At 42.5% G+C, this 118,109-nt stretch overlaps 4 protein-coding genes across 7 annotated transcripts; 2 read left to right on the forward strand and 2 right to left on the reverse strand.

Annotated features, from left to right (window-relative positions):
• Positions 1-28,932: 28,932 nt before the first annotated feature.
• Positions 28,933-32,661, reverse strand: rhov (ras homolog family member V). Its single transcript, XM_033648128.2, has 3 exons — positions 32,311-32,661; positions 31,948-32,006; positions 28,933-30,669 (listed from the first exon to the last, which is right to left on the reverse strand). Exons 1-3 carry the CDS (start codon positions 32,513-32,515, stop codon positions 30,223-30,225), a joined length of 711 nt encoding a protein of 236 aa, XP_033504019.2. The 5' UTR covers positions 32,516-32,661; the 3' UTR covers positions 28,933-30,222.
• A 1,996-nt stretch (positions 32,662-34,657) lies between these two features.
• Positions 34,658-42,826, forward strand: vps18 (VPS18 core subunit of CORVET and HOPS complexes). The gene is made up of 9 exons (XM_033649052.2): positions 34,658-35,074; positions 35,221-35,362; positions 35,553-35,644; positions 36,798-37,048; positions 38,380-38,733; positions 38,861-40,123; positions 40,276-40,485; positions 41,336-41,572; positions 41,687-42,826. Exons 1-9 carry the CDS (start codon positions 34,972-34,974, stop codon positions 41,981-41,983), a joined length of 2,949 nt encoding a protein of 982 aa, XP_033504943.1. The 5' UTR covers positions 34,658-34,971; the 3' UTR covers positions 41,984-42,826.
• Positions 42,827-44,680: 1,854 nt separating this feature from the next.
• On the forward strand, positions 44,681-99,885 carry ino80 (INO80 complex ATPase subunit). 4 transcript variants are annotated; one of them, XM_033649156.2, is made up of 37 exons: positions 44,681-44,827; positions 47,265-47,330; positions 47,687-47,878; positions 48,274-48,431; positions 48,564-48,631; positions 48,728-48,874; positions 48,984-49,104; positions 49,214-49,419; positions 49,534-49,587; positions 49,664-49,867; positions 49,989-50,193; positions 50,459-50,526; positions 50,620-50,841; positions 51,499-51,579; positions 52,003-52,098; positions 52,901-52,960; positions 53,076-53,218; positions 55,071-55,155; positions 55,284-55,401; positions 55,600-55,685; positions 56,992-57,159; positions 57,539-57,672; positions 57,973-58,040; positions 58,243-58,336; positions 59,884-60,100; positions 64,359-64,499; positions 65,197-65,422; positions 81,057-81,184; positions 87,568-87,662; positions 89,660-89,732; positions 90,322-90,480; positions 90,620-90,722; positions 90,841-90,929; positions 91,855-92,013; positions 92,343-92,553; positions 95,405-95,620; positions 97,369-99,885. In XM_033649156.2, exons 3-37 carry the CDS (start codon positions 47,727-47,729, stop codon positions 97,575-97,577), a joined length of 4,764 nt encoding a protein of 1,587 aa, XP_033505047.1. In that variant the 5' UTR covers positions 44,681-44,827; positions 47,265-47,330; positions 47,687-47,726; the 3' UTR covers positions 97,578-99,885. The 4 variants fall into 4 exon arrangements, with proteins under 4 accessions (XP_033505047.1, XP_033505049.1, XP_033505048.1 ...); XM_033649158.2 differs by having other exon boundaries at positions 92,382-92,553; XM_033649157.2 differs by having other exon boundaries at positions 91,858-92,013.
• A 5,230-nt stretch (positions 99,886-105,115) lies between these two features.
• On the reverse strand, positions 105,116-106,935 carry chac1 (ChaC, cation transport regulator homolog 1 (E. coli)). Its single transcript, XM_033648008.2, has 3 exons — positions 106,318-106,935; positions 106,131-106,166; positions 105,116-105,996 (listed from the first exon to the last, which is right to left on the reverse strand). The coding sequence occupies exons 1-3, from the start codon at positions 106,486-106,488 to the stop codon at positions 105,613-105,615; spliced, it is 591 nt and encodes a 196-aa protein (XP_033503899.1). The 5' UTR covers positions 106,489-106,935; the 3' UTR covers positions 105,116-105,612.
• Positions 106,936-118,109: the final 11,174 nt, after the last annotated feature.

Genomic DNA, 118,109 nt, shown 5'->3' on the forward strand with positions numbered 1-118,109 from the left:
AATGCGTCATGTCAGATTAATGCTCAAGCTCTGAAAACTTTTTAAACTCTCCCTCAATGTCAAAACCAGCTAGTTTTAGGTAACACCAAAGCAAGGAACCAATGGTTTTTGAGTAAGGATGATCCTAAGTGTCTACTGCTAACTGTAGGTAGGTAGATTATTGTCATTGTATATTAAAACTCTGTGAAATTTGGTTGGCAGCAATCCACTCCTGTAAAGCAAAGGTGTGGACTCAGGTCACATGACTTGGATTCAAGTCAGACTTGAGTCACAGATTTAATGACTCAACTTGCCAAAATCAAAGAGGACTTGCAACTTGACTTGGACTTAAACATCAGTGACTCGTTACTCCACTTGGACTTGAGCCTTTTGACTTGAAAAAAAAAGTAAGTGTGCCCAAATTCTGTTGATGTTCCTTATAACTAATGTGAACACTATTCATTGCCAGCACTTAATTCTGCAAATCGACCCAATCTGACAGCATCCAGTCAAGTTGCAGGAGAGAACCAGGAAGAACTAACGTTATGTTACTGAGCGCCAGTGGGACAAAATTATGCCAAAGATAATTTTGTCCACGTACAAAAACTACAGATGGTCTCGACACATCCTCACTGTGACCTCGTCACATGTCCACGTTTGGTCATGGACTTTCCACGTCCACGGTACCCTGGGTGTGTTGGTTGTTGACGTTCTGGGACGCCATGTCAACTTCAGCCTGTTACATGCATTGTCTGTTTCAACATATGTTTTCACAGCCGAATTGATGTTTTTTCCTTAAACAACCAACACATGTTACATGTTACATGTTACGTTTGGCTTTACAGTCATACGGGAAGCAAACACCAGCCTCCCTGGTGAAAGTCGGTGGTTGTTGGGAGTCCTCCCACCCACCCTGCTTGGACTTTCACCCCCGGGGGAGTTTCCCCCGACGCCCCTGGACCAGCCACTTATGCCGTGGTGAAAGGACGCCCGCCTTTTTACATCCATGTCTGATGCTGGAGGTCACAATTTCGGAGTGAGACCGTGTTGGAGGTCAACAAAAAACATGGCAGTAAGCAAAATGTACAGTTTGAAAATTCATGTCAAAGCTAGTGCTAACACAGTTAGCAAGCTAACGCTTAGCTCATGTTAGCTTAATGCTGTGCTCACACTTCAAGCGAGCGACACAGCAACAGGCTACAAGTCATTTTCAGAGGAAGCTAGTGACATGAAGCTACAAAGTGACACCCGACACGCTACAAATAAAAGCTGAGCTGGCCTCAACATTTTCCAGTGCTTCGATGACACAGTAAAGCATCATGTTTTGTTTCTAGCTGCAGTGCTGTGTCATTTAGTGCAGTTAGCTGATGCTATGGTAGCTTCATGTGCATGTGGTGCACATGGGGATGCAGTGGGGCAAGGAATTGTTATGTTACAATGGAGCTCAGACATTGATGGAAGCATGGGTCTTTTTTGACCAAATAAAAACTTTAGGTGGCATTCAGTTGAGTAATTCTGTGGCAACTAGCAGATACACACCAGCCCGTCACAAAGCAACTAGTGCTTGAGCAACGGCGACTCAGCAGTAATGTAACTGGTAATGCTGTTGCGATGTCACTCATTGTGTGCACAGTATAACAGTTAAGTAACTTTTGAACAAAATTGTTTTAACTTATAAATACAAATTTTATTTTTGTAAATTTAATATTATTACTCTGTTGTTAAAACAGCATTACAGCTGGTGATGGTTATGACCCAAAACTTAAAGCTTAAGACTTGAGACTTATTTGGGACCTGCAAAACAAATCCATGTTTCCATCAGCCTGTTTAGATGCACATCTAGAAGTATTGCATCAGAAAATTATGATGGAAACGCCAAAATTCAAATTAAAATCCCCTGATTCGCACAAACTAAAATACGCTCGCTTTAGCCGGGTTTTGGTTGATTCGAAAAAATGTTGATTTGCAAAACAGGGGATGGAAACAGTTCGAATTAAGTCTGACATAGTGCACCTCTCTCCATGGTGATATCCACACTCCGGGTCGGGAAGGCGGTAATGCATTTACAAGCTGGTTGCCAACCGCCAGAAAACGTAGAAGAAGAAGAAAAATGCAAGACGTGTTTTGTTTCCGGTTCTGCGGAAAACTCATGCGAGTTCGTAGTTTACACCAAAGTCCGTACATTTAATAGAAACACACAGGATTCGTATTTCTCTTAATGCACATTTCCCAACGATTCGAATCATTTTTGGATGGAAACGTAGCTAATGACTTTGTCCTACCTCTGAAGTAAAGCAACACCGCGATATAAATACATCTTCAAGTGAGGACAGTGTAAGCACAGAGGATGTGTTCATTAGCTGCCAGGGGCAAAAACTAATCTATAACAATATGACTGAAAGTTTAATGGGTCTCCTTTGCTCACAGCTTAAACTTCAGAGCCCTTGTTTTCACCACCACTCGGCCTGTGTTTCCCCTCCAGGCCTTGTTTCTTTCCATCCTTTCTACTTCCCGATGACCATCTGCAGTTCTCGGTCAGGCCCGTGTGTGAACTCCATGCTCCACAGGCCAACAAAACAAGCAGAAGGGTGTGATTTTCACGGGCTGGAGCGTTACACTGCTGTGAAGAGTGGCCCTCTGACAGGATAATAGTCCCTCCTGGAGGTGTGAAGCAGCCAGAAATCAGGCAGAGGAGAAAACCTGGGAGTGACCAGGAGTGACACCTCAGGGCTTGTGAATAGGCCTCATAAACCAGCATCCCCACTGAGTGTAAATCACAGGTAGTGTAGAGGTTCGACAGGCCAAAACACAGTGAGGCTTTCTTCAGCCTGAGGTGTGGACTGTTAATTACCTCCGTTTATAATAAGGCTGTAATTGCACATTTGCTATTGTACCTCACATCCAGTATTTCTGTGAACATTTTGATATTTAAAGATAGCAGAAATGAATACCGTCTGTCCTGTTGGTGCTGGTTTGCATTAAATGTATGTTATAGGTCTTTTTTTTAGTTCTCAGTAATACAAAGGATGTCAAGTGTGAAATCAGATTGTTTGGGTGGAGGTTCAAGAGGCTGGATTGGAGCCCAACTGAGACGGGGAGTTGCCCTTACCACCTGCAGTGCACACACACCCAAACACACGTGCACACGTTAGAGTCTTCATCAAAACATAAGTATGACACGTTCAAGAGCCAGATGACAATGTTGGCATTGTTTGTTCTTGCAAACCACAGTTTTGTTTCACCTGCACATTTCACACGCATCAAATCAATGTTTCGAAAGTGACATAGTATAGGAGCTGACTTTGTCACTGAGGGGTGGAGTGGATGGTGGATGGTATGACATCTATGCCAGATACCTGAGACACCTGCCAAGCTGCAGACCGTGGCGAGCAACTATTCAAGACAAACAAAAATAAAGGTCATTGCAAGTCATCGCTATTTTTCCTTGGGGGAAGCGGTTGTTTTTTACTGAGACATTGACAGCTTCTGCAGCCATGATCGAGCCACACAAAAACATTTTTAGCCCAAATATGATCTTTTCCTACCATGACCAAGTGGTATTTGTGCCTAAACCTCACCAGTTATCCACATAGCTGCAACTTATCCACGATATAATAACATCCAACTGTAACATATCCGTGTTTTGCAGAAACTTAAACATTTTTCCTGGTGATTGGTGCGTGTGAGGTTAGCGAAAGGAACAATTGGACCCAGTCAAGAAATATTCGTGCACATAATCCCCCTCTGAAACAGCAAATTTACATTTTTAATCTTTTTTGTTTGGATTAAACAAAGTACAACATGTTAATCAGTGAGCTTTGGAGATGCTGGGAGGCAAATTTTGTAAGCTTTCCACAGAGCCAGGCTAACGTCCCCCTTGTTTCTAGTATGTATGCTAAGCTAAGCTAACTGACTGCTAAATGACACAAAGATATCACTTTCATGTATTCCACGTCTAAATAGCACTTAATAGAGTCCATCAGGAATGAGTCCTAAAGATCTGAAATGAATTAGCATCTTACCGCTCCTGGTTGCCTTGTCTCAAAGTCAGTGGGTTTTTAATGGTTTTTTGGTTAGATGCCTGAAATAAGTTCTGTGGTGAAAACTATCTCAAGAAACTTTCACATTTTGTTCTCTGACATAAAATACGTCAGTAGAATCAGCACTCATGAATTCTGAAGCTTTTATGTGTCTTTAAAAAGGCAGTTGCTAAATGAGACTACAAAACGTCATGCTGAGCATGGCTTTAAAGTCTTGTTATGGTGGTGACGTCAGGTCATGCGACTGTAGCGTAGTTGTTTATAGCCCAATGTTAGCTTTATACTTCTTGCGATTGTATTCAGACCTCAAAAATCATAAAAGTGCTGTTCATTGTGAAGATTATCCTGCTGAACAAAATGTGTAAATATTATAAACATTTGTTTGCCACAGAGCTTATTTTTAGCAATAAAATCCAATGAAAAATCCCCATAGGCTTATTGATGAGGGAGCCAGTGTGATGCTAACCTCCGTGTCAACCTACAGAAGAGGCGATCCCTGGAACACTATTAACACATTGTAGACTACCTTTAGACAAAGCTAGGCTAGCTGTTTTCTTCTGTTTACAGTCTTTTAGCTAAGCTAACCCAGCAGGCTGCTGGGTTAGCTTCATATTTACAGTCAGGTATACCTGTATGTATACCTATGTAAAGTCAAGCATAAGAATTCAGTGTCATGTAATCATGAATCAGTAATTCATATAACCCACGTAAACAAGAAGGCTGCAATTACATGACCAATGTGGATTAACAAAGGAAGCAGTATAAAGAGTGAAAGTCTGCATAAGGACGAAGGTAGGGATGGTGGATGGGTCAAACAGACACAGGACTTTCCTCCAGAAAGTGTTTCCTGTGTGAAACCAAGTGAACTTTGAGTTATTTTAAAGCAGCTGTGCGGAACTTTTTACCATTTATAAAACTGTCCCTAGTTCGTTCACCCCCCCCTTGAAGATCTGCATATTTATTTGAACCCAACAGCGACAAAAAAGCCTTTCTCTATATGGCTATTTAGCGTAGCCTCGGTCGGGTCGGACACAGCAGAAGTCAACAAACCAGAATACGGCACCTGGAAGCGGAAGTAAGTCTGCACGCCCGCAGCGGCCCGCAGCCATTAAACCACAGAAGAAGAAGGAGCCGTGTTTAAGAGTAGGATTTAAGACACAGGCTAAATGACATGTAGTAGGGAGTAGTCTCTTGTACAGTAGGTGGTGGTATGCACCTGGAAGTTGTTTGCGATCTGCCAATAAATTGAGAGAAGAAGAAGAAGAGCCGTGTTTACAGAGAGTGTTCTTCAAGTAAGCGGTACGCAACGGGCACTGCTGAGCACATAACAGTTTTACCAGATGTATCTATAAGGGCTTGGTTGTACTTTCGATGTCATGGCGGATAAAGAAGGAGCACCATCTAAAAAATGACCAGTACCATTTAAGTTGTTTATTATTTGATTCTGCTTTGCATGTTCTTTTTTTTTTTTTTTTTTTGTCGTATGCTTTATTTTGTTTGACTTTTGTTTCTTTTAACATGTTCAATAAAAGAAAAAGAACAGAAGAAGGCTAAACGGGACAGTGATAGGGCTCGAGCCCAAACACGTGTAAACCTCAGTCTGGCATTCACCAGGTGGAGAGAGCTGAGAGATTTGAAAGGTTTTAAAATTGATCCCGAGTTGGCCCTAAAGTTGGTCCTAAATCTAACTACGTACATAACTTGACGCTAAGTACTTGACTTTATGTTGAGTAACGTGAAAACACTCAAACGTGTTTCTTTTCCTAAACCTGAGCTAAGTAGGCTAATCTAAGTAACTTTACGTGAAGTATGTAACGTGACGACGCCATTTGTGAGGCGCTAATTTGATAGATCATTAATCTGTTGTATGAGAATATTTTGTCACAGTACAAAGTTTCAAGTATTTGACCGTCTCGTGAACAACAGTTACAGTGGAGTGGTTGTTTGTAGGCATCCTGTAACAATGCTGCTGCAAAATGTGTGACGGAAAAACTCCAATAAAAATGAAAAATAAGAATTCAAGAGATAAATCATAAAATAGTGAAGAACTTAAACATAACCAGCATTGGGGGCTGCTTCGTAGAAATTTTGTAGGCGGCGCTACTGAGCCATTGTTTTGCACCTGAGCATGAGACCCGTAACATATCAAAATTTTCACCAGTTCTGATGTATGTGTAAAGTTTCATGAGTTTTTAATTATCTTCAGCCCCAAAAAATGCACTCATAGATAACAAATAAAAATCATGAATGCTAATAATAATGCTAATAATAATAATAATAATAATAATAAACATAGTGGTTTCATTAAGACATATCATAAAGCAAAAAGAATAAAAGAGAAAATATACACATATGCCAGTAGAGCTGACAGAAATGAATAGTGTGACAGGGCTTTCCATCTAGCGCAACAGAAACTGTTCTCATACAAAGCCATGATTCAGTGTGGCATTGCATCATTGTATTGTTATCCTTGTGTACTGAGTTCTTGGCTGACAGACGCAGAAGGAAGAAAGCATCAAGGTATTGTCTGAGATGTGTCAGTTTATCCACTCTACCTACCGGTCCATACAGGCAGGTGTAAATTGATGTCAGTTTGAATTTGAATCTTACAAACTCCCTCCCTGCTTTACTGCTAACATCAGGAGGGAGTGTTGCCGGTCACTTCATTCTCCCTTCTCTGAACACACACTGTTGTGGGAGTGCGTCTTCCTGTGGGACATGTATTTACATATTACCCTGCAAGCCATTTTCTCTGTGTGTCATGTTGAAATTTTTCCCCCTCAAAAGTTAGCAGTTAGGAGTTTGAGGTGATAATTTGAGGCTGTGTGTCAGTGTCTTCTGTGTGTCTGACACTGGAGCTTACCTCAGGGACTCTAACTGCACAACTTTATTGTTCTTCTCTCTAACGGTCAAAATGTACCTGATCACCTTTCTATTCACAAAATGTGTAGACATTCAAATGCAACCTATCACTGAAAGAGAAAGCGAACCATAGGGGACATGTCTAGAATAAGGGCTTTTAAAGGGACAGTTCACCCCCAAATCAAAAACACATATTTTTCCTCTTACCTGTAGTGCTATTTATCATCTAGATTGTTTCGGTGTGAGTGTTGGAGATATCAGCTGTAGAGATGTCTGCCTTCTCTCCAGTATAATGGAACTAGATGTCACTCAGCTTGTGGTGCTCAAAGTGCCAAAAAAAATACATTTGAAAACCTCAACATCAATGTCTCTTTCCAGAAATCATGACCTGGTTACTCAAGATAATTCACAGACCTTGTTGTGAGCAGTTTCATGTGGGAACTATTTTCTTTCTACTGAACTAGCATGTAAGGAAGCATATATCTACTGCTAGCTCACCTAGCACCACTGAGCTAGCTAATGTTACAGCTCAGTTGAGAAGGACACCATTAATGTTTACATCTCACACTGTCACAAGCATGAGCCTCTCATCCATGAGTAGATGCACGCTTCCTTCTGCACAGTGATCTAGCTGTTGAGTGTAGTTAGGTAGGAAGAATAAGTTTCTCCATGAAACTTCTTACAACAATGTCTGTGGATTATTCTGATTCACTTAGGCTGCTGTCAGCCCTAGAGTGGTCTCCTGTGGTCTGAATCAGGGACTCATGTTGTCCCAAAGTTGTATAATTGCCTAGAGTTGGTTGGTGTTCTCACGGCAGCATTTACAAGAGGACCAGATCAAATGCCTTGTGTGAGAAAGCTGCTCTTGATTGGTCAGAAAAATCCAGGAAGTAAAGCAAACGTTGAAGAAGAGTACACTTGCAAGATAAATGTGACACTTTCTAATGTCACAATGGAGGGACAACTACGCAGGTTGATTTTAGCGCTGCTCATCGTGGACTATATTGCTGTCATTGTTCATTTTAGTCAAACCATACAGTTTGAAAACGAGGCGCGGCTCCAACTAGAAAACAATGTTTTGATGCATTGGATGTGCTGAATGTGCATATTAAGGCAGTACAGGAGGAGGTGCACATTAATAATCCTCCAGGACTGTAACATGCTCATGTTTAACCCAAACTATGTGTCATGTGACTGCAGTTGCTTCACATCCAGGTCGGAACACCTTCTCACCACAAACTAAAGGCCCGTTTCCACTGAAGAAGTTCCTGGTACTATTTGGGGGCAGGAACTACTACAGGAACGTCCTCTCGCTCGGCTCTCTCAACCGCCGTGTCTCCACTGAGAGAGCGGAGTAGGAGGAAGGTTCCTGTAAAGTTACGGGCTCTGGATGTGACGTAATCGTTGTGCGACCATTTTGACCGGGGTGACGTAGGGACGTTGTTAGCTGTTAGCCGATAGTGGTGTCTGTAATAACTCAGTAAATGGCGCGTGAAAAAAAAATTTTTTCCAGCAGATGTCTTAGTTACAACATGATTGAGCTAACTGGAGTAGTTTCATGTCGTATCCGACAACGGGAGGCTTTTAACAGATGACGTCCTGATGTTAGCCTGCTGTTAGCTGTCCCTGTCAGCTGCAGCCACTGATGCTTTCTAGACATCGTGATTTCCCATAACTGAATAAATACCACACATAGCAACACAAAACTGCTTTGCTAGCTCAATCATGTTGTAACTAAGATATCCGCTGGAAAAGATATTTTATTCACGGGCCATTTAGTGAGTTTTATTTTACACTTGGCAGCGGAAGCTATATGAACGAGCTAACCCTCATCGGCTGAGTTTTAAAAATGCTGGCTATTTTGTAGCTTTCTGTTCACGTCACATCCCTCCTTGAGTATATCCAATCAGCACCAAGTAATCCCAAAGCCCCAGCCAGGAGTTTCTTGGGGCCGTTCTGAGTACCTACCCCGAGGCAGGGACTTGTTTAGCCCCTGTAAAAGTTCCAGAACTCTGTCCTTCGGGGGTGGTTCCTGCGGTGGAGACACGCACCAACGACCCCGGCCCCGTAAAATTACCCCGAAGTTCCTGCGGTGGAAACGGGCCTTAACAAGACCACCTCTTCAAGAAGGTCTCGGTCTGGTTGTTCTGGTTCACACCTGCCCAAACGAACCGCACTGAGGGGGCAAAGGAACTTGAGTTCAGTTGAACCGAACCAAAGAGGGCAGGTGTGACAGCACCCTGGGTCATGATTTCTGTTAAGAGACATTGCTGCAAGTTTGTTTTATTTTTTTGTTGTTTTTTTGGTGCTTTGACCACCAAAAACCAAGTGCCATCTATTTCCATTATATTGGAGACAAGGCAGACATCTCTCCGGTCGGTATCTCCAACACTCGGCAGTTCACACCAAAACTATCTAGATCGATAGATATCACTACAGGTAAGAGGGAAAACATGTATTTTTGATTTGGGGGTGAACTGTCCCTTTAAGACAACAAAATTCTCATATGAGAAAAGATCTGAATGTATAAAAAAGATAATAAAAACAACTGTAGATTCATAGATTTTCACTGACACATAACAACACACAGTGTTAATAACAGGTGTGGACATTTAAAGAAAAACAGAATCCATTCACGTCCAACCGTGCTCGGCCTCCTCCACATTAAACCACACTGTGTTCACATTAATGACAACAGGAGTGCAGATAAGACTGAGTTGCAGGTCGAGGGATAAGCCTGGGTGGCATTACAGAACCGGTCTTGGCACAAAGGAACGCTTTTCAAAACTCTTCGGATCCTTTTCTGTAACATGACCCGTGACTAAAGGCACACTGTAGCTGCAGCAGCTCATCGTGGAGAAAGGTCACAACAGGAGACCAAACGTGCAGCTTGTAACCCTTGACTCTAGTCGGAAGGGTCGTTGAGCAGCAGCAAAAAACTGCCGTCTATCTCTGATTCAAATGATGCATCTGCCGCCTTGTGTCCTGAAGTCAAAGCTGTGCCAGCGTTGTTTGTTTTCTCTTAAATGGGTACTTTGAATAAATGTGAATGGAATAATCAGCTGATAATTGAACCCTGACAATTTTGACAATGATGTCATCCATCTTTAGCTGAAGGCAGTGGCTTTGCTTTGGATGTTTGCAGCCAGTGTGATTTACAGGTTCTTTCTTCAGGGAAAGACTTTGGCTCTTGTTTGCTCAGGGAACAGTTTACTCCCTGGACAGGAAAGTCCGGTGCTGCCCTCCTTCTGTCGTCTCACATGTGACGATGTTGAACCTCAGCACTGAGGCTGCCAAAATGTATTTACAAAAGCTTTTATCATCTCAACCACCCTGCTCCTCAGTGAAACCTTTAATGGCACTGTTAATAAGACTTGATGATCCTGTTGAAGGTTTTGGCACACTGCCACCCAGGAGGCTCCCTCCTTTTGAGTTTTTGAATCTGCCAGTCGGTTGAAATGCAAATGAATAAAAGAAACGACAATGAATCAAATGAAACCAACTCCTCTCAGGCCACGCCCGTGCAGCGTCACCTGGTAGATGTGAGGTAAGTGAGACAGAGTTCTCGTCGGACCAGCTGGCAGCAGATAAGAGAGGCAGGATCCTGCTCTACAGGTCCGTCAGGGGAGCTGACAGCAGAGAGCCGCCTGCAAACACACATCCGTTTTCTCTGTTTGCCTCCAGAGAAAAGAGCCGAGCCACTGTGCGTATGAGTGCGTATGAGCGTGTGGTTTTATGTCTTTGTGTGAAGGCAGGCCTAAACTGCCATATTCAAATCCTCTGGTCATATTTGTGTTTGTATCACTCTGGGGATAAGTGATTTGATTGTCCCTCTATTGTGTGCGCCTCCTCATTATATCGCTCCAGTCCCGCTCCGATATCAGTCGTATACCATCGCTGTGTGATGACAGCTCCTCTGTGTCTTGACTCTCAGTGGTGCCGCAGTGTCTGTGACCAGTGATGGAGTCAGAAATAATGTGGTTTGCATTAAACTTTAAAGGCGATACATTAAAAAGGGGCCGTTAATAAACACATGTGACTTACAGAGGGTCTTTTAATTCATGGAGTGTTGAGGCTGAAGAATGCGACCACAAACAAACACCACCAACTTTTATGACTTTGCTGATGCTACTAGGCAGTAATTATAATATATAATATATACTGTGGGAGACACATCACCCCAAATATGTCCCCCCATACACTATAGGGATATAAAAATATGAAGACAAAGACTTGTAATGCTACGACTAATCCTTAGCAAGTGTAGTCATAATCATAAATACACGTAACAAACTGACATTTATTACTACTGGTTGCAGTGTTACAGTGCACTTCAGCATATTGTTTGTCTAGATGGCATTGCCGCACCACTGCAGAAGCCATTTCTCGACCATTGCGGGTAGATACCAGGCCTCCAGGAAGTGTGCCAGGCTTCCAAGCCAAGTTTCACTGTGGCAAAACAATTGAATCCCTTCTGGGTCCGTCACAATTGGGCCCAAAAAGACTTTCCCATAGACTTACACTGAGAAAGAGACATCTGTAAATCAGTAAATACATTTTTTTTAACATCACAATCACCACAAAATAATTTGTTTCACTATCAGGATTCGATCCACTTGGTCTGATAACATTTTGAAAGTCTAGAAAAGCAGCATGATTAAATTCCCATTCAAGTTAGCAGAGGGCGAAACAGGAAGTTCGCCTCTCGACTGGCAGAAGTCTGTAATGCATCTGCACTATGGGCCCACTGATGCAGAACAATGGCATAAGGTAGTTACAAGGGGTCCTACACTATTGTAATAATAATAATAATAACTTTATTTGTATAGCACTTTTCAATATAAATAACAAAGTGCTTTACAGCATAAAATATTAGCACACACTCAATATCAACACAAAATACATACAAATTAAACATTACGTCAACTTAAACATTACTTCATAAAAGCCTTCCTGTAAAAGTGTGTCTTGAGAAGCGATGTAAAACAAGGAACAGACTCTGAAAACCTGATTTCCTCAGGCAAATCTAGAGTCTAGGGGCTCTGATTGCAAAGGCGCTGTCGCCTTTTGTTTTCAGCCTAGACCTTGGAACAGCCAGCAGGGCCTTATCAGCGGATCTCAGACTGCGAGCTGGTTTGTGTGAGGATAAAGGGTCTGAAATATAGGCAGGGGCTAGCCCAAGTCTGGCCTTAAAAACAAATAAACGAATTTTAAAATCAATCCTAAAATGAACAGGCAGCCAGTGCAGGGATGCTAAAACAGGGGTGATGTGTTCACATTTTTTAGACCTAGTTAAAAGCCGAGCTGCAGCATTTTGTACTAACTGTAGATGGTGAAGTGATTTCTGGCTGAGACAGGTATATAAGCTATTACAATAGTCGAGGTGTGAGGAAATAAAAGCATGGATGAGTTTCTCCAAATCTGTGGCTGAGATAAAAGACCTGACTTTGGCTATGTTTCTCAAATGATAAAAACATGTCTGGACCACTTTTTTTTTACATGAAGTTCAAAGTCCTGGTCAAAAATGACACTGAGGCTTCTGGCTGAGGGTTTTACAAGAGGTGTTAAATCGCCAAGGCTTTCCAAAATTAGTTTTCTTGTTGTGGATGGACCTATAGCAATGACATCGGATTTTGACTGGTTGAGTTGGAGAAAATGGTTTGACAGCCAGTATTTTATTTCTGTGATACAGTTGTGGAGGGCTGCTATATTAGACTGATCACCAGGCTTGATTGGGATGTACAACTGTGTGTCGTCTGCATAACAATGAAAATGGACATTGTATTTACGGATGATGTCACCTAGAGGGTGCATGTAAATGGAAAAAATAATAGGGCCCAGGATCGACCCCTGGGGGACACCATAGGAGACATTAGTGGGGGAAGAAACAGAGCTAGCTATAGATACTGAAGAGTATCTGTTAAAAAGGTAAGACCTGAACCAATTCAGGGCCACGTCAGTGATTCCTGCCCACAACCTGTCAATTAAAATGTCATGGTCTACCGTGTCAAATGTGGCGCTAAGGTCCAAGAGAACTGAAATGGAACACTCGCCAGCATCTTGAGTCAACAGGAGATCATTGCCAACTTTAAGGAGAGCTGATTCTGTGCTATGAAGTGATCGAAAGCTGGACTGGAATTTTTCGAATAAGTTATTGACTGATAGATAGAACCCAGCGTCCTGGGTTCACCTAACTAAATAATCAATAAAACAATAAACAGGGCTGTGTCACAGCTCCAACAGCAACCGCTGCCCATATATTTTCTTCACACCCCAAAAATTCTCACACAAGCATGAGCCCGCAAAGAGTGTCATTATGTCACCATGATGAAGATGGGTTTATATCTCCATTTTGATTTAACGTGAGTTCTTCTTATTATTAATAATGATAATAATAATAATACATTCTTTGAACACAGGTGTGTTTCCAGGTGGCCCCAGTGTAACCACACTGCCTACACTGTTTATATTTACACCACTGATGCCGAAGATTGTGGTAATTTTACACCTAGGAAGTCAAACTTTTTTGGCTTCATGCGTCGCTGAGCAACTCTCATTGGAACAGGTGGGGCCCCGCCTCCGATGCTGTATCCATTTCTCTTTATACATCCATGGTAGCTAGAACCAATGTCAAACATGGCCCTGTCTCTCTTTTTCTTTACTTTTATATAAAGATATATATATATATCTTTACTGCATAAAATGGCACCCAGTCATCAAAACTCTGAGCACCCCTGATCTTGTTTTAAATTGCTCTAAAATGGTCAGTTTAGCTGTGAAGTTTCTAAAAATGTATCCTGGGGGTAACTCCCTCCAGACCCCCTTGGAGGGTGAGGTCATCAGAGGTGTAGATTGAACATCCCCACCCCTCCAATGGTAAACAGGTGATTACAACCCTGTTAATGCTTTTTCTAAAGCCTGCTGATGAATCTCATCTTTAACTCTTGTGTCTAATAGTGATTCATCCCGACACTGAAACTCCTCTCAGACACCTTCCTGTGTAATGACAGGGATGTTTCCTCCATGTCTGGTAATAGTTAGGCATGAACACGTTCCCTATGTGTGTCAAAGATAATCGCTGTACGCCTGTTCTGTAATCAGCTCTTGCAGAGATGTGAATTGTGGAGATGTAATGTCACATGTGTCACAAATACCCATGGTGTCCAGTCCACATACTGATGGCACACGCTCCACACGTGAAATGACATCACATGCGACAGACAATGGACGGGGTGAGTGAGTGAGGTTTGGAATGCAGTGAAGATAAAGACAAGGTAATTGTGCTACGACTATAAAAGCTCTGAGAAATAATTTAATGTGCAGTATTGGCTCAAGTCTTAAGGCTTTGGCTGGTCATTTTCATGCATGAATGAGAAATTCTGATTTTCAAAAGAGTGCAGTTTACTGAGCCCTGAGACGCAAGGTGACAATTTCTCTCTAATGTGTTTTTTGTGCAGGCATTGTTAGCCCAAAGTTGATCTCCTACGTACTGGATTTTATCTCCTACGTTAGAGATAAACTTAGGTGTAGTGATTTTTGCTCTAGATTAACAGTGAAAGAAAAGCTTTGCTCTACTGTTAGGTCATGTCATGCTGCATTCACCAGTGAAGGAGCATGTTTTAGATTTTACACAGAAAATGTAGAAATAAATTAGAAATTTAGATTTTAAAAAATACACAGTATACGTTGGAAGCCTTAAAATGCAAGGTGATTATTTATTTTATTTTATTATTTTATTTTAATTTATCATTTTATTTTAATTTCTTATTTTATTTTTATATTTTATTTTAATTTATCATTTTATTTTATTTTAATTTATTTTGCAGTGAATTTTGGCCAAAAGTTTATCTCCTATGTGTACAGGATGTTACCTCCTACATTCTCAGGCTTGCTCACACTGCACCTGAGGGCGTCTGTAGTGACCTGTGTTCTATGAAAATCTTGAATTCTCTCTTTTTTAAAGTTTAGTTTAAGTTTATTCACTTTATTAATCCCCCTGAGGGGAAATTCAATGTTTTCACTCTTGCTTGTCAATTACACACAGGTCTGAAAGACACACACATGCACAAACAGGACCTATACATGCACACAGTGGAGAGATGTCAGAGTGAGGGGGCTGCCCTTTGGTCAGACGCTCCGAGCGGTTGGGGGGTTCGGTGCCTTGCTCAAGGGCACCTCGGCAGTGCCCAGGAGGTGAACTGGCACCTCTCCAGCCACCAGTCCACGCTCCATATTTGGTCCGGACGGGGACTCGACAGGCGACCCTCTGGTTCCCAACCCAAGTCCCTATGGACTGAGCTACTGCCGCCCCAATTTACACAATGTGTAAAATGTGAGACATTCTTCTTCATTGGCAACTGCAGAATGAAAGTGACCCACTGATACAGCAAATCAGTTCTTTTATTGTTAATCTAAAGCAAAAATCACTCTGAATGAACTCATGTGGGTTGAGGAAATACTCTTCAGACCTCTCTTGGAGCTCATGAAAAAATAGGTTTCTTTTTTTGAGATACAAGTTTTGACATGAAAATGATTTTAAACAGTGTGATTAAGATTATCTGACATGTGCTCGGTGTCACAGGGCCAGATTCAGTGGAAAGAGGTTCATCCCATAGACTGTGTCATTATCTCGACTCCTGGGAAGCCCTGCAGCAAGTTTCTGTTCCATCATGACTACATGACACATCCACTCAGTCCCAAAACACTCATATAAAGACTTGTATATCTCAGAGGAATGGAGACATCTGAGCAGCTTTGCTATCAAATCTGAAGTTTCCCCGGTCACAATAATAAAAGGCTTTTAGCTCAGTGTTGTTGTGTTTTCGGTCGGCTGCGTCTCTGCATCACTACAGCTTAAGCTTCTGGTTGTTTTCTTGGGATAAACAGTTGTGGTGAACAGGCATGCTTTTATGCAACTGCAGTTGTGCTGACATGGAATACATTCACAGTTTGTCTAATGTTACAACACCCTGTTCTGTAGAGCTGTGAATGTGCACCATCTTTATCTAAATATGCTGTGAGTCTTGTAGCATCTTTAGGATGGATGTTTGCTGGATGCTGGTACATACATGAAAATAACATCATCATATCATACAAGTAAAACATGGAAAAGTTCTGTGATCTGGGATTAAGAGCCTCCTTTATGATGAGTCAACAATGCAAAGTATATTTACTTAAGTTCAGCTTTGACATCCTTCACATTCACATTTAATGCCTATACTCCTACTCCTCGACTTTTCAAAAGGAAATATTGTACTTTTTACTCCACTGCATTCAACAGATATTTTTATTAATTACATTTCAAAATACATACAAAACACATCTAAAGTCATTTCAGTTTGTTTTATTTCTTAGAAATCTGAAATTGTGGAAGGAATAATTAACCCGTGTGCACTGCAAGCCGGTAATATGAGCAGTTTTCTTAAATCCAACTTTTTTCCCACCTTATTCTTTTGCATTCGAATGTATAGACACTCATTCCCTTAACATTTTAAAGTTGATTTTAACAGGTTGAAATACTCTTACTTGGCTAAAGTTGACATGGCGTCCCAGAGCATCAACAACTAATGCACCCAGGGTACCTTGCATGTCGTATCTTGACATGATGCTTCACTACGTCATTGGAGCGCTGGAACTTTTAGCAAGTCACGCCCATCTGCAGCAACAAGTGTTGGGCGTCAGTTTGTAGCTTCATGTCACCAGCTTCCATTGAAAATGAATTTGGCTTGTTGCTGTGTCGCTTGTAGCGTGAACACAGCATTAAGCAAACGTGAGCTAAGAATTAGCCGCTAACTATGTTAGTACTAGCCTCAACTTAGTGTTCCTTGTGCAACCTCAAATGCTGTACGAAGTTGGAGGTTGTTGCATCTCCATCTATAATTTTCGTACTGCACATTTTGCTTACTGCAATTTATTTTTTGTTGACCACCAACATGGTCTCATTCCGAAGTTGTCGAATACTGGCGCTTGGGCAGTGACTTCCAGCATCAGCCATTCACATCAGCATGATATGGGGCTGGTTGCAATTATTGTGTAATGGTGCCTGGCGACATTTCCTGTGAAAACAGAAGTGTATTTTGAAAACAGACAATGCATGTAACAGGCTGAAGTTGACACGTCGTCCCAGAACGTCAACAACCAACACACCCAGGGTACCTTGGACGTCATATGTGGACGTGGAAAGTCCATGACCAAACGTGGACATGTGACGAGGTCACAGTGAGGATGTGTTTGTATGATATCCTACGAATTAGCGCCCCCATGAATGACCTTACATCCTTAAATTAATACATTATCAACGCAAAGTTCCTGTGGTTAGGAGAAGAAGCATGGTGAGGACGTGCCTTAAAATGACTCAAAGTTCACATGGTTTCGAACACTCCTGGAGGAAAGTCCTGTGTTTTGTGACCGTCCCAACCTGCCTCCTAACTGCTTGGGACCACTTCCTTCTTTACTCCTGTCAGCACGCTGGTCACGTGATCAGAGCCTTCAACAATACATATTATACACAAATACTGGCTCATCATTACAAAGTATATGTACAAATTTCTGTGCATTACTTTTCATAATAAAATATACGAACAGTGCATGAAAACAGCCTGACTCCTGTCTCCTCTACTGCAGACATGACAGTGGCATCAATCTTCTCACCTAACTCTCAGCAAGAAAGTGATTTCTTGAAGTGTATTTCCCAAAACTGTTCTTTTTCCCAACATTATCTTTATTGAGTTTTCAAAATGCTTCCAAAGTACATAAATATACAGAGATAAGGGTGCTCTCACATCAAAGGGGACGTCAGGAGCAGCTAAATTATTGTCCAGCATTCAAATCATCCTTCTTTGCAAGTCAGGTTATGAGATAACATAGAGCAACACTTAGGTGAAAGTACAAGTATAAAAAAGCAACAACAACCAGAACAACAAAGGTTTCTCTATATTATCAAGAGTTAGCCCAAATTATTTCACTATTGTGCATGGTTCAAAAATACAAACTCAGATGTACAATTCACACAGAATAAAGAACCAAAACTATTCTTTTAAGTAAAGGATCTTAATACCTCTGCCACCTCTGCCTCTGCTAGCCAGTTATAACTATTATAAAGGTTTAAATGTGAAATCAAAATTCAGTGTAAAACCTCCTACCTGCTCCTTCCTATCCCATCCCAGTCTAATTTCATGATCATGTAAGTTCATTATATTGAGCTGTCTGTTGATGTTCAAAACCACTGATTCAGGATGAACTTATCTGATTTTCCGTTCCAGATAAATTTGGCCCCACACATCGATACCCTCTTTTCATGGTGACACAAGCAGGCTGAGTAATCCGATTTACTGTACTCTGAGTAACCGGACAGCAGCCAGTCACTCTCTGCTGAACAAGTCCAGGCACACCTTATCTGACATGAAGTTGACTGAAACACACAATATCTATTGTCATGAACCCGTAAAATGACATCATGTGTTGGAAAATATCACCAATGCCAGCCTGTCTGCAGTTTGGGGGAAAGTGTGAGTGTGTACTTTTAATCTGTTGTACTGCAGTACTCCTCTGATCTGTGAACGTGTGTATATTCGTATTTGCATATGTGCACATGTGTGTGTACACGCATGTAGGAGAGGGTACGTGGAACAATAAGGGCTGTATCGACTTGCATCATGTCCTCACTTGCTTCTCTGCCACCATGAGTAGATGTCACAACAGCCCCTGCCTCCCTCCTCCTCCTCCTCCTCCTCCTCCTCCAACGCCACTGTGAGAACACCTCACCCCCTTGATTCCCAGACGTGGACACACCCAATGTACAGACTCACCAACCAATCATATCACACACGTATGCAAATGACACTCAGCACTTGCTTCTTAAAAAAGGTTAACTGTCACTTTTCAAAAGTGTGAATCAAAACACTGACAGAGCTGATCTTGTTTATCGGTCCATCTCTTCTCAGGCTGACGCAGCTCGATGAACTGCATGAAAGCAAAGTCAGGGTTACTTCGTGGGGCGTCAGCTCTACTTCAGGAGTAACTGTACCTAAATATTGTGTGATATTACAATATATACCTCTCTGGGACAATAGACATGCTCACCCAGCACACCTTCAGTGTAGCCTAAATATAATTCCATATTCCATATGATACTGGATTAGCCCATGTGATTTTAAATTACCTATTTTTTGGAGAAATACCTGGTCCTGTTCTGGTTAGTTAAAACATTAATAGACAATCTGAATACACCAAAGTCTCTCCCTATTAGGCACCTCCAGCAGTCTGCATTTACATATATTTGGATTTCTTTTCTTTTAATTTTGTTTATTGTTTTTTATTATTACACATCAGTTCACTGCAGATAACATCATTCAAATCCCATCTCAAAACCCACCTGTTCAAGCTGACTAATGCACTTTAACACTGACTGTGTGTGTGTGTGTGTGTGTGTGTGTGTGTGTATGTGTGTGCCCATTTTGGGTCTCTTGTTCTGTATGTTATTTTATACTCTGTACACTGACCTTGGGCGCCTTTTCAAATAAAATGTTTTATTATTATGATTTTATTGTCCAACAAACAAAAAAGCAAAAAGAAAAAAAAATGAGTGACAGAGTATTAAACTCAAACAAGAGCACTCACAACACAAAATAGAATTAGGAACTGAATTATTTAGCAAGAATTTGCATGTATATGTTTACAGTACCGTTTACAGTCAAACATTTTGATGCACTGTAGGCTCATTTTTTGATAAATCAAAAATCTGAGAAACATAGTTTGTGTAGGACAGTCTGAAGATGCTCTGTAGCAAGTTTGGTGTCAGTTGAGCAAAAACTGTGGGAGGAGATAGGTTTAAGAAGTTTTACAGTTTTTGAAAAAAAAACAGAGTGATGAACTTCATAATTTTTAATAGGTTTAAATGTACCAAAGTTTCTTCAGTATTGGGGCTACAGTTTGATGAAAGTTGTGAAGTTGTAGCACGTATGGTTGATTTGTTATGAATTTTCAAGGTTTTGAACTTTAGACGCTTGCTGTAGCGCCACCATCAGGACTATTGGCTTGAGTTTACAGCTGAGGATATCTGGCATGAGACTGGACCTTTGTGCAAAGTTTGGTAAGTTTTCACCCATGGGAAGTATGATTTCCTCGGAAGAAGAAGAAGAAAGAAGAAGAAGAAGAAGAAGAAGAAGAAGAATACCTAGGATTACAATAGTGTCCCTAATTAGGCTCCCAGTAAAAACCCCCTGAACATCTGGATCTACGGTTAACATAGAAAAAAGATGAGTCCGTCTGAACAGCATCAGAGCAACACTTATTTGTAACGGTGTTCAGTGTTTTTAATCAGTTGTAATCACCAGGGCTCTCATTTATAAAACAATGTGTAGGATCCATACTAAAAATCTAAGTACAGACAAAAGACACAAATGGTGTGCGGCAGAAATATTCTACAGTTTCTACAATCAGGATTCCACCTCACCATCTGTATGCCAATTTCCCATCTCCAAAATGTTCTTAAGCGTGACAAATATACTCCTCCCGAAAAATACTCCTGAATAATCCTAAGCAGGAGCTCATGCTTTGCAAATGGTCAAAGTTTCAGCTGGTTGCAAAGTGCAGTCCTTACAGCTAGATGCAGCATTTGTATGTGGTCATTTATAAAGCTTTGATACAGATGCTTCCACCCTGTATTTCATCCCTTTTAACTCTGACCTCACAAAATCTTGGTACTAACTCACAGAATGTGTTGTTGCTTCACACACCCTTAATTAGAGGACCTTAAACTTGGACACTCTGCCACCCCACACCACAACATGTTCATCCTGTATCTTTACTTCAAGTTATTATATATTGCTATCGCTGTTTTGTATGATTTTCATTATCACTGTTTTATTTAATATGCATAATGGTTTTTTGTTTACTTATTGATTGTTTTTAATGTCTTGGTTAATGCTTAGCATCACTGAAAATGATGGTCTCCCTCAGTTGATTTCCCGAGTCTTACGTAAAGGTTTGAATGAATGAATTAAAAGATGCCACCAAATACTGCACGCCGATCCTTTAAAGCTTAGATTCATAGTCAAGAGAGGAACACTGCATTTATTCAGAAGTGTCAGCAGAGCCACAAAGTATGAACCTGAGCCTCTTCAGTTTAAGATGCTGTATGACACCTCTGAAACTGCAACCTGGAGGTTTAGGGTTTTTCCAATTTAAAACAAGTGGCCTGTGTGCTAACAACATAAAAACTGTAATCTTGTAATAGCTCCTTTAAGAGGACTGCCTAATATACATTTATTTATACATACATTTGGACTTCAGAGTCTTTCTTTAATCCACAACCAGTGTGTATCTCACACATGATAATGTTGCTTAGTTGTGTCCTGACCACAGACAGCAGTCGACTCTTTTAATTCAAATCAGAAGGAAGGTGTTAAGATCTGACACTGATCACTCCTGATATCTATACTGGAATGATAATTTGGTCGTTTACCGGTGATCTGCAGGAGAATGGGTCGGCACGTGTGTCCTGCAGAGAGAACAGTGTGTTGATAAGATTGCGACACTTAGTGAGTAAACCATCACTCAGACTCTTTCGTCAGATTACGTCTGTTTTTCATCACAGAAGAAAGCTCGCACTTACAATAGACAGGACTCTGTGATTTCACAATAAACAAACAGCACTGATTTGTGTGGTCTTTATTACTTACTCTAACTTTGGACAAGAAGACAGTGTGATGTGCTATTGTGTGAAGTTCTGAGTCATGTGTGTTCTTTTTATGTATAACATTGTATTGTGTCTGTGCTCTGTGATGTTTGGGACACAGGGGACAAGTGCATTTGTCCTTTTTTGGGACAAAATTTAAGACATTTACACCATAAAAAAATGCAGAAAAGGCACAAATTGGTGCATGTAATGTTTCTCCTTTATGACCTGCCAATGGACTAACGCTACAGGTGCAAATAAGCTTAAAGCTATACGATCTGGAACAGTGTGTTGAATAGTGAATTTTATGATAATTTAAAATTATACATGGTTTCTTTAAAATAAGATAAAGTAAAACGAAATAAAATAAAATAAAATATCTTAAAATAAAGTAAAATAAAATAATAAAACAAAATAAATACATTAATTAAATTAGATTAAATTAAACTTTTATTTTATTTTATGTTATATATACGAAAGTAATGTGAAACATCAGCCCCTGTTGCAGCAACTGTACGAGTCACAAGTCTTACTATTATATCTTCCTAGTATGTCATATTTTAACTCATGTGCATCAGTTAAAGCAGTTGTGCACACACTCATTCCTGCTAACCTTTGCACGTGAATTAGTTGTGTTTGTACTGTTATTATCATTATGGATGTATTCTTTTCACACCTATGTTAATATTAGTACTTCTATAAACACTGCAGGCTCGTGCAGCATAGTATAGCGTCTGTGCATGTGTGTTGTTTTTATGTGTATTTGCCTGCACTGCCATCCATTTGGGCATGGATGGATTACTGAATGGGACTCCCAGTCACAGGTTCAGGGGCCCTTCGACCTTCATCTGCAAAATGTCACTTGAAGAGCCAAGTGCCGACCAGGAAAACGACTAGAAAGAGAAACAAAGCAGCTGCCAAGAGACACAAAGAGACTCTGACGATTAAAAAAGGAGCAAAAAGACAAAAAAGAGACAGAAAATGACTACAGTGGTAAATGGACCTGCACTTGTTTTGCACCTCTCGACTCCTTGAATGCTCAAAGCGCTTTTACACTACGAGTCACATTCACCCATTCACATACTGGTGACTGAGGCTACTGTAAAAGGTGCCACATGCACAGATAGTTTGGTTCATTTGGAGTGGTATGAGCACTAATTCAAACGCAGGTGCAGACCAAACAAGCGAACCCTGGTCCGCTTGAAAACTGGGGGTCTCGGTTCACTTGTAAGAGAACCCTGGTGCGGTTCGCTTACAGTGGAAAATGGAAACGGACTATCCAGCGAAGCAAAGAGAGGAAGTGACGTAGAGCGCAGTGCACTTTGGTGTTTTTGTGGTGACCAAGTCGGCTGAAGGGGATGGATTTCCGTTCCGAACCAGGTTGTCTTCTTCCTCATGCCTTTTTTCTTCCTGGTCAGTGGTCGTTTCGAGCAATACCGCCCCCAAACAAGCAGCTGCTGTAACTGCGTGACGTTGTCCAGGCGGTTTGGTCCACTTTAAAATTGCAGTGTGAAAGTGAACCGAACCAAATGAAGGTGTGAAATATTTCGGCATTCCCCGCCCAATCGAACCGATTCCCCTGGACTGTCCTGGTGTGAATGCGCCCTCACACACCGATGGAACAGCCATCAGGAGCAGTTTGGGGTTTAGTATCTTGACCAAGGATATTTCAACATGCGGACTGGAGGAGCCGGGAGATCAAGAAGCTGATCCTCTGATGGGTGGACACCCTACTCTACCTCCTGAGCCACAGCTGCCCCCTTACAAAGAGATTGAAAAAGACTATGAAGAAACTCAAAGTGACTACAAAGAGACACAAAACGACTACAAAGAGATGTGACACTACTGTAAAGAAATGCAATACAACTACAAAAAGCGACCATAGAACAACCACAGACACAAAACCACACAGAGATACGTAACCACTACAAAAAGATGCAAAACAGCAAAGAAAAAGAGGCGAAACAGTTATTAGCTCTGTGTCTTGCTTCTATGTAGAAAAGGTAGTGAGGCCTTTTGCATGTCTGTGCCCAAGGGTGCTTTGTCTAATAAGCCGCCCATGCACTTGAGATCAGTGTGAAATCGGTGAAAGCACCTGAAAACAGTATAAACCACACACCACTGTTCTCCTTTCACACCACAGAACACAACATTTCACATCTGAGCAGTGGAGAGCTGCTGCTGTCCTGGACGTCTCCGGGTCGTCGGTGACATATTGAGCCCAGCGTCAGGCCTGTTTGAAGTGCTAATCAGCTCGTCGTTCACACACTGTGAAATGCCCTCTTCAGTTGCTTCATCTGAAAAGCTGCATGCACTTCAGCTGTGCACGACTTTGATCACGTGCGGCCATTGACGGTCACTCTGAAGTCGTTAGGTCCCCTGATGACTGCAGATAAACACAAAGGCAAACACTGACAACATGCTGCAGAGAGAAGTGTCTCTGATAAAGCCTCGTGTGGTTTATAACCTTGGAAATGACATTAAAGTGTCCTGCAAAAGGAGCTTGATTTGTTGTGAGTGTGTTTGCATATTAACCTCCCCGTGTGTTACTCAACTACATGAATGACGAACGGATTCAACAGATTCACGGAGGCGCTAAAGCTGTTGACTGTGGGACAGAAATAATCGTTGTTGCCTCCAGGCACAGTCGCTGTCAGGAACTGGGACAGTTCTCACTGGCTTTGCTCGACACCGAAACTGACAGTTTATGTTTTGACAGAAATAATGGAAGTTTTTTTTCTTTCTTTCAATCAACAGACTCGTACAGTTAATGTGACTGACAGGTCGGCTTTTGTAATGCAGATAAGCAATATAAGTGAATAACATGAGAAACAGGGAAATATCAAAAAACTATTTTACTGCCACAACATGTTGAGTTGTTGATCAATAAATGGGAAAATGATCACAATTTTAATGCTTATTTTTTGTCATTCTTGCTCTCAGTCTTAATTTTGAACTCTAGTGCCCACTCATGATGTCACACACTCCAGTCGCTGATTCCCAGAAACACACACTCAGCCAGTAAAAAGGGAAGCACACAACAATAACAACAACACAAATCTGAACAGAGTGGTTTTTTTCGTCTGTGTGAAAGCGACTCTGCGAGCCGTGCCAAGTCTTCCCCAGAGCATAACTGTTCAAACTGTCAATTTGGGTGACCGTGGAGCAGCAGCAGTGAGCCAATGGGCTTTGTCCTCGGCCAGGCAGACCTGTCGGTGCACCTGCTGATTCCCAGGCCTCCTTGCCAATCTTCCACTACAGTGAAACCTCAGCGTGAGTGAAACTGGCCCCGAGCCAGAGGAAGAGCCTGTTGACTGCTCCTGACACAATCACTAAAAGCAGGGGATCCTGGGAGGAGGACCAGCCCTGTGTGGAGATGAGAAAACATAAGATGACTAACCATGAGAAGCGAAAGAAAGGAGGAGGAACAGCTCACTGAACTCATGGGAACCTAAAACCTGTCCAACGTGGCCTTTTCGATTGCTCAATGAGTGTCTGCGCAACCTGTACGTGTGTGTGTCGGCGTTTGCATCACGTTGTCTGAGTGTATAACCACATGCATTTAAGACAGGACGTTTTGTAATACCTGATGTGTGTTTTGGATTTATGTGAAGGACCTTGCAGAGCATCTGTGTTTTTCCTTTGAGCGAAAGACAGAGTTTCAGTGGAGAAGAGTCATAAATAAAAGCCTCCCAAACGAGTCTCACGGCCTGCTTTGACCCGAAGCTGCTACCTGCCCATATATTAATAACCATAATGCTCCTGACCTTCAGCTGCCCTCACACAAAGCAGAACATCCCTTACATGTCACAGACAAGCACAATGTCTGTCTATACATTCTGTTAATGCAACTTTGGATGTATTTTTGTCATTTTTTACCATCATTTCTCTCAGTCATATTAACATTACACTCACCAAATAAACTGCTGAGATTTGCTGCAATAAAGAAACACAAGTAGTCATTGAATGATCAGACATGTTGCAAACAAGCGAGCAGTTTAGGGGAACCCACTTTCTTTTGCAGGTCAGATGAAAAAATGGGCACACCTGAGTTGTTGGCAGTAATCTTTCCTTGCATGGAAAACTACGGTAAGTAGTGTCAGTCAAGGTTGAACCAGGAAGTCCTCTGTTAACTGTGATGGATGTCTTGATTTGTTATTTTTACTACCTGCCTGTCTTCTCCCTCAAATAAGTTTGCCTAACATGGAGTTTGTGTAAAACACTGATTTGTGTTTCAGCAGTTAACCTGGTGAATACAATGTGATTATAAATGATAGAGAAAAAAATAACTACAAAACAAAGTCCCCAAAACATCCTCTTGAATAGTGTCTCCATTCCCTGCAGATGATGTTTCGTGCTACCTGCCTGGTTGGGTTTAAAGCATTAGTTTGGAGTTCATTGATGGTTAGGCATCCTGGAAATGATCGGCTGTGGTTAGGGTTAGGGTTAGGGTTAGGGTGGGGTGAGGTGAAGTATCGTAGAAGTCATGGGTGCAGATCTGATGACAAGTTTGGGGGGGACACAATCAGTTGTGCAGATCATGCCCACAGAGCGCTTGAGACTGCCAGCATATTTCAGGGTTTCAGAGGCTCATCACTAAGTCATTCAAAAAGCACTGCACAGAGAATCATATGCTCACCTTTACTGTTTATTTCTCTTCAACAGCCAACAGTACATGGAGCCAGCCACCACCCTCCTCTTCACTGCTTCGCTGTTAGTTAATGCTACTTCTAGTTTCAGGGTCTCAGGCATGTTATGTCTCTCTCTCTCACACAGATTCCCAGTTCTCCTCATCATGTTCCCTTTCTCCCAGTATATGGGACTACTGTATACATCAGTGGGTATGGATGATTGTCAGAATATGAGCCCTGAACTGAGCTTGGTTAAACTAACTGATCATGTTTTTACAGAGCCAGAAATGCAGAAAAGGACATCTGCATCCATGGTAGAAGATGACTTGTTAGGGTTAAGGCTGAGGTTAGAGTCATGTTACAATACAGGGAAACCAAAGGACCAGCAGACTTTGACACAGCACCTCATTTTTCTCTGCATTGCCTGTTTAGCTTTTTTAAAAAGATGATACGATCATGCCAGAAATTTACACTTAAGTATGCATTTCGCAGATACAGAGAAAGATTAGCCCTCATCTGAAGGAATCTATCTGGTTAACTGATGATTGTAAGTCCAAATTCAGTCCTCTTTTAACTCTGTTTGGGTCTCCACCAAGTCCTGAAGGAAATATCTGGATATATATCTGGTACTTTAGCTGCTAAATTCTCTGCTATGTTAACCAGCTAGCTGTGAACTTTGTCGGTCATTTGGTGCTGGACACGTAGCATACAGAGGCCTAGTCCACACGTAAGCAACGCTGGTATGTGTTAAAACATCTTCTTCCTATGCCTTTTGCCTTTTCTTGCAATTTAGGTAACTGAAAACAGATTGTTTGTAAAACTCTACCTAGGGTGAAGATTTTCACTTACAGTGCTCAGTGTTCAGTGTTGATGTGCAAACAGGGAAACAGAGTATTTGGCTTGTAACGCAAGCATGTGTGCTGTCATCTCCTGGTGAGGCACAAATGGGGCAACATTTTGTGCAATGGCTGACGTGGCCGAAAATTTCGTTCTGGCTCTAATTTTGCCAACAGGACTTTTTACACGTTTACACATAAATGTTAAGTTACTCTTTCACTATTTTGAGGAACAGAGGCGTCCAAAGGCAGCGTAGGTTGGTTGGATTGGTTACTGTAGGAGCCAGAATGTTGTTTATTATTTGTTCTTTTGGTCACTTTTACTTGCGGCAGTAATTGGCACAGGTGTGGGTGTGGCTTCACATTATTTTGCCTGTTCATTTACTGGTGTTGCAGCTTTTAGACAAAGTGTTTTTGGCTCTGATATTTTCTGTTGACCGTAATCGCAATAACTGTTAGGTTAGGTAAATTAGGGCAGATCATTCTTTCCATGTCTGGTTTGGCGTGCTCTGGACAGCACTTCAGTTGTGTTTTCACACCTCCATTTGGACTGAGGTTTTTTTTATAGCAGTGCTTGTGTGGATGGTATTTTATCTAAGAACAGAGGAGGGGAAAAAAACAGTTTTCAAAAATACTCATATACATGTGGACCAGGCCTGGAAACTGATAGAAGCCATTAAATATTCCAGAACATGTAAAGCTATGAGGACGCTGGTATGCAACCTCTGTGACCTCACAGGATTGATGTTGGAGCATCTCTGACTGAAGTTGGCGCTATGATGAAGTGTCTTTGTGTGTCCTGTGTGAATTGTGTTTAGTATCTTTATTTAGACAAGTCACAAAAAGTGACATCTATAATGTAAAAATATGTATATATGTGTTCATCTCTATGAGTGACCCCTTTCACATTATAAGGTCATCTGATCCACTGTCAAGATAAAAAAAATATTTATTAGAGCTCACTTTGTGAATCAGGCTTTCCAAACCATCATGGCTGACACCAACTGGTCCCTGGGGGTCAAATCAAAGTTCATCAGGGGTCCACGTGCATCAGTGGTGTCAGATAACAAAACACCAGCTGACCTCTCCAATATGGGGTCGTTAGGCAGAGATGAAGGATGTCCCACTTTAACCCACTGATAATAGCCGTTTAAACAGAGCCCTGACACATAACTGCGTGACGGACGGCACACTGAGTAATGGCAAACAGATTGCTGATGTATTGGGGTGAGTGTGTGTGTGTGTGTGTGTGTGTGTGTGTGTGTGATCCTCTCGCTCATCTGTGACTCATCCACCCTGCTTTGAACAAACGTACTGCAGAGCTGTCAGGCCCAAAAGTGTTTTGTAACTGTACTCTGCTTTGTCTTCATGTCTCTCTGTCATGTTCACTTCAGTTTGCGGAACAAAGACTCGTCTGTTCATTTAAAAATAAGCATAATACCTGCAGTTTATTGTCATTTTTATCTCTCAGACTGATGTCCATGTCGTCATGGTTCATAAACAACACGCCCAATCTGTTGTTGTGATAAACCAGCATACAGCTACTGTTTATTTCCAATCAGCGAATCTGACTCAATCACACTCCCCCACGTCTTGAGAAAGGCAGAATGAAACCATCAGTCTCAGCATGGCACCGCCAAACCTCATCAGCACTCATGTGGATTGCATTAGAATCAGTGGGGCTGACGCACAGCTGGAGGCCAGAGGCTGCTTATGCACTGAGAGATGGTTCAGGAAAAGTACCTGGAGTGGTGAGAGGGATTATTCAGACTCCCTGTGGAGAACAATGCTCCCTGCTTTTTACCACTTTTGGCAACTCCTCCCTGAATGTAAATCAGTTGCTATCAGGCTCGATAAGCGATCAGTTGTGAATTGCTCGGTTCTAAAAATACACGTAACACAGGAGCTGTAATTTGCACTTCATTTATTTGCATCGTATCACTCCCACGTGTAAAAAAGACACACAGGTTAGAGAAGGAGATGGTAACAGTGATACAATTGTGGAATACATCAATGCAATTAAAATCCATGTCTGATCTGATGTTTCACATTAACATGACCTGTTTTAACAAACAGAATAGCATTTACATTAAGCTGACTTCCACAAGAAGTATAGTAAAGCCCTGCCTCTGCTCACTCATATATCCACCAGATACTGCCACACTGGAGTCTTTAGCACATACATCACAGACACAAGGCTTTTTTTAAAAAGTGTATTACCTCACACTTACAAGCAGAGGCTGTTAGGCGTCCTCTGACTGTACACACTCTGCTGAGGAGATAAGGAGTGTATTGAGCATGTAAACAAAGAGGAGTGGATTAAAAAAGCCAGTCTGACAGTGGGAGGATCTGCAGGGTGGAAGTCAAGACTCCTGCAGTGTTTGCTTTTACAGATGCAGATTGACGGGGGACAAAAAGCAGCCTTTCACCTCCGACCAGAGGATGTTCAAACTGAGCCGATCCCAGAATTAACAAAGGTTTTCAGATTTGTCACAAACAAACCGTCCCGCAGTGTTGCTCCTTCGCAACAAGTTGATAAAACTCCAATAAAAACACGTCACGGGCGATGAGATTGTCAGCTGATTAACTCGCAGGCTTGAAAAGCCAAACCAGCCAGGGGAGCTTTCACACACAGGTAAGAATGTAGCAGCTCGCACTGCAACCTGAAGTCGCAGCTGCCACATATAAATAGAGCTGGTGTGGCCAGATTGTCAGAGCACAATAGAGAAGTGGCTGACGCCCATCTGCACAAACACAGCCCCGGACACTTTCTGTTTCTGTCCCTCACTCACATTACAGGCTGCAGCTGCTAGCAAAGCACGCCATGCAAATTAAGGACATTTACATGAAGGCCTGTCGCTTCTCTCTGCGGCTGTGTGTTGATATGTTCCTGTAAAGTCTCAATTCACTGCCTTCTCTCAAGTGAGGCATGCACACTGAAGCTTTGATATCTAATATGTCAGATATGCTGCCCTGAGTGTGCAGGAGTGTGAAACCAGCCCCACAATCCTCTCTGCTGTCTCCACAGATGTTAGCTCCCAATGCTAACTGTGCTCACGCCTTGTTTTCCCTTGCACCATTCAGCATCCCCGAGTAAAACAAGCCAAAGGATGCTAAACTGCCAGAAATCAGAGCTGCGACAACAAGCGTGATTAAATGATTTTAATAAGTTAAAGTTTTGTCCACAGTTTCTGAGTTCAGATGAAGCAGAAGAACTTCTTCCAGCTGCACCTGGAGAACGCTTTCGTGCGCCTGTCAGAGAACCTCCTCTTCTTGGTCTTGCGGGTTTTGTTCTTAATGGCGGCAAAGATGGCTGCGTCAAACGCCTCCTTCAAGTTCTTTTGCGTGAGCGAAGAGCACTCAATGTAGTCCGCGGCCCTGATCTTGTCCGCCATGCTCCGGGCCCGGGAGCTCGGAATGGGCTTGACGTTAGAGCGGTCCAGGTTGATGAGCACGTTCACGTCCAGCAAGAGGTCCGACTGAGTGCCGACGAGGACGATGGGCGAGGACGGGTTGTACGCCCGGATCTCCGGGACCCACTTCTTGGTGATGTTGTGGAAGGAGGTGGGGTTGACCATGCTGAAGCACAGGAGGAAGACGTCCGTGTGGGCGTAGGACAGAGCTCTGAATTCATCGAATTCCTCCTGGATGGAAGATGGAGACAGAGAACGTGTTAGTGTCAATCGAACTATGTGAGTGAAAGACAGTGACTCACTGGGGAAAGATTAATACTCATGGTGAAATCCTGTTACTGAGTCACGTACGGGCTGAAGCAACAACGTTTTACCTTCATAGTGAGGGGATTTGATATTAGAGCTGGGCAGTATATCAATATTATACGTATTCCTTGACGTAAGACGAGACATCACCTTTGATTCTGGCTGTCATTATAAGGTAAGTGTTGTCTTTTCCTGGTTTGAAGGGCTGCATTACAGTGAAGTGATGTCATTTTCTAAACTTACCTGACCGTTCTAGCTGTTCCATCATTTGCCTTTACCCATTTTTTCATTATACTCACATCACTAATGATTATTTATCAAAAATCTCATGTGTTAACATTTTGTGAAGGCACCAATAGCCAACCCTACAACATGGCTGCAGTATCTTTATCAAGATATTTGATTTACTCCATATTGCCCAGCAGCCCTATTTCACATACAACCCTGATTCCAGAAAAGTTGGAATGCTGTGTTAAATGAAAATTAAAACAGAACAGAATGATTTGCAAACCCCTTTTCACCTATATTCAATTGAATACACTACAAAGATGAGATAACCAGTCCAAAAAGGTTGGGTCAAGGGCATGTTTGACACCACACTCAGTAAGTGTTTGGGATCTGAGGACACTTCTGAAAGTGAAATTTGTTTCTCAGAATTCGCAAGAAGCGCCCCTCCAAATCCCCAAACTTTAAGAGTGTCTGCATGGAAGAATGGGCCAAAATCCTGTCTGACCACTGTGAGGGATTAGTCTCTTCAAACGGGAAGCAACAGGAAGCTGCCATTACTGAGAAATGCCTCTCCAAATACTGAATAAGTTCCAGTTAGAGTGGTCAATACTCTTTTCCTGAGTTATTCCAGTTTATTACACACGATTTTAATGGATTGAAATGTTTTCTTGAGTTGATACCAAAGTCTGGTCTAAATTTCATGTAGATAGCTGCACTGGAAATATGTATGATGGAAAAAAATGAATTCTTATTTTCCCCACTTTGCAAGTGTTTGCATTCTGTTTTTATTCACATCCAAAACATTTTTGGAACTGGGGTTGTATTTGATATATATGTTGTCACTTGACACAATGAACTCAGTGTCACAAAACAGTTCAGACTTTAAGACCGTGAATTAAACACTTGAAAACACCCTGTAACTATAACAAGGAGGCATTTGTCTACATTTCTTGTAGGGAGATGAAATAATCTCACCTGTCCAGCAGTGTCCACCAGCTGCACTTTGACTGGAGATCCTTCTACTTGGACCTGACCTGTTGGAGATCAGTAACATGGATCAGTCAGTATCACTTCAGTTCACTTCACACAAAAAACACTCATACATGGTGCATAACATGCACACACACATGAAAATGTACATACATAGGCAATGTGTTTAAAGTTAAGCCCTTCAGCATAGCCTTGCATATGTGTTACACCTACTGAGCCACAGCAAACACACCAGCATTTAAGTAAATATATAACTTACACGTAATAAAACTAGCAGCTTCTTATGATTAAATACTCATCTTAATGATCATCTGAGAAACGTAAATAATAAACGTTGAGTTCACCCACCAGAGAAGACATCAAATCCAGTCTGCTGGTACTCTGTCGGGTATCCGTTGGAGGTGTAGCTGATGATCATACTGGTCTTCCCGACGGCTCCGTCCCCGACCAGCATACAGCTGATGACCCCGGGCTCCAGCTCATCCTCCCGGGTCAGCCCGCAAGCAGAGGGCACTCGGGACTCGTGATAGAAGTAATCCATGTGAGGTGGCATGTCGAGCCGCACATTAACCTGGTGAAGGCAGATTCTCCTCCTCACTGATCTCTGTAGTACTGAGAGTCAGCTCCGTGTGTGTGTGTGTGTGTGTGTGTGTGTCAGTGACACACCGCCTCACAGGCTGCAGATCCTGTTCTGACTGACTGAGGAGCATCATGTGCAGGTTTGTAGGGGAAGTTTGCGCTCAGACAGGTTGTGATTTGCATAGACACGCCCACCGAGAGAGAGAGAGAGAGAGGGACACACACACACACACACACACACACACACTAACAATACATAAAAGCCAGAGTTGATCTCCTTACACCTCACAGTCTGCTTTTTATTTATCACAGTATTACATTTTTTGTTTGTTTGTTTCCACATACAAACACATGTATAGGTAAACATATATAACCCATATGAGCCATGTATGTGTACATGTATGTCTATATATGTTCTGTACATATATATATATATATATATATGTTCAATTCAAATAGCTTTGTTGGCATGAACAAAGATATGTTGATGCCAAAGCATTTCATTAAAAAAATTAAATAAACAAAAATAAAACAAAATAGATGAAATTAAATTAATATGAGTAAATAAAAATAAAATAATTCATATTTTACATGTTATATACATGATATAGAGGCTACATATTTAATATATAGGTGTTGCATACAGGTTCCATACTATACTGCTGATTATACAATATAATATATTATGTAGTACACTGCCTTTTTAAAATATATTTCTCTATTTTGCTCATTGAATTAATTTCCTGTTTTGCTCTGTTGACTATTGTCCTTTGTGTAATCAGTTGTAAATTTTCATCACTGCCTTTTAATTGTATTTGTGCTTTGGCAACACAAGTTAAGTGTCATGCTAATAAAGCCCGTTGAACTGAACTGAAATTGAATTGAGTGACTGTCAGTGCTGTAGAAATATTTGACTTTATAGTAAAAGTCCTGCATTCAAAATCTTAAGTAAGTAAAAAGTAAAAAAGTATTACAAAACAGAAACATAAAGGACAAAAAGTTAAAGTACTCATCATGCAGAATGACCCATGTCAGAATATTATATAGGGTGTTATGTTACTGAATTATAATTATTTGTTGATGAATTCATGTGAACATCGCTCTAATTTTGCAGATTGTAAAAGTGGGACTAGTGTTTTTGTTTTTGCTTTTTACTACGGTCCATATAGTATTGGATAGCTTGTGAATTTCACCAAAGTTTTCGATGTATCCATATAATACATCACAGTATATCTGTGGAATATTAATCATCTGAATCTGCAAAGTATCTAATATCATAAAATAAATGTAGTGGAGTAAAAAAGTTCAGTTTAGGACTAGATCTCACAGTCCCTTGATGCACATACTTGAGACTGTGAGTGGGAGTAATAGTGCCATCTGGGCGTTTCTGAGTGGGAGCCAACGGGTTGTGGATAGATGGATAGAAAAGTGGGAAAAAGCATTAGGAAGGCCAAATGTAGATGCTTCCAAAATGTAGTCGAGCAGACGTAGGCAATGAAGAAGCAAAAACAAGTATCTCAAATTTATACTTCAGCACAGTCCTTGAAAAAAGTAGTTTGTTATATTTCACCACTGCAAATCATATAGCCTACCATGTCTGCAAAAGAGTTAAATTTACAAATGAATATTACCACACTGATCTAAATCTATATTTGAAGACCATTTTATGTTTGATTATTTATTATCATTTTATGTGTATTTGTTTCTGATTATTAATTATTAATTTAAATATTATTTTGTATACTTTATTTATTTTATTTTATTTTATTTTATTTTATTTTATTTTATTTTATTTTATTTTATTTTATTTATTTATTTATTTATTTTTGCGACCAAGGCACATGCCAAGGATCTGTAATGCCATGGTTACACAGCCGTGTTGTTTGTAAATTCATTGTAAAATTTTAAAACGATACATTAGGATAATAATAATAATAAGGAAAATAATTACAATCTATGATAAAATAAAATTACAGTGCGCTGAAACAAACAAGTGAAACAAACAATAACAATCCATTCACTCCATGGTTCACTGTGAAGTTTGGACTCACTGCGCCCCCCAGCGTCAGAGAGAAGCACTACTCCAAATGTGATCACATGACTCCGTGTGTCACCTGATTATCCGTGTCCACCCTGTGTTGTGTAGTCGGAAGCTAAGCTATCGATTATGACAGCATGAATGATTGAAGATATATTTTATTCCTTTACATGTGTACTGCCGTGTAAGATATTATCTTCCACATCTTAATTCAGACGCACGCGAAGAAGAGGAAATATGCTCGCGCGCCTGTAACGGTTGGAAGTTGTGTTAGCTAACGTTAGCTAGCTAGTTAGCCATGTCGTTGTAATATTGTTTCTTCGCCAGTCATTATATCTGTAGAGGATTCGTTAACGGGCAGTGGAATAAGGTGAAATACGGTACTTTTAAACATGGCTTCAATTCTTGACGAGTACGAGGACTCGCAGATCACCAGGCAGAGTGCGCAGCAGCACAGCCGCTTGTCAACTGCCAACATCGGGATAGCACACTCAGGTAGGTCGCCCTCTCTATGGAGATGCTAGCTAGCTACATGTGAGGCTGCTATATAATGACTTTAAAGCACACATCTAAGTGTTGCAGTCATTTTGTTGACTCGGTGCTCTCACTGACATGACGCTGCACCTGTTCCCTCACTTCAGGTTTTGTGAATGTGAGACTGGAGGAAGAGAAGCCGATATTCAACAAGCAGAGGATTGACTTTACACCGCCTGAGAAGATTAACCATCTCGCAGTCTGCAACAATCAGCTATGCATGAGTCTGGGGAAGGACACGCTGCTGAGGCAAACAACACTGTCATAAGCACCTTTAATCACTGTGTTAATAGTCACCAGTGTTTATGTTGTCCTGAGTGGATTAGTTAAATTAATGGCTCGTCTTTGTGATTAGTACTCATCTGTTGTTGTTTATGGGAGCATCTGAAAGAGTTGATAATGCAGCTGATGATAATGCTTTATGTTCTTGTCTGTGCAGGATTGACTTGGCCAAACCAGATCAGCCTAATCAGATTGAATTAGGAAGGAAAGATGAAAGTAAAGTGCACAGACTGTTCTTGGACCCCACTGGTGAGTAAAACCTCAAAACTTATTCAGATTCTCCTTTGACATTATATACATAGGCCATAATGAGACAACTCACAAACATACTGGGTGCGTTCCGCATTGTATAGTTTTTATTTTCACTTCTAGTATGTACTGCAGCTGCTTTTAAAAAGTATGTACTGTTGCATGCAGTATGCACACAACCAGGACATACTACTGTCTCATAACACGCACTGAACTTTGACCCTCTTGCTTTTACATCCGTGACATTGGAGATAAAATAAACGTCACCTACTGAGTTCCCCAGAAACAAAGATCAGCCCAGAGAGCTCTGCTGTTGATACTTTGTGATGTGTGTAGTTTAACTTCAAAGTTAGGACTGCACAGATTGTAGATTCTAACATAGTATATTTGCGACTCTGTCGTTGTTATTTTATAGTTATATCGTTTTGTTGTTTGTGATATTTATGATTATTTTGTTTACTTTAACAATTAATGTCCGTATTATTACTATTCAACTGGTCATCGGTTACTTGAATGTGCTGTCATCCATCACTGGGACTTCTGACAGCTGTCAGTCAGCCCTCAAACAGCTGTCAGTTGTTTGCAGCTCAGTCGATGTAATGTATCGTCCACTGCGCAGAGGACTGTGGGTCAGAAAAGGATGCTGCCTTGCATACTGCACAATCAGACCGGATGTACTGTAGTAGAACATCCTGGTATTTTTGGCATACTGCATTTGATATACTATGTATTGGGATGTAAGATAAGATATACATACTTATTCCTCTCCTGGCGTCCTGTATAGTCTGGTAGTGTGGGTATTGGAATGCACAGATTGTTTATTTTGATGACGCGTGCATTGTTAACACTGCTTTCTTTCTCCAGTGGACTGTATTTTGAGCTGCTGCAAGTCATTGTACATCCCACCAGCATGCTGTATATTGTTCACAGAACATTTATTGACTATTGTGTCGTAACTCATGAGGTACAATGACATGGATATTTCCAGCCACAAAACTCATTATAGCTTAGCTTGAATTAATGTAAAACTCTAGTGCAAAACACTTCAAACACCCTACACTACTACATCATTTACAAGACAACTGTGGCACCGTCATGGTAATGACTTACTAACGGCAGCAGCTGTCTCCTCCTCCGTATTTTCCCACTGCAGGTTCCCATCTGCTGATCTGCCTGAGCACCAGCGAGTGTCTGTACCTCAACAGGAACACGCAGAAGGTGCGCAGTCTGTCCCGCTGGAGGGGCCACCTCATCGAGAGCGTGGGCTGGAACAAGCTGCTGGGCAATGAGACCAGCACAGGGCCCATCCTGGTTGGCACCAGTCAAGGCATCATCTTCGAGGCTGAGATCTCTGCAACTGAGGGCAGCCTGTTCAACACCAACCCAGATCAGTACTTCAGACAGGTCAGAGCATGTGTGGTCATCTGTTATATGTAGTGTGTTACTTATTTCTTGCTATGTTTGGTAGTACTGTTTGGATGGTCTGTAGTAGAAGTTCCTAACTGGTGGGTCATGGTCAATTCTGAATGGACTGCAAGTGACTCTTAATGTGTCAAGTTTGTAAAAAACACACTTTATTTTTAAGTGAAGTGAATCTGGGCGCAGAGCTTTTACTTTTTAGTACCATTTCCTGCTGTAGAGTGAGTGACTGATGGACAGCTTCTTGACAGCGTCAGCAAACTAGCTTGACGACACGGCCAAACACAAGTATGACGCTCCATGTATTAAATTGTGTGAAGCTTGAACTAAGGAGACTAAGGGACTAAGACTAAGGAGAAGTCAGGGCCCCGGGGCTGGACCAGTTGGGAACCACTGGTCTATACTACTGTAGAAGACACTGAACTACAGATTTTGTTTCTTCCTCTTGGTCTGCATCTAAACAATAATCAGGGTTCTACTGATTGTGAAATTCTCGGCTGATACTAATGTTTAAAATAACAATTTGACTTGTTGTTTATTTTGTTTTTGTTACTGAAAATTCCCTCTTGTTGTGCCAGGGAGATAAAGAAATGTTCATTATAAAAATAGCTGTTTTAAATTCATTCATTACCTTTTAATAAACACAAATTCATTCTTACACATTATGAAACAACCTTGAATATAACCTGCTTTCACATGCTTAACATCTTTTTAAAAAAGATATATTATTATTTTAGAAGCCTTTTTGTGGTATGAAATATATCAGAACTTTCTCTCAAATATCTATTTTATATTTCTGTAAAAAACAGAAATTTCTCCTTTAAACAACTGTATTTATTCAAGGTTCTTGCCCAAAACAAAATTTTACAAGATTACACTGAACACATCATGAGAACGTTATAATTTACCTTCACCCAATACTAATTTTTACTGCATTGAGCTTGAACACATCATAATGTAACTCAATGCAAATTGGGTTAGCTGTTAGTTCCAGCCATCAGCTACTAAAAGCTAAAGTTAACTAGCTCTCCTCCTGCAAGTGTCAGCACAGCCTAGTTGTTAACAATGTAGCATTATCCGTGAGAAAATAGGGTCCTTGACACATTGACAGTTGGTTCACTGCATCATTTCATCCTGAAGGAGTCTTAGAGAAGATCTTTGTTCAAATATCGGACACTGCCATCCCTGAGTGTCATCTTATTTGCCTGTAGGTCGATGGCAGTAAACAAGGCAAATATGGTCTGTTACCGATCAGCCAGTATATCAGTACATCCCTAATAGCGTGTCCTTAATACAGTATTCTCTTCCCGACACAGGTCCACTTCCTCGAGGAGGATGGGCGGCCGGCACCAGTCTGCTGCCTGGAGGTGGAGCGGGGCCTGGAGAACAAATACTTCATCATCGCCACCACCCGCAAACGCCTCTTCCAATTTGTAGGGAAGGTGGCCGAGGGGTCCGAGCAGCAAGGCTTCAGCTCCATCTTTAGCCAGAACCAGGACCTGCTGCCCAGTTTCCAGGAGTTCCCTGCCAACATGGGCTACAGTGAGATCACCTTCTACACCTCGAAGCTCAGGACCTCCCCCAAGGCGTTCGCCTGGATGATGGGTAATGGAGTTCTTTATGGTCAGCTGGACTATGTCAGGCCTGATTCCCTGCTGAGTGACGTGCAGGTAAATGTCTGTGTGTGAGATTGTTTGCTTTCAATGGGTCTTCAACAGCTCAACAAACCACATTCACCTTTTTTTTTCTTAACTTTATGTTTTACGTATGTTCTTCTCCTCCCCTGCGATCAAACAGGTGTGGGAGTACACCCCGGACATTGACATTAGCCTCAACAAGCCCATCTCCATCGTGCTGACACAGTTCCACTTCCTGCTGCTGCTCCATGACCGTGTTAAGGCCATCTGCACTCTGAATGGACAGGTGGTATATGAGGATGTGTTCCCAGATAAGTTTGGCACCCTTAAGAGGATGATTAAGGACCCTGTTGGTGGGTTGGTGTGGATCTACACCGAGAAGGCAGTGTTCCGGTACCACATTCAGCGCGAGGCCAGGGACGTCTGGCAGATGTACATGAGCATGACTAAGTTTGATCTGGCCAAGGAGTACTGCCGTGACCGGCCTGAATGCATGGACATGGTGCTGGCCAAGGAGGCCGAGCACTGCTTCCAGAACAAGCGATACATTGAGAGTGCCAAGTGCTACGCTCTGACGCAAAACTACTTTGAAGAGATAGCACTTAAGTTCATTGAAGCCAAACAAGAGGAAGCCCTAAAGGAGTTCTTATTGAAGAAACTGAATAATTTGAAACAGAGTGAGAGAACGCAGATCACCTTGCTGGTCACCTGGCTAACTGAGCTCTACCTGAACAGGCTCGGCCAGCTGGAAGTCGACGGCAACACCGTCATCTTCAAGGAGACCCGCGATGAGTTCCGCCAATTCCTCGGCAGCTCCAAGCACAAGGAGTGCCTCTTCAACAACCGCAGCACCATCTACGACCTGCTGGCCAGCCACGGCAACGTGGACGACATGGTTTACTTCTCAGTCGTCATGCAAGACTACGAGAGAGTGATATCCCACTACTGCCAACACGACAAATTTAGCGACGCTCTGGATGTGCTCTCCAAGCACTGTGATGAGAAGCTTTTTTACAAGTTCTCCCCTGTCCTCATGCAGCACATTCCCAAAAAAGTGGTAGATGCGTGGATTCAGATGGGCAAGCGGCTGGACCCGAAGAAGCTCATCCCAGCTCTGATGAACTACAGCCAGATGGGCAGCACCCAGCAGATCAGTGAAACCATCCGCTACATGGAGTTCTGTGTGTACGAGCTGACCGTGACAGAGGAGGCCATCCATAACTACCTGCTGTCGCTCTACGCCAAGTATAAGCCGGACTCTCTGCTGTGGTACCTGGAGCAGGCAGGTACTCACGCCTCAGAGATCCACTATGACTTGAAGTACGCCCTCAGGCTGTGTGCAGAAAATGGCTACCTGCGGGCCTGTGTGCTGGTTTATAGGATTATGGAATTGTATGAGGAGGCAGTGGATCTTGCTTTACAAGTAAGTGTTATACACAAAACATATTCAAATCATGCAACTATGGTGTCTGTATTTTTATAATTGCGTATAAATAATTACCCAGATTCTTGTCAAGAATTCCTGTTACCTTACATCAGAATTTGACCAACTTGCAATGTGTTTATCATCCATAGGTAGATGTAGACTTGGCTAAGTCATGTGCAGACCTGCCTGAAGATGACGAGGAGCTGAGGAAAAAGCTCTGGCTGAAGATCGCCCGGCATGTTGTTCAGGAGGAGAAAGATGTAAAGAAAGCCATGAACTGTCTGTCCAGCTGCAACCTGCTCAAGATTGAAGACATCCTGCCCTTCTTCCCAGACTTTGTCACCATTGACCATTTTAAGGTCTGCGACAAAGTTTTTATGTTCTTGATTTCATTATTTTTCCATTCCATTCCATACTAGGCCTGCCCCCTAATAGTCAACCAAATGTTAGTCGACAAGATTTCATTGGTTGCTCAGTCGCAGAAAGAAAACCTGTGAAACTCTATCAGGAGCTGCGCTTTGTCAAAATAAATCCAAACCTATATGACTGGACCATGTGTGAGTTTAATGTGAAAGGACAGACACAGGAAGTGTCCACGCTCAGCAGTCAGACAGGAGTCAGGTTAATCTCCAGGGCTGGTACCTGCGGTTATTCCACAGGCTAGTTAATAACATGTCGGGCAGGAAATCCAAAGTGTGGGATCATTTTGAGAAGGTGAAGGACGAACCCAAGGTGATATGTAAACTCATCTTCATTGGTCGACTACAAACATGACGTATCATCTGAAACATGGAAGTAGCTACATGCCCATTAGCCCACAGCGTCATTAACAGGCGGCTCGCTCAGTGTGTGACGTGCACTTGGAGATAAAATATAGGCCTATATTAATGAAGGTTCATTAGTACGGTTTGTATTTCTCTGTAATGTAGCGCAGTGTTAACAATGTTACTGATACTATTCTTTCTCACACCTTCAACTCAAACCATTGTTGCCTCCCCGCATCTCCCGCTAAAAACCTCCTGAACAATCAACACAGAAGGAATCCTAAGTGTAAGAAACTGACTGTTGTTTTGATTAAGAAACCCCCAGCAGCCGAAAATTACATACTGAGTGTTTAAATAATGATAGATGCCGTATGCTCAGTACACAAAATATTGTAAATTGCTTCAAACTAATGCACCTTATCCTCCGTTGATTCTGGTTTCTCAGGAGGCCATCTGCAGCTCCCTGGAGGAGTACAACCAGCACATCGAGGAGCTGAAGCAGGAAATGGAGGAGGCCACGGAGAGCGCCAAACGCATCAGAGAAGACATCCAGGAAATGAGGAACAAATATGGCGTAGTGGACTCCCAAGAAAAATGTGCTGCTTGTGACTTCCCATTGCTCAACAGGCCCTTCTATCTGTTCCTGTGTGGACACATGTTCCACTACGACTGCCTGTTCCAGGTAACTCTCAAAGGCTGCTTCCATACTGCTGTTTCGGTGTTCTCTACTTTTATTTTTTTTTTCTATTTTAGTAAAAATGATCATGTTTGAAACTTGCTTTCTTCAATCTTCCAGGAAATAACCCCTCACCTGACGCCCTATAAGCAGAGTCGTCTGGAGGAGCTGCAGAAAAAGCTGGCTGCAACCACGCAATCCTCCAAGTCACGTCACCGCCCGGCCCCCAAGGACGAAGGAGACACTGCCAGCCTGGGAAAGGGCAGCGCGGGCACGAGCCGCGAGCAGATAAAATCAGACATTGATGACATCATTGCGTCTGAATGTGTGTACTGCGGCGAACTGATGATCAAGTCCATCGACAAGCCTTTTATTGATCCGCTGAAATTTGAGGAGGAGAAATCCAGCTGGCTGTGAATGAGACCTCCTACTTCTTCTTCTTCTTCTCTTAATGTGAAAAGACACGACAGCCCGCCATCTTGTATGTCAGTGAAACTGCACCATCTTAAGGACTGACCCATTCAGTGGATACAGACATTCACCTGATTGCCTGTTGGTAGTGCCTCCTGCTGATATCAGCTTCAGTTGTTCTCTACAGAATACACTTATTTTGTTGGCAGTATTTGAAGCTGATTCGAAGACCTTTGCACTTTGTATCGAAGCGTCTAGTTAAAGGTGGACATTGTTGGCACGGATACAAGAGGATGTAAAATATTGCCAGGGCTGTACAGTGCATACAATGTGCCTGAACCTCTGATTATAATGGCAGAAAGTATTCAAAAGCTAGAATCAGACATAACTGCACTAAACATCTATTAACTACATAATGTCATGCTTGTTTTGTCTGTTGCATAGGGGTAAAAAATCAGGGGGGATACAGGGGGCACATTCCCCGCCATATTTAGAACTGCAATAAAGAGATGAAAGTAGCAGAGGAGTTTTATTTTGACAAAATTAAAGACATTTACACTGTAAATTAAGGCAGAAAATGCACAAATTGGTGCATAGAATTTCACCAGACGAAGGAAATTAAGTGATGCTCAAAATTCTCTGGCAGACGACCCCCCTACTCCCTACTTACGCCCCTGGTCTACTGAAAACATAACCTGCATTTACATTACAATATGTGCTTCTCCTCAGTTCAACCCTCCGCTCTACAGCTGCGTCCATCTTACAGTTACTGTGGGATAGATTATCAAACTGTTATGTCATATATTCATGTTTTGCAAATCAATCATGGAACATTAAAGCTTGTCAGCATGGATGGACTGATTCTTCTGGTTGTTTAAAGTGTAATAAATATTTAACAAATGAACCATCAGCTGTACTGAGAGAAATCAATATGCTTCATCGTAGTTTCTCAGTCCCAGTGACTTGTGGCTTCACTTGGACTTGAGCCTTTTGACTTAAAAATACTTGATGCCTCCCCCTAAGCCCAGAGATCCAAAGAGTGTGTCATGAACCAATTCATTTCCTGAATCAACGAATGCTGTTCATTCCCAGCAAGTCGACACTTAATTCTCCAGATCCACTTTGTTTGAACCAATCCCACATCATCCAATCAAGTTCCAGGAGAGAACTATAGCGAACCAGCGTTACATGACTGAGCACCAGCTGGAAATAATTATACCTAAGATAATTTCATTGGCAAACACTACAGGTGGTCAACAAAAAACGAATAGTTGAGTGCAAAACATGGGTTGAAAATGACAGATGAAGACGTAACAACTTCCAACAAAGTTGTTTTAACATTTAGTATGATTAATATTAGCATGATTAGTTTTGATTAATTGTTGCTGCTCTACTGCCATTGCTTTAATAACCCAGACGTTGTAAAGACAAATGGGTCCAAAACTCCAAAATGTAGTCATTCAGTATTTCAAATGTTGTACTTCTCTGGCATTCCAATCTGCAGCTTCAAATTTTAGTTATGACAGTGAGTATTTGCATCTGTCAACACAGCACAAAGTAGCTCTGTACCTGAAGGTCTCGAGCTTTTATGACTTTTGTAAATTCAATCAGTTACTGCTCTGTCGTTAAAATGACCTGTGTTAAAATGGCGGCTGTGATTATCTGCAGCACTCATCCTGTGGCCTTGTGCCTACCACCGAATCGCAGCCGTGCTGACATACAGTACAACAGCACTCTCTCTTGTGTAATATTGCTTAATTACATTATGACTAATTTAGGACCTCAAAGTTAAAGACTTGGGGCTTGACTTCGGACTTAACTGGGGATTTGCCTGTCTTGACTTGAGACTCACTTGTGACTTGCAGAACAATAGGCATTAGGATGTGTGTAAACATTTTATTTCTTGGGTGTGGACAGTGCTGATTTTAGGACTTGGGGCTTGACTTTGGACCTGACTGGGACTTGCCTGTCTTGACTTGGGACTTGAGCGCAAAGACTTGAGACTTGCAAAACAATGAGTTGGTCTTACCTCTGCTAGCAGCCTCAGTGGAGGGTATACTTGGATATATGGGGTATACCCACCTCTTTTAATGTCCATTTAGAGTGCACCTACCTGTCAGCCGAAAAGCCATTGGAATATATAGGAGAGTATACCCACTTCCTTCTCTGTAACCTACCCTTCTATCTTGTAGTACACCCTCCTCAGTTACCACTACACCACTCTCCAGCACCATGATTAAACTGTGTGTATCACTCATTAATAATATAAATGTTAGTATATTTATACATGAATATAAGTATTAACATTGTATATTTGCTGGAGGTCAATGTCAACACTTGACATCAGAGAATAATCTTGCAGTTTCCACATTTTGAAGTGGTTATCCAAACTGCCTCACCATACCTAAAACGGAGTTCCCGTGTGATGACGTCAACGCAGCTCGGTAATCTTCGCAGTTGTCAGACTCTATTAATCGACATCGGCATTTAATCGATATATTTGTACAAGTTGTGTATATACGGCCAAAAACGACATATAAGGTGGACATGCACCTGAGGAAATTAGCCATGGATGCCGCTTGGTTTTCTGGTCACGGTTATGCCCTCGGAGACGCCAACGGCCGAGCGTCCCTCTCTCTGCGATTGATTAAAACGCCTGCTCCTTGCTGTACCCTCGCCATGGCGTCGTGTCTCTGCTCTCTCAGTAACAGAAAGTGGCCGCCTCTCTGCTGTTGCTGCCGACTCAAAGCTCACAGACTCGCTCGGCGCCTCAAACCGCCATTTTGGAGTCAGAGAACCGCGAGTCGGCAGCAGCGGAGAGAGAGGCGAAAAGGGGGACACGGGGCCGAGGTGAGAGACTCCATGGTGGTTGTTATGGCGAAGGAGCAATGGGGGAAGATGGCCGGGAGGGAGAAAGAATTAAAACATGGGGATCATTCGTTCACCAGGCAACCGAGTCCCTGCTCGTGTCCGCAACAGGGGTACGAGAGGCGCGGGCGGCGGGCCTTGTGCTGTCGCCGCATCGCGACTAGCTTAGTTTAAGAAATGCCATTAAACCGATATCTATGTTAATACAATGTTTAGGCAGGGAGGTGGTGGCCTTAAAGAGACAGGGCCGATTTGAATACTTCATATTAATGGTGTGAGAGGACGTGTGTGTCAAAACGCTCAGTGTTTGATAAGCTAACGTTTAGGATGAAAAGCTACATTAGACTCCAGATAGCAAGGAGTTAGCCTCCGCAAATGCTAGGTGTTTAGGAAAAAAACTACTAATTAATATTTGTGGTGTGGTTTACTGAAACCAGTAAGCTGTCAGCGTGTGTGCATACAAGCACCTTGACCCTTTACTATCATTGATCGGAGGCAACGCTGCTTGTGCTTAGCCAGCTAACGGTCGTTAGCCTACAAGCTAGAGCCCAGTTCACCATCCAAGGTTAGCTAGCAACCCCCGGCTAACGCTAGCTTGGATTTGCTAGCTAGCTAATCATAATATAACTACCGCTAGTATATGAAGATATATGTTATTTTTAATAATACACCTCTTAGTTATTCTTTATTTAAAATAGAGGAACAAACTCCTGCTTGGTTTTAGTCCTTGTCATCCTCTGTGAACTTGTCACAGAAAGTAAAGTGAATATGTAATGAGTAAGTTAGTAATTACAGAGCACAACGGATTTAAGTTGACCACACAGGCGTCACTGCCAAAACAATCACTAGCACACTTAGAAATTCAATGTTATTTTAGACAATATTAATATTTGGATAAGTCACATTTATATTAATTCATACAGTCTGTCCCAGGGTTGCAAATTGTAAGCACTCTCCTGGATCAACTGTGAATAAGGTTGCAACAGCATGATATTTTCATGGTATGATAACCTTCAGAAAATATCAGGGTTTCAAGGTATCACAGTAATACAGAATTTGTATTATTAACAGTCAGAGTGACCCTTGAAGGAATAAAAAAGGAAGAGTTATTTTTGTTTTTTTACTTCATTGTGTAATTTGAAACCATTTTGTTAATAGAGATCCATAAAACTCCAATTAATTATTTGCTTAAGTCACTGAAATCAACAGGCCTATATTTGGGACAGGCCTTTAATCCCTTTCACACAAAACTGTGGCTCAGCAAAGAAAAGGAAATGCAGTCAAATTACTTATTAAACCAGTATGAATATTACTTGTTCAAAAATTAGTCTTCAGGTAACATTTCAGCTATGAACCGTTCATATAGCGTAGCTCCGACAGACGCCTCAGAGAGAGTTACAGCACTTGAGGATTACGGCACCTGGCACACCGACACACCACTTTATCCTGCTAAAACAATTCTCACAACTTGGATTAATATTTATGAAAAACCTTTTTGATTCTTTTGATCTGAGGACCCCTACGGACTAAAGGAATATGAATAACTTACAGGGTAATGGAGGAATGGACGCATAATTTGAGGTAGCCATCAAAACAGTTTTATACAAGTGAAGAACTTCTATAAAATAAATAAACTGCTTGGCAACCAGACCAGGCCTCTAATTGTGACAGGCATTTATTTGTCAAAATGTGTAGCCACACAGGGCTGGTAAAAGGGACTGGGAGTTTAATTGAAGTTTTATAGTATTTTTAAAAAGCCTCCTCTTTGACAATAACTAAAATAAAGGAGTGATTCTCCGTCCAGTTGCATTTTTCTTGTAATATCGTTGATAAGCAAATGTACACAGTATGATAACCATCATCACTTATATCAGGGTGTACCTTTAAACCGGTATATCGCTGCAACCCTAATTGTGATTTTTTTATAAACATAAAAAACTTTGCTATACCAAACAACACCAAATGCTTTTTTTCCACAATCAAAGCTCACACCAACACAACACATATACTCTGACAGCATTGCACAGCCTATCAATTGATCGATTAATCCATCATAGATTAACTGTTACCATCCCAAATCAGTCCTATTAATAAACTGAAGCGACTGATGTGAAAATAACTTTTTTTAAAAGGTAGAGCTGATCCAAGACATGCATATTACTCAATTAAGTTTTTACATTATTAACATGATAGAGAAATAATCTAGTATTAATATACATAGTTACGTTGCAGGAGCTGTTGTTTTCTCTGTTTTATTTATTTTTGGCATTTGTAAACAAAATATTTTATTGTGGAAAAGTTCCTCGAAAATCACAAGCACTTATATTGTCAGTATTGCAGAGAACACAAAATGTGAAAGAGCACTAACTTTCTGACACTTTATTATTGTCATGTGTTTGACTGGCTTCTTCTTTTGTAGGGGATTTCCACCATTGTTTGATCATTAATGTTGGAATCAAGAACAATGGCATCCCATACTGAGAAGGTAGGTCCAGTGTTTATACTGTGTTTCGCTCAGTGAAGTACCTGCTGGTACCATACTGACTGCATAGCCATTGGAGTAGAGTTGTCTGATATTTGGACCAAATAGTCATGTTGTTACCATGACAAAGATTGAGACGCTGGCAGTGATTTAGCAGAGTTGAACCAGGATATCTCCCACATCCCAGAAAATAAAACCAAAACCTCCAGTTTTTGCTGAGGTTCAGCTGAATTAAACAACCCAGCAGAGCCTACTCATCCCACAGTTAGTAGGGAGTCCTGTGTTGCTCATTCTGACCTTGAACCATCTGCCTAACTGTTTCTTTCTATTTATCTCCTCTCTTACTTCTCTCTCTTCAGTAAAAGTTGCTGCCCTGCTGGGCAGAGGTGTCTGTGCAGCATGGCGTCGGTGCAGGGTGGCCGACTCGAGGCCGGGGCATCGGGGAGCTCTGGCCTGGCCAAACCTCTCTACCTGCAGCGCTTGGAAAGATCCCTGAGGTTGGACAGCTTCCTGCGCCAGACAGCCGCCATCTTCAACGGAGACATAACCAGGTGCAGGCAAAGTGGAGTTGGGCACACACTTTACACTTTCTAGGATCAGTTTCAGGAGGTGCTGCAGTTTCAAGAAAGCTCATGCTTGGATTTAGAGATCAGTTCTTTAAATGCAGTTTTCTGCTTTAAAACACTTGTGTGGATTGTTGCAATCTTCCATCCTATCGGTAGACCAACAGTGCAGGAAGCAAAGACTTTATTTCACTTGCACTCTTGTCATCTGTTTAGAGTTACATCAAATAGATCAGGCCCAATCAGTACCCAATGTTCTGCCACAGTATGTTCCCCTGAAATGGATACAGTGTTTATAAAACCAGATACATACTCAAAGTGAAGAGCAGATACAAACAGGATGCAAAGGGTGGATTTACAGCCACATTTTTCTCATGTTCCAGCGATGACAGTGATGACAGCGACGGTGCACTGGGGACAGGGTTGTCCCTGGAACCTTCCACTCAGCATATGGCTCTGACCGTGAAGAGTGAGTCATGTGAGCAAGGGGACGGGCTGTCAGAGGGAAAGCCTCTCAACGGAGTCTTGCTGCAGGGTAAAGGTAAGACGCACACAAAAAGCACTTATGTATGTGTTCTTTATCTGTTACTACCCTTACTGGTGTCATTTATGAAAGATATAGTTGATGCACGTTTATACTGTGATGCTTTGTGTCCCCCTGTAAACTCCACAGACCAAAAGGCAGACAAAACAAGCCTCTACAATTTCTCCAAGCTGAAGAAGAACAGGAAGTGGCTTAAGGTATTGTACAGACATGTTCTCCATTGTGCACTATCTATATGAACATATGCACACTTTCAGCTGCCTTTAATTATACTCCTCCTGTGTCTCCTGCAGAGTATCCTGTTGAGTGATGACACCACAGACTCGGACACAGACTCAGATGACTCTGACTTCAGTTTGTCTCGGGAGGAGCTGCACGACATGCTGAGGCTACATCGCTACACCAGGCAGCATCAGAGCAAGTTCCACTCTGACCGGGAGGTACAAACACACATAAACACAGTGCCTGGTGATATTAAGAATACCTCTGACATGTTTTTCTAATGTCTTCTCTGTATTGTTTTTCCATCTGTGTGTATTTGTCCTGCAGCTTCACCAATATCAGTATTACAGCACAGGACTCCTGTCGACTCATGACCCCTTTTATGAGCAACAGCGCCACCTGCTGGGTCCAAAGAAGAAGAAAATCAAAGATGAGAAGAAGTTCAAGGGTAAAGACAAAAACAAAGACAATCTTTCAAAGAAGTGATTATTTCAATGGCTGAATGAAAAACAAACTGAGTACTTATTGTTGTCATTCTGATGTTGTTTTTGTTTCAGCCAAACTGAAAAAGGTGAAGAAAAAGAAGAAACGAGGAGAGGGAGAGTTCCTGGATGATGGGCGTCCTTATATCACCAAGATCTTTGCAAAGTTTTCCCATGATGCGCCGCTGCCAATGGTGAAGAAGAAACATCTCACCATCGAGCAGCTGAATGCACGGCGACGTAAGGTCTGGCTCACCATCGCTAAAAAGGAGATTCCCAAGGTTTGTATGCATGACAGTTAGAAATATTAATGCTCACCAATTTTCCATTTTCTGGGGTCAAATATTCAGCACCATTTTTAAAGGTTCTAAATATCCTCTGTATCTGTGTTACAGTCTTTCAAGCAAAAGACCTCCGCTAAGAACTTAGTGTTGACCAATGCTAAAAAGGTAAGTGAAGTGTTCACGTTACTGTGTTGTGAAAATTAACTGTAGATGAAGTGTAACTTTGTATTGTTTGTCCCAGTTGGCTCATCAGTGCATGAGAGAGGTTCGTCGTGCTGCTATCCAGGCCCAGAAGAACTGCAAGGAGACGTTGCCTCGGGCTCGCCGGCTCACCAAGGAGATGATGCTCTACTGGAAGAAGTATGACAAAGTGGAGAAGGAGCACAGGAAGAGAGCAGAGAAGGAGGCCCTGGAGCAACGTAAACTTGACGAAGAGATGAGAGAAGTAGGTGGAATGGAAGTTGAATCATTGCATCAGTATAAAATATGAAGACATAAAAAAGCATGTTTTAGATTGTAAGGATTTATAATAGATTCTTTTCTCTGCTTCTCTCTGTCTCTCGCAGGCCAAGCGTCAGCAGCGCAAACTCAACTTCCTCATCACCCAGACGGAGCTGTATGCTCATTTCATGGGTGGTAAAGCCAGCATGGGGGGTTCAGAAGGAGATACGGCTCAGGAGGAGATTCTGAGAAAGCTGGAAGACACTGCGGCACACAGACAGATTGACATTGGAGGAGGTGTAATGGTCAACATGGGACAGGAGGACTATGGTATGAATGGCTCAGTCAAGTTTATTCTGTTACTGGAGCAGAGTCAGTCAGTAACTCATTACTGAAGGTTGATGCAGGGAACTGCTGACCAAGTACTTAGAAATACGTCAGGATCAAATTAAAAGCCAAGTGGGCCAGTTATTATATTTATTGCCTCTTAGGTTATTCTCTCTCTGTAGATTATATTTCACGTTTCAGGTAAATAATGGAAATATGGAACTGAATTGTTTTGTTTTAACCACAAGCTGATGGTATGCGATTTCAGATAGTGATTACTACAAGGCCCAGGCCTTGAGGAACGCCAAAGAGGCCTACCAGATTCATCAAGAGAGAGTAAGCTGACACAAACGCACCCTCACAACTGCGCTAATCCCACACACTCTCCCCTTGTCTATACCATGCTAATCTCCAAATCTCCCCCTGTAGACGCGAATGTTTGATGAGGAAGCTAAGGACAGTCGCTGTGCGTCGCTACACGCGGCTGTCGGCTCATCCTCAGGCGCCGGCTCTGGGTTTGGCGAGAGCTACAGCCTCTCTAACCCGTCCATCCACGCAGGTGAAGAAATTCCTCAGCCCACCATCTTCAATGGCAAACTCAAGGGTTACCAACTGAAGGGCATGAACTGGCTGGCCAACCTCTATGAACAGGTACCCACGTCTGCAGGGATGGTTTTTGTGTTTTTGATTTATAGCAATATTTTCTGGGACTGGACTTTTCACACCTGAAAAAAGCTCACCTATGGTCATGAGCTCTGGGTAGTGACCAAAAGAATGAGGTCGTGGATACAAGCGGTAGAAATGAGTTTCCTCTGTGGGGTGTCTGGGCTCAGCCTTAGAGATAGGGGGAGGAGCTCGGACATCCAGAGGGAGCTCAGAGTAGAGCCGCTGCTCCTTTACGTTGAAAGGGGTCAGTTGAGGTGGGTCAAGCATCTGATCAGGATCCTCCTGGGCGCCTCCTGTTAGAGGTGTTCCAGGCATGTCTCACAGGTAGGAGGCCCCGGGGCAGACCCAGAACACACTGGAGGGATTACATATCTCATCTGGCCTGGGAATGCCTCGGGGTCCCCCAGGAGGAGCTGGAAAGTGTTGCTGGGGAGAGGGACGTCTGGGGTGCTTTGCTTGGCCTGCTGCCCCCATGACCTGTCATTTTTGGTCAGCAGATATGCGCGGACGCTTGATTCATTTTTGTTGTTGTTTTACAGTCATTGCAGGTTTTGGGGCATTCAAGTGATTCCATATTATCATGTGCTCATTCAAACACATTGCATGATTTATTTTCTCGTTTGTTTTCCTCTCTGTCTGCAGGGAATCAATGGAATCCTGGCAGATGAGATGGGACTGGGGAAGACAGTTCAGAGTATCGCCCTGCTGGCACACTTAGCAGAGGTGAGTGAGACCACCAGGCCACATAGTTTCATTCATCACACGACCCCCCAAAAAGCTTTGTGGAATATTCGATTGTCTCTGCTGTTTGTACTGACTTACAAAAACATGTGACATCCAGCTACTTTGTGCACCTGCATCCTTTAAAGAGTCCCCTGTTTCTTTTCATTGAATGACTCACAGGACTTGTTTCATTGTTGTGAACAGCTGATTCGCCAGCTCATTAAATCGTTCGGTCTCAGAACACCAAAAGGAGAAAAAGTGGAATTTAGGGGAAACGTGTGCTTTTCAGTGTTGAACTGTCGCTGACAGGAAGATGCATGGCCGCGATCCTCCGGGGGCTTCCTGTCATCGGGTGCTCGCGTACACAAAGACCACATGTTGTGGCGCTCGACACCATAACTCTCTTTTCTCGTTCCTGCACAGAGAGACAACATCTGGGGGCCGTTCCTGATCATCTCTCCTGCATCCACGCTCAACAACTGGCATCAGGAGTTCACCCGCTTTGTGCCCAAATTCAAGGTGAGGGGAGTGCGCCAGCGGAAACACCTGCAAGAAACACGTCCGCAGGAATCCTGGCAGCCTCATATGTACTGTTTGCTGTAGTTGTTTTCACTCCTAATGAGCCCAGTGTTGTGTTGCTGCTGTGAGAAAGTGTCATGATACAGGGCTTAAAGCTGCAAGCATGTCTAGAACCTTCCATTAGGGGGCAGTATTGCACCAGGACATCCATAGCATGCCTCTAAGCTGTTGCTTTGATTGTTGAGTGCACTTGTAAAATCTTTTTGCACGTCTAAACCGGCCTTTGACAGGCTGAGCATTCTTTAATGTTAAAAACAATTTATCAAACACATCAATATGTCGGCTATGCCTGCGTACACACTCACACACACACACACACTGTAATATGCATAACTGTGCTGTGCTCAACACTCAACTATGCCTGCTCTCCCCGCAAGTTTGAAAATAAATCAATTCCAGTCTGTTTTGCTAATGAGGTGTGAAAAGACCCCATTACACATTTTGGAGATAAGCTTCCTGAACACTCAAAGCAAGACTGACTGAAAACAATGGAATACCAGTGTGCGTTGAGTGATGTAATGATGTGTAAATCTTTTCACATCACATTTTGCATCAACAACTCGATGGCTGAAGCTGTGATTCAGACATGATGCTATGCCCAAATGTTTCCCCTGGGAACATCACAGCAGCTCAGCTTTGCTACATGTAAAAGCAAGCGTGTAGGAAAAACTTAGTTTGAGTGTGGTTAGATGTTTCATGACAGAGCTGAGTCATGTTTTAACTCCGCTGATTTGTCCGTCAGGTGTTGCCATACTGGGGGAATCCACACGATCGCAAGGTGATTCGGAAATTTTGGAGCCAGGTAAGGACGAGACAGAGCTGTGAAGATGCGATGCTATATGAAATGCTTTATGGTAAATATATGCTCCTCTAGTCTATAACCCTGTCTCTAACTGTGTGTGTCTACGTTTGAACAGAAAACCCTTTACACTCAAAACGCACCGTTCCACGTGGTGATCACAAGCTACCAGCTGGTTGTTCAGGACGTCAAGTACTTTCAGAGGGTCAAGTGGCAGTACATGGTTCTGGATGAGGCCCAGGCACTGAAAAGCAGCACCAGGTAACATGGTTGCCATGGCATCATCATGTTATACTACATTCCCAAAGACATCAGAGGGCCCCTGTGTGTTAAAGGAATACTTCAGCCCTCAAATGATGATTTGTATATCAATAACTCGCCTTGTGTTACCTTGAATATTTGAAGAAGACTTGTTTTTCTTGCCTCCAAAAACGGAGAAAATTCTGGATAAATTTAAGTCACGGCAGTCCGTGCATAACAACAGTGAAACTATATCACAACATCTGTTTACAAACTCTCACACAACTCCTGCAGTATATTCCAAGTCTGATTTATCCAGTCGTATGCTCAGTACTTACCAGACAGACAGCTCTTTACAATTGGGAACTGACCTTGAAGTAAAACTTACCTGTGCTCTCTTCACAGTCAGACTCCATTGACAGAAACAGTAATTTTACCTCACTGAACACAGGAGCTGCTGGTCTACTGCTGCCTCCATCTGTTAGTTTGTTTGTGTTATTGTGCAATTTTGGTGAATGTCAACAAAGCCTTTCAAAACACCAAAGTCACAAAATGACACGAACAAACTAGCTGATGGAGGCAGCAGTAGACCAGCAGCTCCTGTGTTCAGTGAGGTAAAATCACTGTTTCTGTCAATGGAGTCTGACTGTGAAGAGAGCACAGGTAGGTTTTACTTCAAGGTCAGTTCCCATTTGTAAAGAGCTGTCTGTGCGGTAAGTACTGAGCATACGACTGGATAAATCAGACTTGGAATATACTGCAGGAGTTGTCACTTCCTTCCCACATCCCACATCTGCATTCAGCTCACATAATCTACTTGCACTCAATGGTTGAATAAAAGGAAAAGTAAAATAAGTAAAAGATGCAAATAATAATACTAATAATGATAATAAATCTAAAGAGAAACAAAAATTACAGATAAAACCGGGTATACGGGTCAATAATTACACAGGATCAGGCTTGATTATACTCTTAACAGGTCTCCATTGTTAACCAAATGTTACTTTCTGCAAGTGTAAGTAATGAAGCATCTTTTCCATCAAGTACAATTCCCGTAGTTTTTGTAAATGCATGTTTTGATATAGTTTTGCTGTCGTTAAAGGCAACCCTGTTTGCCTAAATTCACTGTGGAGGCAAAACAAAGTTGTCTTCATGAATTCAACGTAACACGGGTTGAGTAAGTAATATATAATGATCATTCAAGGGTAGCACACCTTAAAAATGTGTTGATATCCAGTGCTTAATAATTATTTTGATACTTTTTATGAGAGTTTGGATTTTCGGTCAACTCACTTTGAATGGAGTTACATACATTTAATATTTTAATTGTTTTTTTCAAAGCTTCTCTGACTTTAAGATCGATAGTTGCACTTTTCCTCTCCGACATTCAGCTACTAGTTACAGCAGCTAAACACACGATATAGAAGACTTTCCTATATTGACTTAGTTTAGTGCAGCTTTATTAAATCTACAAAAAGTTATCGAAATATATTATAAAACAGCGAGTTTTAAGTCTCTGCAAGCTGATTTATATACAGTGCAAACACGGGTTCTTTTAAATAGGTTTAATATGCAAATTGTAATAAACTGGCCAGAACATGCAGAGCAACAGGTCTGAAAACTGTAAAATTATAGTTCTTCATCTTTTCAATCACATAAGTACGTCTCATTTCACAGCCACTGATAGACAGTGGCCAACATCTACAAAAATAGTTATAATAATAAAAAGTTGTTAAAAAATTTGAGTCACGAAACATGAAACCTACTCTCACATATAAACGGCGTTCTGCAGTTTGAGTAATTTGGTGTGATTACGGTGCAGTTAAGTGTTAACTGATGATAAACTCATGTTATTGTTTCTCTCTGTCTTCAGCGTTCGGTGGAAAATCCTCCTGCAGTTCCAGTGTCGAAACAGACTGCTGCTCACCGGGACGCCCATCCAGAACACGATGGCTGAGGTGAGCTGTGTGTGTGTGTGTGTGTGTGTGTGTGTGTGTGTGTGTGTGTGTGTGTGTGTGTGTGTTGATGTGAGTCGCTGTGAGCGAGACAGAACTGTTGACGGCTGTGTGTTATTACCGTCTCTCAGCTGTGGGCCCTGCTGCACTTCATCATGCCTACACTGTTTGATTCCCATGAAGAGTTTAATGAGTGGTTCTCCAAGGACATCGAGAGCCACGCTGAGAACAAGTCTGCCATCGACGAGAGTGAGTCTGAGAAAAAAATGTTCCTCGCAGCCTTTTTTTTTTTTCCCCTGTTTTCCAGCTGATGACACATGATACTTTTCAGCTCATTTGTACGGATATTCCCTCAGCTGTGTGCCAACGCTGAACTTTTATCTCTGCTCGCTGTTGCATGAGATATGTTCTGTAGCTAAACACGATTGTTTGATGTTTGTGTTTCAGACCAACTTTCCAGGCTGCACATGATTCTGAAGCCTTTCATGCTGCGCAGAATCAAGAAGGACGTGGAAAACGAGCTCTCGGATAAGGTAGCAAACTTTCTTCTCTGAACTGAGCTTTTGTCCAAAGCTACAAATTTAATTTGACAGTTTTAAAATGTCAAAAACAGTTATAACTATATTTTGAGGTGTCCTCTAGAAGACATTCAGATTTTTCAGGAAGATTCTGGCATCTTATTGGACAAAATAATATTATAATTTGTCATGTAGCCCTGCACCTTCCTCCGCCCACCTCCCCACACACCTCATCGACACAAAGTGTTATAACAAGCTTGTGAGCGATGCTTGTGCTGGCAGATCCTCCTGGCAGATGTTGGACTCTGGGTCTCTCGCTGTCACACGAGGCGCACACATACTCACTCATCCACTGTGGGAGTCTCGATACACAGAGTCAGAGGAATGGCAGAGTTCACCGCTCCCCCACATCTGTCTTTTTCACTTTCCCTCGCACCCACATGCAGCGCTGCCAGCCCGCTTCCTTTTTTTTTTTTTTCCTCCACTTGTTGGTTTTCCCTTGTTTTGTCAGCGTGCTGAAGCCAATAGTGACTGGCGAAGTTCACTCGTGGGTCACGGTTGGGTTTTTAGGGTTTGTTGTTGTTAGATTTCGCTGCTTTCATCAAAGTGTGACACCAGATGAAACCACAGATTTTGATGTGTGTTTGAGGAACGTGGGTCAAGCTGGACATGAAGTCTGGAACTATACTTCATGTTTTGTTGAGCCCATGTGAAAATTCTCTGTGTGTGTTTAAATGGAGGCATAACATGGCAGTTATGCTGAATCAGTTGTCTTCACTGTAGCCGCATGTTATATATGCAGCCAGATTTTTTACTAACCACTGTATTTTCAGGCTGATGGCGATACACCATATACTGTATATATCTTGTTATTTCCAATCCAATCCACTTTATTTATATAGCACATTTTGCAAATCACAGGGATTACCAAAGTGCTGTACAGAACAAAATAAGTGCACGGAAATGGCTAAAAAACATAAACACAGAAACACAAGCGTCTAGTGGGCAAAAGACCACAACACTCTCAGTTTGAATTAAAAGCCAAGGTGTGAAGGTGGGTTTTTAGATGAGATTTAAAAGATTCGAGGGCGGGGCCAATCTGACATGGGATGGAAGTGCATTCCACAATTTAGGTGCTGATGCTGAGATGCTGGAATGTGCTTTTCACGTCTTGAGAAACTAGATTAACAGCTGTGGTGGTGCTTTAGTAGCACCGTTTTTAATAGGTCTTTATTTTGGCCTCAAAGCAGGTTCGTGTGCGTCTGTGTGTTAACTGGCTGCAGACTATTTACACACACTTGATTTTACGCTCTCTCTACAGATCGAGATCCTGACCTACTGCCAGCTGACATCCCGGCAGAGGTTGCTCTACCAGGCTCTGAGGAACAAGATCTCCATCGAGGATCTGCTGCAGTCGTCCATGGGCACGGCGCAGCAGGCCCACAGCACCACCTCCTCCCTCATGAACCTGGTCATGCAGTTCAGGAAGGTACGCGCTGCGGCCTGTCCGTGTTTTTTCCAGCGTAAAAATAGAATCAAGCACAACTGGATGATTGCAGCTATCAAGAGTTATGGTTATTCTGTCAGACACAGCAGTCAGTATGATTGATGGCTGTTATTAGTCCTAATGATCTGAGGATCATTTTTAAGTATCAGGTTATCAATTTATCAATTTTTTTATTTCTGTGGTGGATTTTTACAGGACGTTCCAAAAGTAATAATAGCGCTGTGTTTTATGAGTGGGAGTAAAATTTGAGATAATACAATTAAACGATGAATTGGCAGTCTGAGAACAAGCAGGAGCATGAGGAGCACTGGTGTCTTTTTCTTTTTCTAAATACACTGTCTGTGTTTGCTTGTGCGTGTAGGTGTGTAACCACCCAGACTTGTTTGAGCGCCAGGAGACACGCTCTCCTTTCCACATGTCCCTGAAGCCCTACATCATGTCGAAGTTCCTGTACCGTCACGGCCTCGTTCATGCACACAACCAGGCCAAAAACAAGTAAGTCCTTCCACACAGACACAGTGCACAGACACGCTTGAGCTCAACAAGAATTCCCAAAATCCAATGAAAACAGGTCTATCAGAAATCTCTGCAGTTGTTGTTTTTAAAAGGGTCAGGTTTACATTTGAAATTACGCTGTAAAACATTGTCAATATTTACTTTTGTTGTGCATATTTTGTAATTCAGGCTATTATCCCAATTGTAGCTATAAATATTAGAAATGTTGTTGGTCAGACTGGAATCTGATAATCATGCCAAATTCAGTGTGGGTTAACTCTGCCTCTACTTCCTCCTCAGATTACTTCAAGTGCTGTTGTCTCCCTTCTCTCCGAATCACATCCAGCAGTCTCTTTTCCACAGAAAAGGTGAGCGCGTGTAAAGCTTTGATTCACACATACACAGAGCTGTGTTAGGACCAGGAGTTTCAAACCTGAGTTTCACCCCAGTTCCTCTCTCCTCCTCGTCCTTTGATGCTTCCCTCATTCCTTTTTATTCTCTCTGTTTGTTATTTTTACATTTTTCTTTATGTTTGGTCTCACATTGTTCATTCTGCTTTCACCCTGCCAGGTAACGACAAAGGAAGCTGTTTCTCCTTCCTGCGCTTCATCGACGTGTCACCGGCTGAGATGTCCAATCTCATGCTGCGAGGCACCTTAGTAAGGTGGGCTTTAAGTTTCCGCTTTTATATCTGTCAAGTAATAAATAATGGCCAACTTTGCACAGTAGTTATGTTGAAAGCTGAACGCAGCAGCAAAGCCTGAACTTAAAGCCGCTGTGGGGCTGCATAGAGGATAATAAGTAATGTGCTCACCACAGCACCACTTAGCAGCGTCTAGTGAAAATAAGGTCTGTTTCTTGCTAAGCACAGTCCATATATCTCCACATAGCCAAACATTTCCTAAATACGACAACACCACGTGCACCTAGCGTGGCATGGCATGGCGGACCAGTTTGGTCTCTACATACACAGCTCCAGAAATGGCTCATACACAGAATTCTTGATAGATTTTGGCCAGTGTTAAAATGTCCAAACTGGTTTGATATGAAGCCAAACACTGGACCAGTATATTGAATTTTATCACTAGGTGTCACACTTCACTCAGCAGCCACTCTTGCCCGATAACAGACAGAATTGTCAAGTCATTACACTCTATTTCCCTCCTCAGTCTGACATTGCATCCACACTTGTGATATCCATGGGGGAGGGAGATTGTATTTTCCCTAACCAATCACGAGAGACCAACGTATCTGCCTGAATCTCATGTCAAATTAAATTCACACTGATGCGTTGCCATGCTAACATACCTGTTTTGCCGCAGTTTTTAAAGGGAGTGGAGCGAGGTAAAAACAAACTGCAGTGTCAGCCAATATTGAGAGGTCATGCCAACTTAAAACAGCCACGAGAGCAGTGTCTGTCTTGTTTGTAGCGTCACCTTTGTTATTACTCCTCATTGGTTCCAGCACGCCACTTGAAAACAGCTTGATTATGGATCATCTTTTATTTTAATGGAGAAATCACACATCATGATGCCAGACGAATCAGTTAACCTAATGGATTAGTCGGATTCAGACCTCTGTCTGCACCCAGCAGCTGCTCCTGGGTAAAACACCAGGAGCCTCGGCTGTGTTGCTACCTCAACTGCTGGCCTAACACCTGAACCACAGTGCCCCCCATTCCATGTTCGTATGTTTTATACAGAATACCGAGGCGGAATAACAGTGCAACATCTCTGCCTTGAACAGGCAAAACAGGGGCTTGCGAGAGCCCTCATTTCTTGTCTCGTCACCCCAAAAAACACATAACTTTCTAGTAAACAAAAACAGCAAAACACAACGTGTCCCATATGCGTCCTCCCTCCCAGATCTACTGAAATTTGACTTCTTTAAATTGGCCTGCCGGACACCAGTGGCTCTGTTAGTTAGATTATACACCAACATGATATTGTGCTAATCATGCTTTCATATTGCTAACAACAAATGCAGTATCAGTTGGATTGAGCGTCATGACACCATCAGCACAGGTTTATGATGTAGGCAGCTTTCTAAGTTCTCCACTGGTTTACAAAAAATCAAACTGGTGTAAGATGGTACTTCAGACTGGACCGGCAAAACCAGAAATCAACCCAACTCCATTCTTCTTTACAAAGTATTTAAATGGAAAATCTTTTTGTATTTTTATCTTTCCTCTCCTTCTATTTCCTTTCACAGATGGTTAGCCCTTTTTCTGTCCCTCAAAGCTGCGTACCGGCTCCACCATCAGCGCCTGTTTGGCCTTGAAGAAGCGGGTCAGGAGGAGGCTGCAGACTTACAGGGGGAGAGAGGGAGGTTACAGCCCAGGACTAAGTGTCTGTCTCGCAAGGACCTGATTCTGTGGCTGAACAGACCCATCAGTTTCCCCAACACGCACACCAGCCCTGTCCTGCAGGTGAGAGACATGAAAGGCACTCAGAGTGAAAATCTATATACAAACCCCCCCCCCCCCCCCACCCCCCACCCCGAGCAGCCATCTGCAGTACATGTGGGTGTATGACAGACAGGAGAAACTCCAGTAGTGAGGCATGTGCTGCTGACAATGCTGAAATCTTCCCCAGAGGCTCAGTCAGTGTTTGGCCACACAGCTTGCTCTCTGCCCCAGGCTTCCTCTCCCTCCTCTGGGAGCCAGTGTGGAACCCAATCCCTCTGTAGCCCCATGACCCAGTAACACTGTCCTCCCTCCCTCTGTGTGCCTCCAGGGTCTGAGCAGACCAGTGTATCTATACCTCTACTGTCAGACATGGAGAGGAAAGTTACAGTTTCAAGATTTAACAATAGGAGTTTTGAGACTAATATGCAATCTGCATTTTGTGGAACATTTTTAGTCAGTCTTCCAGAGCAGGTACGCGTCTATGTCTGCACGTGTCACGTCAATATGGAGCCCCTTTTGTTTTTTATGCTATTTGAGTCTATATTTGTCTTGCAGGCAAATTGAAGCTAGGGAAACAGCATTTTAAATCACACATATCTCATATTAGGTAATGTTATGGTGGGATATGGGAACAGTTTGGCTGACCGCTGTTCTTTCAGCACCCCAGAGGCTGGAATACGTGCAGGCAAGCTGGTTCTCAGGACACTGACGGTCGTAACAGGAGCTGGAGTTGAGTAGTTAAATGGCAGTTCTTGTTCAGCACAGATAAAGGGCATCATATGTCGAAGGTGTTCTCATCAATTTGGCATCAATAAAATTCACAAAAGTAAACTGTATTTAAACTGTACTTAAGGAGGCAAGGTGTTACAGTAGTTAGCATTGTAGCTTCATAGCGGTCCCTGGTTTGAATCCAGGGTGGGGGATATGGGGAGCCCCCTTGTGCAGAGCCTGCATGTTCTCCCTGTGTCAGCGTGGGTTTCCTCCAGGTGCTCTGACATGTTCTCCCTGTGTCAGCGTGGGTTTCCTCCAGGTGCTCTGACATGTTCTCCCTGTGTCAGCGTGGGTTTCCTCCAGGTGCTCCAGCTTCCTCCCACAGTCCAAAGACATGCAGGTTAATTGGTGACTCTAAATTGTCCGTAGGTGTGAATGTGAGTGTGAATGGTTGTCTGTCTCTATGTGTCAGCCCTGTGATAGTCTGGTGACCTGTCCAGGGTGAACCCTGCCTCTCACCCAATGTCAGCTGGGATAGGCTCCACCCCCTGCGACCCCCAACAGGATAAGTGGTTACGGTGAAATGAATGAAACTGTATTTGCATACACTTTGCACTTTACATTTTGAATTTCGTCGCCTGAACTCGCTGCCAGCCTCTGTTGGTTACCTGCACTGTTTTAGTGGGAAGAGATCGTTGGAATGAGACATGAACCACTTAAAAAATTAAGATTTCTAGCTAAAATAAGAGCTGGTTGGTGGATCAGATACACGCCAAATTCAGTACAGACTATTGTTCTCTTCACATCTCTACCAGTTTCTCCTCCTTTTCCATAGTCCAAGAGAACCAAGACTTGATCATGTTCTTGCACCTCCCGAAAACCTTCTCTGTTTCCTGTCTAGCTGGTTTGCTGCTTCCCATTTAGTGCCTGAGAGAGTGCAGCGACTGGTTGTTCACAATGTTCACGTCATTGACCTTCAGTATTTGGAAGAGCCAAGACTAAATACTTAAGAGAATATTAACAATCTTTGATTTTGTTGGACCGTAGAGTCGACAAACAGACTGACTTCAGACAGCTCAGACTGAGTTTTATGATCATCTTACACCAAATGATAGAGATTAGGGGAGCGTGCACCAACTGAGGTAAAACTCTCATGATTTTATTCCAACATTGTTAATTTGCTGCGACAGTGAAATTGCTCAAAAACTCTGCAGTGCTGTCTGCGTCACACACCACATTTCTTTTCAACTTCGCTCAGATGTTTTTATATGTGTTGGATTCTGCAGCGGAGAACCACAGGGTGACATTGAGACAGCCCATATTTCCTCCATTTTTTTCCTGTATTATTTGGCAATATGGAAACCTAATGGTTAGCGGGGAAGAGACGGCACAAAGCATCGGTGCCAGTTAAAATATAAAGACCAGCTCAAAAAAATGTGAACATGTGCAGCCTGCAGATACACTGCAAGGTTACTGTGTTTTCTGCGCGGCAGAAATAAACATTACAAACACATCCCATCCTCATCACATCTCTCACCCAGCGACCAGCTACCCATTGACAGATATATATCGCATTTCTATCCTCCACCAATTCGAATTGAACTTGTTGGGTGGAAAATGCTGTCGGGGTAATTCCATCCTCCTCTTCCTCTCTTGGCCTCATCACACTGAGTCAGGCAGCTGCGCAGCGTCTTAGGTTCCCCCCCTGAGCGGCTTAAGGAATGAAAGTGCAGAGCAAATATAAGAAGCGAGTTCAAATATGAGAAGAAGAGAGAAAACTTACAGACACCTGGAGAGCTAATACGGTGTGACCCTGCGGCCCCCAGACTCCCACTTAAGCTTCTAGAAATTACTCACTCCCACAGTTTACTTCTTTCAACTCTTCATTTTTCTTTTGAAGCTGTGTGTAGCTGGCACACTGCACCTCTTCTCTCCGCCTGGCTCATCTCTCTCTGGCTGTGTACTTGACAGTGTGGTCAGTATTGCTTTCAGCTTTCCTGCTGCCCCTGTCGAAGAATGGAGAGAAGCAGGCGACTCTGAATACCTCCTTAACATGTTTTACTCATATAGCTCTGGGGCTTGGAATCGGCTCTCCGTCTTCCTGTATCAGTCTCTCGCTCCATCCATCACAATACTTTTAAAATAATTTTAGTTCACATTTAGAATTTCTACTTACCTGGGGTGTAGGGGGAAATTGATACCGCATAACATCGCAATATTTTAGCGATTTTAGTTATGTAAATTATTTATATCACAAATACAAATGAAGGTTTTGGTTGCCTGCTAGAATAATAACATAAATTGCTTTTTCAATCCACAGAAAACATTTTGCTGCAATAAAAATGATTGACGTTAAATGAACTTTCTCTTACTAGATGAAACAGTCAATAAAGTTTTCCTTTGGAGCATAATTTGTAGTTGGAAAAGGGTAATAAATAATAATGTCAGGCAGAATATGTTATGGCAATACCCATATATGTTATCGCAAAATGTTTAGAATCACAACAGTATTTTTGGCGCCCTGTAGCTCAGTGTTTAGGGCGGGCGTCCCATGTACAAAGGCATCGTCCTTGCCATAGTGGCCATGGGTTTGATTCCAGCCTGCAGCCATTTGCTGCATGTCATCCCCGGTCTCTCTCTCCCCCTTTCCACACCCAATCTGTCCTAAAGGCATAAAAGACAAAAAATAATCACAGTAATATTCTATCGTGACTTAAAGGTCCAGTTGTTTTATGTTTCTCAGTCAACCTGTCTGTCTTTTTTTTGCCATTTATCTTTCGTGCATCTTAAAACTGAAGTACATGACCGCCCCCTAAGTGCCTCTGTAGCTCCCGCACAGTAGACCACTCATATATTAAGCTGCATTGGTACCACTTCTGCAGTGGGAACATGTTTCAAAATTTTAATGTCTCATCTGATACGGAACAACAATCTGATCAGTTAACATTTATAAATAATTTATTCTTGAAACCTTGAGCTCTAACATCCTCCTGTTTGTCCCATGTGATAAAAACTGATTTAATTTACCTTACGGCTTCAGAGACCAGTGTCTGCTCTGGTGTAATGCTGTTATTATGAAGCATGTTTTGGCCTCTTAAATCCAGTGAAGCAGAGAAATGAGTAGTGTAGAGGTGTCTTTATAAGCTCTGCCATTAGGTGGCACTGTGTATCCACCATTTAAGTGGTGTCACACAGCACAGTAACACAGCTTTTATATGTATTCCTGTAACCCCCACCATTGCATTATACTTGAATTATTTATCATTATGTCTTTGATTAAAATGTATGTATGTTGTATGTTTTTCCCTAAAAGTTCTTTGCAGGACAGATTACATGATCAGGCATCAGTTTTACATAACAATTTAAGCCGAAATTGTTATGTGACATATCAGGCATGTCGCCAGTGAAACTCACTGTCAGAACAGTGTGTAAAAACCATGAGCGCTGCACTCAGTAACCTCTGCAGGGTTCAGTTTGATTGGCAGCACCTCGTACTCATGCTGATTTGTTTTTCTTAATGAAACAGGATAGTAATGTAGGTTTTGTGTGTTTTGTGTGTGTGTTTTAGGGCCTGGTGTTCACAGCCTTAAGACCCGGCATGATGGGACACAGAGATGTGATGATCCACAGTCGAAACTCTGCCACCTCCACGCTGCGGCCCTGCCAGCCCACACTGCCACCCAAGTTCCTGCTCGCCGCCACGCCCAGGGTATGTGTGTGTGAGCAGCAAGTAGCCTGATGAAGGCTCTCTTGCAAGTCCTCCGTGTGCGTGTGTGTGTGTGTGTGTGTGTGTGTTCTTGCCTGTGCAAGACAGAGAAGCATTTGGGTGGTCGTGGAAAGGGAAGAGGGAAGCGCAGTGCACATTGTCTTTGGAGGCTTTTAACAATGAGCAGTTCTTATCTGTGAAGTGTGTGTGTGTGTGTGTGTGTGTGTGTGGTTGGGGTGTGGGGGTGACCACCGTGGCTTCCAGCTGCATTTAAAACAAACAGAGCCTCTAAAAAAAGGGCTTCTCACTCAGGTTGTTCACTAGTGGTTAAATTTCTCCTTGCCTCTATTCTACACACACACACACACACACACATACACACACGCACACACAGAACCTGCTGAGTCAGTAAAACCAGTCCCCATGCAGTGGTTTCTCCTCTGTCTCTGGTATAGATCTCTATGTGGTACATTTCTCAGCGTTTTTTCATTTATCGTTTCATAAATAAAAAAACAGCCACATGCAGACAAAAGCAAATGTTTTCAATAGCAAAAAAAGCATTGCTCAGCATAAGTAATATAACACATAGTGTGTCAACATTCTTCTAACACATGAGCCTAAAATCTTCCCTCTCTCCACCACACAGTGTTTTCTTTTGTTTCAAATGTGGAAAACCTCATCTTCCTTTTTGGTTTCCTAGGTGACAGCAGTTCCCATGGAGCGTTATTGTGACGACCGCAGCGCCGAGTACGAGTGGCGGGTGACACGCGGCGGAGGGGGCACAGTTTTCAAACAGTGTTTCCTCTACGGCTCCCCTGAACTTGCCGCAGACTGGCGCGTGAGAGCCAACGCCTTTCACCCGCAATGCCCCGGGGGTGTGATGGCCCTCTACCCACGACATGGATGGTCCTTCATCCGGATACCTGGTAAGGACTTGATGTTTGTGTGTTGTGTTGTGTTTTACTGTGGAGTTGAGTTCCTGATGTGGTGAAGCCATCGGTTAGGTGTGCAGCTGTGCTGTAGCTCAATCTGGCTAACCTGATGCTAAGGAGCTAAAGCAGGGGTGGGATTTTTGTGGATTAATCCGGAAGTCTGGATTTTCTGATTTGAAAATGTTACCCAGGTGATACAGAAGAGCTTGAAAGACAGAAATAACTCGATACATTACATCTGCCAAATTTACAAGAGGGGACAAATAATTAAGAATTTGTCATAGACAGCGTTGCGTAAATACGAATTTCGCACATACTGAAAAACCCACAAACTTAATGATTTTTTCAAGGGAGTGTGGTAGTTTTTCCCACAGGTTGTGCCCCAAACACACCGTGCTGTACGTCCATGAGGAAACTCAAGTAGCCTGTTCTTCTTTAAGGATTAAGCTCTCACTACCATCTTCATATCACTGCTGCATGGAGTGCTACATGATGGCAACCTAGAAAGAAAGATTGTTTATTAAATATCCGACTGCAGCAGCCTTTCTTAAGGGCCGATGATGCATAATAAGTAGCCATTTGCTTCTGGTTGTTAGAGAATGATTGGCGATTCAATGTGAAGTGAGGACAGATGAAGATAAATTTGCCTCAGAGTAGATTCATTACATTATCCATCCATCCATTTTCGTAATCACTTATCCTGTTGGGGGTCGTGGGGGGTGGAGCCTATCCCAGCTGACAGTGGGAGAGAGGCAGGGTTCACCCTGGACAGGTCACCAGACTATCACAGGACTGACACATAGAGACAGACAACCATTCACACTCACATTCACACCTACGGACAATTAAGAGTCACCAATTAACCTGCATGTCTTTGGACTGTGGGAGGAAGCTGGAGCACCTGGAGGAAACCCACGCTGACACAGGGAGAACATGCATTAGTAAACACCACAATTTGTGGTTTGCGTCGCCGTGGGAAAGGCAATGACGTGCTAAAATGTAGCAGACTGTGTTTAAAAAATACCAATGATGCTGTCGACAAAAAAAGCGTTTTGAGTGTGAGTCATATTTTAGCTGGCAGTTTTATCACACGTGGATATCCAGTTTTTGACTGAAGGGTGATTTAGTGGCCCGTGGGAGAATAGACAGAGGCCAGCCTAGGGTCAGCAGGGCAGAGCGGGGCACATCACCCCCCATCCGTCTCTGCCTGTCTGTCCGTCTGCCAGCCGGCCCGTCCCTTACTATCTAATGGAACCGCTGTGATAAAGCTCTTCTGGTGAAGCTCACTCGCATAAACGCATACCAGAAATTTCCACTAAGGTGTGAATGCAGGACGGAGTGTGTACGTGTGCATACAGGCGCTTTTATCAGAAGAGCTTCGGCTCGTTGAGTTAAGGGTCAGCTGGTGCAGAGTGGGAGCTGATTCGCTGCCAGGGTTCAGATGATTGATGGATGTTCAGGGTGAGAGAGGCCATTACAGTTTTACAGACAACACTTCCCTTCTCACTGACCCACTCAGCCCCTTCTACGCCTGATAAACTGTCTCTGTCGTGGATTATGATGACTGCTCTCTTTTGTTTTGTGCGGCAGGAGAAGTTCCTGGCACAGAAAATGGATGTGTGTCCTTTTATATATTCATGGTTTTAAGTAGTTTAAGACACAACTGTAACATTCCTTAACATGATATAAAATCCCTTAAATACTATAGATACTCTTTCACAGATTGCATTATTGTAACGCTTAATTTTTTCCTTCTACCCATCTGTGTATACATGTGCTTGTGAGAGTGTTTGTGTGTAAAAGTGAGAAACAAAACAAGTATTTGTGTGTCTGTGTGAGAACAGTCTGAAAGCTCTTGTGAAGTTATACGGAGGCAGACAAAGCGAGGAAGTTTAGCTACTGGTCATTGTTCAAGTGCTCAGTTAGGTAACACTAATAGATGGTCCGTCTGTGTGTGTGTGTGTGTGTGTACCATCGGGTCCATTCAGGGAACTGCGCAGCGCTCACACGGGGCCCGAGGTGTCTCTCACCTCTCCCCACACACTCTCCCACGCTCAGCGGCGTTGGCTTTCTTCACACACAGCCCATGGACAAGCCTCACCTCCGTCTCTCCCGCTAACAGACAGCACCGGGCGCTGATCTGAAATCAGTATCTGGCCACGGCCTCTCAGTCCGTCTGGTCTCCCACTTCTTTCTCAGCCTCAGTAGGAAGGAAGTGACCCAACACTCCGGCACCCGTCCTCCGCTGAACACATTGTTGCCACATCAAGGCCAAGATATGTACAGTAGCCCAGCTGAAGTTTCCCAGCCTCCCTCTCCTCTGCACTCCCAGCCCCACACCTTTCAGAACAAATGGCAGAGCTGAATAACTGTTTGTTTTGAGCGCCATGGCGTGAGTACGGCTGCCCACTGATATCGACGGAGGAATCTAATCAGAGGACTTATTAAGAATCGCGCCATAGGAAAAAACAATCGAGGCTGTAATGTCTTGGGCCTTAGATTTGTTTGTTTTTGGTGTTGTGATGGCAGAGTTTCCCTGGAGGAAAGATATTTCTCATTCAAAAAAGAATGAATTGTCTGCTCCATGTAAAAGGGAGAGTTTGGACCTTTTGAGATGGGGTTGTATGAGGTACACGTGCCCCCAGTTTGGAGAAGCAGGCTGCAGTACTGACAGGGAAGCTAAGAAATGTGCTGCTGTGGATGGGGGTCAGCAGCAAAACGTTTTTTAGACCCCTAAAAAAGTCCCATCCATCCACTTTCATTTGCTTATCCAAAGCCAGGTTGTGGGGGCAGCAGTCCAAGCAAAGCACCCCAGACGTCCCTCTCCCCAGCAACACTTTCCAGCTCCTCCAGGGGGACTCCAAGGCGTTCCCAAACCAAAAGAGATATGTAATCCCTCCAGCATGTTCTGGGTCTGCCCCGGGGCCTCCTACCAGTGGGACGTGCCCAGAACAGCTCTAACACTATATTGAGAATTTGGTCATCGCTTTACTTCGCTGTCAGACAGCCCTTTCCTCTGGCGGTACATTTTCTCAAGAACTTCGGCATTCCCACACATAAGCCCAACTATGCAGCTCACAGTATTACGCCTTTTCGAAAGATTTCAGAGATGGTGCGAGCATGTGTTTCCGTGCTGTTCAAAGAAATAAAACAGCTGTGGCTAGTTACACTGAATATAAACATCGACACGCCACCTGCAAGACTGAGACAACTCAGTGTTTGCAGTAAACATTCCTCTCAAGACAATTGATTTAGTAAATCCCCCACCAAATAAGAACCTGCTGTGCCCAACCATCAGGTGAAATTCCGCTAAATACCTACAAATAAATTAAACAACTTACCATGCAACCAGTAAAGCATGAAGCGCTGATAGGTTCTGATTCAGAAAGATCCAGACCACCTCGGGAGGTAGTCTGAGTTTGGTTCGCTTCAAGTCTGTGGTGCGGTTAGCTTAACCTGTGCACTGTGGACACAAATTATTCCAGGTTCGCTCTGCTCTTTGCCATTGTATTTAGCCCTCTAGATCACATGATGCGACTGCACTGGGATGCTTGACAAAACAGACAGAACCACATCAGCCTGTAACGTTTGCAAGGATGCAGGACGAGGAGTAGTGTGGTCCATGGAGGATCCTGCACGTCTCCAGATGTGGAACGTAGAGTACATCAAACGGCGACAGTCTACAGCACAGAAACATTAAAGTTCTCCTCCAATTGTAAGTTCATCTGAAAGTGAGGGACTACAAAAGCTACATCAGTATATATCATATATAGGTCATAGTGTGCACACAAAAAGAACTGAGTCCCCTCTCTGTCGGTCCACTTTTTGGTGCACTTTAAGAGGACCCAGTTCAGTTTGTGTAAAAAGGACTATATGTGAAAACACCCTAAGTCACACTCATGGTAGCAGCAGCTCTCTGGGTCTGTGAGCATGTGTTAACAGCTCCCACAGTTAGCTTGTGCTCTGTGCGGCCCCCAGTTTCCACAGAAGTTTCCCCTCTCCCCTTCTTGGCCTGTTCAGTCTTTGCCTCCGCAAAAGTTCTTCTACTCTGTACTCTAGTTCACAAAGTTATTCCTTTGTCTCCACAGTGAACAGCATTTCGTCACCGCTGTCATAATCACTCCGTTTTTCATTGTCATGTATTTGTTGTCTGTTCCATAAACTGCTCAGAGTCTGACCCAAACAGCTGGCCTGTGGTGTAATACGGTGCTCGGCACAGAGGGGCTTATGGATAGGAATATGTAAGGTGAGAAGCAAAGAGCTGTCCACTCAGACTTTGTATTGCTGCTGCTCTCATCTATAGCAGTTTATTGCGTAGCTCCCATTGTGGCACTACTGTCTGCCACCCCAAACTAAGGGTGTGCCAACTGCCATTAACTGTATTTATTAACACTGACTATAGATAAGTACCTCATACAGCCCCACTTAAAAAATAACTTTCCAAATTAGACCATCCCTTTAATAATATGATTATTGATGATTATATGATACCCCAGTGTCTGATCACAGAGAAAGCAAGACGCATGCAAAATTGAACCCAAGCAGTCATCCAGTCCAGTCGGAGCCACCAGGACCCAGCGGGAGGCTTTGACTATAATGAGAGACATTCCAAGTCTTGTTTGTTCGCTAAATTGCTGCAGTCCCGCGGTCTCCTCTCTTTCACTTTCCGGAAACTTCACATACGGACAAATTTCAAGCCAAGAAATGTTATGCGTCAGGTTAAAAATCGGTTTCAAAGAAAATAGTGTTGCGTGCTGTTGGGTTTTATTTGCAGAACATTCCGATGCAACACAGAAATAACCCCTCTCGCAGTGTCTGTGTGGCCCCTGTGTCGCTTTCGGTAATTAGAAGGAAGCGTTCCGCAAAATGACGGCCTTCTCACTGTAGTGCCGACTGTTCCTTGCTTTATTGTGAGCTGGGAATTGACTGTCAGGGGGGTGTGTGTGTGTGTGTGTGTGTGTGTGTGTGTGTGTGTGTGTGTGTGCGAAGGAGATGGTGAAGGGTTTTATTTATGTGCGGCGTCTTGCTGTGCAACTTGTTTTTTAATGACTATATTTGAATGCATGTCCGTGTGTGTGCGCCTGTGTATCAATTAGACTATGAGAGAGAAAGAGAGAGGCCAGTCAGGTCTGGCCCAGCAGCCCACATCAGGCTGTGGGAAATACAGTTCTGCCTTCCTGTCCCTTCAAAGAAACTCTGCTCTCCAGCAAAATGGCAGGAAGCTTCCCCGGGCCCTCTGATAGACAGGCACAAAACAACACAGACGGCCAGCCTCACCACATCACCGTCTGACTCTGCCCCTCTCAATCTGCATTAAACTGGCACCGCTAACTGTCTGCAGAATTCAGCCTTTTTTTAAATTTTTTGGCAGCAGAGGAAAAAAACAAAACAAAACATCTCGCCAAGTGTGTAAAAGGATAGAGATGTTTTGATTTCCTAGTCCAATTTATGCCTATTAATGTGTCCACAAGATGGAAAAAGCGTGTTCACTGATACTTAAGAAACCTGAATCTCAAAGCAGACTGAAGGGGGAGACATTAGCCGCAGTATTCCTCTGTGATCATATCTTATGAGCATGGAAACCAAGTAGTATCTAGCTCCCTCTGTCCCTTAGCCAGCTAGCTTTCATCTGCGGTGTGTGTCGAGTCAGTGCTGGCCAAGGGTAACTAGCAGTAATCTATCTTAATGACAGAGTTCACAGTGGGCTGCTGTGGTGTGGTGAGATTCCCCCCGCGACTGTCTGTCTCTTCCCCTGCTTAACGACTCCTGGAGCACCCAGAGAAGTGCTCCTCTCGCATGTTTGAGGGGAGACAGTGATGTATTTGGAAACATGTTCTATATATAAGTGTACACATGAAGTCTATCACTCACTTCCTGTCACAAGAAATCACACAGATGCATTTTTGGGCTTTGCGGGAATGCATGTTTGTCAATTGGCTCCCCTCCAGAGCTCAAGGGTGGGATGGGGTGAGATACAGTGCTGTAGATGCATCTGTAAAGCTTCACAAAGCCCAAACAAGATGCTAAAATCTCCTGTTCTCTGTCAGCCTCATCACCTCCCAGCTTCCAGAACCTCCTGCTGGCATCTGGCTCTCAGCTACAGCGAGTGCGGGCGGAGAGGAAATTAAGTTTAAGTCCGACTTTTGTCAATACGTGCAGAAGCAGCAAAGTAGTGTCGGGCTAATATTTCCATCATCAGCGGTGGCGAACAAGTGTTGCCCATTGACTTATTGATTGCGCAGTGTAATGTATCATTATACAGTGAGGGGCTTTCGATCGTTGATTCGACCTGCTCTGTGGCCCCCCATCTGTCTCTCTTTCTCACATAACCACCCATCTATCTTCTTTCATCAGCTCTTTTTTTTTTTTTTTTTTTTCTTTAACATTCTGCAATCTCGCTGCTGTCCGTCTCTTCATTTTAGCATCTGGCCCGCTTCCCTCCCCGGTTAGGGCGGCTCCGCTCTTGGCTTTTGGCAACAGCAGCGGCGGCAGCAGAGGGGACAGGACAGGACAGAAGACTGTAGTGGCGTATTAATGAAATTAGCGCCGTAGTTGGTTTGGGAGTATCAGGCGCCAGGCACCAGGGCTGGGCCGGGGTTAATTAGCTGGCAGCAGGCCTCTAATTGGGTCAGGACCGTGTCAGGCCCCTGGCTCTGGCCCTACAGGGATTGGATTACACTGTCGGGGGACAGACAGTAGGGGGAGGGAGAGAGAGGGTGTGTAAGGGAGGAGGGATGGATGGAGAGGGAGCTGGAGGGCGCAGTGGATGTGGTGGAGAAGGGGGAGAGAGGAGGGACATGGGAGTGTAGCTTAATCTGCCAGCAGGAGGTAAGGAGAGGAGGAGATGGGGAGGGCTGGCCGGCTGAATACCGCTGTTAGACTGGATTGGATTTAGGCGAGTGGCGGAGGAGGGGGGGGGGGGGTGCTATGAAAGGGGGGCAGGGCAGGTGGTGAAGCTTGATATGTGTATCCATAGCAACAGCAGAGTGGTGTGACACCACATGGGATTTGCTTGTGTTTTGGGGTGTGGTCTGAGCGCAGTCCTTGTCCTTGTCAGTCCACGATTAGAAAGTTGTTTTGTGTCCATCTCAGTGCATTTTAATCAGAATTTTTTTTTTGTTACTCAAATTCAGAAACTGATTTATCATGCCTGTTTGGTTTTTGTGTGAAGGTCCTTTTGTTTTGCCATCAGCTATATATGATATGACTGAATCATGAAGTCATTTAAAGGGACCGTTCACCCCTAAATCATAAATACATATTTTTCCTCTTACCTGTAGTGCAATTGATCAATCTAGATTGTTTTGGTGCCCTCTCTCGTATATAATGGAACTAGATGGTTCTCCACCCACACATTTTTCCTCAGTTGAGAAGTGTTCAAGACCTCACCCACCAAGAGTCCTGCACTGTGGGTGTCTGGGCAGCTATGGGCCCTGTGCACCGGGTGGTGGTCATCTACACAGAAGGACTACTTGGGGCTGGTATGGGACAAACAGTGGAGTCGTTTAAAGGGATAGTTCACTCCAAATAAAAACATACATATTTTCCCTCTGACCTGTAGTGTTGTTTATCAGTCTAGATTATTTTGGTATGAGTTGTCGACTGTTGGAGTTCTCGGCTGTAGAGATGTCTGCCTTCTCTCCAATATAATGGCACTCAGCTTGTGGTGCTCCAAGTGCCAAAAAATACATTTGAAAAACTCAACATCAATGTCTCTTTCCAGAAATCATGACCCGGTTACTCAAGATGATCCACAGACCTTGTTGTGAGCAGTTTCATGCAGGAACTTATTTTTTTTCTGCCGTACTTCACCCATCTTCTCATGGATGAGAGGCTCGTGCTTATGACAGCAGGAGACGTAAACATTAAATGCATCCTCAGCTGAGCTGTGATATTAGCTAGCTCAGCCTAGCAGTAGATTCACACTTCCCTCTGAGCGGTGATACAGTTGGCGGGTGTAGTTTGGTAGAAAGAAAATAGTTCCCACATGAAATTAGGTGCATTTACATGGACCATAATATTCCACTAATAATCAGAATAATAGCCCAGTCAGAATAGAAATACCTAACGTAGTCACCTCAGTCGCATGAGACTGGCCCAAGCGGAAGGAATTTTCAATTAGTTTGAAAATGGTGTAAACCTTTATTAACATATAATATTATGATATTCATTCAACAGGAAAATATGCGTACCTAATAGCCATGTAAACCCTTAAGCTGATTGTTTCTCACTGGTTGGCTTAAATATATTCGTTCTGCACATAATTCCATCATCTCTATTTACTGTGCTTTTTCAAATTTTGTGTGTTGTTTTTGTGTAGGTTAAATTCTTCTTTTTCTTTTGTGTGTGTGAAAATAGTTATGCTAGTTGTGCACTTTTCACGGCGTGGCTCACATAGTCACTTTGTCTCTATGATTTCTGTCTTGTTGTATATTGCCCTTGTGAAGCACTTTGTGACCTATGTCTGAGAAAAGCGCTTTATAAATAAATTTTACTTGCTTACCTGCATTTGTTGCACTATATGGAAGTAGCATTAGGTGATGTAGGGGGTGCATGAGCCGCACATGACATGCTGCCGCAACTGTTTCTACCTGCTGCTGATTTTAGCAGAATTGTTTATAAATTCAAAAATTATTTAGAGCTCTACTGGTGCTACACTCGTATGTGAGTGCTCTTTGATTTTGAAGCAGTGGTCTTATGTAATGTTGTTGTCAAAGGCTGCAGTGTGGAGACACTGGACCTGACAACTGTCTATCTTTGCAGTAGCAGTAGCTGCATATGAGACATTTAGGGAGTGTCGCTAAATTGTGACGTCTGCCGAAAGTCTGCATGTGACATGTTGAGGGGACATCTGTAATTTGTAGCTACAGAAAACCTGGGTGTACACCTGCACTACCTACTACTGAATTGTATTAAATGGTTGAACCACTTCTCCTTCTATGCTTTATGTTTTCACTTAGGTTGGAAACGAAGCTTCTTCTTATATTTCCAGCAGATTAGACACTTCACAGTGGGCAGCAAAATGTATATTCTGATTAATGATTCGGGGAATGTAAACACACATCTTATCAGATCACTTTATTTAATGTTCATGTAAACGGTTCAGTTGGAGTCTCTCGTTGGAATTGGATTAAAGAATTATTGTCCATGTAACTGTTGAAACTGCTCACAACAAGGTCTGTGGATCATCTTGAGTAACCGGGTCATGATTTCTGGAAAGAGACATTGCTGTTGAGTTTTTTAAATGTATTTCTTGGCGCTCTGAGCTCCACAAAGGAGTGCCATCTCGTTCCATTACATTTGAGAGAAGACAGACATCTCCACAACCGATATCTCCGACACTCTGCAACCCACACCAAAACAATCTAGAGTGATAAATAGCACTACAGGTAAGAGGAGAAATATGTGTTTTTGCTTTGTCCCTGAGCACCACACGAGTCAGATGTATAGACAAATCCATTTTAAGCCTTCTAAGCTCTCCATAATTCATGCTACACGCACGGTTACTACATCCAGTTTGCTCACATTTATGACCAATGGTCATGCATTTCACTGTAGCCACACGTAGCTTATAATGTAAGCCATAAGTGTTATGTTGGAATGAGTGAGGCCACCAAAGCCCTCCCGAAATCGCAATTATTCATTTTCTTGGCTTGGCTTTGTAGGCTATGGCAGCGATATTTAGAAAAAGGGATTTTCTGTATGCAGCACTAAATGTTTTGAACTCGGCCACCTCTCTCTGTCTGTAAGCCACATCGCTGGGCTTTGGGGAGTTTGGAGAGTTGCAGGGGTGGGATATTTTTCTAACAGTCTCGTCGTTTCTCTTGGACATCTGTTTCCCTGCTTCCTTTTGATTATGGAGCATCTTTTTGTACCAGTCGTTTGAATGCCACAGAGTTTCAAATATGTCAGTGATCATATGGTTCGCTCAGTGAGTGCACAAAGATTAAAATGTCGGCAATATCATCAGTGTAGTCAAATATCAGGAGGTGGCCTGCTTAAGGAGAAGAGCAGCTCTCCTGTTAATGTTCTCCTTCCTAATCCAGGCATAAACAAAAGGATTACTCTGACTGACATGTCTCTTCATACAGAAATAATAGTATCCAACTGCTTAAAATGGGATTTTCAGATTTACAGTTTATGCCCTTCAAGAATTAGATTAAACACATACAACGTTCAGTCCTGTTTGGCCACAGAAATCCTCAGATAGGGGCTTTAACCCATCTTCAAACATGACATCGGAGTCTGGAGGCTTAAATATAATCTGCTAAACAGAAACAGATTGGTGGCAGGGGTTGAGCAATATTGCCTTATATGAGCATTTGCATCTTTGCCAAGTGGTGGTTTGTGTCTGGGTGGTTGGCAGTGTGGCCCGCGGCTCTTGGTCGGTGCCCTTGACTGAGCAGCGGCCCTGGTTAGACTGGCACCTGCGGTGAGGAGGCCCACGTCTGATCTTAACCACGACATCACCGCTGCCGCCACCGTGCTAATACCGCCTCGCTGTAGCCGGAGCCACCACAGACCCCCTTCACTCTCCGTCTGTCCCTCTCTGTCTGGGCCTTTTTCTTTTTTCCGCACATGTCTAATCGTCTGCGGGTCTCACGCTCGCTTCCTTTTACTTTTCAATTCATCCACTTTCTTGACGCCAAGGCCAATTATAGGCCTTTGATGGCAGGATACAGTGTTTGTGTATCTCAGGGATTGCGGTGCCGTGGTCTCTTGGTACATACTGAATTGAACCACAGAAATGCGTAACGACTGCCTACCTTACAATAAATCTATAGTTAAGTTGGATCTGCTTCAGATTTAGTTTATTGTCTCTTGCTATTAGTGTATTATGAGTATCTTTTATTGTCCCCCTATGTTCTTTTTTACATCTCTTTCTCCATCTCTGAGTTTCACAATTTTAGACCGATTCATGTCAGTTATTTTTATTCACTCTGAGATTGTGACCAGGAATGAAAACAATAGTGAAATGCTTAAATACATTGCCTGCAATACACCAGCTGTCTGGAGGACAACCAAAAACAAGTTAAATGAAAGACATAAATATAAGTTTGATTCAGGCTACATCCACACGAAGATGTTTTAAACCCACAACGACTGCTACGTTTACGCCTAGCGTCAACACTACTCTGGCATTTTGGAAACCACAAATCAGAGACCCTAGAAAGTGCTGCTGATCATGTTTCAGTTAGAAAACACCAGGATTGCGTTTTAGTCTGGACCAGTGGAGATGGAGACTTCTGACAGTGATGGTGCAGACACCCACATTCACCTCCTGTTTGGGCCTTATCAGTCACGACCATGGATGTATAAAGAGAAGTGGATACAGTGTTGGAGGTAGTCCTGTTCATTCCTGTGAAAGTTGCTCAGTGGGCGTAAAGCCAAAAACATTTTGTCATTGGGCCCATAGAGCAGACGGACTAGAGACTTCCAGTTAAGCCCTCCGCTACCTTGAATGGGGATAAAATGATTTATTGGTGCAGCTCTTCTAGACTTTCAAAATGTCATTGGACCAAGTGGATCAAATCCCGGTAGTAACAAGAGTCATTTCTTCTCTTTCACAATGTAAGTCCATGGACAAAAGTCTTTCTGGGCCCAGTGGCATCATGTGACAGGCCCGGAAGTTGGTGTTATATGGTTTTGCTCCAATGTCAAAGTAGTCTCCATATACAGACTCTACATTCAGTGAATGTAGAGTCTGTAGGCAAACCCCGGAGATCTTGCCTCTGGAAGAAGAGCGGAAGAGCCCTGGTTTCTGGTTGTAGGCTGTTTGTAGTCCGCATGATATTGACCAATCGGCTGCAGTTGTTGCCAGGTTAAACGCTCCGTGCAGTGAACTAATGAGGCGGAACATAATTGGCGTCACTGCAAACTCTGAATCCATCGCAATGGTTCAGCATATTTACTTATATATAAACGGAAGTCAGAAACAGAAATTCGCCTCCTCCGCCCAAATCAAACCGGAATACCAAAAAATCAGGGGTCTGCCCCCAGAGGCTGTATCGCCGTCTGCCAGAAGTCAGACGCCGAATACAGCCCATGGGTTCCGAGAATGATGTCAAAGTGGCCTCAAAGTCTGGCACACTTCCTGGAGGCCTCAAGCCAAAATATTGTAGCTAGATCTACACACCATTTGTGGTTTCATCCGTCTTGTGTCAGTAACGTTCCTCCTTTCCCATTGATGTGGCTTCCTCCATCGATGGATAATGCTCTCGATATGCTGCTGATTTGCTTTGTAAAGACTCCCAATCTGTTTTCTGCTGCCTTGACAGTGTCATACATCACGTGTTTTGTTGGTTTGAGCTTCTTAAATGTGAGAATTTCCCGCTTTTCGATGGTAAATGAAGAGTCTTTAGGTTTGGGGCATTTAGTTGGACAATAGAAGCAAATTTAATATTTCACTTAGGGTTCTGGGAAATTGTTAAAAGCATTTTCCACAATTTTTGAAATTTCTTACACAAAACAATTAATTAATCGTGAAAATAATTGGCAGATTAGTCACTAATGAAACTAATCATTAGTTGCAGCCCTATATGTACCGGCATGCAACTGCCAAGTGTATGCAAATGGTCATGTGACGTCCTCCTATGATGACATCACATTTTGGGTTTACTGGACCTGATACTTCATTCTACTTAACTCAGACCTGTTGTCCTCGTCTGTGGACACTTTTTTGTGCCATCTCGTGGTAATAAGAGCACAATACACTAATCCATGTAAAAACAAGATGGCAGCCATCTCTGCCAAGTCAGTCTGCAGCCGATCCTGACACAAAAGTGGACAAGGTCCAAAACCTGATCACATGTTATGGTTGAAACTTATTCACATATGATTAATAATGTTTGTAGTTTGATATGACAACGCGTGACCAATTTTAGCAACAGTAACAAGCTAAGACGCTGTTAATTAGAAAGTACTCTTGAAGATATTGGGGCTTTGTTATCGTCTTGTTTGAGGACAATGGGACTTAATTGTTGTTTTTAAACAAGAGTTCAGGTCTCGGTGTTTTAATATGGATGGAGATTATTTCTGTAATGGTGCTAAAAAGCTTGTGTGTACAGAGATCATTTTTGTTTTAAAATGAAAACACATGTGGCTTCAGAACTCATCTCGTCAACACTGTGGGACTGTGTGACCAGGGCTGAACGTATTTGACAGGTTGACACCACTCCACAGTGACCTGTAGGTGTGCTCTCCAATACCTCCCCAGAGTGTTTCTCTTGTTCATCTGTTCTATTAGTTCCTCTTTAACACCTCTACAGGCCCTGACCTTTTTTTGGAGGGGCAGTACTAAAGGGTCACGGGTCAGGGTTCAGCCTGAGTACACATTAGCATAGAAAGCTGCTGGTTAGAAAGTAAAGAAAGATCCAGTTTGTGAGTCTTGTTGGATCAACAAGCATACTTTAGCACATGTGATTGTCTTTAAGCAATGATTTCATATCTGGGTTTTACAGATATTGTGGCAGGAAGTTGTCGTATGCATGTATTATCACAGCCTCAGTTTAAATCTTCCGACCTTGTGTTTTGGATTTATGGAACGTGACTTTAACGCAGTTGGTTACATTACGTTGACAAAGCAAGGAAATAAGACTGGGAAATATTTATAAGCCCAGGTTTTCACTGTACAAAAGGGCTTGGGAACAAGTGTCCAACTCGAGTGATGCAGCCAAGTCCGACTCTTCCACAGGGACTCTCTTGTAACCCCGGCCCGACCCTGTCACCCGACCCTGGACCTGGCCTTAGGTTCTCCCCGCTCAGGGTCACGACCCCTCGGTCAAACACCATAGTGTGCCTGTCACCGGGTCGATGGCGGCCCCGTCCCTCCTCTCATTCTGCCATTGTGCCAGATGACGTTAATTCCTCATCAGCTGGACACGGAGGGAACCACTTCAACAGCAGACCCAGGGTCAGATTGCTCCCCATTTGCTCTCCGTGGTCTTTTGAGGGCCGGAGAACACCTGACATGTTGGCAGGAACATGACCAAGACCAACTGCTGGGCCTATTTGTTCGTCTTTTTGTGCCATTGTGTGAAACAGAGTGTAAATCACTCTTCTCACAATTTCATGTTCTCTCTTTCTCTCTGGTTCATTCTGTGCCCCACTGTCTCTGCTCTCATCAGCAGTCAGTCAATAAGGGCACATGCTTTATTTAAACAATCACCAGATCAGGGACAGATTTAGGAGGATTGATCCCCAGGCTGATCCGCTCTGGTGAAAGGGTCTTTATCCTCCAGAATACAGTCTTATCGAAGACTTGTATTGATTAGGGAAGAGTTAATAACCTCTGAATTGATCGGGCTTCCTCTCTGTGTTCTGCCAGTGAGCAGATGTGTCACATTAAGATATTATGTTAACACAGTAAATATTTGCAATCGGGGAAAAGACATGACAAGCATTGAGCGTTGATTTCTGTACATGAGGAAGTTCATTCTGGTAAATGATAGGAGGTATGTACAGTAGGTGTTTTTCAGGTGTTGTTAAAGGGAACTTATTATGCTTTGCCATATTTGTGTATATAGTATAGCTACATGCTAACATGTAGACTTGGTTGCTGATGTTGTAGATTTCTGCTGGAACACATGCAGTTGTGTTTAGAAGCTTTTATATTTGATTTTTCCCACTCATCAAGTCTCGCTATTCTCCATTACAGTCAGTGCACAGCTAACATACATGTAGCTACTTGCTAAAGTCGGGGAAACATGAATCTTGGTTGCCGATGTTGTTAACGTCTCACTGAATTTGGATCATATTCCTGCTGAAACATGTCTGGCTGTGTTTAGAAGCTTTTATTGGTGATTTTTCACAGTAAGAATTGCCGCTATTCTTCATTCCCACCTGCAATGATGGTGCAGAGAGATATGGAAGACCCGCAAATGCTGACCAATCAGAGCAGACTAGGGTTTTTTGGAGGGGGCCTTAATGACACAGGCACTAAAACTGAGCTTTCTCCCACAGAGAGTGAATACAGGTGTATGTAAACATGTTCTAGTTGAAACCCAAACTACAAGTATATGAACCTGGGGGAAAAAGCATAATATGTCCTCTTTAATATTCTAAACATGCATATTGTGAAAGCTCATATATCTGAATACAACCTCAGCAGGCTTGGGCAGTATCAAATTTTCCATACCACCATACCTTCCTAACATCTCACCAGGGTATACAGCCCGTTCAGTAGACCCTGGTTCCACTGGTAGAGACCAAAGACAGACCTTTGGTGGCATGTGCTGTGTACTACACAGAAAGATTAAAAGAAAGAGGACCACCTGTGTTTTTGAAGATATTGAAAATCATGCTGTATTTCTAAATTTCCAGATATGGTATACCCTAATACCATCACACCCCCCTAGAGGGCATAATTACATTTTTGTGCTGAATATTAGTATGTAAAATGAGTCGGTTTTCTCCAGGTACTCTGACTTCCTCTCACAGTCCAAAGACATGCAGGTTAGATTAACTGGTGACTCTAAATTGGCCGTGTACCCCGCCTCTTGCACAGTGTCAGCTAGAGGGCAGAATGAAATGTTTGTGCTGGATATTCCGAGTATGTAAAATGAGTCTCATCAGTCTCTCACTATCCAGGTAGTTTGGGTTTTCACCTCTCTGTGTCCTCGTCTTTCAGATAAGGAGAGCCTGATCACTGAAAGTGGCAAGCTCCACACCTTGGATATCCTGTTGAGTCGGCTAAAGGCCCAGGGACACAGAGTCCTCATCTACTCTCAGATGACCCGCATGATAGACCTGCTGGAGGTACACACACACACACACACACACAGACACACACACACACACACACACACACACATAAACACTGGACTCTCAAACTCTACTGATATTAATGATTGATTAGGAAATAATGTTTCAGTAGTGCCATAAATGGAGACTTTAGAAGCGTTACACAAGAGTCAACAGTGTAACACATTCACACACACACACACACACACACACACATGAACCAACTACACAGAATTACTGTTTGTAATGTTGTTCACTGGAAACATACCTTTAATGTGTCATTTGCATATATCTGTGTTGTTCTAAGCCAGTTGTTTAACTGGTCTGCTTCTGCCAGTGAGGTATTGAGCTCCAGTACCTCTAATCAGCCTGCCTGTCCCTCGTTAGTGCACTCATTAGACGGCTAATTAACAGGTCAGGGCTAATTAGCGGGGTCTCATCTGCAGGGGACGCAGCCAGATGGGAGGGATGACTGGAAGGGGTGAGGAAAAAGATGAGGTGGAGGGGAGAGGGGGAGATGGGAGATGGGAGTGGCAAGGGGCCTTGGGGTTAGAAAGAAAAGAAACTGTGCAGAAGACAAAGGTAGTTTGAGGAGGCAGAGGAGCAGAAAAGATGGGACCAAATGAGGAAGGATCAACACGAAGCCAGAAATGAGAAATGCCAGAGTGATTTTTAGGGATTCTTAATATTGTATCTGCATAGGATAAATGCTGCAAGCTGTTTGGATTAGCCCAGAGTCAATGCAGATACGTCATTTTTGGCTGGTTGTGATCTGTTTTGATGTCAGGGGGCGAACAGGTTGGAGGTTAAATAAGTCTTAAAATCTGCATCATCACTCTCCATAGGAAAATAACAGCGCAAAACAATCCTGCCAGTTGATCATGTGTCGACAGCCTCGGTGCAGTGCTCTATTGTTGCCTCCATATTTGTTGCAAACATCACTATGGAGCCAAAAGTCTCTGGCATGATGTCACTGGGAATTCCTTCCCCATTCACACGGTGCAGTACTGTTTCCACAGCCAAATCTTTTGATGGCAGATGGACCCAGCCCAGGTGGTTAAGGACTGTCTTCCTGCGTGTCTGGGAAACAGAGGGAATGCCTGGTGTTAAAGGCCCTAGGAAAAAAAGCAATGGTGACAAAGCTTGAGATGGATCAGATAATGTAGGCTAGTTAAGTTTTGCGGTAACCCTTTCGGTCCCAGGAAACTTTGTTCTCCTGACTGCCAGTTATGTGCTTCGTGAGGTCTCCTATTAGCACATCATCTTTTTCAGAATAACTGGGATTGTTTTAAAATGAAGATTTATGTGAATTTATTAGTTGCGGTCGAGATTTATACATGAAGACTTTGGGTTTGCATTAAGAAAAGTACAAAATCAGGGTCTCTTAAAAAGTCTCATAATTACATAAATTTGTTTTTATAAATATAAGTCCTATGAAGTCATTAAAGAATCTTAAATTTAGATTTTTGTAAGGTCTTAATTTCTGCCAACATTTTATCTAATTTTATATATCCATCTTTAATTTCTCTTAGTTTAAACTGTCCTATCAAATAAAGGCAAAACGACATTAAAAAAGAAGAAAATAACTTGCAACTTCTTTGAGCATATAATTAACTTTGAGTAGCTTTTATTCAGTTTTTACTCAAATCAAACCAAGTCACTATCTTTCTCACTCCATAGGGGTAAAGGCGTGGCAACTAGAATGTAAATGATTCACTAAAGCATCACAACCAATGCAAAGAGGGGTTACAACCAAGTGTGATAGTTAAGTTGCAGTACAGTACCCCTAGAACCCATGCATAACTCACGCTGACTTGTACCTTTACCTTAGATCTGTTTTGCGTTTCCACTGCAGACAGTTCTAATGGAGGCGGAGTTGAAATCGCATAGTAATAGCCGCATCGCCATCCAGGCCTCATTATATTTCCTCTTTACCCACGATGCAGAGGAACATCTGCACCTTGTTGATCGTCCAAGGAACAGGGCTGCGCTGAAGGATTTAGAGTTACTTGTGCAATTGATGGGATATTTAAGAATAGCTTATTTGTGCATCGAGTCCACCTTCTGGTATCATCTCATTTCACATGGACCCTCAACTGAGGTGGTACCAAAAAAAAAGTACCAGGCATCCCCACAACTTTAACTAATGGAAAAGCACAAGAGAGCGAGTGGAGTTGAGTAGAGCCATGCCGTAACAGTGCCATTAAACAGTGAGCAGGACGCAGGCCGCTGAGACTGACAGGGTTAATGTTCTTCTCACCAAGCTTTGTTCTCCAGGTCTAATGAGGCAATATTACAGTGCCTTTTTTTTTTTTTTTTTTTTTTTACAGTATAGTGACCTCATACAGTAATGGGAGGCCATGACAGCGTCTCCTCTGCTAATGGCTTAAAGAGATCCATGAATTAAATCTGGCTTCAGTTTTCCTGGACCGTATTATCTTTCTCATCGGTCGGGGATAAAAACTCTGCAGATGGAGTTGATTTCCTGAACATGAGACTGTGACTGAGAGAAACAGTGAAAGAGAGGCTGATGCTAATCTATGTCATTAACGTCATTGTTTTCGTCGCCGGTCGGCTGCCGGTTCTTCTGGTGACATCACACCGTCGGGTGATGGATCGCTGAGATCCGGGTGGCCCGAAGAAAAATAACATTGTTGGCTCTCTCTGGCAGCAGCCGATAGTGGAGCAGGACCGCCAAGTCACTGCCCTCCTCCGTGTGTGTCTGTGGCTGCTTAGACGGCACTTTACTGTGCTGAGAGTCTGCGGCTAAGATTACAGCGCTGGCAGGAATGCCCACAATGACTTGATGGTATTGCAGCCAGAAAATCAGCAGCAGATTTGTGTTTATGAAGTGGGATACTGTGACCCATTACGCAACTCAAAGCTGGAATGGAACTGTGATTATATGATGAGACATTTATGATACACTGACTGTTTTATTACATATTTCTGCTACAGTGTGATTTCAAATACAAAGAAACAGTCATCTGTGAATGAGTAGCCGTGTTATAGGGATCATGGGGAGTGGAGTTTTGTTTATTGGAGTCAATAACTTTGAAGCTTTGATAGATGGATGAATAGTGTTGCAGCTTTTTCCAATCTTCGGTCATGGTCCATGCTCATGCAATAGTCTGACCAGGGACGCTGCTGTACATCTGTGTGCGTGTTTACTGACATGACATCAATCTATTAAGTGCTTCACCATTTCATTGTTGCACTCCTATAATATTGTGGTACTAATAATGGTTAGTGTAAAACAAAATGGATCTAATCGATGCAGCACAACCAGAGATATCGTTGAGCAAATTGGCTTTTTAAAATTAAAAACAAGAAAATTATCTTTTGTAAAAAGAGAAGGAAAAAAGTAAAAAAAAAAACAAAAACAAATAATGATAATAATAATATTAATAATAATAATAATAATAATGAGGAAATGACCTGGAAAAAGAGTTTAAAAATTATAATAATTCTGTAACATAATTTTAAATATATAATAATAATAACAATAATAATACATGTAGTTTTCCCCTAATTTAAAAAAACAAACAAACAAACAAAAAAAAAAGAATCATCAATCAAATATTTTTTTTGCAATTTGTGTGACATTTCTTACCAAGTTGCTCATTGCCTTTTTTCCCCATGTTTTGGAAAAAATTGCACTAATTTGCTCGGGGTCCAAAGGCTGAATACTTGCAAAAGGTGTCTGAAAGCAGCACAAGAAAAGTGATGTCGCTCCGAGTTTTAAAGGGTTGATTCAGGGCAAAAAAACAAACACAAAAAAACCCTTAAAAAATAGCTTTAAAAAATGCTGCCTACATTACGTTTTTTTTTTTTTTTAACGGTATTAAAAATCATACTGTCTGGATTTCTGAGTACCCTGGTATAGCTACTGTAAAACCGTGACACCACCCAAGCCTACTCTACACCAACAGATTTTAACTCTTACATTTGTAGTCCTCAGCGCGGACTAATGCTGACTCAAGTGACATCACTTGAGGCAATTTATAAGACGTCGTGCGGCGCTCTCTGTAGTTGCAAAAGGATTTATACAAGTTTTTCATATATGCGGTAGGGATGAGTGAGTACATCATTTTCTGTTACTGTTCAACCAACAACTTTTCTATATCCGTATCTGTACTCAATATGGGCCAAGTTCAAATCAGAAGTGGGCGGGACTTAAACAGGAAATTGGTGGGACCTAATCGTTATTTTAAGCCTGATATTGATATGGGTTCATCAGACGTACATTTTTTATTCATTAGAGAACCATTTACAGAGCTCAGACACATTTTCCTTTGATGATATTTATAAAAAGTAGATAATCTGTACCAGATATCTTAAAAGCTGTATCATAGGCACCTGGACTTGGTTGAGTTTCTTGAAGACGTTTCACCTCTCATCCAAGAGGATCCTTCGTCAGGATGAGAGGTGAAACGTCTTCAAGAAACTGAAGCAAGTCCAGGTGGCTACGATACAGCACTTAAGATTACCATGACCCAGAAGACTGAGAATCCTCACAAACGTCTGTACCGGATACTCGTTTCATCTGAGTGCTCAGCTCAGCCCTAATCTTTACACTGTTCGCTGGTAAAAATGTATTTACAGTGCCATTACTTGTTCTCTTTTTTTGTGTTGTATTACATTATCTGTCAGGTTGGGAACAGACTGTGACCAGGCACAATGTGTTCCCAACCTGAGTAATAAGCACACTGTGTTTCTTGACCTTGGGGAGTCGTTATTGTTTGGGAACAACAACCCGACTGGCACTCAAGCTTTTTCTAAGAGGTGGTTTTCATGAGGAAGAAATTTCGTAATGCCTTTTGAACAAATGTCTGTTCTCACACGCCTCTCTCCTCCCATACATCTCTTCACGTTTGTTTGTAAGACATTAGACATTATCTTTTTTTTTTTCACTGAATATGGCCCAATAAGCTGCTGACAGTTAGTTGAACAAGATTAACATTTTGTCCAGTTGAAGGCTGACCTGAACCTACGTCTTGATTTATAACATTTGCAGAGGAACACATTAAAAAATCAGTGAAAAACTACAGAAATAAAGCAGTGTCACTTATGATTAACACCAACCCAAACAAAATAGGAGAGAAAATTGCCAGCTGTTGAGGTATATGTTTCAGTGTGGCAGCACTCTTGGAGAAAGTCCACTCCAGGACTCAACAAGCTTTAAATCATGGCAGCTGGAGGTTGCAGAGATTGTAACAGACTGTCTTCATGTCTGAGAGACCTCAGGTGATCTATTTCTCAAACTTTTTTTCCAATGATTTAGACATAGATGAATAATTAAGATTAGGAAAGCTGAGTAAGGCTTTTTGTAAGAGCAACAATATCTGCAACATCCTGCTGGCACGCTATCAAAACTCCATTCAACAAGGTTAGCAGCATTTTGGCGAGCGCGGGCCTAATGGTCCCTAATGTGGTGTTCACTCAGAGCAGATGGGGCTGCTGGGAGCAGAGCCAGACGCACAGAAAGAGGAGGGCAGGCCCTGCCGGGACTGAGGCCCCTAGTGTCATGACAGGGGTTTGGAGGGGGTCGCAGAAAACATAGTGTCAAATCATTGATATCATTGTTAATGATTGTGAGAGGCGAGGTGTGATGTGTGCCAGTAATTGTGGCCGGTTCATTGGTTCATGGGCACTGACATGTTTGAGCGAGGAGGTCGGAGGTTCAGGGCAGTGCTTAAAAAGAGATCAACATGTCACCTCATCACTGCTGTTGCACTTAAGTACCCCTCCCATCAGACCTAACACCCACACAAACACACACTCTTACTCAGAGCAGCTTAGTGGACGTTCAGGGGGGATAGAATATCAAATTCTGCATTTCTCAGTGTCTCTCTGGGCTGGGATTGAGGTTTCAACTCCAGCAAATGCGCATAAGAAATGTGGGATTTCGATATTTTGGATACAGAGTTTCTGTCGGTCAGAAATTCTTAACATTAAAGATTAGTATTTCATGACCCCTGGAACGTAAGAAGTCGGTCTGCAGGGTTTATCTGCTCCTCAGAGGATGACTCAAGTAGCAGTGCATATTTGCGAACAGCTTCAGCTTCCAGTTTCTTCACGTTTGTTGGTTTCAAAACCAGCAGTGAAGGTGATCCATGAAGGTTTAGTTCAAATCCATGACCCTTATTCTTGGATTCCATGCAGGACTGGATCCAGTTCTTTTTATTAAAGCAGTTTTAAAAGTCTTCGCTGATCCTAAGTGACAACTTTGCAAAAACAAACATTTTCTAATATTGAAATTTTTTGGAGACAATCCACTGATCTGGGACTGTGCTGAAGCTATTTCTGGCAAGCAAAAAGAATAAATGGAGGGCTAAATATAACGCCACATTTTTGTCTCTGAAGTTTCCTTAATTCTTTTTGTCCTGTCTCTCCAGGAGTACATGGTCTATCGTAAGCACACCTATATGCGCCTCGATGGATCTTCCAAGATTTCTGAGCGCAGAGACATGGTGGCTGACTTCCAGAGCCGGTGGGTAAAGATAGATATGATCTATGGTGTGTGTGTGTGTGTGTCTGTGTGTCTGTGAGTGTGTGCATGAAACCAAACTCCCCTTTGCCACAAACTTAAGTGTAATTCTGACTTTTTGTATATTGCAGCAATCAGCGAACAGTTTAATCTTACATGTATGCGTCCAAACATGTGTGTATATATTTCCTAGTGAGTCCACATGCTCTGGTTTACATTAGTGTGCAGCTCAGAGGAGACGGTGTCACTCTGGCTCTTGTTGCGGGGGGTGTAGGTAAAGGAGTGTGTTTTATTGGAACAGCTTTATTTTGCAGCTCTCTACCATTATAGTATATCATCTTGCATGCTCATCTCTCACAGGTTTAAAACTGGGGTAAGCAAAAATCCTACTGCAGTTCTCCCCTCTCTGTCCTAAGCACCTCCCACCAGACCAGCACGGCCATATGCACGTGTTGCATACAGTAACCCAGTGTTTCCTATACACAGATTTATTCAATCTTATTTCATTGTAGAGCTTTCTCTCTCTGTTGATCAGACCACAAATGAGACAAGAATTAGCTAGCTACCACACCTCACGGTCTCTCTGTCTCGCTACCGGCCCCTGTGGACTGCTTCCCCAGGAGGAGAGCAGACAGCAGCTTGATTAGCGGCTTGAATTCAGCCAGCACAAACCCCGCCAGTTCCAAATGTCATAGTGGGCTAGTGGCCAGCGGCAGCCCTGGGTCTCCCCTTGCGTAACAGCAGCAACAGAAAGTTTGCTGATGCGGCAGGGTGTTGGGCCTCTCCGGTCCTCCAGAGTTGGGGTTTACGCTGACTGGATTGGGGTTGCTGCGGCCACTGACTGCCTGTTATTCTCCTGAAAAGGTGATCTCCTCAGTGGGGAGTGAGGTGGAGGATACACTGTGATTCAAGGCTCTAGCTAACGTTACCTCCTGACCGCTGACCACTCCTTCCATGGGAGGAGAGCAGGCAGCAGCTTGATTGCTGGCTCAAATTCGACCGACACAAACTCCCCAGCATCAGATGTCATAGTGGGCTAGTGGCCAGCAGCAGCGCAGGGTCTCCCCTGTGTAACGGCAGCAACAGAAAGTTTGCTGATTTGGCAGGGAGTCAGGGCTCTCTGGTCCTCCAGAATATGGGTTTGTGCTGGTTAGATTAAGGTTGCTGCGGCTGCTCACCAGGAGTTTCTCTCCGAAACTGCTGCTACCCGCTCTTCTCCTGATGAAGTGTTGTGGCGAGGAATGAGACACAGTGATTTGAGGCTCTAGCTAACATTAGCTACATACACGGGAACTTGAATCCACAGCCGTGAACCTTTGGCTACAGTTAGCAGAATGCTAAACTATTAGCAAAATTAGCATTTCTGAATGCTCAGCCAATATTGACAGGTGTTTTACTTCGTTTATTGTCTGACTCTCTTTTAGATTCTCTTTTTGTTAAGTCCATTTTACTTTTTGGGTTGCTCTGCAGTGTAGGCGGTTGGTGCCAATGCTGGAATAGCAACTTTGTCTGCAGGATTCTACGCCATTGAATCAAGGTTTCGCTGAAGGGATGTGCACATGCATCTGCATTTCTAGAACAGCCAATAGGAACGCCCTCTTTCTGAAATGACCTGTGATAGTCTTTCGTCATGGGTTAGATTTAATAAAGCCTGAAGCAGAGCCAAGAGGAGCTGCAGAAGTTTCTCAGTCGACTTGAATTACAGCAGCTTAAGGTTTATTATGGGATTTTTTTGCCCAATGAAGCCAAAATGAAACTGCCTAGCAGCGCTTCAATAGGCTTTAACAAACTGTGTTACTATGTATCATGCCCAGTTTGGCTGCCAGGCTTAAGATCATTTTGAGAACGGTTCTTAACTTACATTCTAACTTAATTTTGTGCCATGATTTTGTGATATGGATATTTCTACTTGTGCAGTTGTAAATTATATCTTTCTGTTTTGTGTGTGTCTCCCTTCCTCTCTGTCCACCCCTCCACTCCTTCCCCTCTGCCCTCTACAGGACGGACATCTTTGTGTTTCTGCTGAGTACGAGGGCCGGAGGGCTCGGCATTAACCTGACTGCTGCTGACACTGTGAGTCACCGACACACTGGAGGAAAAACACAACACTGATACAATATCAAAGCTTAAACTGCGCTGGTGTTTCCTAAATATATCAAAGGCCAGTCATTATCTGCCATGTGTTTTTCTTTTGCTAATAGAGCCAGAAAGGATAGTTTTGGATGACCTTTGTTTCAGCATTAATATTATGTTGATATAATGACATTCTAGTATGAAGTGAAGGGGTTTGATCATTCATATATAAATGATGATCTCTGCCTTTGTGTTTATCCACATCCCTCGGCATAATCTCCCTTTGTGTCCCTGTAGCCCCGTTCAAGTGGGATTAGCTTTCATGACAATGAGTTTGAAGTGACTGTTAACGCGGGACATCTGTCATGTTAAAGGGGCAGGTCACTTGGGACAACACATCCCCGTAATTAGTCTCAGGAATTACAGAGAAGGGGAGAGTCTGCATCATGTTCAGCCTGTCATCACCCAAATTGAACCTTGTGGTAAACAATAACAATACAGCAGCATTAGGAACTTGACCGAGAATGACCTCGACATCTTGGTCTTTGTTATAGAAACTAGAGATCTGGTTTTTTTTGTCTTCCTCCAGGTTATCTTCTATGACAGTGACTGGAACCCCACAGTGGACCAGCAGGCCATGGACAGAGCTCACAGGCTGGGTCAGACCAAGCAGGTCACTGTCTATCGCCTCATCTGTCAGGGATCCATCGAGGAGAGGATCCTGCAGCGGGCCAAGGAGAAAAGCGAGGTCTGAAACACAAAGCAATAAAATAAAAATGAAACAGCCTCTATTCCAGTAAACCAAGAAGTAAACAACACAAGTGAATCATAATGCAAATATGCTTTAACTTAAGACTTAATTAATGCTTTATTGTTTGTGCAATAAGATCCAAAGGGTGGTGATCTCTGGAGGCAACTTCAAACCAGACACGCTCAAACCCAAAGAGGTGGTCAGCCTGCTATTGGACGACGACGAGCTGGAGAAGAAGCGTGAGTGTTTGAGGCGTGCACTTACAACATCTTGACTTAATTTGGTTTTCTTTGTGCAAAAGCAACCCCACATCAAGGAAGGAAGACAATAAAACTTAAATTGTGTCTTCTCCTGTAGTGCGTCAGAGACAGGAGGAGAAGAGGCAGCAGGAGGAGTGCAGCAAGGTGAAAGAGCGCAAGAGGAAGAGGGAGAAGTACGCTGAGAAGGTACGGCACAACACGATCAGCAGGAACCCTCAAACATCATCTCAGTCTGCAGGTGCAAGGTTGGAAGAGCAAAGGACATACAGCATGGGATGAAAAATAGGAAGTATTAAAGTGATAAAGGAAGGGATGAGGTAATAAAGAAATTAAGAGTGGCATGTAGAGGCAGCATTCAGGCTACATTCGCACCAAATCCAGCGTTCCCATTCATTTTAATGTGGGTAGTACGTCTAGGCTGTAGTGGTGGGGCTGCAGGGTGGTCTGGAAAAAGAACGCAGTGGCTTGTGGTGAAAAGTTGAAACAGAATGAAGGTTTGAAGAAATGCAATCCAATGTTAGGCTGCGATGGCCAATCACATAACCGGTAATCAGACCAGAAAGACGCCTGCAATCCACTGAAACAAGAAATACCATCACTTTCTATCATTGAATATTATATTAGGCAACAGAAATAAGGTATGATGGACAAAGCAGATCACTCAGCAAATCAGAGATAGAAAAAACGGAGGTTCTCCTTGTGGCTACTAAACCGCACAGTTTCTCTCTAACCATTGACAACTCTAAAGTCTGTCCGTCCCCTCAGGTTAAGAGTCTGGGTGTCGTCCTGTTCACTGTCCTTTGAGGCCCACATCAACATTGACTCCCTTTCCACTTTCAAATCCCATCTGAAAACACACCGTTTCAAGCTGTGTTGAGAATCTTTGGGCTGAACTGAGCTTGAGGTTGTGTCCATACCAGACTTCATGGCAATCTGGACAGTACTTGTTTAGTTGTCTTGCTCTGGACTCAAGTGTTGAACAGGCCGCAGATGTCCTTAGTGCCTGCAGAGGAGACTAAAGGATGTGAGATTTAGCTGTGACAAGAGACAGAGTGGGTGTAAAATATATGACAGTTAACCTATTCCCTCACCCTCCTTTGTTTCTAACCAGCAGAAGAAGAACGAGGAGTCGGAGAGCAAGAAGAAAAGGGAGGTGAACCTGGTCATCTCTCACGCGCCCTCGGCAGACAACTCCAACCTCTCTGCAGACGGAGACGACTCCTTCATCAGCGTTGAGATGGACTCGGCCATGCCCAGTCCCTTCAGTGAGGTGAGGGAATTCAGGGGGTAAAAAGAAGAGAGTGAGTGAGGAGTGAGTGTGATTTATGTTAGAGGATGGCAATGGCTGCTCCATTAAGTCACTTTGGCCTAAATTCACAAACTATCTGCTCTTTATGTTTACTCATTTTTTTTGTTATTGATTCATCTGTTTCCATGTGTTACATTCATCTTTCCTTCTATCCTTCTTATGCTTCTGATTTCCCTTCCTCCTCTCACAATTCCTCCCTTCTTCTCCTCGTTGTTCCATACATCATTCCTCCATTGTTTCCTTTGCCGTACCGGCCCGGTTCCTTTGTTCCCTGTGGTGCTGACCCCCAGCCTGTGTGTATGTCTGTGTGTGCTCCTGTGCACGGCCAGATCTCCCTGAGCAGCGAGCTCCAGCCCGGCTCGTTACCCCCGGATGCCGACGCTGACGAGAGCAGCAGTGACATGCTGGTCATCGTGGATGATCCGGTGTCCTCTGCGCCGCAGTCTCGCGCCACCAACTCGCCCTCGTCTGTGTCTGGATCAGTCTCTGACAACATGAATGGTAAGAGAGCAAATAGATTTTAGCCGACCTCTGACCTTGATCCTTGAGTGAGTGGAGCAGTGTATTATATAGTCACTATTTGGTACATTCTGTGTGTAATTGCTGTTTGATGACACTATACAAAAAATATTCTTGGTTAAACGGCACAATGAATACTTACACATTTTAGTTTCTGTCATGGAAATCGTCCACTCCACAACATTTCTGAAGAGAATATTGTACTTTTTACGGTTTAATTTGCAGGATTAAAGTTTATATACAAAACATATGATCAGTAAAAAGAGTAAATAGTTAAAATATCATGATTTGTTACAGACTAAAGTGTCCCACAGTATATTAGATCAGACCACAAATGAGACAAGAATAAGCATGGTCCCTCCACCTCGCTGCACGCAGCTGACCCTGGGAGAAGAGTGGGCAGCAGCTCAGGAGACTAGAATTTGGGCTAGAATTCGGCCAGCATAAACCCCCAGTACCGGGTATCACAGCGTGCTGGTGGCCAGCAGCAGCACCAGGTCTAACCTGTGTAACGGCAGCAACAGAAAGTTTGCTGAACCAGCAGGGGATTGGGGGCTGTCCTGTCCCCAGGAGCTGGGGTTGCTCTTGCTGGACTCAAGTTGGTGTGGCCACTGCATGGGGGTCAACCTCTGAAAGCGCTGCCTGCTCTCCCATTGGTGACGTGGTCTCAAGTGGTGGGGAGTGAGATGGAGGACACATTGTGATTCGAGGCGCAAGCTAATGTTACATAAACACGAACTTGAATTAGCCACAGCCGTTAGCCTTGTCTCTGGTTAGCTGAAGGCTAAACTACTGGCAACATTTTCTGTTACTGATATTAACACATTTAATGGGCCGCACACATGCCGCATCTTTAACCGCCTGGAAAAGCAAGGTTGGACACTAGGCGCTACTTTTGTGTCTTTTTTGAGTTACCTTTCAAGAGCACAGCAGCAGTTTGCATCTGAGGTTGCTAAGCAACCTTAACAAGCACTGTATCATAGCCTATTTACCTGAAATCCTGAGTGCAGAGCTGACTGATGTCTGCTGGCTGTGATTGGTTAGTCCTTGTCACATGACATGCGGTGCATGCTGCTGTGTTCCAAAAGTAGAGTTTAGTTTATCTCAGAGTGCAATATTGGAGCGCGTCTGCTGCACGTCACCATGAATTTAAAGCCGCAAAAAAACACGGCCATTATTGCGTTTATTTTGACTTTTTTTTTTTTTTAGACGTTTTGATAAGTCCGTCCTCCTTTTTTGGTTTGCTATTTCATCAGGATTTTCCAGCATTAAATCAGGCTTTCACTGATGGGATGTGCACAAGCATCTGCATTTGTACAACAGTTAATAGAAATGCCCTCGCTCTGAAATGACGTGTGATTGGCTAAAGTCTTCCATCACGGGCCAGATTTTCTAAACCCTGAAAACAGAGCCAAGGGGAAATGCAGAGGTCTAGTGTCTCTCAGTCCATTGAATTACAATATCAAAGGCTATGACACCTAAATGAAGCTGCCTACCCCGCTCTAAGTAGTTCAGATTAGCTCCACCACGACAACAAAATACTGCTTAATTTAACCCCAAAGTCTAGAATACTGTAAATATAACTAATGCATAAATCTGTTTTGCTTCTAAAGGCATATTCTTTTTATACTCTATCACAAGTATTTGGACACACACTGTCAAAGTGTTCATATTTAGTGGTTTTCTAATTTTAGATGGTCTCTGTACATTTAATCTGTCACTCTAACAGCTCCAAACATGCCAAATAAAACATAATCTGTGTTATCTATGAGACATTATTATCATGTTTGAATGGTGTTGGAAAAGCAAATCGGGGTGTCTCACATGGAGGTCATAACAGAAGTCTGGCTTGTTATGTTCCCTCCACTATCAGGACTTGTGTTTTAATAGGCTGGCGTCCATTGAGACAAGTGGAGTGTAGCCTCGTATGTGTTATGCAGCTGATTATTCAGATTTATGGGGGCTTTATTTTGCCCTGGACATAATATATTTCAGTATGTTCTGTACCGTGGGATTCAGACAGATAGGGAGCGTATAGTTCATATCGCTGCTGCAGTATATCTGTACTTTGGATGTGCTGTAATAAGGTAATCCCTCTAAATACACGCTGCTTCACTGAAACCCATTTTGGATTTTTGCTGCCATGCTAAGAGCTTCCTGCCAGAGAGATTATTTAAAAAAAAGGAGAAAGTTGGTGCTTTCAGAGATGTGAATGAGGTTATAATGACAGGTTGGAAAGACAGAATGAAGGTTAGAACGAGGGAGCAGTGGGTGAACTTGGACAATTGAGTGAAAAGGGAGGAAGGAGGAGATTAAGGCCTGAAGGGAGGGTACGAGTGAGGGATTTGTGGAGGGTTTTCATCTGTGCCTGGGTGTTAGTGATAGGATAGGCTCATCACCCCCCAGAGAAGGGTCGAATATACAGAGTTTGGATGGAAACATGCGAAGAAAATGCAGACCAGTGGGGGGCAGAGGGAGTCAGACAGAGGGGGAGAAGGTACTGGAGAGATTAGGCGCATTACCAGTGAGGCTCACACTGGCTCTAATTCTGCAAACATTACGGAAAATGAGAGCAATATTCCAGTTTTTGCTTGAGCCTGTACTTAGCGTAATGATGAGTAATGATGAATGTGTAGTAATCCTTCTGTATTACAGTAAAACTCCTATTTCAGTATCTTTGAAGGTCTGGGTCAAGGCCAAACCAGACACAACATCTCTCTCACAGTGCTGTAATGTGTCGTACATGGGGATCAATACATGCTTTACCAAAATAAGTGGTGTACACGTTTCAGATTTTAGTTTTTCTTTGTATGCGTTTGTCTTCCTTCTTCAGGTGTTTCAGCCTCGGAAACAATCAGTCCTGGCAGAGGCAGGTCTGGGCGGAGTCGGGGGCGACCTAAAGGGTCAGGAGGCGGTGCCAAGTCTGGAGGGAAAGGACGTGGGCGCAAGTCAACAGCAGGCAGCGCTGCAGCTATGGCGGGAGCGATGGCGGGGGCAGCAGCTGCATCTGCAGCAGCTTATGCTGCTTACGGTTACAGTGTTTCCAAAGGTTAGTGAATATTGTACTGACAGGCCGTAAAGACCCCAAACACAAAATAACTCTCAGTGATAGACTCTAATATTTTCAAGCACAGGCCTCACGGGCTGCCAAGCACCTACATTTGGTGACTCAAATGTAAACTACGGTGAAAACAATACAGAATGTTGCAACCAACATGTTATTATCATGAATATTTGTGTTAATAAAGATTTAATTGGAAAAGAAAACAATACAGAAAAGGCAAATTTACACAATTTAACACAACCTCAGATTCAGACAACTTTGTTAATCCCCCCAGGGGGCAATTTGTTTGAACAGCTTGCCTTTCACACACACTATAACATAACATACAGGAACATGTAGACACATAAATAGATGAGTAATAATAAAAACAAATATAAAAATGTGTGAAGGAGTTCAGTTTAGTTAATAGACTGATTATCAATAAAAGAGATGAAAGAACAACATAAATCTACGGATAATTTAAAAGACCAATAGCAGAGGGAATAAAAGATTTTGAATATTGGTTTAGTTTTACGAGCAGGTAAAACGTAACGATGCCCTGACGGCAACACAGAAAATTCGCCTGTAAGAACGTGTCCAGTCGAAGCTGAAATAGCTGTGGCTCTCTGGAGGATTTCTTAACTGCAATAACCGGTCAAGTCCCGTTGTGTCACTGCGTGATCTTAGAGCAGATTTTAACTGGTTTTCAAACTCCTAAATTTTTTTGCACACATTTGTTGAAATCCATGTTAGTGAGCCCTTCTCCTTCGCCAGGATAATCCATCCACCTGACACGTGTGGCATGTTAAGATTAAACAGCATCATTACTACACAGGTGTGCCTCAGGATGGTCACAATGAAAGGTCACAGGTTTATCCTGAAAACAAGACATTTATTTTGCACTTTGAGCTCTGAAGTTTGGATGAGTAGCACCACATTTTTGGTCAAAGAGTATTCATCTGTAAAGAGGACACATCTCCAGAGTGCCAGACACCATCCAAGTTCAACATGTTCCCTCATTATGACAAACTACAGTCAGGTCAAGACCCTGCGGATGACGAGTGCAGTTGAGTTTCCCTGAGATGGTTTGTGCAGGACATTCTTTGGTTCTTCAAACCAATTGCTGCATCAGCTCTTCAGTTGGCTCGTCTCAGATGATCTTTCAGGTGAAGAAGCTGGTTACATGTGGTTTGCAGTTGTGTGGTGAGTTGGATGTACTGCCAAACTCTCAGAAATGACACTGAAGACGACTTACAGTAGTGAAATGCACGTTCAGTTCACGGCAACAGCTCTAGTGGACATTCCTGCAATCAGCATGCCAGTGGCATGCTCCCTCAAACTTAATGACATTTGTGGCATCGTGTTGTGTGATCAAACTGGGGATTTTAGAGCGTTTTTTTATTGGGACCACTCCAAGGCACACCTGTGTAGTAATGTTGCTGTTTAATCAACATCTTGATATGTCACACCTGTCAGGTGGATGGGTTATCTTGGCAAAGGAGAGGTGCTTTTAACAAATGTGTGCACAACATTTGAGAGACATGAGTCCTCTGAGTTCACAGAAAAAGTCTCAAATCTTTTCAGCTTGTAAAAAACGGGAGCTAAAACAAAATGTCAGAGCGTAAAAAGTCCTGGTTCTCTGCCTCTGATGTGAAACAAAAAGCCACTTTTGGACAACGTTAGAGTGCAGCATTAAACTGGGACATGCTGTTTCTTTAGAGACTAACCATGCCCGTGTTCATCTCTCCATCCAGCAGGCCTCTCTGCGTCCAGCCCCCTGCAGCCTTCCCTGGGCCGGTCTGGTACCAGCCCCGCCTTCAACCCCAGCAGGAGCTCCTCCCCCCAGGCCAAAGGAGGCACCTCCCACCCGAGCCCCCACAGACAGCTGACCCACAGCCACCACCACAGCAGCCACGGCGCAGTCAGGAAGGGCAAAGGCCCCGGTGGTCCTGGGGCTCGATAATGCACTCATACGCACTGTACACACGTGAATGTGCCCTCACACACGCACAACTGACTCAGTATAGGACGCGCGCGCACACACACACACACACACACACACACACACACACACACACACACAGATGACTGACCTACTCTCACTGTGACGCCCTACACCTAAACTAATAGGGAATACAGTATAAAACAATGGAACAGAGGCTCACTACCTGGAGGACCATGCTGCGTCTGCTGGCTCAGCAACTAAAAAGACCCTCTTCACACACACACACACACACACACACACACACTCATTCAAAGGTACAGTCCCTACCAGCCTCCACATTACTTAGTTCCATTTTATTTTAACATGTCCGGGTCCGTGGACAGAACCTGCCTTGAGTATTTTTGTTTGCATCGTGACGAGAGTATTTCCAAGTGCTTTTCGAGAAGACGGACTGTACTTTTTATACTCGTGACAGGAAACTCTTTTGATTTGCTATCGAGCTGCGATGTTACAACAAAGATATGAACCAACACATGTAGCTCAAAGGGCTTTGAAATGTTTGCCAGTTTAGGGAGGCAAAGGAGTTTCTGTCAAAATGCACTGAGCCACGTCTTCCGTTTATTTTTGGTGTTATTGTTGCTCATACATGTTCTTTAGGTTATTTAATTGTTGTGTAGATATGCTCAGTGCAAACTGGTGGATGATTCTGCATTTCACAGAGCTTAAAGGAACACTTCACCCTCTAAATGATCATTTGTATATCAGTTATTCATCCCTTGTGCTAAATCTGTGAAGAAAACTGTTTTTTCTGACATGCCTCTGATAGAACGAAGAATCCAAAAAATGGAGAACATTTGTAATGAATTGAAGTCATAGGGGTCCATGTTTAACAACAGCAAAACTGTATCAAAACATCTGTTTGTAAACTTAAACATGACTCTTGCAGTATAATCCAAGTCTCCTTTATCCAGTCGTATGCTCAGTACCTCCCAAACACATCCAATTTTACTAAAAAGTCTCTTCAAAGCCAAACTCCATTTACAAAAACAAGTAATTTTACCTCACTGAACACAGGAGCTGCTGGTCTACTGCTGCCTTGATTTGTTGGTTTGTTTGTGTTGTTGTGTGACTTCGGTGAATCCAAACTAACCCTTTAACACACCAGAGTCACACAATAACACAAACAAACTGCAAATCAAGCAGCGGTAGACCAGCAGCTTCTGTGTTCAGTGCGGTAAAATTGCTGTTATTGTCAAAGGAGTCTGGCTTTGTAGAGAGCATGGATAAGTTTCACTCTATGTTCAGTTTCCTGTCAGAAAGGACTGTCTGTTTGGGAAGTACTGAGCACACGACTGGATAAATGAGACTTAGATTATACTGCACAAGCTGTGTGAGAGTTTATAAACAAATGTTTTATATAGTTTTGCTGTTGTTAAATGCAAACTGTTTACTTAAATTCACGAAGAATTGTCCCCGTTTTTGGATTCTTCGTTCACTGTGAGAGCATGCAACCAAACCTAAGTTTCCTACCTGAACTCAGCATAACACAGGATGAGTAACTGATACAGAAATGGTCATTTGGGGGGTGATGTATACTTTAATGTGAACCCATACCTTACCAACCCAGACTTTACCAAACAATACGTCGACAGCTTTTCTACTAAAGCTCCTATTTTTGTAATAAAAGATGCGAGTACCCATATCAACATGGCAGGTCTTAACATTTTAGTCAATAAAGTGTATGCCCGTACAGATGACAATGAAAATGATATATTTTTTGTCCAATATGGGAAAATGAATGAATGAATGATGTGACAATATTCCAAAATGAGGGGTACTGGTTGATCCGGCTATGCTGCTAACAGTAAATTTATGAATTCACTCAGATTATTTGGTTGTCTAATATTTAAGTTATTTGAGTTATGTTTAAAAAAAATGGGCAATTTGTGATAATTGCGACTGGGATATTCACCTGTTAAACAGTGTAAAATTGTACTGAAGCCATTTTTATTTTTCAGAAATTGTTTTTTTGTGGCAGTTCTCTTTGATGTCATTGATGTTTTAGGAAGGAAAAAAACCAAGGTTTGCATCAGTGTCCTGAGTTGAGCACTACATCTGTTCTAGGTTTGTTTGTTTTGTGTTTATAGTGTGATTAAAATATGATGTTCTATATTGATGATGTACATAATGATGAGAGCGACATTTCCTCTGGCTTTTCCCTCATTTGCCTGTCTATTTTTATAGGTCATGTGTACATATGAAGAAAATGCATTTGCCGTTTTACTAACAGGAGGAGCCAACTGAAAATAAAAGAGTGCTAAATCTGCCTCGTCTGCTCATTTTGAATTATTTTATCAGAATCAGTATACCTGTATTGTTAACTGGACAGTAGTGGCTTCATCATTCATCCCTAAGGACGGATAAAATAATGCAAACCTGAACGATATGAAGAAGAATACGTTACTGCTTCACAGAGGAATACTTCAACCACAAATTAGCCATTGCATATCAGTGACTCCACGTTGTATTGAATTTGGGAAGAAAACTTTGTTTTTCATGCATGCCTCCACAGTGAACGAAGAATCCAAAAACAGAAAAAAAATATTTATTGGCGTAAAAAGGTACAGCATTTAAAAACAGTAAAACCTTATGCAAACGTCCTTTTACAAACTCACACAACTCATGCAGTATAATCCAAGTCTCATTTATCCAGTCGTATGCTTAGAACTTCCGAAACGCACTAAAACCTGTGTCTGAAACTGAACTGAAAGTGAAAACCGACAGAAACAGTTACACTCAGCAGCCACTTTATTAGGTACACCTGTTCAGCTGCTCATCAATCAGTCAAACGTGGCAGCAGCTCAATGCATTTAGACATGTAGACATGGTGAAGACGAGCTGTTGAGGTTCAAACGGAGCATCAGAATGATGAAGAAAGATGATTTCAGTGGCGATGGATGGACAGAGGATGGTCCCAAAAAGAGCAAATATCCAGTGAGCCAAAATGCCTTGTTGATGCCAGAGGTCAGAGGAGAATGGCCAGACTGGTTCAAGATGATAGAAAGGCAACAGGAAGTCAAATAAGCACTGGTTCCAACCAAGGTGTGCAGAAGAGCATCTCTGAAGCAACAACACCTTGTCCAACCTTGAAGCAGATGGGCTACAGCAGCAGAAGACCACACCAGGTGCCACTCCTGTCAGCTAACAACAGGAAACTGAGGCTACAATTCACCAAAACTGGACAATAGAAGATTGGAAAAACCACATTCAGATGGAAGCATGGATCCATCCTGCCTTGTATCAACGCTTCAGGCTGCTGCTGGTGGTGTAATGGTGTGGGGGAGATTTTCTTAGTACCAACTGAGCATGGTTTAAACACCACAGCCTACCTGAGTATTGTTGCTGAGCGTGTCCATCCCTTTATGACCACAGTGTACCCATCTTCTGATGGCTACTTCCAGCAGGATAACGCACCATGTCACAAAGCTCACATCATCTCAAACATGACAATGAGTTCACTGTACTCCAATGGCCTCCACAGTCACCAGATCTCAGGAACGGGAGATTCTCATCATGGATATCCAACCGTAAACCAGCAGTTCTTGTGTTTTGCAAGATAAAATTACTTAAACTCACAAGTGAAAAACACGTCATGAGACCATTTTAGTTTCCTCTATTGTTCCTGGGTCCAGGTTTTGTGTTGAGACTATCTGTGGCTTTCTGAGACCATATTTTTGTGGTCTTTGGCTCCCAACACACCTGCAATCAGCTTTTTAAAATGTTGACACACTAAGATTGGTGCTTGAGACATAACAGACGCCAAGGTCAAATCTCTTCACCAGGCCTGCAAAGCAAAACCACATCTTTCACTTTTTATTCAGTTCATAATTCAACATCACACTTTTTTTTTCTTTGCAAAATACCGCACACACTTCTCTATATTAAACACTCACAAATAGCATTTTGAATAAAAATCTAATTTGGAGGGCCTGTGTGTGCACCCACAGGTCACCCACAGGTCACCCACAGGTCACATCCAGCACTAATGTCATTTACTCTCAGCATTAAAAAACAAACTACATTTAAAAAATCCAACTGTAGTTTGTCCAGAAACAACGTCCCTGTGACTGAGGATAATCTACAGACCTCTCTGCGGACGGTTTTTATTGGAACTACTTTCTATTGAGAAAATGTTCTCTATGGAAACTGTTGAGACCTCAGTGACTGGGACATTGTTTTTGGAAGGACATGTTGCTATTCAGTTTTCCTAATGTAGTTATTTAATGCTCTGAGCAGTAAATTCCTTTCAGCTCTGTCAGATCAGGAGATGGAGGTGGAAAAAAGATGGCTTTTTATAATTTGGGTGAACTGTATGAAAGCAAGTCAGAGACATTACGTGTATTTGAAGTTTAACAGCCACTGCATAGTTAATGCTGACATTTAAACACCAATGAATTCATAGCATTAAAAAAGTTTTTGGAAAACCATGTATCTGATTGTTTTTTTCTTTTTGTTCCTAATTGTTGTTCCGTTCTTGAATTAAAATTTCTTGATCTGCAATTTCAAAAGTTGAAAGTTAATAGATGTTTTTTCAGTGTTCACAGATTCAGATCCAAACTTTCAAGTTTGTGAATTTAAAAAGAAACAAATCAGGTTGCATGAGTGATGGTACAGAAACATTCAGGCTGGACTGCCTGATCCTGTTCAAGATGTTACTACTTGAACATTTTCAACTTGAATTTTTGAATCTGAATTCCACCAATAGAATTTGACTGATGTTCTATTTTTTTATTTCAGCTTCAATTGTAGGATCTCAATTTGACCCATCAACTTTCAGCAACCTGAATCTTTTAATTTAACTTAATTGAATTGAATTGAATTGAATTGAATTTAGTTTAATTTAATTATATGTAATTGTATTTTCATTTATTTATTTTGTTTTGGGTTTTTTTTTGTTCTGAATTTGTAACCATTGAAAAAAAAACTATAAACTTTCATATTTCGAAATTTAGGTTAAATTTGATGCTGAAATTCAATCGGTCAAATTGAGATCCAAAAATAAAAACTCAAACTGAGCATCAGTCTGATCCAAAAATTCAAGTCCAATCGAATGTCAGCATCAAATTTCACCTAAATCTTTTTATTTATTTCAAAAGCTGAAAGTTTATAGATTTTTTTCAATGTTCACAAATTCAGAACCAGAAACCAAAAAAAAAAGGTAAAAAAGATTCAGGTTGCTGAAATTCGATGGGTCAAATTGAGATCCAAAAACTCAAACATTCGGATCACCATCAGTCAAATTCTAGTGGTGAAATTCAGATTTAAAAATTCAAGTAATTCCAAAACTTGAAATTTTGGATCTGAATTTGTGAACACTCTAAATATATATTCATACTCAGCTTTTGAAATTACTAATAAATAATTTCAAAGAGGTGAATTCTGAACAAATAAAGTCAGATGGTTTTCACAGTAAAATATTTTAATGCTATAGTACTCAATGGCTGTTAAAATTCAAATATACTTATGTTTCTTATTGGCTTCCACAGAACTGACCCTTTGATATATATACATATATATATATGTATATATGTATATATATACATATATATATATGTATATACATATACATATACATATACATAATGAGGTCCTGACGTGATTTATATTTTGTGGGTTTTAAAGGTCCAAACACTCAATCCTCTGAAGTGCACCTGAACTCATGTCCGTATATTTTCACATGGTTTGGTGGGAGGCCGGTCAGATTTCATCTCGATGAGCAGCATGTTCTTCCTGGTGCACTCTGACATGACCACCGAGCAGACTGTAAACACAGGACTTCCAGGTCTGGGCTTGTTCCCGGCCGGCAGTTATATAAGCCTCTGCAACTAGATAGACTCTTGACTTGAACCGCGTCCAAGGTACAAACTGCTCCAGCCAACGTTTGGGAGTGCCCGATGTATGTTTGTATATGTGTACACTGTTCCAGCAGCCAGGTTTACTGAGTAATCTGGGTAACGCTGCCGAGCACAGACTGTAAACACATCAGACCTGGAGCAGGGACTCAGGGAAGCTATCAGGGAACCTGCTGCATGGAGCAAACCTCTGACCTTGGATAGTTGTGTTCTCTAATGTGGCACCTGTGTAGTTGACATATCCATTTAATTAGTGTCATCACAGGTTGTGACCTTATGTTTCCGTCTCAGACTGTTTAATTCTCAGCAGGACTGTGACCTATACAGAATTTGGTGGAGCGGGTTCACTGCCTCCACTCAAAGTGTTTCTTAAAGGCTTAACGAGGTTAGTATTCAGTCATTCTTTAAAGGGACACTTCACAGGAATAACAGGTTACTGCTGGTAAACAGTGCTGCCAGCCTTACATTCACTTTGGAAAGAAAAAAACATGGCTGCTTACACTGAAACACCGACTGATGACTTCGGCCTTTCTGGTCTTTCCACAGATGGATATCGACACATCACACTGTGCTGTTCTCCAGATACACTTAAAACTCCCTTGTACGCACAGCGACAAAAAGGCTCTACGCTGAGGTTTGTTTGGATTAAACTAAATTAAATTACATTTTTAGGTAGAGTTTAAGAATCAAAATAAAATTAAAAATTCATTCATAACTTTCTTTATAGGCCCAGTTGAATATTATAATAACAATGTGCGGTTATCACTAAATCCATCGGCACACCTGGATCAACCTCTGGCCTAGGTGTTTACACTGACGACACATCATCACGACTTTATTGAGATGGCCAACTATGTCTCCATCACTTCTTAGAAGCATAAATGAAAAATGAATTAAAATGAATGTTACTGATGTGAACAGGTGCCACATGAACATATAAAGAGGTCCCTTACTATGACAATAACCACCTAAGCCCTATGATAAGCTAATATGGCAAGGCTTAACTATACAGACCAGTGAGCAGTGATAACTAACATGTCTTTGGGGTCATCAGGTGGGAACCTCCTTTCACCAGTGTGTCGTCTAGTTGGCCCCACGACACCTCCAGGAGGCTAGACAGTGATCTCTGGCGTCCCAGAGACACTCCCCTAATGCCAGGTCTCACTGCTCCCCGCACCAACCCAACAACCTCCTTTACCTTACTTACACATGGCTTTCTCAGCCCAAACAGCACTGCCACCTTCAACCAAACCCAGCATGATATAATGTGGTCAGGCTGTCAGGCGCTCCGTGTTGCTTTAACAAACTGATTCTCTTGTAGATCAACTTTTCATTTTTATTCACTGAGCACTGATCCTCTCTCTAGAGCGCAAACTTGTGTTTATTTGAATTCTGTTATATTTTTATACCTTGAATTGTTACTTACTGCTCGCATTTTGTTTGTTGTTTACATCAAAGACATCACCATATAGGTTTGATGCTCACTATTTCCTGTGGGAGGAAGTGTCCCCAACCAATCAATGTTAAAACAAGTCCTACACCCTTGTAGTAACCCCGGCTGTGCCCCTTTGAAGCTCCTTTTCCCCCACCTGCTGTATTTATCTACTCACCTAGCTACTGTAGGAACAAACAACAGAATCAGACTTCTTTTAACTTTTTATTAGTGTTTCCAACTGGATGAAAAGTTGCCACAAGCAACTTTTTAAACAGGTTTGTTCTTTAAAAATAAAAAATAATCACAGCAGCTATTTGGTGAATGGAAACAGGTTCAAGCACCACAGTTACTCGCTGCACCGTCTGAATGGACTGGACGGAATCTCAACTGTGCAAACATAAATAAAAACATTGGTGTGCACACATGTTTACAGTCAGGAACAGTTCAGACACCGAACACTCTGTAACCACCGTACTAACATGTGCTGAGTAACATTACAGTGTCAACATGAGGTCATGCTTCAAAACAACAACAAAACCCTCCACTCACTAACATGCTTCCCTCTGATATCACTGCAACAGCATTCAGTGATTCACGTACACTGGTTGGTCAGAAGCAAGATCTCACAACATAAAACATAGATGGACGAACATGACGGATACAAAGCCTCATCCACTATTCACGCTCCTGAGACAAAGGGTACGAGCTACTGGGCTGCTAACAGACAGGACACCACGGTCAGCGCCGCCGCCTCGATGGAGTACAGGTGATGGTCTTCCACCTTCGGGCAGCTGCTCCTCATGAACTCGGCCAGCCGGAGCAGATACTCCAGGTTGTGGCCCGTCTTCCCTCTGCACACTGCGATCTGGACGCCGATCGCCTCTGGGCTGGCCGGCCCCAGGTACAGGGCGTTGTCGGAGGTGGCGATGTACACGAGCGCCTGGACTGGAGGCTGATCCCCTCCCTCGGGGAAGAAATCCACCATTTTGGTGACGTAGCCACCGCAGACCGTCTCACGCACGTTGAGGTACTTCAGGGACTCTTCAATCTGAGAGCCTGTCACCTCAAATGCCACGCCCCAGGTGCTCTCCTGTGAGAAGACAAACACATCATGAGTGATCATGTAGAGGGGGAGTACACTGAATTTTCCCCAAGCCTGGAAACTCCCCTGCAGTTTCCACAGCATCACTAACAAACCAATAGGAAGTAGAGCTTTCCACTTACGTCATCATCTTCAATCAGCGTCACCACTCTTCCGGGCTGCAGAGAGAGAGGAAGACAAATAGGTCACGTCATGGACAACGCCTGATCCGAGCCACAGCTGACACACAGCTGGCCGAGTCACAGTAAGCACACGAACATCATGTAAAGTTACCAAGCTGATGTTAAGCTAACACATTTAGCATCTCACCATCTCGTCGCTGCCGCGGTGAAAGTTGTCTCCGTGCCAGAAGCGTCTCTTGTAGCCTTGAATGTAACCGACCTGGCTCCTCTTGTACTTGAAGTCCGGCTTCCACACCAGCGACCCGTACCCGAAGATCCACAGGCTGCTCTTCCCGCTGATGATGTCTTGAGGCTTCATAGTGTTGACGACGTTCAAATGAATCGATGAAATTTCGACGTATGGGATTAGCTAAGGGGGACTAGCTAGCTAGCTAGCGTTAGCTTCCTCCGGTCCAGGAGCAGCGGTACCGGCTGGCTCGCAGGTATACCGCGGACGGTATTCGAGCCCAACTGCTTGGCAGTTGAGAAGATGGAGTGTTGGTGGTTTTGCCTTGCACTATGCATCGCCATTGCATTACAGGTGCCGCATTATGCCTTAAAAATCCATGGCAGCCGCTTTGGCCTTCAGACTAACGGGGAAAAATCAAAACCGGTTTCGGCCAGCTGCTTCGCCGGCCGTGACGACACGAAATTAAAGTTTACGAATGAAAAGATCGAGGTTTGATGAAGGCGTTTCAACACCTGGTGGTTGAATCTTCTCCCGGTTGGGAAGCGGCGGTGATTTGAAGCGTTACTCCGATAACATGGCGCAGCAGCGCGTTCACCTTTATACAGTCCTGAGCAGGTGGGCGAGCCCCTGACAGCGTTTTGGCCAATCATATTTAAGAAGATCCCGCCCTCTATCACATTTCATCCAATCAGATTTTGGTGCGCCGAATAAGGCGGGTTTATACTCCATTCCGATCACATCATTGGCTTATTTTTAACCTAATACGCACAACCATCTTTCAATCTGATTGGCCAATGATCTGCCACTCTAACTGACTGAGTTTATGATTGGCTGCCTGTGTTGTCACTCTCTGTATATATTTCCATATAGCTCAGAGCTCAGCTGGATGATGCAACTTCACACAGCATTTCAGGCCCGTAGCAGCAGCACAGCAACATACCAAGACATTGCATCAGACTGGAGGCCTATATAAGTGGATGTTTAGTATTTCACAAGATGTTCCACAAAGAAAATCCAAAAATTAAAAATATATATATTTGAGGTTAGACATAACACATTAAATAGATATTTCTGTGTGTGGGAAAAACATGGGCGTCACACAGTGCTGATGGAAATCACTCTGGACATATATGTAGAACCCCCATATGGATGTTTAAATGAGCCGAGGCAAGCGTGGGTTTTAATTTAGTGTCACAGCTCAAAGAGCGGCCATCATAACAGAGGTCACTGAGGATCCCTCACCACCATCTCATCCACAGGATAAAATAAGATGGACCTGTATTTATCCAGAGGGAAATTGCTGTGCAGCATTTGCAGTGCAAAGTTAAATGAGTGCAGATGCAATGCATGCAATATAAATGGCTTAACATAAAGTAGAACAGCAATGTAAAACAGGTTTAAAATACAGTAAATAGCAAATTTCAAACTAGATATAAAGGGACAAAACAGAATGAAGGGGGGGGGGGGGGGGGTGATGGGTACTTTTCTTTTTAACTTTGCTGTATCATGTTTTCACCGTTTTTGTTTTGTGTTTACAGTTCCAGCAGGTTGGGTCATTTTGACAGGTCACACGCTATCAGCTGCAGGGCCGTGTTATCAGACAATGGGCCCCTGGGCACAGATTTGCAAAAGGCCCCCTCATCTCTCCTACATAGGCGCAGGACACACACTTATAGTTGTTTAGCCTCTCTTTGAGGTCATAATGTATTTGCAGTGTCATTTTTTTCTGTAGTATGTCTGTGAAGTACTTTTGTGTCTATTTTGGCCAATTTTGTGTCTCTTTGTAGTAGTTTCGTGGGTGTTTGAGGTAATTTTGTGTTTGTTTTTTTGAGGTAATTCTGTGTCCCTCTGATGTAGTTTGATGTCTATTTTGGTGGTTTTGTGTCTCTGTCGTAGTTTTGTTTTTTCTTTAGGTCATTTTGTCTCTCTGATGTAATTTTATGTCTATTTTGGTCATTTTGTGTTTCACTATAGTTGTTATGTGTTTCTTTTAGGTCATGTGTCTCTTTGAGGTAATTCTGTGTCTCTTTCGGTCGGTGGTGTGTCTCATTGCCATAGATTTGTATCTCTCTGAGATAATTTTAGCTCTCTTTAGTGTCTCCTTGTAGTCATTTTGTGTCTCTTTAAGGTAATTTTGTATCTGTGGGGTAATTTTGTGTCCCTTTGTAGTCGTTTTTTGTCTCTTTGAGTTAATTTTGGATCTTTTTGTAGTTGTTTTGTATCTCTTTGTAGTCATATTGAGTCTCTTTGAGGTAATTTTGTATCTGTGGTGTAATTTAGTGTCTTCTTTGGTCATTTTGTATCTCCTAGTAGTCGTTTTGTGTCTCTGAGTTAATTTTGGATCTTTTTTTGGTTGTTTTCAGTCTCTTTGAGGTAAGTTTTTTTCTCTTTGAGATTATTTTGTGTCTTTCATGGTCATTTTGTGTCTCTTTCAGGTAATTTGGGGTCCTTCTTTGGTTGTTTTGTGTCTCTTAGGAGTCATTTTGTGTCTTTTTTGATCATTTTGTGTCCCTTAGTAGTTGTATAGTGTCTCTTTGAGGTTATTTTTTCTCTTTGAGATTATTTTGTGTCTTTTTTGGTCATTTTTTAGGTTATTTACTTTTGTAGTTGTCTTGTGTCTCTTTGAGGTAATGTTGTATCTGTGTGGTAATTCTGTGTTTCTCTTGGTGGTTTTGTGTCTCTTTGAGTCAATTTTGGGTCTTTTTTGGTTGTTTTGTGTTTCTGTGCAGTGGTATTGTGTCTCTTTGAGATTATTTTGCATCTTTTTTGGTCAAATTGTTTTCTTTGTAGTCATTTTGTGTCTCTTTAAGGTAATTTGGAGTCTTTTTTTCGGTCATATTGTGTCTCTTTGAGGTAATCTTGTATCTGTGAGGTAATGTTGTGTCTTTTTTGGTGGTTTTGTGTCTCTTTGAGGTAATTTTGGGTCTTTTTTTGGTTGTTTTGTGTTTCTTTGCAGTCATATTGTGTATCTTTGAGGTAATTTTGCATCTTTTTTGGTCAATTTGTGTTTCTTTGCAGTTGTTTTGTGTCTTTTTGGAGGGATAGAGTCCCATATTGTCCTTTTATGTCTCTTTGTGGTTGTTTTGCACCTATTTGTAGTTATTTTGTGTCCCTTTGCAGTTCCTTTACATCTCTTTGTTGTTATTTTGACTCTCTCCTGGTCAGTACATGTGAATTTGCAGGTGAGGGCCAGGTGGGCCCCTCACACTTTGGGCACTTGGGCCTGTGCCCAGCAGGCCTGTTCAATAACCCACTCCTGATTGGCTGGCTCACCAGACCGTCAGCCTTTCATCACTGGAAATTTTGCTCTTGCAGAATTGTTAGTGTTGTGACCACACACTGTTCAAACACTTCAGTCAACAAACATGTTAATCTGGCAGCCAGTACAGACCCATCCAGGGACAGGACTGGGTGATTTCTTAGTTTGATAACAACCTCAGGTTTGGACTGTGTGTGGGCAACTCATGCATGCTTCTAATAAACCCAATACTTGGAAAAAATGTTAAAATAGCAAGAGTAATAATCAAAATGCTGAAACACTGTCCACTGCAGAGACACAACGAGAGAGCAGAGCGATCAGAGAGATGGCAGACCTGATCAAATGTACAAAAATGCCCACCCCTCCTGCTGGATCTGATATACTGTAATAGCAGAGGCTCATCTGTGCTCAATAGATAGATTATCTATAAATAGCTGGCATTATCTGCCTTGATAAGAGGCCAGACAACTGTATCAGCTCTTCATCAATCTAAAGCACCACACAATCCAAGCCTTTGAGCGACCCTGTGTCATGCACACGAGCCTCCATCCCATTATGCCGTGGCCTTTCACGTCCGTCCACTCCTCGAGGCCGCTGCCACAGTGGGCTGCTCTAAGCACAGGCCACTAAAGCCACACTCAAAGCACTGTCTGTAATCTAATCTGGTGCGCTGCTTCGATGTTCTGACGAGTCGATTTATCAAATATTCACCCGTCTATTTGTCTTTGCTGTCAAACTAATACATTTAAAATGGCTGGCTGAAATATTAACCAATGTAGTAACGTGTGTGAACTTTGCTCTAAATATCCCTGTGTTTCTGCCTGTTTTTCCAGCTCCTGAGAAATGAAGTGTACGCAGACAAACAAGACAGTCTGGTTACAGAGGGGTGGGGGCAGCACTGTATATGTCACTCCTGCAGCAGTGACGGTGGAGGTTGTTTTTTGGGTAAACATTCTTTGGTAGGTGAGGCTGGGTTACTGGGACAGCTCAGAGGCTCCTAAAAGTAAATCCTGTAGACTGGACTTGCAAAAAAACATCCTCAACACAGATTGTGTCTCAAAGTCTTCCATTAAAAATGCCAGGAAGAAGCTTGTGAACACTTTGGATATTATTATTACTGCTCAGGAGAAGAAGTTACAAGTTGTCTCTGTTACAAATGTGTCAGTATTTGGCTTAATGGCTGCCGCTCTTTTAAACCTCAGGTCGATCATCTTCTTCAAAAGCTGAAGTTTTAGTTTAGTTTTATTTGTCCTTTGAGGCCAGAAAAAAATGGTTTGGTACATTTTTACCAGCTCTGGATTACAATGGATAATAACCAGGATGAATGGGCCCCCGGCCTTCACCGTCAAAACATCACTCAAATTAACAACCAGGGAGAGACTCATAATGACCACCAAAAAAAATGCAAATTAATCTTGAAGAGACATGAAATAATTATAGCTGCTGCGCAGCAATGTGTCGGGTCCGGGCATTTTTTGGCAATTCTGAGCAACAAGCAGAAGAATTGGAAGACATTTAGGAATTTAGCAACACAATCTGCCTTTTGCATCAGCTGAGACTAAGAATCAATTTCTATCTCACTGAGCTAATTAGTCAGTGACAATTCATGTGTAGCTTCACAAACTGACTAAGCCAGACGTGCAGGTTTAGCAGCCATCCATGCATGGAAAAGCAGATTTTAAACCACTGTAAAAAATTCAGTTATTAAGACAAAAATCTGAAAATACACATATTGCATCTAGACAGCATGGAGATGTTGGTAATTTGTAACAATGATTGATTTGCTCCATAAGTGGAAAAACTGATGTTTAAAATTGCCATTTTTACATTGACTCCAATTGTTCACATTAGAGCAAAATTCAAAATGCTGTCAAAAATTCAGTTTTTGAGATAAAATTCTGAAATTTGCCACACATCATCTACCATGACTCTAGAATTTTGTCTTTTTTTTCATGAACATTGAAGATTTATTTAGCAAGAATTTGCATGTATATGTTTACAGTACCGTTTACAGTCAAACATTTTGATGCACTGTAGGCTCAATTTTTGATAAATCAAAAATCTGAGAAACATAGTTTGTGTAGGACAGTCTGAAGATGCTCTGTAGCAAGTTTGGTGCCAGTTGAGCAAAAACTGTGGGAGGAGATAGGTTTAAGAAGTTTTACAGTTTGTGAAAAAAAAAAAACAGAGTGATGAACTTCATAATTTTTAATAGGTTTAAATGTACAAAAGTTTCTCCAGTATTGAGGCTACAGTTTGATGAAAGTTGTGAAGTTGTAGCACGTATGGTTGATTTGTTATGAATTTTCAAAGTTTTGAACTTTAGACGCTTGCTGTAGCGCCACCATCAGGACTATTGGCTTGAGTTTACAGCTGAGGATATCTGGCATGAGACTGGACCTTTGTGCAAAGTTTGGTGAGTTTTCACCCATGGGAAGTATGATTTCCTCAGAAGAAGAAGAAGAAGAAGAAGAAGAAGAAGAAGAAAGAAGAAGAATACCTAGGATTACAATAGTGTCCTGGCAGCTTAGCTGCCTGGACCCTAATGACAAAAAGTGGAAAAACAACCACAAAGAGACACAAAATGACCAAAAAATACAAAAAAAATCACCCCAAAGTGACACAAATGACTACAAAATACATAAAATTACTACAAAGCAACACAATACATGCATAACATTTTACCTCAAAGAGTCACAAAATGACCAAAAACGATACAAGATTAAAGAGACACAAAATTACTACAAAGAGACACAAAATTACTACAGAGCCACACAAAAATAACTCGAACAGACACAAAACAACTACAGGGTCACAAAATCACTTAAAAAATACACAAAATGACCAAAAAAATATAAAAAAATATCTTAAAGAGACCCAAAACAACTACAAAGAGAAACAAAATTACTACAGAGCCACACTAAATGATAAAAAAAATACTCCTGTACAGCAGAGGTGGTGGGGCCTTTTGCATGTCACTGCCCAGGGGCCCATTGTCTCATTATACACCCATGTGGATAACGGTGATTTGCTGTTCATGCACGCAGAGATGCACGTTGCGAGCACATGTTAGATACTGCCTATTATAGTGCACTGAGATTTATTACAAACTGTAAAGCCCTCACTCATCACTGTGCACGCTCCTCCAGGGCTGGCTGACCATCTTTGACCTTTCAGAGGCTCAGTCATTGGGACCTGTTCAATTATAAAGCCCTGCTGGATAAACTCCCATCATACATCTGCACTCTGTACACTGTACACACTGTAGCTCAGTCTTAGATCACAAGATTTAGTCCTGTCTTCTGTTCCTAGTGCAAAGAGAAGCTTGTATGTGCTGTGCTTTACACCAGTGGTGGCTGCTGGTCTTTCAAGGAGGGGAAGCTGAGCTTCCCTTGCAGTCTTAGAGCAATCGCCACTGCTTTACACACATGATAAAAGCTGAAGAACACATACCAGAATAAGTGTTCCAATGACAAACTCTCTGTGTTTTTAAAAGTAAATTAAATACCTATCTTTTTAATCTGTTTTTAATGTAATATCACAATCTTGATTTTTAAATTTTAGCCGTTGTGTTTTACCTTATTTTATCCCTCCTGTTAATTCTTATTATATATTATTTATTTATTATCTTTTTATTCTTTCTTTCTTCCTCTTTTTTGTTCTGTTTTGTTTTTTTGTTTTTTTAATATTTTATGGTCTTGTAATTTTCTAGTCTTCAGTTGTTTGTGTTATCCTTTAAACTGTGTCTGTGTCGTTGCAGTGTTTGCCATGTGAAGCATGTTGGGCTGCACGTCTGTATGAAAGGTGCTATATAGATACAGCTGAGTTGAGTTTAGGTGAAGTGCTGCTGTTTAGTTATGCTGCTTTAAACTTGCACTGGAGTGTACCTGAGGTTTTTATTTTGGCGTGCACTGACCACCTGTTTCCTGTGTGTGGGTTTCTTACTGACACCTAGTGTTAATTAATGAGACGACTACATGAGCATCACAGGGCAGAGTTACAGAGCACTGGGCATCATCATGTGTCAGTGTGATCAGCTCACACATGTATGCATGGGCGGATTACGGGACAATGGGCCCCTGGGCACAGATATACAAAGGGCCCCACCACCTCTCCTACACAGGAACAGGACACACAGACTTTGTGGTGGTTTTGTGTCCCTTTGTAGTCGTTTTTTGTGTCTCCTTGTGCTTGATTTTTTTGTCTTTTGTGTCCCTTTGAGTAACTGTGCATCTGTTTGAGATAATGTTGTGTCTCTTTGGGGTAATTTTATGTCTTTGTTTGTCATTTGGTGTCCCTTTGAGGTGACTTTGTGTCTTTTTTTTGTCATTTGGTGTCCCTCTGAGGTGACTTTATGTCTTTTTTTGTCATTTGGTATCCCTTTGAGGTGACTTTATGTCTTTTTTGTCATTTGGTGTCCCTCTGAGGTGACTTTATGTCTTTTTTGTCATTTGGTGTCCCTCTGAGGTGACTTTATGTCTTTGTTTGTCATTTGGTGTCCCTTTGAGGTGACTTTATGTCTTTTTTTTCTGTCATTTGGTGTCCCTTTGAGGTAACTTTATGTCTTTTTTTTCTATTTGGTGTCCCTTTGAGGTGACTTTGTCATTTTTTTGGTCATTTGACTTTATGTCTTTTTTTCCTGTCATTTGGTGTCCCTTTGAGGTGACTTTGTGTCCCTTTGAAGTGACTTTGTGTCTTTTTTTTCATTTGGTGTCCCTTTGAGGTGACTTTATGTCTTTTTTGTCATTTGGTGTCCCTTTGAGGTGACTTTATGTCATTTTTTTGGTCATTTGACTTTATGTCTATTTTTCTGTCATTTGGTGTCCCTTTGAGGTGACTTTATGTCTTTTATTTCATTTGGTGTCCCTTTGAGGTGACTTTATGTCTTTTTTTGTCATTTGGTGTCCCTCTGAGGTAATTTTTTGTCCTTTTGAGGTAATTATTGTCTCTTATAGATAATTTTGTGTCTCTTTGAAGCAATTTTGTGTCCCTTGAGGTAATTTTGTGTCCCTCTGAGGCAATTTTGTGTCTCTTTTGTGTCCCTCTGAGGTAATTTTGTGTCTCTTTGAGATACTTGTTGTCTCTTATAGATAATTTTGTGTCTCTTTGAAGCAATTTTGTGTCCCTTTGAGGCAATTTTGTGTCTCTTTTTGGTAATTTTGTGTCCCTGTGAGGTAATTTTGTGTCTCTTTGAGGTAATTGTTGTCTCTTATAGATAATTTTGTGTCTCTTTGAAGCAATTTTGTGTCCCTTTGAGATAATTTTGGGTCTCTTTGTGGTCATTTTGTGTCTCTTTGAGGTAATTGTTGTCTCATAGATAATTTTGTGTCCCTTTGAGGTAATTTTATGTCCCTTTGAGGTAATTTTGTGTCCTTTTAGGACTATTTCATGTGTTTTTTGGTCATGTTGTGTCTCCTTATAGTCATTTTTTTGTGAATTGGTAATTGTTTGTGTCCTGTCGAGGTAATTTTGGGTCCACTTGAGGTAATTTTGTGTCTCTTAAGTAGTTTTGTGTCCCTTTGAGGTAACTTTATATCTCTTTGAGGCAATTTAGGTCTTTTATGGTCTTTTTGTCTCTCCTTGTGGTCGTTTTGTGTCTGTTTATGGTTGTTTTGCCCATTTTTGTAGTTATTTTGTGTCTCTTTGCAGTTTCTTTGTGGTCCTTTTGAGTCTCTACCTGGTCGTTCCGTGTTAATTTGACTTACATTTTGCAAGTGAAGGCCAGGCTGCCCCCTGACACTTTGGGCCGCTGGGCCTGAGCCTAGTAGGCCTGTTGTATAATCCATTCATGCACGCACAAAAACATGCACAGTCAGGAGCTAAATGAGGCTTCAAATGAAGTGACAAACAGTTGCAGCTCTGAAAGAGATCCAGAGCTAAGCAGCAGTTTTGCATTCTGATTGTGACTTAGCGTCACCATTTCTAAAAAGTGTTATGTCGAGGCACTTCCACATTCCTCACGAGGAGATGGGAAGATTTGAATTTCAAATCTGTGTTGTGATTCTCCATTCATGACATGGTGTCACAGATTTTGCCCTCTTCCTCCGTCAGAATAAATAGTGCTGATTAGCGTGTTTGTCTGTGCTCTCGCTTGTTTTGAGGTTGTTTCCTGAAAACCCCAGTGCAGATTAAAGAACACGATGCGTGAGAAAAGCAGTCGGCCTGCGCCGGCATGTTCTGCATTTTTTAATCAGGGAGGAAACAGGAACTGATGTCACCAGGTCACAAACAGGATGCTGTGATTATAACACAATGAAAAATGCTTGGCCATGCTATGGAGACCCAGAGGCCAAAGAGCAAAGCTCTAGCATGTGTTTGCCACTGTGATCAAGTGCGAAAGAGGGTGTGTGTCTGCTTATAGGTGTGATGATGGTGGGAAGAAACTCAAAGTGAGTCGCTGTGATAACATGTATGTTTATCTCAAGCCACGCCGGAAGCATCTTTTTCCAAACTTTTTTTTTTATGCACACTGAAGCCCTCAGATGAGGATGCCTAGGTCAACAGGCTAACAGGATGTGTGTGAGGGGAAAGCCATCCAGATTCTCTGCCGAGTGTTGATTGCTGATGATTAGGGGGTGTTGACTGTCGCAGGATTTCTGTTAATTGGAGGCAGGAGAGGTTTGCATTTGATAATGTGGATGACACGTTTCCTAAAATGGATTTTCAGACACACTGGAACGAATTTTAAGACCGATGCTGGGTGATATCTCTTCGTCATCATCAAAGAATGGTGGTTCATTAAAGCTGCAGTTGGTAACTTTTTGTCATATTTTCTGAATCTGTCATAATTTCCTTGACAGTAGTACATGGGACAGAAGCAAATTATATTCCTCTGCCTCCTCATGATGCTCCTGATGGCTTTGCAGTAACGCAGCTGTCAATCACATCACTCACTGCTCCTGAACTGAGGTCAAACTGTTGAACTAGGCAGCACTGATCAAATATGAATCAGGATTCTGTTACTGCACTGCCTATTTCTCATCTCAAATGTTTTCATAAACATTTTTGGGAACTGCCCGTTGTTCCATCAGCCCATAATTTTGAAGCCCCAGTAGTCCAAAAACTATCCTATTGGACCAAAAGCCCGTTATCCCAGAAACAAACACCTATTGCTCCAAAGTTCTGTTTCTCTGATAATACAAACTCCCTGCAGTTACGTTTCTGTAAACCACAGATTTCATTTCATTTGCCAACAATGCTGTGGTGAATTTGAGGTTAGGTTTAGGCACAAAATCCATGTAGTTATAGTTGGAAATAAAGATCATTTTTGATCACGTTTGGTGGCAAAAAAGTTGCTGGACGGGTTGGTGAAAAACATCCGCTTAGCTCAAACACTGCTGGGAAATGTTGCGAAGGGTTGGTAAAAACACCTCGGATTGGTAGCTCAAAAGCCACTGGGAAATACCGCGGACTGTCAGTAATAAACACCTGGGATCAAAGGCTCAAACACTGCTGGGAAACGCAGCGAAGGGTTGGTAAAAAAACACCTGGGACTGGTAACCTAGCTGCTGCTGGGAAATGCCGTTAAGAGTCCGTGAAAACACCTGGGATTGGTAGCTCAAACGCTGCCGGGAAACGCTGCGAAGTGTCAGTGAAAATACCTGGAATTGGTAGCTCAAATGCTGCAGGGAAATGCCGCAAAGATCAGTAAAAACACCGGGGATTGATGTCTCAAACACTGCCGGGAAATGCTGCAAATGGTTGGTAAAAACACCGGGGATTGGCTCCTCAAACGCCACTGGGTAATGCCACAGAAGGTCAGGAAAAACACCAGGGATTGGTGGCTCTAACGCCACTGGGAAACGTCACGAAGGTCAGGAAAAAAACCTGGGGTTGGTGCCTCAAATGCTGTGGGAGAACGCCGCTAAGCGTCAGTAAAAACATGTGACTGGTGGCTCAAATCCTGTCGGGAAACTGAAGGGAAACTTTGGCGCAACGGGCATTTGTGTTGGGGGTGACGGGCTGTTGAAGAAATGGGCTTTCGGTCCAAAGCGACATTTTTGGACAAATGGGGGTTTGGAGTTTTGGGCCTTCGGAACGATGGCATTGTTCCTGTAAAATTTTGTTTATGACCCGGCTGCCATATTGGAAACAGTCAAGCCTAAACGAAGCACCAGCCACTGTCCGGAGCAAACGTTCTCAAAAATGTTTGTGAAAACATTTGAGGTGAGAAATAGGCAATGAAGTCACAGAATCTTGATTCATTAAATCAGCGTTGCCTAGTTTGACACTTTGACCGCAGTTCACGAGCAGTAACTGACATGATTGACAGCTGCGTTAGAGAGAGACCCCTTGACTCTGATTGGTTGTTTCTGTTAAGGTGTGGTAGATTCTTGCAAATGCCATTAAAAGTCCGCTAAGAAGGCACACGAACATGATTTGAGTTACCAACTGTAGCTTTAAGAAGAAGACAAACATTTTCCAGAGGGCAGTGAGACCGAGCAGATGGCTCCGATAAGTCAACTTTTCCAAAACCTTTTTATTTATGTGG

Source organism: Epinephelus lanceolatus, chromosome 13, assembly GCF_041903045.1.
Source record: "Epinephelus lanceolatus isolate andai-2023 chromosome 13, ASM4190304v1, whole genome shotgun sequence".
Classification (NCBI taxonomy): domain Eukaryota; kingdom Metazoa; phylum Chordata; class Actinopteri; order Perciformes; family Serranidae; genus Epinephelus; species Epinephelus lanceolatus.

Excerpts from the sequence above, each read along its gene's own strand:
- rhov (XM_033648128.2), bottom strand. The coding sequence starts at position 32,515 with ATGCCACCTCACATGGATTACTTCTATCACGAGTCCCGAGTGCCCTCT. Across the intron at positions 32,007-32,310 it reads TGGATTTGATGTCTTCTCTG|GTCAGGTCCAAGTAGAAGGA; the intron begins GTGGGTGAACTC and ends GATCTCCAACAG. Across the intron at positions 30,670-31,947 it reads TGGTGGACACTGCTGGACAG|GAGGAATTCGATGAATTCAG; the intron begins GTGAGATTATTT and ends TCTTCCATCCAG.
- chac1 (XM_033648008.2), bottom strand. The coding sequence starts at position 106,488 with ATGAAGCCTCAAGACATCATCAGCGGGAAGAGCAGCCTGTGGATCTTC. Across the intron at positions 106,167-106,317 it reads ACCGCGGCAGCGACGAGATG|CCCGGAAGAGTGGTGACGCT; the intron begins GTGAGATGCTAA and ends CTCTCTCTGCAG. Across the intron at positions 105,997-106,130 it reads CGCTGATTGAAGATGATGAC|GAGAGCACCTGGGGCGTGGC; the intron begins GTAAGTGGAAAG and ends GTCTTCTCACAG.
- vps18 (XM_033649052.2), top strand. The coding sequence starts at position 34,972 with ATGGCTTCAATTCTTGACGAGTACGAGGACTCGCAGATCACCAGGCAG. Across the intron at positions 35,645-36,797 it reads ACTGTTCTTGGACCCCACTG|GTTCCCATCTGCTGATCTGC; the intron begins GTGAGTAAAACC and ends TTCCCACTGCAG. Across the intron at positions 40,124-40,275 it reads CAGTGGATCTTGCTTTACAA|GTAGATGTAGACTTGGCTAA; the intron begins GTAAGTGTTATA and ends TATCATCCATAG.
- ino80 (XM_033649156.2), top strand. The coding sequence starts at position 47,727 with ATGGCGTCGGTGCAGGGTGGCCGACTCGAGGCCGGGGCATCGGGGAGC. Across the intron at positions 48,875-48,983 it reads AGTTCCACTCTGACCGGGAG|CTTCACCAATATCAGTATTA; the intron begins GTACAAACACAC and ends TTTGTCCTGCAG. Across the intron at positions 90,481-90,619 it reads GGGCCAAGGAGAAAAGCGAG|ATCCAAAGGGTGGTGATCTC; the intron begins GTCTGAAACACA and ends TTGTGCAATAAG.